General features: G+C 54.5%; 3 protein-coding genes across 3 annotated transcripts; 2 read left to right on the forward strand and 1 right to left on the reverse strand.

The window, feature by feature from the left end:
- The first annotated feature begins 4,478 nt into the window (after nucleotides 1-4,478).
- WHRN (whirlin) lies at nucleotides 4,479-59,468 on the forward strand. The gene is made up of 12 exons (XM_058818375.1): nucleotides 4,479-5,078; nucleotides 21,066-21,281; nucleotides 32,133-32,258; nucleotides 40,515-40,717; nucleotides 41,954-41,990; nucleotides 44,046-44,258; nucleotides 45,163-45,369; nucleotides 51,689-51,760; nucleotides 52,888-53,458; nucleotides 56,434-56,612; nucleotides 57,238-57,360; nucleotides 59,081-59,468. The coding sequence occupies exons 1-12, from the start codon at nucleotides 4,479-4,481 to the stop codon at nucleotides 59,261-59,263; spliced, it is 2,730 nt and encodes a 909-aa protein (XP_058674358.1). The 3' UTR covers nucleotides 59,264-59,468.
- Nucleotides 59,469-60,605: 1,137 nt separating this feature from the next.
- AKNA (AT-hook transcription factor) lies at nucleotides 60,606-75,376 on the forward strand. The gene is given in 25 exon segments (XM_058818510.1): nucleotides 60,606-60,693; nucleotides 66,877-67,138; nucleotides 67,247-67,365; nucleotides 67,367-67,401; nucleotides 67,441-68,182; nucleotides 68,574-68,648; nucleotides 69,110-69,257; nucleotides 69,574-69,731; nucleotides 70,152-70,211; nucleotides 70,303-70,403; nucleotides 70,499-70,673; nucleotides 70,751-70,878; nucleotides 70,965-71,138; nucleotides 71,355-71,517; nucleotides 71,610-71,716; nucleotides 72,097-72,311; nucleotides 72,471-72,657; nucleotides 72,878-73,051; nucleotides 73,268-73,371; nucleotides 73,512-73,661; nucleotides 73,744-73,845; nucleotides 74,353-74,463; nucleotides 74,694-74,844; nucleotides 75,100-75,178; nucleotides 75,230-75,376. Coding segments are annotated over 24 exon segments (3,771 nt in total). The 5' UTR covers nucleotides 60,606-60,693; nucleotides 66,877-66,972.
- Nucleotides 75,377-78,002: 2,626 nt separating this feature from the next.
- STXBP1 (syntaxin binding protein 1) lies at nucleotides 78,003-102,040 on the reverse strand. The gene is made up of 19 exons (XM_058818469.1): nucleotides 101,936-102,040; nucleotides 91,418-91,467; nucleotides 91,176-91,257; nucleotides 90,432-90,508; nucleotides 89,563-89,641; nucleotides 89,367-89,470; nucleotides 88,205-88,353; nucleotides 87,513-87,597; nucleotides 87,226-87,356; nucleotides 86,203-86,310; nucleotides 86,045-86,105; nucleotides 85,284-85,349; nucleotides 85,070-85,150; nucleotides 84,839-84,977; nucleotides 84,580-84,689; nucleotides 84,353-84,454; nucleotides 82,908-82,993; nucleotides 81,662-81,816; nucleotides 78,003-79,709 (listed from the first exon to the last, which is right to left on the reverse strand). Exons 1-19 carry the CDS (start codon nucleotides 101,970-101,972, stop codon nucleotides 79,627-79,629), a joined length of 1,785 nt encoding a protein of 594 aa, XP_058674452.1. The 5' UTR covers nucleotides 101,973-102,040; the 3' UTR covers nucleotides 78,003-79,626.
- Between the last annotated feature and the right edge of the window lie 7,782 nt (nucleotides 102,041-109,822).

Below are 109,822 nucleotides of genomic sequence, written 5' to 3' on the forward strand. Positions count from 1 at the left end.
GCTGTGCAAAGCAGCCTGGCCAGGGACAGAGGATTGGGAGCCAATCTGCTAAACAGGGATTTAGCCAAGAGGCAGCCCCGAGTGCCAGCCCTCTCCTAATACTCTCTTAAGCAGCACAGGCAGCTGCTGCTTCCTCCCTGGCCCTCCTCACAGTTCACCTCAGTCCTCCAACTGCAGCAAGGCATTTCCAAGCAGAATTAGGTTTTGTTGGCTTCTTGCTACAGTGCCTTTTAATTAGGAGCACAGCTGCTCTGGAAACACGGAGCTCACTTTTCAAAGAGTGCCTCTGGAAAGTGATTACAGTGGATTAAAGCGGAAAGGTTAGGCAATTTATTCAGGCGGCACTTAGCAAATGCGTTGGATTATTTGGTGCTGCAAGGATGATTTAAAAACTCCCAAGAATAACATCTTTTAGGGCTCCTGCTGGCCTTGAGGGACTCTGCTGGCAAGGCAGGTGGTGGAGGTGAAAGCTGGGAGTGAGCAGTGCTTGGCTGCTCTGGAGCTCTCCATTGTGCTGAGGTCCCTTTGCTGGTGTCTGTCAGGTCCCTGCACTTATCAAAGGCTCAGTTCAGCCAGCAGCTGTCCCAGGAATTATTGTGGACTCTCAGTGTCCATGAATCTTGTCTCCAGAGGATGTTTGTAGGTGATGCTGTCTGTACCTGGCATTGATCCTCTGCCCTGAGCACTTGCTGCCAGCTCCCCCCTGGCAGAGCTCCTTTTCCAAATCATCACAGAATCACTGAGGTTGGAAAAGACCTCCAAGATCACCAAGTCCAATCTTTGACTGATCCCCACCTTGTCACCAGCCCAGAGCACAGAGAGCCACATCCAGACCTTCCTTGGACACCTCCAGGGATGGGGCTTCACCAACCAATGGTTTGGGTTAGGAGGTCCATAAAGATCACCCTGTCCTACCACAATGCCAGGAGCAGGGACACCTTCCACCATTCCAGATTGCTCCAAGCCCTGTCCAAGCTGATCTTAAAACACTTGCAGGGATGGGACAGCCACATCTTCTCTGGACACCCTGTGCCAGGGCCTCCCCACCTTCAAAGGGAACAATTTCTTCCTAGGCAGTCCTAAGGAGCACTTTGATGTGGTGAGACTCTGCCCCTTGGAGCCCTGCACAGCTATTGCACCCAATGGGGGCATTCATTCAGCAGCAGCACCTGGGCTGAGGAAGGTTGGAGAGGTTTTGCTCAGGTGGGAACACTCCTGAGCCCAAGACCTGCATGAATCCTCTGGCTCTGCATTTGGGAATGATTCTGGTTCTGGAAAGCTGCGCTTGTGCTGCTCCCTCTCAACTGCCTGGCTCTAGTATTTACAGAAATTGAAAGGATAAAGCCCCAGAAATCCATCAGATTCACTTCAAAGCTGAGGCTCCATGAGAACACCTCAATCCTTTTCTCTCCGTAGGGAAAGCAGTGGGTGCCCCTGTCTGGAGTGTATGGAAATGATCCAACTTGCCAATGTGTGAACAATCTAAACATAAAACTTCTTTGAGGAGAAACTAAGCCAGGGGTCTCATCCAAAGGGAAGGCTCAGAGCTGTCCTGTGGCAACAGCAAGTGGATGGGGCACCCCAAGGATGAGCAGTGGCTGCTGCCAGGGCAAGAAAACAGAATTATTCCCAAATAGCTGCTCTGTCACCCTGATTTTTTTAAGATTTTCTAAGCCTTCTGATGTTTACATTCTTGTAACAAACTTTCTCACACACTTTCTGTAAATAATTTATTGTTTTGTATTCTTTTATGGAGGAGGAGAAATTTGATGGACTGTTGGTTTGTCCAGTGCAATTGGAGAGGTGGCACTGTCACCCTCCAACCCACTGTCACTTTTGGAAATCTATAAATGTTGGAGTCAGAAAATAGACTTCCCTTTTTCCACCTTGAGAACAGCAATGTGTGCTGGTGTTGTTTTGAGTGCTATAGTGACAACTGCTCTGTGTGTTTCTGCTGGGTAGCACAGGATTGGAGTTGTGCTGGTATAGCCATGATATTTTCTGAAAAATCCCTTTGCTAAGGATTTTTTCTCCTGAGAAGCTGGGAGGCCTCAGGAACAAAATGTAAACAATGGTTATCTGCTGCTGTGGAATGCAACAGGTGCATCTGGGATTGGTCTCATGTGGATGTTTGTAATTAATGGCCAATCACAATCAGCCGGCTCAGACTGTCTGGTCAGTCACAAGATTTATTACCATTCCATTTCTTTATATTCCTTGTTAGCTTTCTGATGAAATCCTTTCTTCTGTTCTTTTAGTATAGTTTTAATATAATATAAATAATAAAATAATAAATCAGCCTTCTGAAACATGGAGTCAGATCCTCATCTCTTCCCTCATCCTCAGACCCCTGTGAACACGGTCACATGCTGGCACTGAGAAAGTGACTTTGTGACGTTCTGGAGTAGAGGTCCAAAGCTCAGGGAGCGAGTGGCACCACGGGGCAGCCCTGGTGGCTCTGGGCACTGCCAGGCTCTGATGCAGAGGGAGGGGATGGATGTGCTGCTCCAGGCTGGAGCAGGGGCAGCTCTCACTGCATCTGCTCGTGTTCACACGTTGGGAGCCTTCGTGTAGGATTAAAAGAGGCTGGAGGAGCTCAGCCACTGCACTGGTGGGAGCAGCAGTGCTTTAAATAGAGTCTGAGCGGGACTCAGCACTCCCATCGTGTCTGGGTGCAATTCAAAGACTTGCAGTACCTTGGTTGCCCTTCTCTCACTTTGTTTGGCTGATGTAGGCGTATTTTTGTTTTTACTCGCTTCTCTGTCCTATATTGTCCCTTTTCTTTCCAGTAATGTTGACTGCTCCATCTGCTTATTTATCAGCCCCAGTTCGAACACGAATTTCAATTAGCAATCTGCTTTGTTTAGTTTTGTTTTAAACAAGGCATTGAGAGCTCCAACAAAGCTTTAATACATAAAGCTACTTGCAATGCAGCTGTTTAAGCTCTTCCATCATATCCATGAACAAAATGAATTCTACTGCTATCAAGATTCATCTGATGAATTAGGTTTAATCCTCCTCTACTGTAGCAGATGGAAGGCACTTCAACAAAGACAGAAAGATTTCAAATGACTGAGATGGAAAATGGTCTTTGCTCAGGTGTTCCACAGATATAGAAGAGACTCAAACCTCACATAGTAAGAAATAATTCATCCAGCAAGCAGAAAAGCAGTCCCTGGATTTCTGCACTCATTCCTGATCCTGATGCTTCTCTTTTGGGTCTGAGGTCACAAGTTATGGGTGTTGAGGCAGGGCTACCTGTGCAGGAGCATCCTAGATGGGAATGTGATTCTCTGGATCCCACCTATGCAGGTTTGCAGTACCGTGTGCCTGAGGCCCTGCCAGCTTCTTAAGCATCAGATCTGGACCACCAGGATCCCTCACAGGAAAGGCTTCTCTGTCCTGGTTGTGTTTGCTAAATGAGAAATTATTTGCTGGGAGTTTGAGGTGGAATCCAAACCCAACATAACAGAGTGGTTTGGGTTGGAAGGGACCTTAAAGATTATCCCATTCCATCCCACCCTTGCCATGGCAGGGACACCTTCCACTATTGCAGGTGGCTCCAAGCTTTGTCCAGCCTGGCCTTGGGCACTGCCAGGGATCCAGGGGCAGCCACAGCTGCTCTGGGCACCCTGTGCCAGGGCCTGCCCACCCTCTCTCAATTCTTAAGAACAATTTCTTTCTAAGATCTAATCTAAATTTCTCCTTTTTAAAAACGGCTTCCCCTATCATAGATTCCTTCAACACCCTGTCAGTAGCAAATGTGTCTGAATTCCGTTTAGGTGTGATTAAAACAAAGCCTGTGCTGAGCTGAACGGGTGCATCCCCAGCACCATAACTCAGCAGTTACCGTGCCCAGCACTCTGAGGTAACAACAATCCCACACCTGGCACGCCGGGCAATGGAAAAACATCCCCGCGGCTCAGGTAACGCTTCGTGCGCCGGGCCAGCCTGTTCTCGGCTGTAAACCGATCCCTGCCCGGCGTCCTCTGCCGCGTGCCTCCACCCCGAGCGCGCTCGCCATGCTGGGATGGAGAGAAGCTGCGGGAGCTCCGGGATGGACGCGATCCATCCCGGGAGGGCTGAGGACGGGTGCCAGGACTTTCACAGCTCCCAGCTGCGCTGAGCCGCGGGCAGGGCAGAGCAGAGCTCGGCGCGTTGATGAGCGCTGATGAGCGGGCGCGCTAATTGCGGGTCCCGCGGGGGCGGGCGCTGGGGCGGGGCGGGGGGGTCCGGTCCCGCCGCCGGGGCCGCTCTGTATAACCGGTCTCCCGGCAACGGCGGCCGCGTCACTTCCTGGGGAGCCGCGGGCGAGCGCACGGACAGGTGGAGCGGCGGGGCCGGCCGGTGTCGGTGCTGCCCGGGGGGCTGCGCTGCTGCCCCGCCTGGTTCTGCCGCTGCCCGCTTCGGGTGCGCTCCTGCCCGGCGCGCCCCGCTCCGGCCGCTCCATCCCCCGGCGTGCTTTTGGTGCCGCGGCGATGAGCGCGGAGCTGGACGGCGTGTCCGTGCACTCCTCCTCCTCCTCGTCGGGCTCGCTGGGCTCGGCGCCGGGACCGGCTCCGCGGCCGCTCTCGGCGAACGTGCGGCGGCTGCACCAGGCGCTCACGGCGCTGCTGAGCGAGGCGGAGCGGGAGCGCTTCATCCTCTGCCTCAACGCCTACCACGGCCGCCGCAACGTCTGCGACCTGGTGCGCTCCCTGCGCGCCCTCCTCGACGGGCCCCGCCGGCGGCAGCTGCTGCCGCTGCTGCGCCTCGTCCTGCCGCGCTCCGACCAGCTCCTCTTCGACCAGTACACGGCCGAGGGGCCGTACCTGCCGCCGCCCGGCCGCCCCCCGCCGCCCCCCGCCCCGCCGCCGGTGCTCCCGGGCGAGCTGCGCCAGGTGACGCTGCGCCGGAGCAAAGCCCACGAGGGTCTGGGCTTCAGCATCCGCGGCGGCGCCGAGCACGGCGTGGGGATCTATGTGTCGCTGGTGGAACCCGGCTCTCTGGCCGAGCGGGAGGGGCTGCGAGTCGGCGATCAGATCCTAGGGGTCAACGGCAAGTCCCTGGACAGGGTGACCCACGCCGAGGCGGTCAAGGTAAGGCGGTTCACAGCGGCTCCGGTGGTGTTTTCTCTCCATCCCGCCTTGTCCCGAGCTCCGCTGCGCGCCCCGTCCCGCTCTGCCTCTCCGGTGCCTGTCGGTGTCCCTCCGCTCGTCCCTTCCCTCCCTAGGTTTTATCCCCGTCCCTCCGCATCCCTCCCCGGCTCCATCCCCATCAGCCGGTGTGCCCGGAGCCCCCAGTGCCGCTCCCCGGGACGCGGCGCTCGGAGCCCGCAGCCCTCGGCGGAGCGGAGCCGCTCCGGGTTTGCATCGTGCGGGACCCGCCGTGTTCGGAGCGCGGCCGGAAAGTTTGCGGTGGCGACAGCAGTGTCACCCAGGGCAGGGACCGGGCACGGCAGGCTCGTCCTGCGCTTTTGTCGCGCCTCTGAATGCAGCGGTGCCTGCTCGTGGCTCGCCTGCAGCCTGGGATGCTCGTGGAAGCTGGAAATCTGCGTGAGACGGGTTTTGAGGGACGTACTCCAGCCGCTCTAGTGGGTTTCTCCTCGCAAAGATGGGGAAACTGAGGCACGGAGAAGCAGAGCAGACCCCCCCCAAAGGCTGCCCGAGGCAGGAGTAGATCCCCGATTCCCCTTTGAATGTTCCAGGGGGAGAAGGGGAACAGTTACACAACTGAACTGAGGGCTCCCGCTCTCCCAGCACAGCTCCCCATGCCCCGGCGACCTGTTGTAGCCTGAAACAGCATGGGGGCTATCGATAAAAGCTTTAATGTGGGGGGAGAACTCCATAAACTGTGGGATTTTCGCCTGAAACGCGGGATTCTGAGGCAAATCCAGGTCTGAGTGTCCCAAACCGTTCCCAGAGCTGAGCTCGTGGCTGGTGGGCTCCGCTCAGAATGTTCCCGAGGCACAAACCTATCGAGCTGCAGAATCGACTTTTGGAGCTGCAATTTGTAGGCAGCGTATGGAGAGCTGGGATCTGGCGTGACAAGGCTGTTCTCCAGCTGTTTGTGCTTTAATTTTTCCATAATAAGCTAAAGTGGTTCTGTTGGGAGCCTGTTCTATGTGGAGCCTTCCTCTGACAGCACATTAATCTTGCTCAGCTTTGAACACTTCTTCCCTGCCGACCTGTGTGTTCCCTACCCCGGCTTTAAAATCAGTGCCCTGGGCAAGGGCACGACTTCCAGGCTGGAAATGACTCCCTGGTAATCCTGACAGCACAGGAAAGGTTTGTAGGAATTGCTTTCCTCTTGTTCCTAATGATAGGACAACAGCAGGGTGAGCTTTCAGCTGTCAGTCTGCAATTTTGTGGCTTGGAGATTGCAACCCCCACGTATTTTGGTTATAGCATTGGGATGGAGAGGAACCAGGTGTCAGGAATGCTCTACTCCATGACTTCATCTCCAATTCATCCCACTCTGCTGGGTAATTCACATCACTTTCTGTTTGTTCTCTAATATAATGTAATTGATGCCTTTTAGACATTATTAATTTTGAGTGAAACTAAGTGCTTCCTGCACAGAAATAATTCCTGGAGGACGTGGCTTGCCAAGAGCTATATTTTGTTAATATGATCCTGATAGGAAAAAGCAGCTTAGAAATTGTCTCCTTGTGAACTGAACTTCTTTCAACAACAAATTCATCACTTTCCCTGTGCTGACACCTTCCTGAGCTCCTGGGTTCTTTCCACATCTGGGAAGGGTTTTTATGACCCACGTCGTGGTGGTGGAAACATTTTGCTTGGGAAGAGTGGCAGAGTGATTTACAGTACAGCTCTAATAAATCCTTGGGCGACCCTAAAATGAACCGAGTGTTAATTTGCCCTCAGATGCTGCATTTGGGAGGGGGAAATGAGGAGATTGCCTTCAGTGATGCTCAAGGGCAGCATTTGAAGGTTTAAGGTACAAATGGGTAGGTACAAATTTGAAGGTTTGAGGTATTCAGCCGGTTGTTTTGGGTGTCATGCAGAGTGGCAGAGCTGCAGGGACAAGAGGTGGTGATGAGTGGATTTGTTTTGTGCTCTGCTTCCCCTTGAAACCTGGGATCTGGGGTTCAGGTGGGTGCACTGACAGCTCTGCAAAGGCTCTCCTCAGGCAGAGCCAACCTCGCTGTGTCCTGCCCTCCTCACTGGTGGCTCTTGATCTGCCCTGCAGTGGGGCAGTGTTGGACGGCCAAAATCAGCTCCCTTGCTCAGAGCTTGGTGCTCATGACCCCAGGATTGGGGATTTGACCCCTTTCTTGGCTGTCCACTTAAGAGTTGGACTCGATGATCCTTGTGATGCCTTCCAACTCAGAATATTCTGTGACAAACCAGAGCTGGCTTGGTCCTGGCATTCGTGCACACGCTGTAACAGAGACAGAGAAAGCTGAGGAGAGAGACTTGGTAACCACAAGCCCCTGGCTGTGTGGCTGATCTCTCAGACACTGCGCTCCAGAGGAGGGGCTGTGCGAGCTCCCTGGGGCAGACCGTGTCTGATCGGAGCTCAGCTCGGTCCCTGCGATGCTCCAGCTCCTCTTTCCCCCTGTCCTGCAGCCAGCAGCTGTCTGACCGGGGAGCCCTGCTGTCCATCACAGGCACGGCGTGCTGGGCTGACAGGAGTTGTCAGAGCTCGTTCCTGGGGCCGGGGCAGGCTCGGGAAGGCTCCGGGCTGAGCGTGACAAACTCCCCGAGCCGCGGATGCTCGGGGCGCCCGGCTGGGGCTGTGCCAGCTGCTCGGGCAGAGCAGGGAATAAATGCAATGTCTGCAATCGTTTGTGCAGCCTCGGATGAGCCTTCCCACGGCAGCCACTGCGTTCCTTTATCAGTCGTGGTGGCTCTGATGCCTTTCTGTGCGTTTCTGGAGCCCCAGCTGCTTTTATCCCTCCTGTCCAGGAGGAGACAGGCTCTGCTGTGGGGTAGTGTCACTGTCTGTTGGGAAGGATGAAAGTTTGACAAGAAAGTCTCACAGATTCGGATGCTTAGCAGAAAGATTTTTAAATGTAGAGTCTGATGAAGGAATAGAGATGGAAGCAAGTTTTGATATAGAAGAAAATAATTGCTGAGCCAGTCTTACTGGATAACCAAGGAGGCAAAGGGTGTGTTAGTTAGAAGGGGTTTTTATGGCTTAGAGCAAAGGATAAACCCACCCCAAACAAGAAGATGTTTGTACCAAGCTGAAAGAGAGCACAGGCAAACAAGTCAGCAAAGTTGCAAGTAGAAAAAAGATCTCAGAACTTTCCAGTGCAAGAAAACTGAAAAACAACTTCTAGCTTAAACTGTAATGTACTGACTTTTAGTGATTGGAGAACAGTGACATGAATATGGTAATTACAGTAGTTATGATAGGCTATAGGTAATAGTTAAGGTATAGATTGGTTCTACTGGGTTAAGATGCTGAGCAAAGAAAAGTCTATAATGCATTGTAACCAAACCCAAAGGGTCTCCAGGCCTGCCTGCAGCTGGAGCTGACAGCTGTGGGCACAGCTCTGTCACCCACCACCCTGGACTGCTGTAACCTCTTGGATACAATAAACTGCATTTTGGATACAATAAACTGCATTTTGGAGAGCCCCTGGAGTCCCACATCTCTCATTTGGGCTCTTAGAGCTGTCGAGGCGGTCACGACACAAAGCAGAGACCACAAGCAGTCTCAGATGGCAACTTTTTATTATTGAGCATGGCTGACCTTTTATACACTTTCTTGTTTATACTTCTACCTTGACTATAAAAGGCAGAATAATAAATCAACATAACCCCATTGGTGAAAAGTTACAGTGACTTCAGCTAACTTTCTAAAAATACTTTGTCCTGTGGCAGTGTTTGCAGAGGTCCCAGGAAGAGGGAAGAGATGAGGATCTCACTCCCTGTTTCAGAAGGCTGATTTATTATTTTATGATATTTATTACATTAAAACTATACTAAAAGAATAGAAGAAAGGATTTCATCAGAAGGCCAGCTAAGAATAGAAAAAGAATGATAAAGGTTTGTGACGGACCGAGCCAGCTGACTGTGATTGGCCATTAATTAGAAACAACCACACGAGACCAATCACAGATGCACCTGTTGCATTCCACAGCAGCAGATAATCAATGTTTACATTTTGTTCCTGAGGCCTTTCAGATTCTCAGGAGGAAAAATCCTAAGGAAAGGATTTTTCATAAAAGATGTCTGCGACATCGCCCAGCTGCAAAGTTCTCTTCTTATCTTTCTTCAGTTTCTCATTTCTCTTGGACTCCTTGGTCACAGCCTTGGAGTGAGCTCCTTATCAGCTTCTTCTTGCTTCTCATCTCCTTCTCCCTCCTTTAGCTAACAGGCCTGCTGTTAGCCCCTTCCACAGGGTAGCAGCAATTTCTGTTCACTCCTGGAATTTTCAGGCATTGCTCAGTGATGCACCCGAAGTGAATCAAGATGAGAGCTGCCACAACACCTGGCTAAGTGACCCGTGTGATGTCCCAGCCCAGAACTCACTGCTGGCCTGTCACCACTGACTGCTGTTTGCAGATGTTTCCAGCGTCAATGAGATAAAAAGTGGCATTCTGCCTTCAAGCACAAGATTACCTCAGCACTCAAATCAATTCCCTTAATGACCAGCTCCTTAACCTTTACGTGAGCACGGGAGTTTTATGCCTTGTCTGCTCTGAGCTCGGCTGTGCCATCCAAATCCAAATTAAATGACTCCATTACAATTACAGCTCCATCATTGCAGCATTCATGAGTGCACTTTAGCAAAAGATCACCAGCATTTGAATTATGGGGTAAGTGGAGAAGTTATTGTTGTCTGCCATATTTTTAGAGCTGGCTTGGTTTTTATCAGCCTTGCTCTTTAGGATATTATGTCTACACACTATATATATATTTATTTTAGTATTTATGGTGTATATGCTGCTGTATTTGAGCATATACTGCTATATTTTAGCAGTACTGCTGAAAGTTTGTATTGATAAGCTGTCATATTTTTTCCAGAGAACTTGATAAAATCAAGGTGTTTGTGGCTTTAGACCATCAAAATTTCACCAGGGAGGTGTTTCCCCAGTGCTCTGGGGTTGGCATTAAATTCTTACTCCTTTCTCTCCCACCCTTTACCTTTCTTGCTTTGCTGTAGGTTTTTTATGTCCTTTGAATAAAAAGACATTTAGGGAGGGAAGGGACAAGAGGAAGTGGAAAAATTCCTGATTTAGGATTTGGCTTAATGAGCTACACCAGCCCCAAAGAGCTGCACTGGTCCCACCACTGGCCCAGCCATTCCTGGCAGATGTGGATCAGCTTGAGCGAAATCCCCAAAACTTCACTAATTTGGATGTGCTGGGCTGGGGGAGTTTGGTTCTTTGGTGTTGGTGTAAATCTGTGATGGCTTTGCCAAAGTCACTGGGCTGGAATTGAGTTTATTCTGGAGGAACTGGAGTAGTTCAGGTGCCCTGGCTTGGGTTTTTTATCTGTGAGAGAGGCTGGAGGGGCTGGGGAAGGCTTGGTTTGAGGCTGACAAGGCACAGGGCTCTGGGATGTGGCACTGCCAGCCTGTCCTGGTCCCTGTGAGGGAAGGGGATTGCATCAGGGGGTACCACCCCACACCCCAGCCTGGGATGGAGGGGGATCTCATCCCCAGCCTCCACCATCTCTGCTCCAGCAGAGCTCTTCACTCTCTCCATCCCTTCCATCTCCTGCTCTGATGGAAGTGCCAAGTGGGCATTTAAAAACAAAAGGATATTAAAATCCTTTCTATGTCCTTTTACTGTGGGTTTTCCTGCTGGCAAACAAGGTGATCTCTTCAGAAATTTCAGTATTTCATAAGAAAGGACTCCAGGTGTGGGATTGCTGAAAGACCTCTGAGAAATGACAGCAGAGATGTGCAGCCCCGAGCCTCAAACATATTTAGAGCCATTTTTCTTTCCAGCCAGCTTCCAATGAAGCAAATTTCACGTCACTGTTTCTTGTGATGCCCAATTAATTGATCACCATGATCTGACACTGCTGATTTAATCACCCCAGCACTGGGGGCTCAGAGCACTGAGTGCAACTTGGTTTGGTTGGGTTTGACCCTTCCAAGTGCTTGGAGCTGTGGCTGATCAGCCAGAGCAGAGCTGGGATGGCTGAGGGATGCAGGCAATGCACTGAACCCTGATTCTGTGAAGGTTTCAGCCCTGTTCCTCTGATCCCCGATTCTGTGAAGATTTCAGCCTTTGGTCCCTGATTCTGTGAAGATTTCAGCCCTGTTCCTTTGATTCTGTGAGGATTTCAGCCCTGTTCCTTTGATCCCTGATTCTGTGAGGATTTCAGCCTTTGGTCCCTGATTCTGTGAGGATTTCAGCCCTGTTCCTCTGATCCCTGATTCTGTGAAGATTTCAGCCCTGTTCCTTTGATTCTGTGAGGATTTCAGCCCTGTTCCTTTAACTGCTGCATGCTTATCGAGGCTGTGTGTTTTTAGAAGGCACTAAAGAAAGAGGTTTGAAACTTCTCCCTTTCCCCAGGGATCTGGGGGAGCTGTTGTATGGAAAAGGAGGATGTGACTAGCATCCACCTCAATAATTAGAGTGGTAATCCCTTCCTGCATTTGCTTAGAAACAAAACCCCCAAAACTGCACCAAAAAAGCACTCACAGCTTGAAAGGCAGGTGCTGTGTGATGCCAGGAGCTCCTGCTCTGCCCTTCTGTCCTGCAAACACTTTCCAGTCAGCTCCTGTGCTCAGCTGGACTCAAAGGAGAGGGTGGGAAGTGTAAAGACTGGGAAAAAGGAGGAGGGAAAATGGTCACTCTGGAGCTTGGAGGCATCTGCATTTAAAATGACTTTTAAAGCTCCTTGAGGAGGAGGGCTGATGGCAGTGGAAGGGCTGCTCTGGTTCCAGGGCAGATCTGGAGCTGTGGTTTGAATTCCTGGTGTGACTTGGGCTGGGGTGAAGCTGCATACCCAGCCAGGGCTGTGGGAACGTGGGTTTGGCTGCTCTACCTGGCTTTGGAGTTGGTTGTATTTGCTGCTCTGCCACTGGTTTCCCTCAGTGGACAAGTTCCTTAGTCATCTGTTTCCCTTCATTTCACCAGCAAATCACAATCAGCCCTAATGAAATCAAATGGTTTTATAGTGATGCAAAAGATTGGAATGAGGGCCTTAATCTCTCCTCTTCTCATAATGCAGGGATGATAGGACTTGGCACCAGCACTGGCTTGTTCATCAGGGTTAGCATTGTCAGGACATCCTGGAGTTCTTGCAGCATCTCTGTTATTTAGTGGGCTCCTTGTAAATAAACAGTTTTGGCTCAGCAGAGAAATTGATAAGATAACCTGGAGGATAAAAGCTTATTTCCTTCTAGTGGCCGTTGGAAGAAAACAAAAGCGTCAGAACTGGTGAATTAAAATATCCTTTACCCAGCTCCCCTGTCCTCAGGGATGAGGATGGATTTTCTTGACACTTTCCTCAATGCCACGGAGAATTATTCAGCTCTAAATGCCCTCACTTAGAGTGACAAAGCACCTGCTGTGTGATTTACCTTGGGTTCTTTGGACTGGATGCTCTGAGTTCTCCCTGCCAGGAGCACCAGGTGCTGGGTGAGGACAGGTGAAGCAGAGCCCTGGGGGAGCTCTGGTCATGCAGGTGCCCCAGGGATTGCCCCGGAGCCCCTGGGGCTGGGAGAGGCTGGAGGGGGCTCTGCTCTGTGCAGGCTCTGCCTGGATGCCCTCGGTGCTTCATGCACTGTTGGGGAAGATGAAACAGGAAAGCCTTATAAATATGATTGCCTGGCAAAAGATTTTGAGAATATAGAAACTATAAGTGAGATTGAAATGAAAGTAAGCTTTGAGATCCCTCAGTTACTGAACAACTGGAAAACAATGGTGTGGCCAGCTGAAGGTGATCCCCTTTTGATGGAACAACACCCTCTGCTTGCAGACAGGCCCAAGGGTCAGAGCAGACCCTACAGCTTGGCAGAAGGGGCCCAAAGAGGAGTTTTTAGGGTTTAAAATGTAACACAGTGTGGTAATGTAATGATTTTTATAGGCTGTATGTAAATGCTGTAGGATTTGTATCTTGTACTAGATTGGTTAGTGAGAATCAGAATATTCAACACAGAAGAAGATTTATTGTATGGTAATGGGAACCTCACTCTCTTACCCTTTTGCTCTCTCACCCTCTCTCCCCCTCTTTTCTCTCGGCCCTGCTCTGAGCTGTGTTTGGCAGCTCCCAGCAGGGCCCTGCACCCAGGCCCTTTGCAATAAACCCCAAGTTCCAGCCCTGGCTCCAGAGATCTCTCATCTCCGTCCATCCCCACCATCCTACCCCCGATGCTCCTACCATCCAGCATCTTCCTCACTTCCCCACATTGATTCTTCCAAAGTTTTCCACCCAGCCATTAACCCTGTTTAGACAGTGTGGCTTTTTCTGATGGCATTATCATTTTTAGCCAATATGGTGCCTCACATCACTCCTTCCAGGAGTGGAGCAGAGAGAAGACCTGAGGAAGCAGGAGGCAGTGCTTCAATCTGCATTTCCCTTATGCCTTCCCCTGCCCTGAAAGCACCCAAACAGCTTTGGGTTTGCTTTGTTTCCACAATTATGTGGAACTTTCTGCTGTTTTTAGAACCGTCCTGTGCTTCCCTGAGGGCTGCACTGGGCAGGGAGCAGCATGGAGAGGTGGGAGGTTGCAGGGTGGGGATGGGGATCTGTCAGCCCTTGGAGGGCTTGGGGAGAAGGTGCTGGAGCTTAGATTTCACTTGACCTTTGCCGTGAAAGGGACATGGGCTTCCCGATGCCTTGGGGCTAAATGTGTGCAATCACCATAATTATACATCGATTTGCATTGATTTGCATAAGTGCCTCTACTTGAAAGCCCAACTGCTGTCCTTTGCCTTGGGAGAGGTTGGACTGTGCCTCCTGCAGCTCCTGTTTGTCCTCCTGCAGGGATGCTGTGTCACCCCTGTGGCATCCCTGGTGTCACCCCTGTGTCCCCTGGACCCTGACACCATTGCTGTCCCTCCATGTGTGCTTCCCTCAGCCTCCTCCTGTGTCCTGCTCTCCCCTCCTGTCTCTGGGTCGCCTTTTCCTCGTTCCACTTCTCCCTGTTCCTCCCAGCTCAGAGCATCCCAGGCTCTCTGTTCCTCTGCTCACATCCAGCTCCCTGTGCTTTTTCAGGCAACACAGGGCTGGGATAGACTTAAAATCATGAAATCCCAGACTGGTTTGGGTTGGAGGGAACTTAAAGCTCATCCAGATCCATGGGCAGGGACACTTTCCACTGTCCCAGGCTGCTCCCAGCGCTGTCCAGCCTGGCCTTGGGCATTCCAGGGATCCAGGGGCAGCCACAGCTGCTCTGGGCTGCTTGTTCCAAAACCTCTCTCTGCACTCTGGGGCAGGGGACAGTCTCTCCTTGCTTCACCTGGCAAATTTGGCCTTACCCAGGTGTGCAGTGGGAGCTGCAATAGCCTTTTGTCCATCCTGCCTGCAGCTGACCCCTGGAGCAAACATTTTGGGAGCCGAAAATCCTGTGCCTGCTGTCCTGTCTCGGCAAAAGAGCCTTTCAGCTGATGTGGCTCAATCATGTAAAATATCCTGCTCCCCTCCCCAGCAGCCACAGGGAGCTGCTTCATTCCCCCTGACAGCATCACAGCATCATTGTTTTGCCCAGTCCATCTGATCCCACAAGCTTAAAAACCCTCCCTGAGTCCAGCAGGAACGCCCTGGAATGGAGCAGGAAAGAGCGGCCGGACAAACTTCTGCCATCGCTCCTGCACGGAGCCGGAACGCGCTGTAAAAGCTCCCCCTGCCTCCCTCCTGTGGAACTGATGCCTTGGGAGGGCTGAGCCAGAACAGAGGCTGGGCAGAGCTAAAGAATAAAGCAGGGATTTATTCAAAGCATCCCCTCCATGGATGCACCTGGGGCAGCACCAGAGCCCAGCCAGGGCTGCACCCAAGATGAACCAAAATGGCCCCAAAATGCACGGCCGGGCACGGGGTCTGTCCCTGGGATCAGTTCTGCTCCATTTGCACCTTGCAGTTCATTGTCCCATTCCAGCTTTAGCCCAGGCAGTCCCACCCTGCTTGTTTTTCTCTCTCCAGCCCACGGTGTTTGTGCTCTTGGGCTGAGATTTGGATCATTTGTCCTTGGTGCCCAGCTGGAGCAGGAATTGTTTTGTCTCCCTGCTCTGTGCACAGAGCTCACCATCCCCTGATGTGAACCCAGACCCACACACTAAAGCAGCACAGAATGTGAAAAATAGAAAAGCTAAAACCTGAGGCATCAGTATCTCAGCATTTCTTTCCTTTTGCAGCTTTATTTCTAAACCTGTGCCTTACTTTTTGGGGTGTCATGCTGTCAAATTCCTGGTAATAACCTCCACACTGACCTTTGGAGCTCACCAGCAGAGCAATGCCCATTATCCCATAGCCATTATTCCATAGCTGTGGTATTTTAGGGGTCCCCCATGGCAGGAAGGAAATGATTAATCTCATTCCAGGTTAATTTATTATGTTATTATATTATATTAAAGAATGCTATACTAAAACTATACTAAAGAATAGAGAAAGGATACAGACAGAAGGCTTAACAAGATACTAATGAAAAACTCATGACTCTCCAGAGCTCTGACACAGCCTGACTGTGAATGGTCATTAAGTCAAAACAATTCACCTGTTGGATAAACAATCTCCAAACCCCATTCCAAAGCAGCAAAACACAGGAGAAGCAATCAGATAATATTGTTTTCATTTTTCTCTGAGGCTTCTCAGCTTCCCAGGAGAAGAAATCCTGGCAAAGGGATTTTTCCAGAAAATATAATAGTGCCGCATAGCCATTTTTTCATGCCCATTATCCCATGCCAAACCATCTCCAGCAGGCTGTTCCTGCTGGAGGAAAAGCAGCTGGAGGCTGTGCTGAGGAGGAGGATGGCTCATGGTTAATGCTCCCAGTATCCAGCTGGGATCTTCCCACTCTGGGCTGCTCCTTTACTGGGGAAGGTGAAGGGAGGGGACTGTCCCTGCCCCAGGCTGCCAGGAGCATCCTGGTGATTCATTGCTGTTCCTTTCTGGCAGCTGTGCTCCTTCTGGGGGGATTTTTGGAGGTGTTTGTACCTCTCAGGACTGTTGGGAAGTGGGAATAAGAGGGGAAATGGTGGAGATGGGAGTGGAAAGCCCTCAATGATGTGACACCTGCAGGGTCTGGAGCCATCTCTATAAAACCTCTTGATATAAAACCTATAAAACTACCTGAAGGGTGGCAGATGCCCCTCTGGATCCCAGGAAAGAACATGATGTACTGGGAGCTGTTTGGGTTTTATGGGGTTTTTTGAAGGTAATTGTGGCACATGAGATGTGTGTTTCCTATTTTGATCAGTTTAAATGATCTCCTTCCCTGTCAGAGGGCTTGATAATTAAATGGAGCGTTGTTAGGGGATCAGTGGCCTCATGGAATCAATCTGCCCCTCTCTCTGGCACTTGCTGCTTCTGCTGACATTTCTGGGCAGTTGGTGACTGTTTCCTGCTAAAGGTTTTGGCACTAATTCCCAGATACACATCAGTGATTTCTGTAAGCTGGGCTGCTGGCCCTAAACCTCCCACCCCGTGGTCCTCAAACACAGCAGAGATGGAGCAAAGCCAAATCTTATCTGAGGCTGCGAATCCCTGCAGTGGCTTGAGAAAGGAGATGGAGATGCAGCCTGCACTGCCTGATTCTGCACAGAGCATTGAGGAGGTGGAATTTCTTAAATCTTATTGTTATTTCTTATTTCTTATCACCTTCTGGGTGAAGTTCAGTGTGCCCCTCATGTCCTAAAAACCTCACTGGATGAGTTCTGTGGCTTTGGGGGTGTCTCTGCACTCAGTGCACACGGGACAATTTGTGTGTCTGGGAGGAAAAAGTTTTCCCTTGTAGAATTCCCACCCAGAGCCTGTCCATTGTGATGTCCCCCTGGGCTGGGCACTGCTGGGGCCACCTCAAATCCTCTGTCCTGTTCTGGGCCCTTCAGAGGAAGAACTGGAGCAATTCCAGGGAAGAGAATGGAGCTGGGGAAGGGTCTGGAGCCCCAGGAGAGGCTGAGGGAGCTGGGCAGGGGCTCAGCCTGGAGCAAAGGAGGCTCAGGGGGGCCCTTGTGGCTCTGCACAGCTCCTGACAGGAGGGGACAGCTGGGGAACAGGGACAGGAGCAGAGGGAACGGCCTCAGGAGAGGCTCAGGTTGGACATCAGCAGGAATTTCCCCATGGAAAGGGTGATTAAACATCAAATGGGGCTGCCCAGGGAGGTTTGGAGTGCCCATCCCTGGAGGTGTTCAGGGAAGGACTGGACATGGCACAGGGATCCCCTTCCCTCCCTTCCCCAGAGAATCCATCCTGGCAGGGAGGAGAAGGAGCAGAGGAAACCTCGGGGTTTGCACCACACAGGAGAGACTGGGGCACAAGAGCAGGGATGGGGCACAGGAGAGGGGACTGAGCACAGGAGGAGGGCACAGGAAAAGGGACAGGGCATAGGAGAAAGCACAAGGCACAGGAGAAAGGACGGAGCACAGGAGGAGCATCAGGCACAGGAGAAGGGACCAGGCCCAGGCTGGTTCCACCCTGGAGTGTCACAGCTGCCCCAGGGACAGGGCAGGGGTGGCTGCTGAAGCCTGGCAGAGCCATTTAGCCTGAGCCACATGTCACCCCCTGGCAGGGCAGGCACAGCAGCAGAGCTGCTCTCTGGGGGCACAGGGAAATTAGCGGGGATGAGAGGCCAGAGATTTACACGGGGATTGTTATGTCCCCCTGCAGCTGCCTTGACAGGGCCACCAGGAGCAGGGATCTGGGCTCAGGGAGATGTTTTATGCATGAAGGTGACAGCAGAGAGCCCGAGGGGAGGGGAGCAGCTGCACAGAGCCAGGGCTCCATCCAAGGGGGGGCACGGAGTGAACAGAGCTGGGAGAGCCAGCAGGACACTGCTGGTGACAGTGTCTGCCAGAGAGGCAGTGCTGCAGCAGGCTGGGGACACTCTGCAATGTCCTTTGTACACTTACTGAGGTCCTCCCCTCAGTAAGTGCATAAAGGGATCCCTTGCCCTGGTAGCTCTGTGTAGGTGAGAAGGGTCCCTGCCACCCCCAGCTCACTGATTTCTGTGGAGTTCAGCCCCTCCTGAGCCTGGCTTTGGCTCAGGAAGCTGCTCTGTGCCCTGAAGCCTGGCATAGCCATGGTGCCCATGGGAGAGGGGAACCCTGGAATGGGCAGAGGGCTCACTCAGAACCTGCTCCACCATCCCAGAGAGACCTGGGCAGGAGGGAGCATGGGGAGCAGCCCAGCTGGGCTCTGAGTGTCCAGGGAGGGAGCAGATCCCTACCTGAGGGCCTGGGGAGCTGCAGGAGCAGGGGCTGGAGCTGGGGAGCAGTGTCGCAGACTTATTTTCATTAAAAATCCTTTCTTAGGATTTTTCTTCCTGAGAAGCTGAGATGCCTCAGGAACAAAATGTAAACAATGGTTATCTGCTGCTGTGGAATGCAACAGGTGCATCTGGGATTGGTCTCATGTGGCTGTTTCTAATTAATGGCCAATCACAGTCCAGTTAGCTTGGACTCTCTGTCCGAGACACAAACCTTTATTATTCATTCCATTCTATTCTTAGCTTAGCCAGCCTTCTGAGATGAAACTTTTCCTTCTATTCTTTTTAGTATAGTTTTAATGTAATATATATCATAAAATAATAAATCAAGCCTTCTGTAACATGGAGTCAACATTCTCATCTCTTCCCTCACCTGAAAACCCCTGTGACCACCGTCACAGAGCAGCCAGGGGGGCGAACGCTCTGTGGGTGTCCCCACTGGTTTGGCAGTCCTTGTGGCACATGGTGACCTTGGGGCATGTGACAGGTCTGCAGCCAGGTTTGCTGTGTGGGATGGAGATGCTGAGCTGGCCTCTGAGCTGGAGTCTCTGTGCTCTGGCAGGGAGGAGCAGCAGTGCTGCCAGCTCAGGCCTGGGATGCAGCCAGCCCTAATCCTGACCATTTACCCTTTCCTGAGGAGCTGCTGCTTTTAGTCCTTCCCAGGCACAAGCTTTGCTCAGCAGGGACAGCAGAGCTTGCAGGGCAGCTCATCAAAATTATGTTTCTGAGAGCAGATCTGCAGTGCTGGTGTCCCTGAGGCCTCTGGAGGGATCAGCTGTCCCCAGGGAGAACTCCTCTGAGCTAGTTGAAGTTTCTGTGTCAGCTCCTCACAGTGGAAGCTGGAGGGGCAGAGCAGCTAATCACCTCCCGTGGCCCCCAAGGCCATCTCTGTGCATGCTGGTTTAAGTGTGAGGATGTGTTGAGTAATTATTCCTTCATTAATTGACTGCTTGTGCTGGGGCAGGCAGCTGGTAACTCAGTGGCTGAATTTCTGGGAGTGCTGTGCATGTTCCCTGCAGGCACCAGGAGCTTCTCCAGGCTGGAGCTGTGGGGGCAGAGCTGAGCCTTTGCCCACACTGGTTTTGTCTGCTGCCAGCACAGTCACTGAGAAGGCTCCAGGGAGACCTTGGAGCACTTTCCAGTGCCTAAAGGGGCTCCTGCATTAGGGGAAGGTGAAGTGAGGGGGCTGGAGAGGACTTGGGACAAGGGTGAGTGCTGCTCTGCTCCAGCACTGCCCCCTGTCCTGCTCTGACTCCTCTCCAGAGCTGTTGCATGATAGAGACCACGTACCATAAAGGAAAGATGAAATAATAATGAAAAATAAGCTATAAACAGCAAAGATCAGCCCTTGTACCTTTTGCATCATGGTCTAGCAAGAAAAACCAAGCAAAATGAATTTAAGTTTGCCATCCCAAAACCCAAGTGAGCTACTTACGAGCAGCTATTATTGAGTGAACCTGTCTCTGTGGCAAAAAAAGTCCCAGGTTCAGCCCATCCTGGCCGTGGCTCTGCCCACCTCACCTCCCCATTCTGCTCCACTCTGCTCTTTCCTGGCTGATGGAAAAGCTTTTCCCTGTGTTTTCTCAACAGCAGCTTTGCCTTCACTCTGCTGCAGCCAGGAGAGAACAGAAAAATCCCAGCTTTTTATGCAGGAGAAACATCCTGGGGAAAGGATTTCTCAGAAAATGTCATGGTGACACATTAACCCCTTGTCCTTGGCTTGACACAGCTGGACTGGGATTGGTCATTCATTAAAAACAATTCACATGGAGCCAAAGAACTTCTATTTTTTAGAAGATATCATGGTGACACATGTCCCAGACATTAATGACTGGGATTGGTCATTAATTAAAAACAATTCACATGGAATCAATCAAAGATGCACCTGTTGGTAAGCAACCAGACCACAATCCAAGCAATCAAATAATTATTGTTTACATTTCTTTTCTGAGGCTTCTCAGTTTAAAAATCTTGGAGAAGGGATTTGTCAGGAAATAATCATGGTGACACATTAACCTCTTGTCCTTGGCTTGACACAGCTGGACTGGGATTGGTCATTCATTAAAAACAATTCACATGAACCAATCAAACATTCACCTGTTGGTAAGCAAACTCCAGACCACAATCCAAGCAATCAAATAATAATGAAATAATAACCTCCAGACCACAATCCAAGCAATCAAATAATTATTGTTTACATTTCTTTTCTGAGGCTTGTCAGGAGAGAAATCCTGGGGAAGGGATTTGTCAAAAATATCATGGTGACACTTTAGCTCCTTGTCCTTGGCTTGACACATCTGGACTGGGATTGGCCATTAATTAAAAGCAATTCACATGAAACCAAAGATGCACCTGTTGGCAAGCAACCTCCAGACCACAATCCAAGCAATCAAATAATTATTGTTTACATTTCTTTTCTGAGGCTTGTCAGGAGAGAAATCCTGGGGAAGGGATTTGTCAGGAAATATGATGGTGACACACTAACCCCTTGTCCTTGGCTTGACACAGCTGGACTGGGATTGGCCATTAATTAAAAGCAATTCACATGAAACCAAGGATGCACCTGTTGGGAAGCAACCTCCAGAGCACGTTTCAAGCAATCAGATAATTATTGTTTACATTTCTTTTCTGAGGCTTCTCAGCTTCTCAGGAGAACCATCCTGGTGAGGGGATCTTTCAGGAGGCACCATGGTGACACACTGACGCGTTGTCCTTGGCTTGCCTTGCAGGTGCTGAAGGGCTGCAAGAAGCTGAACCTGTCGGTGCACTCGGTGGGGCGCATCCCCGGGGGCTATGTCACCAACCACATCTACACGTGGGTGGACCCGCAGGGCCGCAGCGTGTCCCCCCCCTCGGGGCTGCCCCACCACCAGCACAGCTCCCTGCGCAGGGACAGCGAGAAGAGGAGCCACCTGCAGCTGCTGCAGGAGGGGGATGAGAAGAAGGTGAGCAAAGGGGGGGGTCACACACAGCCCTGGGGGGCTCCTCCCATGCAGCTGCCAGCCCTCTTTGTCCCCCTGTATTGTAAATCAAAGGTGACACTGATTAAGGGGTCTTGGGAGCTTTTCGGTTCTCTGTGACCCTGAGATTGTTAAAAGTCTCTTTTCCCAGACTGGCACTTGAAGAATGAGCTGGAACTCTTCAGTTCTCCATCTCAAGGTTGTTTATTGTTCCTTATCTATAAAAATTTTCTCCTGTCCTGCTGAGGTCCATCCAGCAGGACAGTTCCAGGCACTCTGCCTGCCCCCAGGGCAGTGTTATGTCTTTATACTAAAAATTACATGTACAATGTTTACAATTACTTTCCAACACCTATCACCTATGTTAGACAGTGAGCTTCTACTCTAAACCAATCCCAAAGTGCCACCATCACAGCAGAAGATGGAGGCCAAGAAGAAGAAGGAGAAAGGCTGGACACACCCAGATCCCTCCATCTTGCCTCCGGAACCCCCATACCAGAAACCCCAAAATCTACTTTTCCACCCTGTGATAACTTCACTAATATTCTCCTTAAACTGTTGTGGCTTGCTGATCTTCATCTAAGGTTGGTAATTTGCTCCACGGGTCACAATCAAACCCACAGGTGTTTTGGGCTCTGTGCCAGGGTCTCTGAGCCCCCTGGCAGGGGTGTTGGCTGCTCAGGACAGCCAGAGGGATGTTCTGGGTTCCCACAAAGGGGAGAGAGAATGATGCATCTGACTCCATGGACATCAGAAGGCTAATTAATCACTTTATTATACTGTACTATGTACATTGTATCTAAACTGAATCTGCCCTGCACTCACCCTTGCTCACAACTGCTCACCCTGCACTCATCATCTCTGATTCTCTCCTCACTGTCCTGTGACAGTCCCACACACACCTGGCCCTGACAGGCCAAGGGAACAAAACATCCTCACTGTGGGTAAACAGTCTCCATATTGCATTCTGCTTTGGCACAACACAGGCACAGCAAGCGAGATAAGAATTGTGTTTTCCTTCTTCTCTGCTTGTCTCCCAGCTTCTCTCTGTTCAGAGCCATGTGAATACCACACCGCTGGGGTTGTCACCTGTGTCATCCTGCTCTGGGCTGGCTCTCCTGTGTCACAGAATCACAGAATAATGAGGTTGGAAGAGACCTCCAAGATCATTGAGTCCAACCTATGCCCTAACACCTCAACCAGACTATAGTACCAAGAGCCATGTCCAGTCTTTTTTTAAACACATCTGTGATGATCTTCACAGGGGTTCTTGGATGAGGGAAGAGACGAGCATCTGACTCCATGTTTCAGAAGGCTTGATTTATTATTTTATCATATATATTATATTAAAACAATACTAAAAGAATAGAAGAAAGGATTTCATCAGAAGGCTGTCTAAGTATAGAAAAAGAATACAATGATAACAAAAGCTTGTATCTTGGACACAGAGTCCAAACCAGCTGACTGTGATTGGCCATTAATTACAAACAACCACATGAGACCAATCCCAGATGCACCTGTTGCATTCCACAGCAGCAGATAACCATTGTTTACATTTTGTTCCTGAGGCCTTTCAGCTTCTCAGGAGGAAGAATCCTAAGGAAAGGATTTTTCATAAAAGATGTCTGTGACAGGGAATGGCTTCTGTAGTGACACCAGGGCAGTGTGGCCAGTGCTGGGCTCTGACAGAATGAAACCACCAGCACATGGAATTTCCAGCCCTGCTCCCTGGCTGGGAGCTGCCCTCCTTTAGCAGCCCTTGGTGTAAGGGAAGCCAGCACAGGCTGCAGTATTTGATCTCAGGGATTTGATGTCTCCTCTCCCTCACACTTCCCAGGGCCAGCCAGGCCTGCAGAGCTGTCGCTGCAGTCACAGTGCTCAGGTGCCCATGGAGGGAGGGACAGACGGACAGGGAACCACATCCTATACAAGCAGGACGTGCTGTTTCCGCCACATGGAATATGTTTCTAATAATGTTCCCTCATTGCCCCCATGGAATATCAGGAGTCAGCACTGCCTTCCCAGAAACACAGAATTGCTTGAAGCCTTGGTTATTTCTATCCTTTTATCCTGATATCACTCTGTCTGTGCCCAAAATGTCCTCAGCTCCTGCAAGGGTCTGTGACCTTCCCATCTCAGCCAGAGGGGCAGAAAAATCTAATCCAGGGTGAGGCAGTTTGCTGATGAAATATTCATGTGGGCCGCAAGGGAGAAGGGCCTATTATTTTTATTTTAAGGAGAGGAGGAAAGCAGGTTCTGCTGGCTCTGTCCCCACCCCTGCCACCCAGTGTCACCTTGGCAGAGCAGCAGCAGCTCTGGGGGGTTGTTTTTGTGCACATCCCTCCTTCAGTCCTGGCTGGGTGTGGGTGTGAAAGGCTCAGATGCCTGGAGCTGGGGGTCCCCTGCCTGTGGGGTACCAGTTGTGGTTTTTCTGAAGCAGGATTGAAGGCACTTGAGACAGGAATTCATGTTGGGACTCAGGTGTTTATTCTTTCTTATCAGTAAAACAGTCTCACTGCTGTGAGTTTGCAATAGTGCAGAGCTCTGGGATCTAGAGATCCTTGTTTTCCATGGCTATGCTGTGTGGGACAGGTGCTGGATTTCCCAAATTTAGCATTTTCCTGTTGTGATTGGTGAGTTCATGTCTCATCAGAGCCCTGTGCCCCCAGGGGGAGTCTCCAGTGGTCAGGAAGTGTGAAAGGAAGGGTTTGCAATAGTGAAATGCTGCTGGAGCCAGGCTAGACAGAGCAGCAGGTGACAGCCCCAGCCCACCCCAGGATGTCACAGCCTGCTGAAAAGCTGGGAACTGCTTCCCATGCTCACCCTCTGCTCCAGAGCACTTGGATTTTTATTGTCTGCCCAGGCTTAGAGTCCTCTGGATTTGTCACAGCAGCAGCAAGAGCCATTTGTGCTGTGAATTGTCATTGATGGACTTGTGGGATTGACAGCTTATTTCATTAAAAGCACTTTGGAAAGCCTCAGATAGTGAAAACTCAGAGGTGCTGCTGAGCTGGAGGAAGATGAAGTGTGCAGAGCACTCTGGCAGTGCTGGGAGTTCTCTGAGAAGCACCATTCCATCAGCTGAATTGGTGCCTTAATGTGCTTATTGCCAGGGGAGCTGCTTATTCCTGCAAGCTTTTGGTGCAGCAGAAGAAAGAAAACATAATAAAGGGAGTGAGAACATCTCCTCAGCTTCAGGCACTTCTGGAGCCAAAAGTAGCAGTAATTATTTTTAAAAAAAAATAAAATATCAGTGCTAATAATGTGTGGTTTGAATGTTTGAGACACTGCTGGTGCCTAGTTGAGCATGAAGGATAAGAGATGCAGGAGAGGGAAGGAAGGGTTTCTCTCTATTCGTCTGTAATGACATTTGCAGTGGGAATGAGCCAGCTCCCCATGTCTCTCACTGTTTGCTTGCTCTGAGCTTGCTGGGTTTGGTTTTGTTTACAGCTTGAGGGATATCCAGGCTGGTGGGGGGCTGGTTGAGTTGTGTGAGACTGGAATGTGGGATGGGAGCTGTGATGGTGTTCACAGGGGTCTGAGGATGAGGGAAGAGATGAGGATCTGACTCCATGTTTCAGAAGGCTTATTTGTTATCTTATTATATATATCACATTTAAACTATACTAAAAAAAATAGAAGAAGAGGTTTCATCAGAAGGCTAGATAAGAATAGAATAGCAAAGAAGGAATGATAACAAAGGTTTGTGGCTCAGCCAGAGAGTCCAAGGTACTGACTGTGATTGGCCATTAATTAGAAACAACCACATGAGACCAATCACAGATGCACCTGTTGCATTCCACAGCAGCAGATAATCATTGTTTACATTTTGTTCCCAAGGCCTCCCAGCTTCTCAGGAGGAAAAATCCTAAGGAAAGGATTTTTTCATAAAAGATGTCTGTGACAGGGAGCCACTGGTGCAGAGCATCCTGGGGATTAAAGGCAGGGAATGGTTTGGGTTGGAAAGTTCCTTTCAATCCCATCTAATCCAGCCCCTGCAGTGAGAAGGGGCATCTTCAGCTTCATCAGATTGTCCTGAGCCACATCCAGCCTGCCCTTCCATGTTTCCAGGAGTCTTCCTCTGCCTCAGGCATTCTGTAGCCCTATCCCAGCAGATTTACCCAAAAATTCCATTTGTGTCACAGCCCAGCCCACCCTGAGGGCAGCACTTCCACCTCTTGGTTATTTCAGGCACTTTTGATGCCTTGTGCAGTCTGCCCTAGAACAGAGGCTGGACAGAGCTAAAGAATAAAGCAGGGATTTATTAAAAGGATCTCCTCCATGGATCCACCTTGGGCAGCACCAGAGCCCAGCCAGGGCTGCACCCAAGATGAACCAAAATGGCCCCAAAATGCACGACCGGGCACGGAGTCTGTCCCTGGGATCAGTTCTGCTCCATTTGCACCTTGCAGTTCATTGTCCCATTCCAGCTTTAGCCCAGGCAGTCCCACCCTGCTTGTTTTTCTCTCTCCAGCCCACGGTGTTTGTGCTCCTGGGCTGAGATTTGGGTCATTTGTCCTTGGTGCCCAGCTGGAGCAGGAATTGTTTTGTCTCCCTGCTCTGTGCACAGAGCTCAGCATCCCCTGATGTGAAGCCCAGACCCACACACTAAAGCAGCACAGAATGTGAAAAATAGAAAAGCTAAAACTGAGGCATCACTTTAAGCAGAAGCAGCACCCAGAATTGATGTTGGTGTTTACCAAGCCCTGCCCTGTGGGGAGGCAGCGCTGGGCTCAGCAGGAGATGGAGCTGGGATAGGCACAGGACCTGGTTTGGTCACTGCCCCTGTGCTCTGGGTCACCCCCAGCCCTGGGAGCTGCTCCCTGTCCCCAGTGCTGGACATTGGGTGACAGCCCAAATCCTGGTGTGGCTCATTATAGAGCAAGAATTCTATTATCATTACATTGCAAGGGTTCTATGTTGCTAGAGCTCCATACCTCCTTGATGTTTCTTGTAGGCAGCTCCTCAAGGCACTGACTCTTCCTTATCCTCACAGCAGCCAACTGACTCCAGTTCCCCTCAACCAACCAACCCACTCTTTTATAACTCTTCTTCTTATTGGCTGCAGCTGTGGCCTGTTAACATCAGGCCTGCTCCTAATCCTTAATAATTGGCTCAGCTGCAACTCTTTAGGGGGTAAGATTACTTTCTATACTTCCTTTATTTACTTATGTTCTATCCCCTACACTAGGGATGTGCCCTGGGCACAGGGTGACAGTGGCACAGCTCTGGTGGCCCTGGCACCCCCGGGTGCCCTCAGGACTCAGTTGAAGGCTGTGAGGCAGCCCTGCCTCCCCACCCTCGCTGTGTGCACGATGTCTAGACACAAACTGTGGGGTTTCCTTGGGAAGCAGGAGGAGGATGAGCCCTGCCAGCCTCCCCAGGCGTTGTTTGTGTTGTGTGGCAGCAGCAATGGCCTGGAAATTGCTGCCAGCATGGCTGGAACCTCCTCAGCCACCCAGCTGTGTGCTGAGCCTTACTGGGGCAGGCTAATTCCTGCCTGAAAGGCCTTTTTCTAATGGCAAATTGGAATCTGTCAACAGGTAATTCCATAAAGCCAGACAGCAGCAATCCTGTGCAGAATCAGCTCAGAGCAAGTCCCTCACTGATGATGGCATTTTTATTTCCCCCCCCCCTTCATTTCCTGCTACAGGAGATGGCAGATGTTTCAGCCTTGAAACAGAAATTAAAAATGTGACCTTGGACTTCCTGATGGTTCTGTGTGATGCACACAGGAGGTGCCTGGGGCTGTGGATGGCACAGGGAAGGAGGTGGGCACTGGGTAGTGATGTGCTGTGCAATGCCTGGCAGAGGGTGGGGATGGCCTTGCCTCAGTGTTACTGTGCCTCCAGGACCTAAAGGGGCTCCAGGAGAGCTGGAGAGGGACTGGGGACAAGGGATGGAATGACAGGGCACAGGCAATGGCTTTAAGCTGAAGGATGAGAGAATTAGATGGGATATTGGGGAGAAATCCTTCCCTGTGAGGGTGGGCAGGCCCTGGCACAGGGTGCCCAGAGCAGCTGTGGCTGCCCCTGGATCCCTGGCAGTGCCCAAGGCCAGGCTGGGCAGGGCTGGGAGCACCTGGGACAGTGGGAGGTGTCCCTGCCATGGCAGGGGTGGCACTGGATGGGATTTAAGGTTCTTTCCAACCCAACCCATTATTCTATCTGGGATGTCCTCAGTTTCCCCCACAGAACAGCTGCCTGTGTTTGCTGCCTGGTTTAGGATGGTATCAGCACAGCCTGGATTTAGGACCTCAGGGTGATCTCAGCTCTCCCTGAGGGAGCTTCAGCCAGGGGGGAGAGTGGAAACAAAGTGGAAATGGCACCAAGATGCCCTCTCTGGGTCAAGCCTTGGCACTGGAGTGTTAATCACAGAGGTGCCAGCCTGAGGGGAAGAGCCCAGGCACAGGGGCTTGGCCTAGGCAATGCTGTGCTGAGGCTCCCAGAGGGACCCTGGATCACCACTGGGAACAACTGAGCACATCAGCCTGGTCTCAGGTTAAGCTCCCTCCTTGGGCACAGCTGGGCTCGTGCTTCAGTGTTGTGACTGTGTTCACAGGGGTTTTCAGATGAGGGAAGAGATGAGGATCTGACTCCATGTTTCAGAAGGCTTGATTTATTATTTTATGATATATATTACATTAAAACTATACTAAAAGAGTAGAAGAAAAGGTTTCATCAGAAGGCTAGCTAAGCTAAGAATAGGAAAGAATGATAACAAAGGTTTGTGGCTCGGCTCTCTGTCCAAGCCAGCTGACTGTGATTGGCCATTAATTAGAAACAACCAACATGGGCCAATCACAGATGCACCTGTTGCATTCCACAGCAGCAGATAATCAATGTTTACATTTTGTTCCTGAGGCCTCCCAGCTTCTCAGGAGGAAAAATCCTAAGGAAAGGATTTTTCATAAAAGATGTCTGTGACACAGTGTCACCCCAGAGCTGTGTGTGGGCTGTGGGGCCAGGCTGGCAGGAGGGTGAGAATGGGACAGCCAGCAGGCAGGGCCACCCCTCCTGTCACCACCCCAACTGTGCCATCACTGCAGACCCTTGGAAAGGAGAGTGCAAATTGTCCCCTGTGGTCCCCAAGCCCTTGGCATGGAGTGGCTCAGCCTTTGCTTCATCCTGGCAATCAGCCTATCCTGTGATCCCTTAGGATTCTAGCTATACAAATACATTCCATACATTTGTAAGCCTGCAGTTCTTTAGTGTGTAACTCCAAACTCCACACACAGTGTGAGCTGCAGCTTTCCCATTTGGGGCAGACACAACAATTCCTCTCCAGGCCTGGCAATCAAGGACACCTCACTGCCTCAGGCCCCAGAGATGGAATCAAAAGTGAGTTTGGGGGAGCAAACTTGGGGTAAATGACTTCATTACCTGAAGCTGTAATTGGCAGATTAACCCCCAATAATGGCCCAAACTTATAAAAGTGTGAAACCTGTGACACCATCATCCATTTTGGGTGTAGGCCCTGGGGGAGGTTTGTCTGCCCTAAATGTACCTGAAGGCTTTTCAATAAATAGAAATGCTTTTTATTGCCTTAATTCTGTCTGGCCTCTGGTTTTAGGTAGCCCCAAAGGCCTCACCTTCCCTCCCCAGGCTGAGCCCAGCTCTCTCCCTTCCCCAGCCATTCCCAAAATCTGCAGTGAGTCCCTGAGCTGGCTGCTCCCTGCTCTGCCCTGCTGTTCCTGGCAGCTCCTGCTGCAGCTATTAGCTGATTAAGAGATTCAATTAAGCCCTGAGCAGCCCAGCTTTCTGGGCTGCCAGCAGGTTTGCACACACAGCTTGGGTTTTTTGGTTTTTGTGGCTCCAGGATTTCTGTATCCATGCCTTTCAGGCCTCTGGAAGTGCAGGTTTGCACACAGAGCTTGGGTTTGCACACACAGCTCAGGTTTTCTGGTTTTTGTGGCTCCAAGATTTCTGTATCTGTGCCTTTCCTGCCTTTGGAAGCCCAGGTTTGCACACGCAGCTTGGGTTTGCTGGGTTTTGTGGATCCAGGGTTTCTGTATCTGTGCTTTTCCTGCCTCTGAAAATGCACAGGTTTGCACACACAACTCAGGTTTTCTGGTTTTTGTGGCTCCAGGATTTCTGTTTCTGGCTCAAATATTTCTGTTTCCTTGCTTTTTATGCATCTGGAAGCACAGGTTTGCACACACAGCTCAGGTTTTCTGGTTTTTGTGGCTCCAGGATTTCTGTATCTGTGCCTTTCCTGCCTCTAGAAGTGCAGGTTTTCACACACATCCTGGATTTGCTGGTTTTGTGGCTCCAAGATTTCTGTTTGGGGCTCCAATATTTCTGTTTCCTTGCCTTTCCTGCCTCTTGAAGCACAGGTTTGCACACACAGCTTGGATTTGCTGGTTTTGGTGGCTCCAGGATTTCTGTATCCGTGCTTTTCCTGCCTCTGGAAGCACAGGTTTGCTCACTGCAGGGCAAACCATCCTCTGACACCCCTTGCAGGTGTTTATATGAATTGGTGGCATCCTCTCTCAGTCCTCTCTTCTCCCACAGGCTCCTCATCAGAAAGTCCCTCTCACCTGATGCCTTCACATTTTAGCCTTTATATTTTTCAAGCCCTGTTCTGCATTAGTGTATGATTCTAAACTCCATATAAAGTGTTAATTCATTATCTCACATTTTGGGCAGGCCAGACAGAGCAGCTCACGTGGCAGCACCTGAGGAGCAGAGGCACAGGGGGTATCTCTTACTCCATCTGATGCTCTCCCAAGGTGGGGGAGCAGCTTCTCAGCTTACCAGGATAGTGTTGAAGGGAAATGGAAATGTCAGCCTGCAGAGCTGCCCCTCCTGGAGCTACCCCCAGCACACAGAAATGTCATTCAGGGACTTACAGGTGGAATTTTGCCATTCCCAGTCTATTCTGGTGTGATCTGGGATTCCAGGCATCTTGCTGCATTTCCCTAACTTGTATTTTTTTCCCATGCTGGGGGATTTTTTGAGAGGCACGGTCACGGGGGGTGAAAAACTTACAGCAGGGAAATCCTAAATTTCCCTGTAACAGCACTTCAGTAAAGTTGAATCTTTTCCTAATTTTCAAAAACACTCAGCCAAGTGTTCTGTGGTTCAGAGCAAGGTTTCCCTGTGAGGAGAAAACCAAAAGTGCCCTTGGAAGGGACAGGCAGCTGCTCCTTTGGGTGGGTTCAGTGCCCAGCTCATCTCCCCTGGAGCATGAAGGTCTCTGTAATTCCTTTATAATCTTTCCATGCTAAAATTGTTTCCAGCACTTTCTGCCCTTTAAAGCAGGGAAAAAAAAACCCCAGGGAACATCAGGTTTTTCAGAGAAGGATGCTGGTACAGGTAGTTGATGTTTTACAGTTCTTATTCCAGCTTTGCATCCATTTCTCTAAATCCAGAATTTGGAGCCTTAGGTGGATTTATGTCCTGCTGCTGATTTCTGTGTTTCTGTCACCGAGACAGAAAATGGGTTTTCAATTCCAGCCACTCTAAGGCTGGCCTGAATTCCCTCTGTGATGCTGTGTCCTCTAGAAAGATGGATTAATTACTGGCTTGAAGCTGGGAATTATTTTTCCATCCAGGTAAATGTTCAAGATTTTGGTTTGACTGCAGTAAAAGGGTTTAAATATAAAAGCCCTTCACAAACAGCTTGTTTCTGGCTGTTTCTATCAGTGTGAAACACATTTTGGCTTTTCTCATTTGTTTTTATTCCTGCTGTCTGCTTTTACCCAGAAGTGACTCAAAACTTGGGAGCAGAGCAAAAAAATAACCCTGGAGTTATTAATTTTAAAAGTGTCGTGCAGAGAGGGAACAAAGGCCAATTTAAATGGAGAGTCCTCGAGGGGGCTGAGCACAGGATTGCTCTGCCCTTCAAATCCCCACCTGAACACCCAGATCTTGTCAGGCCCTGTGAGGAGGAGAGGGTGGATGAAGGCAGATGGAAGCTGGGTTTGTAAATCAGCATTTGGTGGGGAGAACATCTGCCCAGGTACTGCTGGCAGGTTGTGGGAGGTATGAAGTGGCTGCTGCAGGATGTGCTGGATCTATGGAAGGGGTGTTAATTGGAGATAATCAGGCACATCCCTATGGGGTTTGTCCTGTGAGGAGAGCCTGGAATGGCCCTGCACAGTCAGCTCTGCCCAGGGAATGGCAAAGGGCTGGAGCTGGGACATTCCAGGCTGGGTGGAGGGGGATTGTGGCATTCACATTCTGAAAAAATCCCTTCACCCAGGGTTCTTCTCCTGGGAAGCAGGGGAGCCTCAGAGAAAAGGAAAACAATTCTTATCTCATTTGCTTCTCCTGTGTTGTGCTCATGTGGAATGTGTTTGGAGATTGTTTACCCACAGGTGATTGTTCCATTGCATTCTGCTGGGAGTTGTTTTCACTCTTTGGCCAATCAGGGCCAAGCTGTGTCAGGACTCTGGAGACAGTCACGAGTTTGGGTTGTTGGGGTCTTCAGGGTCCTTGTGATGATCATGAGGCAAATGAAGGGAACTTTGGGCTGTCTCTTACAACCTCTAAGAGGAGAGAGTGGAAAACTGCTGTGAAGCAGCTGATTTGCTGGCCTTTAATAACTACTTTTTATTGTCTTTATCTGCTATAGCCTCTGTTCTAGGTAGCCATTCCAACACATCACACCTCCCTGGGTTGGGGGGGGGAAGAGTTTCCATTAAAGATCGTGGCTGACAATCCACCCCACGTGCTGCCCCTGATGTAGCTGAACCTCTCAGCCCCCAGAGCTTTTCTTCCTGTTTCCCAGTGCCTCCTCAGTCCCACAGGAGCTGCTGTCCAGCCCAGCTCTGTGGCTGTGTCCCACCCCTGCTTTGGACACCACATCAATGTCTGTCCCTGTTCCCTGCAGGTGAACCTGGTCCTGAACGAAGGGAAATCCCTGGGCCTCATGATCCGAGGAGGGGCAGAATATTCCCTGGGCATCTACATCACAGGTGTGGACAAGGGCTCCGAGGCAGAGAGCACTGGCTTGAAGGTGAGAGTGATCCCAGAGGGGGTGGCAGGTGACCAGGAACGTGTCCAGGTGAGGTTGGGATGTCTCCAGAAAGGGAGACCCCACCTCATCCCTGGGCAGCTGTTCCAGGGCTCTGCCACACTCAGGGAAAGAATTCCTTCCTCATGTTGATGTGGAACTTGTTGTGTTTTAATTTATTGCTCCTCATCCTGTCACTGAAAAGCTGTCACAGACAAATTTTTATGAAAAATCCTTTCCTTAAGAATTTTTCCTCCTGAGAAGCTGAAAGGCCTCAGGAACAAAATGTAAACATTGATTATCTGCTGCTGTGGAATGCAACAGGTGCATCTGGGATTGGTCTCATGTGGTTGTTTCTAATTAATGGCCAATCACAGTCAGCTGGCTCGGACAGAGAGCCGAGCCACAAACCTTTGTTATCATTCTTTCCTATTCTATAGAAAGCTAGCCTTCAGATGAAACCTTTTCTTCTATTCTTTTAGTATAATTTTAATGTAATATATATCATAAAATAATAAATCAGCCTTCTGAAACATGGAGTCAGATCCTCATCTCTTCCCTCAACATAAGACCCCCGTGAACACGGTCACAAAAAGACTCTGGCAGCATCCTCTGACACCCCTTGGAGGTGTTTATATGGATTGGTGGGGTCCCCTCTCACTCCTCTCTTCTCCCACAGGCTCCTCATCAGAAAGTCCCTCTCACCTGATGCCTTCAGATTTTACCCTTTATATTTTTCACACCCTGTCCTGCATTAGTGCATAACTCTAAACTCCATATAAGGTGTTAATTAATTGTCTCCACATTTTGCTCAGACACAATTCCTCCAGGCCTGAAGCTCAAGGACGCCTCACTGCCTCAGGCCCCAAAAATACAAATAAAAGTGTTTTCCTTGGTGGTTTTTCTGTTCCCTGGGTTTGCTGTACAGGGAAAATCTCTGCTTTTATTCCTTTTGCATAAAGGAATGCAAAAGGAATAAAATTATTCCCCTGGCAGTGAGCTCAGCAGAGGAGATGTCACAGGGACAGTCCCAAGAGCAGAATTCCTGTCTGAATCCCTCCATGCCTGCTTGTAACACCACCAAATAACCACACTCAGCACCCAGAGCAGTTCCAGTTCCCTGCCCTGTCCCCCAGGTCCTGCCCCTGCTGTTTGCACACCTGAGCCTCTGCTGGTTGATTCTGGAGATCCCCTCTCACTGCTCTGCTCTCCAGGCAGTGATTTGTGTGTCCAGCAGGCTCATGCTGTGCTGGATGCCAGCCTTGGTGTGATTTCAGATGCTCACAGCTGCTTCCCCCCCTGATTTGTGTATGCTACAGGCTGTAAATTCAGTGCTGCCTGGGGGTTTGGAGGTAAAAAAGGCTTTTTATGTCCTGCTGTTAGACATGGTGGGGTATAGATTGCTGCTTCAGGTGGTGGTGGAAGGGCTGTGATGCCACAAGGAAGCAAGAACTGGTGGATAAATGTGATTTCCAGGTAATTTGTTGCTCTCTGAAATGGAAATATTGTGGGATTGCTCAATGTGGGCTCAACACAGCCTGGCTGGGTGGATGGGAAGGTTCCTGCTGGCTTCCCAGGAGTGGATCCTTCTGTGGGCTTTGCTGTTTTCACTGAGTTGGTTACCAGAATTGAGCTGATTCTGAGGTGATGTTTAGATGAGAGAAAAGGCAGAAATCCTTCCCTGGCAGGGTGGGCAGGCCCTGGATCCCTGGCAGTGCCCAAGGCCAGGCTGTATGGGTGTTGGAACATCCTGGCACAGTGGAAGGTGTCCCTGCCATGGCAGGAATGGCACTGGATGGGCTTTAAGCTCCCTTTTAACCCAAACCAATCTGTAATGTTGTCAAACATTTCATTTTTACCTCCTTGTATCTATTGCACCAAATCAGAATTTCAGACTCTTTAAATAATAACAAAAATAAATAATTAATGTTTTACACTCCCCTTAAATTTTGATGGAAGGACAAACAAAAACTACTGAAAGTCAGACAAAACTAAGGAAGTTTCTCTGAGGCCCAGAAACTTTTCCCAGCTCCAGGAACAAGGACCAAGACCCTGAGATGAGGGTCCCAGAGGAGCTGGTGCTGGTTCAGGTGCTGCTGTCCTGCTCCCTCAGCAGGCAGAACTGCAGCCAAAAACAGGCTGGAGCTCTGCAGTCAGTCAATAACTCAATATTCATGGGCTTGCCCTTGGCCTTCTTGATGTTTATTCATTCATGAAACTTCTGGCAGTGTGTTCTTGGGGCATGGCTGAGAATCTGCTGCCTCCAAGGAAGTTCTGAGAGTGGAGAAGTGGGGGTTAGAGGAGGAGGAGGGTGAGTCAGCCTTGTTTGCTTTCAGCCTCTGTCCTTCCTGCCTCCTTCCTGCTGTCCCCAGAGGTGCTGGCACGAGCTGAGCTCCTGATGCTGTTCCTGGCCCTGCTGGCCCTCATTTCTTCCTTGCTCATTTTTCCTGCTGCTGTGTTTTGTCAGGATTGGGGTTCTTTTTTGCCCTTAAGCCATTTTTGTTTGCTCTCCTTGACCTTTAGATCAGAAATAGCAGATTCCAGGGAGCTTGCTCTGAGCAAACAACTCAGTATTGAGTTCCCAGAACGAGGGCTGGGGGGAAAATCATGATCCATATTTATCCAGATATGAGAGGAGAGGGAAAGGGAGACTCTAAATAGGAAGAGCTGAATGATTTTACCTCAGCACTGGCTGTCATAGAACAAAGAGTAATTTAGGCTGAGGATATTCAAGATCATCGTGTCCAGCCATTGCTCCAGCACTGCAAGGCCAGCATTGCCCCATGTTCCACATCCACATGGCTTTTAAATCTTTTAAGGGATGGGGACTTTGGAGTCCTTTCAACCCTTTTGGTGAAGATTTTTTCTGAAATATCAAAGCTGAGCCCCCCTGGCCCAGCCTGAGTCCATTCCCTCTGCTCCTGTCCCTGTTCCCCAGCTGTCCCCTCCTGTCAGGAGCTGTGCAGAGCCACAAGGGCCCCCCTGAGCCTCCTTTGCTCCAGGCTGAGCCCCTGCCCAGCTCCCTCAGCCCCTCCTGGGGCTCCAGACCCTTCCCCTGCTCCGTTCCCTTCCCTGGACACATTTGGTGTCATCTGCAAATTCCCCTGAGCCCCTCATCCCAAAGCCACCCCTTGAAAGCTGCAGTGATCTTTGAGGTCTGCACACAGACAAATGTCCTAGAAAAAGAGAAGATGGAATAAAAACCTCGTGGCTTGTCAGAGTTTGGGCATGAGCTACAAAATGACAAAATCACTCAGGAGGTTGTGGTTGTGGTACCCAAGATGTGACATTTCTCCTGGTCTTTCCAGTGGTGTCACCTTGATGGGGACAGAAATCTCCTCTCCTGTGAGGCCACCAAAAACCTCCCCCAATCAGTGCCACACTATTGGAAAAGCAAGCAATCCCCCTGGCAGGGAGGAGCGATGCATCTGACTCCATGGATATCAAAAGGCTAATTAATCACTTTATTTTACTATATTATTCTATACTTTATTACACTACATCTAAACTGGAGCTGCACAAGCACCCAGCTCCGCCAAATGTTGTGACTGTCTGCTGACAGTCCTGACACACACACGTGGATGCAATTGGTCACCTCAGGTAAACAATCTCCAGAATGCATTCCACGTGAGCTCAACAAGAGGAGCAGCAATTGAGATAAGAACTGTTTTATCTTTCTCTGAGATTCCTCACTACGATTCCCAGAAAATACCCTTGGAGGTTGTGCCTTGCTTTTCTCTGGGAAGAAAAGCCACACACAAGCACTGTCACCCCAGAGAGCCCCTTCCCTCCCTGGGCTCTCACATCCCCTCTTTGGGCTGCAGTGTTTGGGGAAAGGAGCCATTTTCAGCCAGCCATGGCCTCCCATTCCCTGTCCTGTGTTGGATTTGCTGGGAATGTCCCAACAAAGGCAGGAACGATGCATCTGACTCCATGTTCTCACAAGGCTAATCTATTACTTTATAATACGATATTATATTAAAGAATGCTATACTATACTAAAGAATACAGGAAGGATACTTACTGAAAGCTAAAAAGATAACAATGAAAACTCCTGACTCTCTCCAGAGCCCTGACACAGCTTGGCCCTGATTGGCCAAAGAGTGAAAACAACTCCCAGCAGAATGCAATGGAACAATCACCTGTGGGTAAACAATCTCCAAACACATTCCACATGAGCACAACACAGGAGAAGCAAATGAGATAAGAATTGTTTTCCTTTTCTCTGAGGCTCCCCAGCTTCCCAGGAGAGAAACCCTGGGTGAAGGGATTTTTCCAGAGAATGTGAATGCCACAGTCCTGCTCCCAGGTTTGTCCTGGACCCTTCCCATATGGATCATCTGCCCTGAGCTATTTCCCTCCTGGAGAAGCTGAGCACTCCCTTATTTACTGGGAGCCTTCACTTGGTCGATTCCAAATTGATCTATACATTTTCCTGCCCGTATCTTTAATTTCTTAAGGGCTTTTGGTAATTATTTGTGCTGCAGAGAGGCTCCTTCTACTTTAGTGCTATCTCCAGTGTCATTTAGCCTCTCTGCTGGCACTTCAGTGGCATTAAACAGGACTGGTGCCAGTGCCAACCCATTTGGCATCAACCCCTTGGCCCTGTTATTCCCAGCTCAGTTTGGTGTCTTTTAACCTTAACTCACATTTAAAATCTCTTGCCTATTTTTCTGTCTGTGTGATTGAATTTCTCCCAGAGCAAATTCTGATTATTTTAATCAGAAAGTGACTTTTTCAGAGCAATTTCTGATTATTTTAAAGAGAATTTTTCAGAGCAAATTCTGATTATTTTAAAGAGAATTTTTCAGAGCAAACTCTGATTATTTTAAAGGGAATTTTTCTGAGCAAATTCTGATTATTTCTGCTGCTCAGAACCCTTGTCTGAAGCCCATCATGTTTCTCTTGACTGCACCTCCCCTTCCCCACTGTCTCCAGAAGGAGAAGGAGCCAGGGCTGTCATCAAGGTGTAATTTCCAAACTCTCTTTTTCTCATGGTCTGTCACCTTTTGCGTGTCGTGTTCAGCCCCTGCATTTCAGGCTTCAATTTTCCCTGGGAAATGAGAGTAATCCACATTTTCAGAGGTGTTCAAGCATTCAGCACATCCTGGGTATCCACCCACCATTAGCTGAGCACAACTGAAAAGTAGTTCCTGAAATATCCAGGGCAATAATTTTCCTCTGTTTTATTATAACTTTTTTTGTGTGTGTGTCCTATTATTATTTCTTTTATTCTGTGCCAGTTTGGAGCTGTGAATACAGCAAATCATTTCTCAGGGTCATCTTTTGTTTTAGTCGATGGTTCATTTGCTTCTCTGCACATTTTTTGTTACTTTCCTATTTTCCTTGACTTTGGGGGGAAAATATAATTATCTATGTTAATTAGCAAAAAATCCAGGGCCCCTCTGGTCTCCCTGATGCTACAAGAGCGTGCCAGACTCCTCTTGGTTCACTCTTAAAAGGAGAAATTAAAGATTATTAAACCCGTGTAACTGTCCTGAACCAAAAAAACAATGAAAATTTAATCTCTGCTATGGAAAACCATTAAAGATTCATAATTGCAATAAAACTGCCTAATCAAATTTGGATTTTTATTGTTTTGGTGCTGCAGTGAACTCTGTGCTCCTTGTTTGAGCAGCAAAATCCACTCCAGGGGACTCCTGATGGATCAGAAAGGCCTGGGAGATATTTGTGCATCTGAGTTGGAGGTTTCTCTTGGCATTTCAGCCCCTGGCATAATTCCCAGTTACTGAGAATTTCAGATTTCTGTGCTGACAGGCACTGACCCCCAGGAGAACACTGCATTTAACCTAAGGCCATGGAGGAGCTTCCAAAAATGGAATGATAGAACTGGGATTGTGGGTGAGGAGTTTGAACAGAAGTTTGTGATATCGCAGGGTAGAAAACTCAAGAGTTTAAGGGTTTAGAATATAGTAATATATAGAAAGCAAGATGGAGATTTTAGGGCCAAGGCTGATCCTTCTTCTTCACCTTCTTCTTCACATTCTCCTTCTCCTCCTTCTCTTCCACCTTCTTCTCCATGGGTTTGGGTGGTTTTGTGTAATTGGATTAAAAAGTCCATATTGCAGGCCACGAGTGGGTGGTTGGTTATTGGGTTAAAAGTAAAAATAATTTAGGTGTCATCTCTTAATTGGATAGTTTATCCTTAAAAGGCCTTGTAGAGAGAGAGAGATGGTTCCATTTTTAGTGTGTTAGAGTGAAGTGCTGTAGAACTCATGGTTTGCGAGACTGTAACAGAGATAAGAGCTAATAAACATCAGAGTCTGAACAAGAAATATCATCTTGTGGTTTAATCCTGACCCTGGCAGAAAAGAAGCAAAGAATCCATAGGCAGCCAGCAATTTTCTGACAGTGGATTTAAAGCTGACAGAGCTCAAAGGGAACCCGAGGTATTTGTGGAGCCCCATGGTTGGGGTCATTTGTGTCATTTACCTTCCCCTGGATCCCTCCCTTCACACTCCTGGGATGTTTTAGGTCACTTCCAACACAAACCATTGAACTTTATGGTGAAGAATGAGGCAAATCCACGCAGGGTCCTTGGATGGAGCTGAACATGGAGCTGAGCTCTGCTGCATCTGGACTCAATGATCCTAAAGGCCTTTTTCAACCCAAATGACTCCATGATGCTCCTTCTCCTTTTTCCTCCCAGCACCACTCTGAGCATCCTCCCTGAGCCTCCTGAAGGGCAAACAGGAGCCCTTCCCTGGCTTCTCATTATTGCCAGCCTTATTTTGTACAGCTCCATCCAGCCCCCCACATGATCTCCTCTCTAAATTTAACAGGCCTAATCTCTTCCATCTGTCCTTTCACAGGCACCTTCATCTGCCACTGAGCATTTGTTTCACTTCTCTGCAACTTTTCTCTCCCTGTGTCTCCTTGGTGGCCAGGCAAGGAGAAAATCCCTGCTGTGTTTTGGTAGAGCTGAGCTGAGGCCTGTGGTTAAGCAAAGATAGGAAAGGGCAGTTTCAAAAATGTGGTTTATCAGGAATAGGGTGAATTGTGATACAGAAGTGAGGAGGAGCAGCCCTGGATGCTCTGGGAGCACAGAGGAAGAGGACCTGGGAGGAAGGGTGAAACACCAGATGGGTGCTGTGTCTCAAAAAAGGCCAGGCTGTCAGGGAAGCTCCTGGTTCCAGCAAAGGCCTTGCCCACAAAATGAAATCTCTTAGGGGAGGAAACAGCAGAGGAGAGATGGAATGCAGCTGTGCCAGATGTGCAGTTTGTGATGGAGGCTGTGGTGAGCCCCTCCCTGCTGCATGCAGAGATCTGAGGGCTGGAGCCTCCACAGATGGTTCCTGACATCCCAGAGCAGCAGCAGGGACTGGGCTGGAGGCCTTGATGTTCTTTGGGGTTGGTCTGGATGGTGGAGGAGACTGGGCAGATCAGTCTGAGCTGGGATCCTCAACAGGCCCCTCCAGCCTCACTGGCTGCCAGCTTGAGGGATGATCTGTGGTATTTTCAGGGTCCCCTGGACAAAGGGAGGAAATGATGAATCTGACTCCATGTTCTTAGAAGGCTAATTTGTTATTTTATGTTCTATATTATATTAAAGAATGCTATACTAAAACTATACTAAAGAATGGAGGAAGGATACAGACAGAAGGCTTAACAAGATACTAATGAAAAACTCGTGACTGTCTCCAGAGTCCTGACACAGCTTGGCCCTGATTGGCCAAAGAGTGAAAACAACTCCCAGCAGAATGCAATGGAACAATCACCTGTGGGTAAACAATCTCCAAACACATTGCACATGAGCACAACACAGGAGAAGCAAATGAGATAAGAATTGTTTTCCTTTTCTCTGAGGCTCCCCAGCTTCCCAGGAGGAAAACCCTGGGTGAAGGGATTTTTTCAGAGAATGTGAACTCCTTCCAGAGTCCTGACACAGCCTGACCATGATTGGTCATTAAGTTAAAACCATTCACATGTTGGATAAACAATTTCCAACCGCATTCCAAAGCAGCAATACACAGGAGAAGCAAATGAGATAAGAATTGTTTTCCTTTTTCTCTGAGGCTTCTAAACTTCCCAGGAGAGAAATCCTGGGCAAAGAGGATTTTTCAGAAAATATGACAGTGACAATGATCTCCATCCAGCAGCATTGTCCCTGGTCCCCCCAACTGCTGCATCCCACTTTGCAGCTGGCTTAGACTGGGCAGCACCTCCCTGCCGGGACAGGTTATTCCCAACAGGAGAGCTCCAAGGACACACCAGGCTCAGTCCATCCTAACTCCACAGGTGGGAGACCAGATCCTGGAGGTGAATGGCCGGAGCTTCCTGAGCATCCCCCATGACGAGGCCGTGAAGCTGCTCAAGTCCTCGCGGCACCTGATGATGACGGTGAAAGACATCGGGCGCCTGCCCCACGCCCGCACCACCGTGGATGAGACCCGCTGGATCAGCAGCTCCCAGCTCGGGGAGACCCTGCTCAGCTCTGCAGGGTAAGGGCCTGGGGGGCTGGTTTGGTTTGAACAGCCAGGTGTCTGCTAAGGAGGGCAGGAACATCCCCTGAAATGGAAAATGCAAACCCCCTCCCTCTGAATTATTATAATTTTGAAATTAAGGGGCTCTCAGGCAGAGATATGGGAATAGGAATAACAGTTCTTTACTAGGAAAATTAAAAATACAAATGCAATAGTACAAAACCACTACTGCCAGAGTCAGACTGTGCCCTGTCCCCTGTGTGTCAGGGCGGTGTCCCAGCCCCATCCCAGGGGGGCTCAGCCCTCCTGCAGTGCCAGCTGTGGCTCTGCTGCAGCAGGGATCCTGCACAAGGGGGGAGTTTTCCTCTGCAGCTCCAGGGCTGCTGCAGATGGGCCTGGGCTCCCTCTGGCCATGCAGGGCAGCAGAAAGCTGCTCCTCTGGCAATGCAGGGGGCAGAGGCTGCTGTGCTGTGCCAGGCTCAGATTGGATCCAGGCAGGAATGCTTGGCTCCTGCCCTGGGCGCAGCATCTCCCCATGGGATGCTGGCATTGGATCAGCCCTGCAGGGACACTCAGTGGCCATGGACAGCAGAGATCTCCTGGAGGGAGGGTTGGCTGTGGGAGAGATAAAGAAACAACTGCCCCATGGACAGCAGAGAGCTGCCCCAGCTCTGACAGATGGGGATAGAACACACAGCCCCATTTCCAACCCAAGATGGGCTGTTTGGAGGAGGTCTGTCAGCTCAGAGCCCCTGGGAGGATGGGGACCCCCAGCCTGTCCATGGAACTCCCCATTCTAGGGTCTGGCTCCTGCATCAAGGAAGCATCTCTGGCCTGTAGGGTGGAGCAGGTGTGGACAATGTTGTGCTGTCTGATGTCACCATTGAGTCAGGAACAGGAATGTAGGCGACACAACTCTATGCATTTTCAGAAGGCATAAAAGCTCCTTTATTACAAAACTTCACATTTTTATAGGCAACATCATTCACCCAGAACCTGACTGGTTCTATTAACACCTGTCACCCCATTTGTTAATTAGCAGCAGCACCATCTTTCCATAAACATCACGTAGAACATGTTCCACATGTTCACAAACACCATCTGCAGAGACTTAACATAAGAATTGTTTCAGTTCTTTTTCTCTGAGCTTCTCACAGCTTTTCCCAGAACAATGCCTGGGAAAGTTATCTGTTTCACTCTCTGACCAACTTGTGACAGGCACTCAGGGCTAACTGATCTTCTCCCTCCTCACAGGGCAGTGGGTGACCATGCCATGGACGTGGCAGCCAGGGTAAGACATTCCTGATCCTTGTGAAATTATCACTGATAATTTTCCATGGGAGGGAGGGACCCATGCTCCTGGTTACAGCAGGGATGCTGGTTTGGGATTTTAATGGGCTTTTCTCCTCCCCATGCTGTGTGTTCTGCAGTGTGACAGTGGTGTCCCTTCTCCTGTGCCACTTTAAGCACACCTGGTGCCCTCCAGCCTTCATGGGCAAGGGGCAATGATCACCCATGGACAAGGACCATGGGGACCCCTCCACCCTGCAGAGGTGACCATGACTGGCCTCATGGTGGCTGTCTGTGTGTCCTGGGAGCTGCAAGGGTCTGTCCCAGCCAAGGCAGAGCTGAGCCAGTGTTAGGTTTCTGTGTTGCTGTTTAGGTGGCCTGGAAAGGCCCAGGGATGGCCTTGGAGAGCCGACGCTTCAAAGAACGAGGAGAGACTTCTGATCTTGTCTCGGTCTCGGTGTTTATTAATTGTTTATCTAAAAGATTTTCTTTCAGCCCGACAGAGGTCTGCACAGCAAGTCAGCCATGGGCACACTCCCGAAGCCCCCGGGCGGTCACTTATCTTTATACCCTAAGTTACGTGTACAATATTTATCATTTTACTCCAATACCTTCTACTCTTATTAACCGGTGCACTTTTAGTAATGACCAATCCCAAAGTGCCACCACCACCACAGAAGATGGAGGCCAAGAAGAAGAAGAAGAAGAACAGGACACGCCCCAATTCCTCCATCTTACTTCTTTAGACCCCCCTGTACCAAAATCCTAAATCCTGTGTTTTACACTCTAACTAACTTATCCCTTCACCATTCACCCAGTGAATTCCTCCTATCCTCATACAGGTCTCATCTCCTGTGTAGGATCAAAATCCTGCCACCAGACACTTCTGGCAACATTCCAGGATTCCCGAGCCCCCCAAGGGTGGTCTCGGCCTCTCTGCACCTCCGTCCTGAGGTGCTGAGATCCCACAAGCCAGCCCTCCCCAGCTCACCCCGTGCTGTGCCTGCAGCTCTGTGCCAGCATCTCCTCCTTGCAAAGCACGTCGCTTTTAAATGGAAATTAAGCAGGAAGGTTTCACAGGTGGCTCTCACTGATAACAGCTTTACACTCTTTGCTGGCAAAACATGTTCCCCAGCCTCAACTCCTCTCTGTCTCTGGGATAGTCAGGGTCTGGTCTGGTTCCATATCCCTGTGCCAGCTCTGTCTGGGAGGAAACACTAAGGACCTCCCTTCAGAAATCCCTCTCAAAGGGAAAAACTCTTTTATCTGCAGCCAGGCTTGTCTCTCGCTGGGAGTTCTTTGGTTGCCAGTGGCTCTTTCTTCACTAGGGTCTGCCTCAAGCTGGCAGTGGGGGCAAATGTGCCTTTTCCACAGGATGGGGAGCTGGCCTGTCTCCTGTGGCCCCAGTTCCCCCAGTTCTGGCAGGGAGGAACAGGAGCACAGCCTGGGATTAAATCACTGCCTGCTGGGGGACAGGATCTGCACTTGCTGAAAAGGGATGGGAAACTCAACTGGTGCTGCATGGACTGAGGGAATCAGAGAAGCACAGAATATCCTGAGCTGGGAGGGACCCCCAGGATCCCCCAGCCCAGCCCCTGTCCCTGCACAGCCCCCCCGCAGCCCCACCCTGGGCACCCCTGGCAGCGCTGCCCAAAGGCTCCTGGAGCTCTGGCAGCCTCGGGGCCGTGCCCATTCCCTGGGCAGCCTGGGCAGTGCCAGCACCCTCTGGGGGCAGAGCCTTGCCCTGAGCTCCTGCCCTGGTTCAGCTCCAGCCATTCCCTGTCCCAGAGAGCAAAGCTCAGCTCCTCTGATCTTGGCTCTGGACTTACCCGAACAAGAGGTGACACTGAAAGGCTAATGGGGGGTACCTGGGGGTACCTTCCTGCTGTCATTCCCAAAATTCTCCTTGCAGTCTGACTCCCAGCTCCTGTGCAGGCAGTGCTGGCAGGGAGGGCTGGTGGCAGAGCCCAAAGCAGGCACCCTCCTTGGCCCAGCTGGCTCAGCAGAGCTCTGCCTTCCTTCCCCCTGCCCCAAGGCTGTCCCCTGTGCCCTGCAGCCCGTGTTCTACCGGGGGCTGGCCGGCTCGCAGGTGACCCTGAGCACCATGGTGAACCAGAGCCGCGTGATGCTGGAGGAGCAGGCCCGGCACCTCCTCAACGAACAGGAGAGAGCCACCATGGGCTACTACCTGGATGAGTACAAGGAGGGCAACATCTCCGTGGATGCTCTGGTCATGGCCCTCTTCGAGCTGCTCAACACACACGCCAAGGTGAGCCTGCATCCCCACAGGGCAGGGACAGCTGCTGGGGGCTGCTGGGCTGAGCAGAGTCACTGTCACTGTCACAATGCTGTGGGCATTGTCACCGTGTGGGCCCTTTGCCTCCAGGGTGATCTGCTCAGGGAGAGGGGGAGGGAATGGGAGAGAAATCCACATTATTGTGTGTGATAGTGTTCACAGGGGTCTGAGGATGAGGGAAGAGATGAGGATTTGACTCTATGTTTCAGAAGGCTTGATTTATTATTTTATTATATATATTACATTAAAAGTATACTATAAAGAATAGAAGAAAGGTTTTCATCAGAAGGCTAGCTAGGAACAGAAAAAGAAAAAATGATAACAAAGGTTTGTGGCTCGGCCAGAGAGTCTGAGCCAGCTGACTGTGATTGGCCATTAATTAGAAACAACCAACATAGGCCAATCACAGAGGCACCTGTTGCATTCCACAGCAGCAGATAATCAATGTTTACATTTTGTTCCTGAGGCTTCTCAGCTTCTCAGGTGGAAAAATCCTAAGGAAAGGATTTTTCATAAAATGTGTCTGTGACAATCGTGGAACGAGCACAGAATTCCACCCTGGTCTGGGTTGGAAGGGACTGTAAAAATCACCTTGTTCCACACCTGCCATGAGCAGGAACACCTTCCACTACCTCAGGGTGCTCCAAGCCCTGGCCTTGGGCGCTGCCAGGGATCCAGGGGCAGCCACAGCTGCTCTGAGCACCCTGTGGGGATGCAGGCTGGTGTTCAGTGGCAGAGGAGCTTCTGGTATCATTTATGACCAAACCTCCTCCATCACCTGCCATTGCCACTGCTGACCATGGTGGGAGGGAGGCCCCCAGCTCCCCAGGAATGTGACTGTGCCCCAACCTGGCTGTGGCTTTGTGTGCCTGGCCAGTTCTCGCTGCTCTCCGAGGTGAGGGGGGTGATCTCCCCACAAGACCTGGACCGCTTCGACAACCTGGTGCTCAAGAGGGAGATCGAGTCCATGAAGGCCCGGCAGCCCGCGGGGCCCAGCCCCGACTCCTACTCCATGATGTCCTACAGCGACACCGTCTCGTCCTCCAGCAGCCACTTCACTGCCACCACCGTCAGCTCGGCCAGGGTAGGTCCCTCCTGCTTGATCCCTTCCTTGCAGCCCCTCCCCCTGGCAGTGCTACAGCAAGCTGCTCTCCCCGGGCTGTGTGGTACCTGAAACAAGAATGTGTCTGGTGGCTGTACTGTCCGCTTAGGAGATAATGTTTGGGTTTTTCATGGAAAGGCATAGAGTATGATTTGGATTATCCTACATTTCATGGAGTGTCTGATGGGGCAGAGAGTGCTGCAAGGCCATTTCACCCCTCCGGGGGCCCTGTCCAGCTTCCCTCATGGGTTCCCAAGGCTGTTGCTTTTCTGTGCACTCTGGGTGGTTTGTGGGTGATGCCATGAGGTGCTGAGTGTCTCTGTGCCCCTGACACTGAGGTGCTGCTGTGCCCTGCTCAAGGGCTGCATGTCCCTTTGATGCCTTGTGCAGCTGGCCTAGAACAGAGGCTGGGCAGAGCTAAAGAATAAAGCAGGGATTTATTCAAAGGCCTCCATGGATACACCTTGGGCAGCACCAGAGCCCAGCCAGGGCTGCACCCAAGATGAACCAAAATGGTCCCAAAATGCACAACCAGGCACGGGGTCTGTCCCTGGGATCAGTTCTGCTCCATTTGCACCTTGCAGTTCATTGTCCCATTCCAGCTTTAGCCCAGGCAGTCCCACCCTGCTTGTGTTTCTCTCTCCAGCCCACGGTGTTTGTGCTCTTGGGGCTGAGATTTGGATCATTTGTCCTTGGTGCCCAGCTGGAGCAGGAATTGTTTTGTCTCCCTGCTCTGTGCACAGAGCTCACCATGCCCTGATGTGAACCCAGACCCACACACTAAAGCAGCACAGAATGTGAAAAAATAGAAAAGCTCAAACCTGAGGCATCTCCTTCATCCCAGTGTGGGACAGAGCCTGCCTTGCTCCCAGAAATCCACTGGAGCTGTGTCCCCACAGAAATCCCATCCCAGCTGTTCAGCAGCTCCTAAATCACCCCTAAGGATGCTGGCTGCCTGTTCCCCATCCCAGTGGGAGCCTCAGTGGCCAGGCAGCTGCATCCCATTGCCACCCACTCTCAGCACTCAGCAGCAGCAGCACTCCCACGTTTCTGCCAGGCCCCTGTCGCACGCACTGTCTAATTAAGTTACTGTAATCACCTCAGACTGTGCAGGCACACAGCCCCCAAATTAATTTCCTCGCCATAAAATGCCTTTCATCATAAATGCATTAGTAACCTTGGAAATTAAACCCTTCATGGAAAGAAGGGGGAACAATGGGCTCTGTGCTCAGCGAGGAAAGCAGCCCACGATGCTGAGATGGGGCTGGGGAGGGTCCACCCAGCACAGCCCATGGGGGAGAGGGGAGGGGGCTTTCCTGGGGTCTGCCTGCCTGTGAGAGACCTCAGAGAGTGTCAGAGCATCAGAGCTGTGCTTTTGTCCTGTTAAATCCACAAGTGCCCACAGGAAAGCCACCTGCTCAGGTCAGGAGGGATTTCAGTGAGATCCTTTCTGGATCTGCATAAACAAAGTGAGTTTTGCTCTGCTCTCCAAGGAGCTGCTGGGAAAATTTTTCTGAGGGCTGGCACAGGTCTGCCAGGGTTGTGTGCTGAGTGTAACACCCTGTTCTAATGCTGTGCCCATGCCTGGGGCTGTGCCATGTGCTCCAGGTGTGCCTGGTGCCCCGCAATATGTGCCAGACGTGCCTGCCTGGGCCAGTGTGTGTGACCAGTGACCCAGCCCCACCTGGCACACGAGCCCTGAGCTCAGGGAGGGACACCAGTGGGGCACCACTGCTCTAAGAGCTTCCTTCCAGAGCACATGTCCCCTGTGTCCTCTCTGGCCATGTGGCAGCTGTCCCCAGGGGTGGGAGAGCACACCCTGCTCCAGGAATGGAGATGATCCATCCAGGGGGATGGGAATGCTGCCACTGAGCATGGTCTGTGCCCACTCTTGCTGGAACAGCTGCCAAGCAAAGAGCACCAGCTTGTGGTGGATGGGTGCTTGGACAGCAGGAGAGATGTGGGCAGGGCTCCCAAATGATCCCTCAGCTCCTGCTGCCGTTCCCTCCCCAGCACCCCTGGGAGCAGGAGCTCCCTCCAGCCCTCCCAACCCTCCCTGGCTGCAGCTGGGGCTGGGTTCTGGGTGAGCGTTCTGGGGTTGAATTCTGGGGTTGGATGCTGGGTGTGGGTTCCAGACTGGGTTCTTGGGCTGGGTTCTGGGGCTGGGTTATGGGATGGGTTCTGGGCTGGGTTATGGGTGTGGTTTTGGGGACAGCGCCGTGCCAGGGTTTGCTCAGCTCTCTCCTTTGTTCTACACCCTCCCTGATGGCACATTTTCCCTTTTGTGCTTGTTTCCCTCTGCTCTCCCCTGGCACAGGAGCGGCTCCTGTGGCTCATAGACCTGATGGAGGTAGGGCTGCAGTGCCTGGGGCAGGGGGTGTGGGCAGGGGAGGGGTGGATGGGCTGCCAGGGGTGTGGCAGCTCCTGCAGGGCCATCTGTTTCACCCAGCCCTGCTGCTCCTCCTGCCTGTGCACAGAGCAGCTCCTTCCCCCAGTCCCTGGTCCTGCAGTGCACACAAGGCTCAGCTTGAGCCAGACCCAGCTGGACCTGAGAGCCACAGACACCTCAGGGATGGGGTTTTGGAGGCAGCAGCAGAGCTGGAGCCTGGCAGAGCCCTCCCTGCCCTCCCTGCTGCTGTGCTGGGTGGGCAGCCTGGCTAAACACCAGCAGAAAATCATGGAATGGTTTGGGTTGAAGGGACCTTTGAACCCATCTAATCCAGCTGCCCTGCAGGGAGCAGGGACATCTTCAGCTGGACCAAGGTGCTCAGAGCCAATGTTTGATGGTGCTCAGCCACTGTCTGAGGGTCACCAGCACCTCCTGGGAATCCTGGGCCTCCAGATGAGTCCTGCAGGACAGAGATGAGCTGCAGCCTGCAGGAATCAGGTGCAGCATGTCTGACCAGAACAGTGGGAATTCCTGATTGTTCTGGCATTCCCTTTGTGCCTACCTCCTGCCCAACCCTCAGTGTTGGGATGAAGGAATTGATATCCCTGGGGGTTTTGGTTTTCCTCTCCACCACCTCCTAGCAAAGCTGATGCCAGCCAGAGGTGCCTTCTCCTCCCAGGGCTGGTTCCAGATGTGCTGCCTTGCTCCAGCTGGTTCCAGAGGTGAATCAGCTCCCTGTAATAGCCCACATGGAGCATTCCCACGTGCTGGAAGTTCTCCTCTCAGAGGATGAGGATAGGGACAGAGCGAAACCACTGTGTGGAGGTCATTTTGCATGCTTAGAGCCCCTAAAATCTGCAGGAGGGGCTTGTGGCTCCTCCATCCCTCCATCCCCTCCATCCTCCATCTCTCCAATGTTGCTGCATTCCAGAGTGGGAGATGGAAGGGAAGCTGGATTTATCCCCAGGCATAGTTGTTGGACAGTTGTTCAAAGCTGCCACCCTGCAGGGCTCAGGCTGAGGAGCTCAGCAAAGCTCTCCTTAGCAGTAAGTGGAAATTAGGGGACAGATTTGGAGCTGAGAGGTTAATTAAAGGTTGGGCTGTGTTCCCCGGGGAGGTGGCAATTTCTCCACTCTTTAATCTGCAAATGAAAAGTGTCTGCCTGTGTGAAAGATGCTCTGCAGCTCCATCTCTCCTGCTGGGCACTCTTTTTAGGATAAGGAGAAACATTTCCCAGCTGCTCTGAGGAGGGGCTGGAAGGGTCTCACCTGGCCCCAGTTCCCCTGAGGAACTGGAAAATAGAAGAGGAGGAGAGCGCAGCCTTCTCAACACTCATTTGTCAGGGCAGTGGTTTCTGTGAGTCCTTCAAGGGAAATCCAGGAAGGCAGAGTCTCGAAATAGCCAATTCCTGAAAGCAAATGTGCTTAAAAGCCATCATGGTTTATGGCCCAGAGCAATCACTGTTTAATTGCTTTTTCCCCCTGAAGGAGTGAGGAAAAGCAAATCTCCTGCAGGCAGAGGTGCCCTGAGGAGGAGCAGCAGCATCAGTGTCCCTGGCTGGGGAGACAGGGCTGGCAGTGGCACTGACGGGCACAGGGGCAGGGTCTGGGACAGGCTGGTCCTTGCTGTGAGCCCAGAGCTGGGACAAGGCCTGTGGTGGGCACAGGGCTGGGGGAGATGCCCTGGCAGGTTTAGGGGGCATCAGGCAGATTATTCCCATTTTAGTGGTGACACAGCTGGGACAGTTTGGCTGCTGCCAGGCAAATTCCCCAGAGCAGCTGGGGCTGGCCCTGAATCCCTGGCAGTGCCCAAGGCTGTGACCGTGCTCACAGGGGTCTGAGGATGAGGGAAGAGATGAGGATCTGACTCCATGTTTCAGAAGGTTTGATTTATGATATATATTATATTAAAATATAAAATATATATTATATATTATATATTATATAATACTGTATTATATGTAATATATTATTATAATATGTAATATATAATTATTAGTATATATTGATTATTAATATTTATATGTTATATATAATTAAATATAATACTATATATTATTTTATTATATATATTATAATAAAACTATACTAAAAGAATAGAAGAAAGGATTTCATCAGAAGGCTGGCTAAGAATAGAAAAAGAAAGAATGATAACAAAGGTTTGTGGCTTAGACAGAGATTCCGAGCCAGCTGACTGTGATTGGCCATTAATTAGAAAAAACCACATGAGACCAATCCCAGATGCACCTGTTGCATTCCACAGCAGCAGATAACCATTGTTTACATTTTGTTCCTGAGGCTTCTCAGCTTCTCAGGAGGAAAAACCCTAAGGAAAGGATTTTTCATAAAAGATGTCAGTGACACGAGGCCAGGCTGGACAGGGCTGGGAGCAGCCTGGGACAGTGGGAGGTGTCCCTGCCATGGCAGGGGTGGCACTGGATGATCTTTAAAGTCCTTTCCAACCCAAATCCTTCTGTGATTCTCTTTTAAAGTCCCCTGCCCATATGCTGGAGTAATGGAGGATGGAACCAGCCCGTTTCCCAAGCCAGGCCTTTACCTGTCACTCGCTGAACAAGCTGTTTCTTTGTGTTCTCATTCTCCAGGGCTTCTTTAGAAGCCACAGGGATAAAAGCACTTTATTTACATCAATGTTTTTGCTGCTCCTCTAATGGTCTTAATTGCCTCCCGTGTCTATTTTGGGACTCGAGCATCTCCCAGGCACAGCAGCAGCCTCCAGCAGCTGAGGGAGATGCAGAAGCACCCGAGTTTCAGCTAATCAGCTGTTTACCCTGCAATAAATAGCAGGCACTTAAACACAAACTGTGCCCTGCCCCATCCCAACAGCCCTGCCAGGAGCTGATCTCCGCCTCCCTGAGCTGCACATACTGAGGGAGAGGAGGCTGGGGCTGGGTTTGCCACCAGGGGAGCTGGGGATGATCCCCCCCTGGCAGAGGATTCACAGCTCTGCTGTGTCCCCACTCTGCCACCCCTGACTTCACCAGGTTTGGTGCACCCATGGCCTCTCCCTGGGCCCATCCCTACGGACAGATTCCCACAGGAAATCCCTTTTGGATTCCTGGAGCTGTGATCTCCTCAACACTGTGGAGTGGCATTTCCTGGTGACATTTTTTGGCTCATAAAGCAGTGGCAGCAGCTTCTCTTTGCATCTGAGACCCACTGCTGTGACCGTGTTCACAGGGGTCTCAGGTTGAGGGAAGAGACGAGCATCTGACTCCATGTTGCAGAAGGCTTGATTAATTATTTTATTATATATATTACATTAAAACTATACTAAAAGAATAGAAGAAAGATTTCCTCAGAAGGCTAGCTAAGAATAGAATAGCAAAGAATGATAACAAAGGTTTGTGGCTGGACTTTCTGTCCAAGCCAGCTGACTGTGATTGGCCATTAATTAGAAACAACCACATAAGACCAATCACAGATGCACCTGTTGCATTCCACAGCAGCAGATAATCATTGTTTGCATTTTGTTCCTGAGGCCTCTAGGATTCTCAGGAGGAAAAATCCTAGGGAAAGGATTTTTCATAAAACATGTCTGCAATACACTGCACTGGGTTGCTGGGGAGGAGAGTTTTAAATTTCCATTGTCCTTCCTCTGGGGATAAAAAAAAAACAAACCCTCAGGGCTGGTCCCTTCCAAATTCAGCAGGAGCAGCTGATTTTGGCCTAGAGGAGCTCACCCCAAGGTGTCGGGTCCACAGCATGCTCTGAGCACGTCCCTTAGCTTGGGACAGCCTGTGTCCCAAAAAAGGCATCCTAAAGAGGCAAAACCCCCTGGGTAAGGCTGGTCCTGCATGGGGAGGGGTTTGGAGCATCCCTCTGCCCATCCCCTGGCACTGTGCTGTTCTCCTGCTGCTGTGCCATGGCTCTCTGTTCTTGTGTGCCCTCCCAGAACACGTCAGAGCTGGAGGGAGCTGGGGACTGCCACCAGAGCAGCATCAACACCCTGCCAGATGTGTCCCTGGTAAGGCTGCACGCAGCTGGGGGGAGCAGGAGGCAAACTGGGGGTGCTGGGTGGTGCCCCAGTGCAGCAGCTGTGCCAGGGGAGTCACTGAGCACAGCTCCTCAGGTGGGGCAGGACAAGGATTCTGCCTGGCTGGAGAGGAGCAGCCTTGTGCAACCAAAGAAAAGCTTGGGGGGGGATGTTCTGTGCTGGATTAGGCCCTTTTCTGACCCAGACATGGGGCAACTGAGAATAAAATAAAATAGATTATATATATATATATATTTTATATATATATATATTTTTATATATTTATATTTTATATTTATATATTTTTATATTTATATAAAAATATATTTATATTTATTTTATATGTAAAATAAAATATATTATAAGATATATTTATATACAACTATTTATATATATACATTTTTATATATGTGTATACATATACATATATAAAATATATATTATTTTATGTTTTAGGTATTATTTTTATATTTTATATTTTTATTTATATATTAATATATTTTATATATTATTTTTATATATTTATATATATTTATATACTTTATTATTATAAATAAAATATAAAAGTTTTAAAACTTTCATTCTATTTTCAGTCTCATGAGAAAGGTGAGACAATACAGATGTTATAATTCACATCATCAAAATCAGAAGCCAACTATTTCTTAATTACAATATATTATAAGCATTTCTTAATTACAATATATTATAAGCCTATCAGGTGTTATGCGGCTGTGCTTATTTGTGAATTGAATTCTCATTGTCAGAGGGTCAGGAAGGTGTTTGTGTGACCCTGTCAAAGAGTCAGGAAGGTGTTTGTGTAGCACTGTAGGGTCAGGAAGGTGTTTGTGTGACACTGTCAGCTCAGGAAGGTGTTTGTGTAGCACTTTTAAGGTCAGGAAGGTGTTTGTGTAGCACTGTAGGGTCAGGAAGGTGTTTAACTCTGTCGGGTCACGAAGGTGTTTGTGTGTCACTGTAGGGTCAGGAAGGTGTTTGTGTGTCACCATCAGCTCAGGAAGGTGTTTCTATAACAACCATCTCTTCAGCCATGGTCAGTGTGAGGAGATGAACATGCACTGAGCCTGGGCATGGTATCCAACAACCTGTGCTTGCTTTGGCAGGATGATCTCTCCTCCTTCCCAGAGGAACCACCCGATTTCAAGCCTCCTCCTCCTCCCTCAGCCCCGCAGACCCTGGAGCCCTGCTCAGCCCAGCCCCGTGTCCCGGGCAAGGACAAGCCCAAGCGCCCCTCGTCCGAGTCCTCCCAGTCCGGCCTTTTCTTCGTGGCCCCCCGCAACCCCTCTCCCCCTCCCAACCCTCCTGAGAAGGACACGCTCAGCGTCACCTCCACAGCCACCGAGGATTCCAACCCCAGCGCCATCTACGCCACCATCTCCCCCCTGTCCCCTCGCAGCCAGCCCAAGGACAGCCCGCTGTCCCTGCTCAGCCAGCACCCCATCGGGCCCTTCCCCAGGGTGCAGTCCCCCAGCAGGCTCAAGAGCCCGTCCCCAGAGGGGCCTCAGAGCCCCCCGGCCCCGTCCCCTCCTCCGCCGCCCCCTCACCCCGCGCCCCCTCCCCCGGACAAGGGCAGCCCCTCGGCCGTGGGCAACCAGCATTTCATCATGGTGGAGGTGCACCAGCCCAACAGCGAGCCCGACGTCAACGAAGTGAGGCCCCTGCCCCAGGCCAGAGGTGGGTGGCACCTCCCCAGCTGGGGGAAACCATCCCTGGGGTGCTGGGAGGGAGATAAATGGGGCAGAGTTGGAATAATTACTGTGACAGTGTTCCCACAGCAAGGTGAGGCCCTCCCCAGGGCAGGGACAGCTGCTGGGGGCTGCTGGGCTGAGCAGAGTCACTGTCACTGTCACACCGTGGGCATTGTCACCGTGTGGGCCCTGTGCCTCCAAGGTGATCTGCTCAGGGAGAGGGGGAGGGAATGGGAGAGAAATCCACATTATCATGTATGGTAGTGTTCACAGGGGTCTGAGGATGAGGGAAGAGATGAGGATCTGACTCCCTATTTCAGAAGGCTTGATTTATTATTTTATTATATATATTACATTAAAACTATACTAAAAGAATAGAAGAAAGGATTTCCTCAGAAGGCTAGCTAAAAATAGAAAAGGAAAGAATGATAACAAAGGCTTGTGGCTCAGACTCTCTGTCCAAGCCAGCTGACTGTGATTGGCCATTAATTAGAAACAACCACATGAGAGCAATCACAGATGCACCTGTTGCATTCCACAGCAGCAGATAATCAATGTTTACATTTTGTTCCTGAGGCCTTTCAGCTTCTCAGGAGGAAAAATCCTAAGGAAAAGATTTTTCATAAAACATGTCTGTGACAAATTACCAACACAGCAGGATGGGACATGCCTGAGCTTGTCAGGCCCTTGGTGCTGAACCAAATAGCAGCACTGTGGTGTTTCACCCACAGACCCTTTTGGCTGGCTGGGTGTGTGGTGTTTCACCCACAGACCCTTTTGCCTGGCTGGGTGTGTGGTGTTTCACCCCACAGACACTTTTGGCTGGCTGGCTGTGTGGTGTTTCACCCCACAGACCCTTTTCGCTGGCTGGGTGCTGCAGTTGGGCCCATGGAGACAAGTCCAGGCCTGCAGGAGCTCTGGTGGTGCTGGGATGGAGCTTCCCCCCATAACAGGGGCTGCTCCTCAGGTTTTCCCCTGGCAGAGAAGCTTTAAGGTGATGGTGAAGGAAAGGAGTTGGTTCTGATGGAGGGTTTGGATCCAGAGCTTTATTCTGGCTCACAGGCCTCTGAACCCAGCACCAGCTCCAACAGAACTCCCTGAGCCCGTGGTTGCTGCTCCTTTGAACCCCGGGGAGAGGGGCAGGGAAGGGGCAGGGAGCCACCAACCAGGGACAGGAGGGGAGGTCTCAAGGGACAAAGGACACCTGGATGGCCCAATGCCTCCCAGGGGTAGAGGGCATCCTTTGAATCTGCCAATCACTTGATGCCCCTCTGGAATGCCAGGATTGAAAGGAAGGGGGATCCAGTGATCAGAAGGAGAGGGAAGGGGGATCCAGGAATTCTCAGGGATGGAGAGGGAAGGGGGATCTAGAGAATCTCTCTGAGAAGGAGAGGTAAGTGGGATCCAAAGGTGTCGGACATGGAGAGGGAAGGGGGACCCAGGGCAATCCCGGGGGTCCCGGAGCGTTCCCGCCCCCCCCCCCCCCCGCGCTGCGGCAGCGACACGAGTGGCAATGTCGCCCTCGCGTGGCACAGCGGCGTCACTGCAGCTTGCCCTTGCCCGCTGGGTGGTGTGGGTGCGTTAATGCAGCGCCGCGGGTGCATCAATGCAGCTCTGCCGCTGCTCCTGACCTTTCCAGCCTCCATCTGCACTTGGTCTTCATCCTCGAAGGGCAGAAAGCTCCTACATGGCAGCACCTCTTCACTTGGCTTGGTCTCTGTCTCCTCCCAGCCCCTGTTGTGGGGCATGGGGTGCATAAACTGGCCTCCTGCAGGGTCCCTGAATTCATCACTCTCTCCCTCCATCCCAGTTTGGGATCTGGGTTGGATTCCACACCAGAGTTTGAGGCCACTTGTCTCTGGATGCTGCCTGTGCACAGCTCTGCTCTTCTAACAGGGGAGTACAGTGAAGTTGGGGTTGGTCTCTTTTCCCAAGAAACAGGGACAGGACAAGAGGGAAGGGCCTCAAGGTGTGCCAGGGGAGCCTCACATTGGATATTGGGAAAATCCCTTCACTGAAAGGTGGTCAGGCATTGGTGAGAGGCTGCCCAGGGCAGTGGTGGCGATCCTATCCCTGAAAGAACCTAAAAGCCTTGTAGATGTGGCACTTGAGGACATGGCTTTGAAGTGGCCTTAGCAGTGCTGCTCTTGTGGTTGGACTTGATGATCTGAGAGTTCTTTTCTCTCGGGTTGCTGTTGATAATCGCTGCCCTGAGATGTGCAGGGTGTCTCTGCTTCAGCCCGCACAGCTGAAGAACGAGTCTGGACTCTTCACTTTTCAGTTTTGAGATTGTTTATTAATTCTTATCTATAAAATTTTATTTCTGCCCAGCCGAGATCTGCTCAGCAGGGCAGCCACAGGCACTCCGACCGCCCCCGAGGTGGTGTTGTCCTTTTATACTACAAACTACATATAACATATTTACACTTAATTCCCAATACCTATCACCTGTGTTAGACAGTGCACTTCTACTCTAAACCAATCCCAAAGTGCCTACATCACTGCAAAAATGGAGAACAAGAAGAAGAAGAAAGGCTGGACACACCCAGATTCCTCCATCTTGTCCCTACAACCCCCATACCAAAAATCCTAAAATCTACATTTTCACCCTGTGATCAGTTTATTATTACACCATCCAAACCTGTGTGACTTTCATGTCCTCATACAAAGCTGGTAACTTGCTCCAGGGGTCAAAATCAAATCCCCATGGGCAGCATGCCAGGGTCTCCAAGCCCCCTGACAGGGTCCTTGGCAACTCTGGACACCCAGAGGGATGTACTGAGTTCCAACACTTTTCCCAGCTAAGCAATTCCAAGGTTTTGCAGGGCTGTGCTTGGGAACCTTGCTCTGAATCCCAGGGGAGCTGCCCATCCCTGGGAGTAGAAGCTGCCTTCTCCCCGTGGCCTTGGGTGCCTGGTCCTGGCACTGCCCCTGCCCCGCTAACGCCGCGTCTCTCCCCAGCCTCCACGCTCTCCCAGCTGTCGGACAGCGGGCAGACCCTCAGCGAGGACAGCGGGGTGGACATCGGGGAGGTGGAGACGAGCGGCAAGGACAGGAGCCGGCAGCCAGGCCCCGGCAAGAGCCGCAGCCCCAAGGAGGCCGCCAGGAGCGAGGGGGCGGCAGAAGGGGCCTCCAAGCCGGTGAGGGGGGCCTGGGGCGCTGCTCTGTGTGGGAGGGGGCACCACTGCCTTGGCCAGCCCGTTCCACTCCCTCTGCCCACAGGCAGCAGCCGCTGGTCCGTGCACAGCTGGGGTATTCTCCTCTCTGCTGCAGGCAGTCAGTTCTCTGGGGGGCTGAGCTGTGGGGAAAGGGGTCAGGAGTGGCTGAGAGGGGCACTGTAGGGCTGATTCGCTCCATCCTGGGTAAATCCCATCCCTGCCAGCTCCAGCCAGCAGCTACCTGGGGCATGGGAGAATTCCCGGCTGTAAATGGACATCCACAAGCTGCATGAATGAAGTCACTTGTCACCCAAAGGGAAGGTGGCAGCGGGTGTCAGACATAACTCAGAGGGTTTCTGGTGGTGGTGAGGCTGAGGGACACGAGCAGGCAGGCAGGCAGAGAGCTGCTCTGCTCCTTCCCAAATCCTTCCAGAGCTGCCCAGAGTTGGGATTTTAGATCAGGAGTCAGAAAGCAACTGCAGGGCTGTGTCTGTCGCTCTGTGGTGGCAGCAGCTTGTCCCTGCCTGCTGTGGGGCCCTGGCCGAGGGAGCACGGCTGGCACACGGTGTCCAGGCCCCCTTGGCAGTGCTGCCATCTGTCCCCACAGCCAGGGCTCCTGGAGCCCACGTCGTGTCTGATCCGGGTGTCCAAGAGCGCTCCCACCTTGGGCATCGCCATCGAGGGCGGCGCCAACACGCGGCAGCCGCTGCCCCGCATCGTCACCATCCAGGTAGGGCAGCTGGGAGGGGACAGCTCTGGGCACATCCCAGCACATCCCATCCCAGATCCCATCCCATCCATCCCAGCCTGTCACAGCCCATCCCATGGATCCCGGCCCATCCCAGCCAGTCGTAGATCCCATCCCATCCCAGCCTATCGCAGACCCCATCCCATCCCAGCACATCACATCCCATCCCAGGAAAAAGAAGTGGAGGTGAGGGAGCAGTGTGCAGGGCCCCAAGGGTCCCTCAGAGATGGAGAGGGAGGAGGGGTCCCAGGGGGTCCCAGGATCGCTTGGAGGTGGAGAGAAAAGTAGGATTAAGAGGGGGGTCCATCCCATCCCCTCCCATCCCATCCCATCCCATCCCATCCCATCCCATCCCATCCCATCCCATCCCATCCCATCCCATCCCATCCCATCCCTCTCCTCCCTGGGCAGGCTGGGGAAAGCCCTGGAGCTGTGGCCAGGGGGATTTTGGAGATTTGTCCAGCCCTGCACTCCCCAGGCACCATTCTGCCATGCTGAGGATGGTGTCTGTGTCCCGTGGATGATCCCATTCCAGAACACACCTCCTGTGGGGGAGTCAGCTGTGTGCTCCAGACATCTCCGAGGGGATCAGGGCAGCCCTGAAAGCTTGGCTGCTGTCTCCAGATGTCTGGAAACTGCCAGACAGGGGATTGAGGAGGGGGAATGGTGGATGGGAGCCAGGGGACTGAGCCCTCTGGAGCTGTCTCCCTGTTTACTTGGGGCAAAATTCAAGTTATTTACAGCAAAAAAAAGCAGAGCCAACTCTGCCTTGGTTATTCTTGGCCATTCCAGCTGGCGTCACGCTCCAGGAGCAAGCAGGGGGGAAGCCAAATTCATCCCCTCTCTCCAAAAAGTGAAATATTTCACATCCATCACATCAGATATGAAATACCTCCCAATTTTTTCCCCCTGCTTGATGCAGGGAGTGGTGGGATCTCAGGCTGCTGTTGATAATTTCTGCCCCAAGATGTGCAGGATGTCTCTGCTTCAGCCCGCACAACTGAAGAACGAGTCTGGACTCTTCACTTTTCGGACTTGAGGTTGTTTATTAATTCTTATCTATAAAATTTTCTTTCTGCCCAGCCGAGATCTGCTCAGCAGGGCAGCCACAGGCACTCTGTGTTGTCCTTTTATACTACAAACTACATATAACACATTTACACTGAATTCCCAATACCCACCACCTGTGTTAGACAGTGCACTTCTACTCTAAACCAATCCCAAAGTGCCAACAGCAGTGCAGAAAATGGAGAACAAGAAGAAGAAAGAAGAAGGACTAGACATGCCCAAGTTCCTCCATCTTGTCCCCACAACCCCCATACCAAAAATCCTAAAATCTACATTTTCACCCTGTGAATATTTTATTATTACACTATTCAAACCTGTGTGACTTTCAGGTCCTCATACAAAGCTGGTAACTTGCTCCAGGGGTCACAGTCAAATCCCCAGATGCTCTGGGCTGTGTGCCAGGGTCTCTGAGCCCCCTGGCCGGGTCCTTGGCAACTCTGGACACCCAGAGGGATGTGCTGAGTTCCGACAGTGGGAGTGTGGTCTGACCCCTCTCTGTCCTGCAGCGGGGTGGCTCGGCACACAACTGTGGGAAGCTGAAGGTGGGACACATCATTTTTCCCCCCTGGGAAAGGTGGGATGCAGTTTTTCCCCCCTGCTTGATGCTGATCTGACCCCTCTCTGTGTCCTGCAGCGGGGTGGCTCGGCACACAACTGCGGGAAGCTGAAGGTGGGACACGTCATCCTGGAGGTGAACGGCACGGGGCTGCGGGGCAAGGAGCACCGCGAGGCCGCCCGCATCATCGCCGAGGCCTTCAAGCTGAAGGAGAAGGACTACATCGATTTCTTGGTCACAGAGTTCAACGTGGCCCTTTAGGGGCAGGGTTTTTACAGCGCTGGGATGGGGATGGAGGATGGCAGCAAGGTGGGACAGCGGCGTCCCACGGCCCCGCACGCGCACACACACCTCTGGCTTGTCCCCAAATGTCCCTTCACCCACCGCAGGCTCGCTGCCTGCCTAGGGCACATCCCTTCACGTTTCCATCCCTGTCCTCTCTGGGGTAGGGAATGTTGTCTCCCCCTCGGCCAGGCTGGGAGCGGGGCAGGACGGCTCGGTTCTGGGTGTCCCCGCTGTCATTTGAGTGCCACACACAGAGCAAGGCGGGCCCGTGGCTCAGGCTGCAGGGAGTTTCAGGGGGTTGCTGCTCCTTTGGGTGGTCCCCAAGGTGCCCAGGTGGGTGGTGCCAGCCACGGGTGGGGATGCAGAGAGAGCAACCGGAGGCCTTGTAAATCGCGGGCAGTGTCGTTGTATTTATATATACAGAGCTTGTGCTTTTAATTTTTCAATAAATCTATCAGGGTAGAAAAAAGGCTGCGCTTGGGGGGTGCTTTGGGGCTGGGAAGAGGGGCTTGGAAAGGGAAGGGGTGCCAGGATACTTTCTTTAATATCCTGGGAGCTTCCCAGGGCTGGCAGGGTGGGTGGGAGTGCAGTGGTGGTGGTGATGAGGGGATGCTTTATGTCAGCTCCATCCCATCCTTGACCCATCCAGTCCTTATTCCCATCCCATCCCATGCCCAGTCCTATCCCCATTTCATTCCATCCCACCTCATTATTTCCCAACTCAATTTCTCCTCATTCCCACCCCATCTGTTCTCCATTCTCATCTCAATCCCTGCCAGGGATCTCTGGGATTGGCCATCCCATGGATCCTTCCCTTCCCTTCCCTTCCCTTCCCTTCCCTTCCCTTCCCTTCCCTTCCCTTCCCTTCCCTTCCCTTCCCTTCCCTTCCCTTCCCTTCCCTTCCCTTCCCTTCCCTTCCCTTCCCTTCCCTTCCCTTCCCTTCCCTTCCCTTCCCTTCCCTTCCCTTCCCTTCCCTTCCCTTCCCTTCCCTTCCCTTCCCTTCCCTTCCCTTCCCTTCCCATGGATCCCATCCCAATTCCCAGGAATGGGCAGCGCCCCGCCAGGGGGTGCCCGCGCTGCATAAATTATGCCAATGAAGTTCCCTCAACCACGGCTCTGATTGGCCGCCAGCGGCGGGATATGCAAATAAGGATGGGCGGGGTTTATGCTGACGACCTCTCCCTCCGCGCGCGGATTGGCGGAGTGCGGCGGGTATGCTAATAGAGGAGGCCACGCCCCCTAGCGCCGCGGGCCGCGCTTTTGTCCGGCGGGGCCGGGCCGGGCTGGATCGGGACAGGGATCGGGACCGGGACCAGGACCAGGATCGGGATCAGAACCGGGATCACGATCGGGACCGGAGCCGCCCAGCGCCGGCCGAGGAGGCGCCGGCCGGGCCCTCCCTACAGGTGGGCAGCGCGGGGTGAGGGCGCCGCTCCAGCGGTGCCCGCGGGCCAGATGTGCCCCAGCTGTGCCCGGGGGGACCAGGAATGGCTGGGCTGCTCCCTGCAGCCCCTGCTGCAGCTGGAAGGAAGGACAGAGCCTCCGGAGCCCCGCTGGAGCCACAGCTGGAGGCACAGCTGGAGGCGCAGCCCGCGGGCCCCATCCCGGGGCCGCATCCAGAGCTCCCGGCTCTGCTGAGCCCGGCTTTGCTGAGCCCGGCTCGGCAGGGCTGGCTGAGATCCCTGGGCTGAGCGGGGGCACCCCAAGCCCTGGCAAGGGTCCCAGCGGCCGAGGACATGGGACACGGCGGGAGGATGCGGGACACACCGGGAGGATGCGGGACACGCCGCTCCTGACCGAGGCGTGTCCTCCCCACGCCACCGCAGCCTCCGTGGCCCCGAGGAAACTTGTCAGAACTTTTCTTCTGCCGGTGCCTCCTCCCCGCCGGGGCCGGAGGATTCCGGCAGAGTTTCGTCAGGGGCTGCGGAGGCGGCTCGGAGGCTCGGCCGGGGCTCTCGGAGGCTGCGGGGCCGGGAGCTGCCGCCGGCTCCTCCGGGGAAGTCTCCGGGGTAGGTTCAGCTTCAGTTCCGTGTTTTGTTTAAAGGGCAGCCGTGCTCATGGCAGCCGCCGCTGCCCCAGGGTGTCGCGGGTATCCCGTGCTCGGCCGCAGCCGCTCGGTGCCTTCCGGGCGCGGCTGAAATCGCTTCTTAAAGTTCAAGGGCAGGCGGGGAGCGCGGCAGGGCAGGCGCTGCCCGTAAGGGCTGGGAGAGGCGCGGATGAAAAAGGTCCAGGGAGAGCTCAGAGCTGCTCCCAGTGCTTAAAGGGGCTCCAGGAGAGCTGGAGAGGACAAGGGATGGAGGGACGGGACGCAGGGAATGGCTTCAAACTGACAAAGAGCAGGGCTGGGTGGGATATTGGGGATAAATTCTTTTCTGTGGGAGGTGGAGGCTCAGGGAAGCTGGGGTGGTTCAGCCCAGCACAATCTCCCCGGCCGTGTCCCCGCTGCCTCTCTGCCCTGTGCTAAGAAGGGATCTCCGTGGCACCGGCTGTGGTGGGGACAGCGGCAGCGCTCTCCAGACGGGGATTAAGACTGTCTGTCCTTCAGACCGGGAATTACGGCCATCCGCCCCCGGCCCTGCGGGTGTTCAGCTCGGGGGTGTCCCCAGCCACGACAGGAGGGTCCGTGTGCCAGGGGGGAGGGAGGAAAGAAGAGTTCTCTGTCTTGATATGGGGCTTTGCTTCGGTGCAAGTGCTGGAAAAATGACATTTCCGTGGTGTTTTGGTGCCTCTCCGTGGGGGTGTGCCAGTATGGGGGGCCCCTCCAGCCGCTGGAATTGGGGTGACACGTGGGCCGTGCAGTGATGGTGACAGGCGTGTGCTGTCAGAGGACCAGGGAGGTTTGTCAGGCTCTTCCTCGCTGTGATGGTCCCTCCCTCGTTCTAGTAGGAAATAATGCAAACTGAGAGTGCAGCGTTTCCGCTTCTCTGCCCTCTTTCACGGCTATTAAAACGGGGCTCTGTGGGCTTTAAAAAAGGGTTTATACACCAGGAATTTCTCCCTCCTGGAGCGCAGACATGCCTTGCCAAGTTTCAGCCCGAGGCCTTTCTGGCCTCCTTCAAACCTCTCTAAAAGAGATGCAAAACATCCATCCCTTGTCTGGGACGGGGGTTAAGCTCCCCCTGCATCCCAGATGGGCACAGATGTGCAAGAGGGGCTGTAACCCGTCCTAGGCAAGGGATTTTTGGGACACAGAGCAGGAGGATAATTCCACATCACTCAGAGAATGTGGGGATGGAGCTGCGGGGTTTCGAGCCCCCCCATCCCCCCTGCTCTGCCGGGGGCTGACAAGGCAGTGAAGGCAGAGTGACAGCAGCCCCGTCCCCCCCTCGCTGTCACCGAGCGAGCCCTGGGGCGGAGGATGCTCCTGTCTCCTCTGCTGTCAGCCCTGATAAACCCAGGAGCCACGATGGCTCCGTGCTGGCCTGGATGGCTGCGGCTTCCCTGCACACACGGGATGAGCTGGGCGGGATCAGCCTCGCACCTCGGTCATTGCCCGGGGCAGGGATGGGATGGGATGGGAGGGGATGGGATGGGATGGGATGGGAGGGGATGGGATGGGATGGGAGGGGATGGGATGGGATGGGAGGGGATGGGAGGGGATGGGATGGGATGGGATGGGATGGGATGGGATGGGATGGGATGGGATGGGATGGGATGGGATGGGAGGGGATGGGATGGGATGGGATGGGATGGGATGGGATGGGATGGGATGGGATGGGATGGGATGGGATGGGATGGGATGGGATGGGATGGGATGGGATGGGATGGGATGGGAGGGGATGGGATGGGATGGGATGGGAGGGGATGGGATGGGAGGGGATGGGATTGGGGGAGGGAGTGGGACAAGGATGGGGTCAAGGCAGGGAGTAGAACAGGAATGGGATTGGGGCAGAGAGTGGGACAGGGATGAGATCGGGGCCAGGAGTGGGATGGGATGGGATGGGATGGGATGGGATGGGATGGGATGGGATGGGATTGGGGCAGGGATGGGATCGTGGCAGGGATGGGATCAGGGCAGGGAGTGGGGCAGGGATGGGATAAGAGATGGGATGGGGCAGGGAGTGAGACAAGGATGGGATCGGGGCAGGGATCCGAGCAGGGAGTGGGACAGGGATGGGATTGCTGCCTGCAGAAAGGATCAGGGCTTTGGAAGGACAGACAGAAACCTGGCAGCACCCAGCAATACTGGCAGCATCCCCCCCTCATCTGAGCCCCTCTGCCCTGAGCCACAATTTGGGACAGCCCTGGCTGGGATTTGTAGGGCAGGAGAGGATTTGAGGGGCTGGGGCAGAGCAGAGTTCAGGATTTTTAGCTGAGGCTTTTAAATTTGTTTTTAGGTTTTGTTGCAAAAAATCCTGGCTTTCAAAGAGGAAAATTAAAATGTATGGATATATTTCTGCACACACGTTTGGAATTGTTTCTGTTTGATTTGTGGCTGCTGAGCACGAAGCCACATCATTTTTCAAGCTTTTCTGTGCTCCCATAACAGGGAGAAAATCACTTAGAGGGGGGGAAAGAATCAGAAATTTTTTGCTCTTGCCACCATGACCATCAGCAGAGGGATTTTCTGGGAAAGCAATAACTGTGGCTGCGTTTGGACTGCTGTGGGCTGTGCATGTTGGAATCACTGCTCAGAAATGGGGTGACAGCATGTGGGTTAGGCATGGCCTCCTTCAAGAAATGCAAAATCCCCATCCCTTGCCTGGGATGGGGTTAAAGAAACACCAGAAATGGGTTGGGAATGTTTTAAATCCCTTTATCCCAAGAGAACAGGACCCCCAGGTGATGGGGGTTTTTTTGAGTTAGGTTTTATGTGCTCAAAGAGAATTTATTACACTTGAGATAGCTTAGTTACTTTTAATGGTATAAAATTAGTAGGATGGTTTTTGAGGTAGTGCTGGAAACAGAAAAAGTTTTAATAAAAAGCAAAATAATAAAGCTCTTATAGAGAAAAACTGAGTTAGGAGTAAGAGGGTTTTGTTTTTGGTAAAATACTCCACAAAAGTGATTTTTTTCCTTTGTTCTCTTCTTTTTTTAGTGAATTACTTAGGTGGGACTTTTTGGCCTTTGTCTAATTGGGCAGCTCCAGGTTTGAGGTGAAGTCCTAAAGGTCTTGTGAGGGGTCTTTTTACCCAATTGAGGAGAGAAACTTGTGGGTATTTTGCTTTTTTAAGTAGACAAAGAATAATTTGGTCACTCTGTCAATAGAAAACACATTCCTATACCCAGGCTGCTTTCACCCAGCACTCTCCTGTGGGAACCCTGAGTGTGGTTTTTGGGGTTCCTCATGGCTCTGGGATCCTGCAGGGCTCCAGGTGGGATGGGAGGCACTCAGTGGGGATCTCTGGGATGTGTGTAAGGACTTGGGGCTGGAAACATCCCAGCCCAGGGAGGAGCTAAAGCCAAAATCCCTCTTTGGTTTCAGTAGCTCAGAGTCTGAAGAGTCCCATCTCCCCCGGTGGCAGGAGAAGCTGTGGAGCATCTCCGGGTGTGGGGAATGGAGTTATCTACTCATTATGGGGGGGAAAACCTCATGCAAACCCCCCAGGAGGTTTGCAGGACCCTAAGGGATGCTTTGGGGTTTGCTCCTGCTTGAAATCCCCAAGGATGCAGGCAGGACTAGGAGCAAGGCTGGTGCAAGGATGATGCCCTTGGTGGCAGGCAGTGCTGGAAAATAACCTCAAACCCCACAAACACCCAAGGAATTTGCAGAACTGAGGCTTGGGAGGGGATCAGAGGACTTTTCCCAGAGCATGTGGGTGCTGTGGGTAGGTTTAGTCCTCATCACCCCCATCCCTGAGCCAGCAGCACCCCAAAATCACCACAGCACCCTCTGGCTAAGAGCAGCCACCCCAGGGATCGTGCTGTGGTTTCATTAGCATGTCAAGCTGTCCTCTGCGTGCCACTAATTACACATTAACGAGCTGGCTTAATTGGCTGCCTGTGGATGTGCCAAGACAGGCCACAGTGGCTGGGTGCAGCCACAGCATCCCTGGGAGTGTGAGCAGCATCCCAGGATGGACCTTCCCTTTGGAAATCTGGGGGATTTCCAAGGATGGCTGAATTTTGGGGCTTTAAAGCTCAGTTTTGGGTCTCCTGGAAGATCCTCGTGCTGATGTTTTATGGACCAGCTGCTGATGGTCCCAGGGATCTCCCTCCCCTCTCTTCCTACAGCATTTTGCTCTGAACTGGGTTAAATAATAAAGGTTTTGGTAGAAAATGCTGTGGGAGGAGGGTTCAGCCCCCACTGCGCAGGGCCGGATGGGGTTAAAACTTCTGTGGCCACCTGCAAACTTGCAGGAAACATCATTTCCTCCTTCTGCAAAAGCTGGGCTGCCCCACAGGCACAGGAAGGTTTCGGGGGGCTCGGTTTTCGTGGGGTCACAGTGATGGGGATGTCCTGAGGCTGCTGGTACAGGGTGAGTGTCCCTGCATGGGGCTGGAGGTGCCTGGTTTGGCTCCCCCGGGCAAAATTTGGGTTTATGGGGCTCCAATCCAGCAGAGGGGTTGGAAACCCCGTGGCCTTTCTTGCCACACTCCACATTTGGGGTTTTGGCATCCGGCTGCTGGCGGAAACCCCATGTGGGGGTGAGGGGAGAGCTCATGCTTTGGGATCATCAGGAGAATTTGTGTGTCAGGTCTCTGCTGTGACCCCACATCCAGAGGGATCTTTGGGGTGCTCCTGCTGGTGGTGCCCAGGGTGTGCCTGTCCAGCTGGGGTGACATCCACGGGGTGCCAGCATGGGCTGGGTGTTCCCGGGATGGGGGGGACAAATCTTTTGGGGTGGCCCTGAGGGGCTCCTTCCCCACGAGGACCTCAGTGCTGGCAGAGATGTGGCAGCCCCAGCTTTGGGGTGGGATGCAGTCTGATGTGAGGTGTCCCCACCGTCATCGGGGGTTTCTCTCATCCCCGGGATTTGGGGGACAGGGAAGACTCTCCCAGCGTGGGGGACATTTAGGGGTGGCTCTGAGGGGCTCCTTCCTCACGAGGACCTCAGTGCTGGCAGAGATGTGGCAGCTCCAGCTTTGGGGTGGGATGCACAGTGGGGGGGTCTGATCCGAGGGTGTCCCGTCCCTCCCCGTCATCGAGGGTTGTTCTTGTCCCCGGGATTTGGGGGACAGGGAAGACCCTCTCAGTGTGGGGGACAAACCTTTTTGGGGTGACTCTGAGGGGCTCCTTCCCCACGAGGACCTCACGGCTGGCAGAGATGTGGCAGCTCCAGCTTCAGGGTGGGATGCACAGTGGGGTGGTCTGATCCGAGGGTGTCTCCCCTGTCATCGGGGGTTTCTCTTGTCCCCGGGATTTGGGGGACAGGGAAGACCCTCCCAGTGTGGGGGACATTTAGGGCTGGCTCTGAGGGGCTCCTTCCTCACGAGGACCTCAGTGCTGGCAGAGATGGGACAGCTCCAGCTTCAGGGTGGGATACAGAGTGGGAGGGTCTGATCCGAGGTGTCCCCCCCCCCGTCATTTATAAGGAGCGCCCCCCGAGGGTTGCTCTTGTCCCGGGATTTGGGGGACAGGGAAGACACCTCAAACAGAGCCCAGCACGTCCCGCTGAGCATTCCCCCCTCTCCCCCGGCCCCCCCAGGACGCGGCGGCGATGCTGTGACCTACATTCGCGACAAGGAGGTCCCCAAGCCGCCGCCACCGCCGCCGGGCCATGAAGCGACACAAGTGAGGGGCCATGGCCAGCCCGGCACCATGGCTGCGCTGGACGCAAACAGAGCTGACGCGCTGGCACGGCAAAGAGCAGGAGGAGGAGGAGGAGGAGGAAGAAGACGACTTTGAAAGGCGGATGGACGAGGATGGGGTCATCGGCCTGGGGGAGGGCGCCAGGAGCCCCCCGTGGGGTGAGTCCTGCCCACAGGGGGTGGTCCCGAATGTCGCCGGAGCCGCTGGAGCGGGGGACACGGGCCGGGTGTGGGTGGTGACAGCCCCGCGGTGCCGCTGTTTTGCAGGTGGCAGCGAGGAGCTGCGGGAGGGGTCCCCGGCACAGGAGGGGCGATGGCAGCCGCGGCAGGAGCCGGCCGAGGAGGAGGAGGAGCGGGGCAGCTCCGGGGGGGACGAGGGGCCCTGGGGGGGCGGAGAGCGATGGGGACCCCTACCCCGAACTGTCCTCGGGGGGCTGCTGGGGCTCGGGCTCCAGCGGCAGCCCCGTGGCCATGAGGGACCGCCGGGCTCTGTGCCAGCCCCGGGGCTGCAGCACGGACGGCGGGGACACCTCAGGGCTCTCGGACACCAGCCCTGGCCCCGGCACCCCGTTCCGCCAGCTCCGGGGCTGGGGCACGGCCGGGGACACCCTCGGGGGGCACAGGCAGGAGTGGAGCCCCAGACGGAGCCTCCCCCCTGCAGCTCTCCCCCCGATGGCCCCGAGCGCGTCCCCGAGTCCCAGAGGGCTGGCACAGGGATGGCACCCGCTGGCGTGGCACCCACCGGGCAGCCCCAGGGCACCGGGAATGCCCCGGCACCCCAAGGGCACGGCAGATCCCGAGTGCCCAAGAAAGCAGCGCCCGCCGTGGTGCCCCCCCAAGGCCGCCCGGCAGTCGCGGTCCCTGAGCCCCCGGAGGCGAACGGGTGCCAAGGGGACAAAGGATCCCTCGGGAACGGGCACCGAGGGCACCCAGTACGGCCGAGGGCGCCTCAACCACCCCCTGCCCGACCTGTCCAAGGTGGAGGCGCGGGTGAAGTTCGACCAGAGCTACCGCCCGCCCCGGGGCCGGGTGCTGCCCGCCCGCCCCCGCGGCCCCGTCGGCTTCAAATCCCCGGCCGAGATCGTCCGGGAGGTGCTGCTGAGCAGCGGGGAGGGCGCGTCCCCGCAGCCCCCCAGCACGGCCGGGCTGCCGCAGGAGTTCAGGTCCCCCAGACAAGCCACGGCGCTGGTGCAGCAGCTCCAGGTAACGCCCGGCTCCCCCCGTACAGCCACACTCGGAGGGTCTGGAGGGTGGGGGGACATGGGGGTGTCACTCCCTCTGGGACCCTCATGGGTGTGGTGCTGGTCACACTTTCCCCGTCCTGCATGGAGCTGGCGAGGAGGGAAGGAGCAGGGATGTGGGCAGTGCTCAGCCTGGGGACAGGATGCTCTTGTCCCCCCGGGATGGCGGTCACCCCCACAGAGCTTGTGACCCTCAGGATGTTTGTCCCCCTGGGAGGAGAGGGGGCAGAGAAGCGGGGGTCACATCTGCATAGAGGGGTCGGGTGTTTTGGAGAGGGGGTTCCTGCACCCCACCCATGGGACTCCGCCCCCGTGCCGGGTCCTGTCCCCTCACTGGTGTCCCCTCCCCGCAGGACGACTACCACAAGCTGCTGACCAAGTACGCCGAGGCTGAGAACACCATCGACCAGCTGCGCCTGGGCGCCAGGGTGGGTGGGGGCTCAGGATGCCTGGGGGCGTTCCCCTCTCTGCTCCCCCTGCCCTGAGGTTGAGTTGTGCCTTCCTCCCCCGGCCCTCCTCCTCTTCCTCCTCCCGGGGAGCTGCGGTTGAGCGGTCCCAGCCCAGGGAGGGGGGTTGAGCCCAAAGCAGCCGGGGAGCACCAAGCCCCCCTCGCCTGGCAGGGTCCCCTCTGTGCCAGGCGGTGGCAGAGCCGGATTGTCCCCGGAATGGCGGGGCACGTCTCTGAGATGGCAGGAAGCGCGTCCCCGTGTCACCTCTGCCACGGCGTGGGTGGGGAAACTGAGGCAGGGCTGTGCCAACCGCCCCCCGCACGCGTGTCCCCACCTTCACCGCACCCACTGCTGTGCCATGGGGTGCTTCGGGGTGCCCCGGGGCACGGTGGGTGGGTCAGGGTGCAGGCTGGCTGCCCAAACCCGCTCTCCCTGCCCAGGTGAGCCTGTTCTCCGACCCGCCGCAGCCCAGCCGCAGCCTCGCCGTGGGCACCGTGAGCACCGGGAGCCGAGTGATGACCCTGAGCATCCCCCAGGCACGGACAGCGGCTCTGGGCATGGCCACAGCCCCGGCCTCGCCAGCTGCAGGTGTGTTCATCTGTGTCCCACAGCCCCACACCTCGCAGGTGTGTTGATCCACATCCCACAGCCCCACACCTTGCAGGTGTGTAGATCCACAGCCCCACACCTCGCAGGTGTGTTGATCCATAGCCCACATCCCACAGCCCCACACCTCACAGGTATGATGATCCATATCCCACACCTCGCAGGTGTGTAGATCCATGTCCCCTGCCCCGCTCACCCCCCTCCCACTCCAGTTCTGGGAGGATTGTCCCCCACAGCCCCTTCCCCACTCTGGTGTCACCGGTCCTGCAGTGTCCCTTGTCCTCATGTTTTCTCACAGCTGCAGCCCCGGGACTGTCAGAGCAGGGGGGTTCACCCCAGCCTCAGTCCCCTCCTCCACCGGGGGGGGGCTGCCCCACCTGCCCCGGGCCCTGCTGCTGCCCCGGCCCCCAGCTCACCCGGGCCCTGGCGGGGCAGAGCCGCCGGCTGCAGGCACAGGTGAGGACTGGGGGGCTGCTGGGGGGCTGGGGCATGGAGAGGTGCGGGAACAGGGAGCTGTAGAGGGGGGTACTAGGGGGGCTGCATGGAGAAGGGCTTTTGGGGAGTGCTGGTGGGGGCTGTGGGGCAGCAGGGAGGGGATTTGGGGGGAGTTCTGGGGGGAGACTATGGAGATAGGCTGGGGAGGCGCTGCTGGGGGCAGCTGTGGAGGGGGTCTGAATGGGAGGGGTTGGGGGAAATGCTGTGGGGAAGAGGGAGTGTTGTGGGGTGCTGGGAAGGGAAGGGAAGAAGGAAGGAAGGAGAGGGGGCTGCAGTGGGGGATTGCATTGGAGCAGTGTCTGGGGATGTTTCATATGGGGGGTCTAGGGGGTGCGGGATGGGCACAGCAGGGCCAGGCTCAGCCTGTCCAACCCCGGCCAGGTGGAATCCTTCGAAAGCTGGGTGCGTGCAGGGAGCCCCACGCCCTCAGAACAGCTCCAGGTGCGTCAGCCCCTTCCCAGACCCCTGTCTGGGGGCATGGAGCGTGCCCAGGGCCCATTGGACAGGCTCGGACCGCACTCTTGTGCCGCAGAGGATGAGGATGCTGAAGGAAGCGCAGGATGCGCTGGAGCAGGAATACCTGCGGGGCCGGCAGCAGCTCCCGGCGGCTGCAGGGGGGTTCGATCCGGACCGGTACGGGCTCCATCCCCCTGCCACCCCCTCCCCAGAGCCCCTGGAATGTCCCCGGGGGTGGCTGTCCCCCCGCACTGATGGCTGGTGTCTTGCAGGGCAGTGGAAGGGGAGATTTACCGCCTGGGGCTGCGCCTGGAGGGGCTGAGGGAGCGGCTGGAGCCGGGGGGCAGGCGGCAGCCCCTGCCTCAGTCCCTCCCTCAGCTCCCCCCGCAGCCCCGCTGCCCCCCAGCCCCGTCCCCACCACCGGCTGCCCACTCCCCACACCCCGAGGTGAGCTGGGGGTGCAAAGGTTCCCCACCCCACTGCATTTATGGGGGGTTGCCCCTCTTACTCCCTTGTGCCCACAGAGCCCTGTGCTGGTGGAGGATCCTCGGGGGACAGCAGGGGACAGCGAGGGGGTGGCAGGGGGGCTGCCCTGGCCCCTCTGGCACAAGCAGCACCAAGTGGAGGAGGATTTTGGGGAGCTGCTGGAGCAGTGAGTGCCCTCACAGCAGGACAGGGGGGACACTGACAGAGGGCATGTCCCCAAAGCCACCCCCTCCTGCCTGTGTGTCCCCCCAGGTACAAGCACTTCAAGTCCTTGCCAGAGTCACTGAGCCTGGAGCAGCTGAGCCTGGTGGGGAGCCAGTCCCAGGAGGAGGTGGATGCACCCACGGCAGGGGATGGTGGCCCCAGCAAGGTCCCCTGCAGGACACGGTCACTCGAGGAGGAGCCCAGCCTCGAGCCCTTGGCAGTGTAAGTGCTGTGTGGGGCGGGGGTGAGCAGGAGGTTTGACATCAGGTCTCCAGTTTTATTTACCTTAGGGTGCACAACCTCCATGGCACAGCTGGACAAGGACATTTCCCCACAGGACATTTCCCCGTGCCTGGGGTTGCTCTGCCCCATCATTCCCGCTCCATCCCCTCCCCACAGGCACCTCCCACAGAGAAGAGCTGTAACTCTTCCCCCCAGAGGACCCCCAGACCTGGAGCAGACACTGGGCCACCCCTCCGCTGCCCCTGCTGAGGAGCCACCAGCCTCTGCCAAGCCCCCCCTGGGGGTCTCTGGGCCACCACGGGTGTCCCTGTCCCTCGGTGGGACAGGCAGTGGTGCCACCCAGCCTGGGCCCCGCAAGGTGAGTCCCTGGGGCTGGGGGTCCCTGCCTGAGAGCCCCCCCAGAGCCTCCTGGGCTGCTGGGCACTGATTGCTGTCCCTGTCCCTCTGCAGGAGCAGCGCATCGTGTCCCCAGAGACCGACAGCGGCTTCGTGGGCTCGGAGGCCAGCAGGGTGTCACCCCCTGTGCACACCCCTGAGCACCATCCCCCCGGCCCAGGGTACGGCCCTGCCTGTGGGATTTGGGGGATTTGAGGAGCAGGGATGGTGGGAGAGGCACTGAAGGTGTGGGGAGCAGGCTTGGAGATGTGCAGATGATCTTTCAGTTCCTTCCAAACCAAGCTGCTGTCCTGCAGTTCAATGATTCTGTCAGCTTTGCTGAGAATCATCTTTTGGAATCAGTTTCCTGATACCTGAGCTAGCAACACTTTCTTCAGCTCACACTGCAGGACGTGTAGTGTTTCTCACAGTGTCTTGCCATGATGATGCTCTCGGGGTATAAAGAGAAGATAGTTAAAAAAGAGTAGCTCTTTTTCAAAAGACAAGCTCCCGTGGCCAGGGGGAGCCCTGGGGCTGCCTGCATGACCTGTCCCTTCTGCAGGGCTCCGGGCTCGCTGGGACCCTCCGTCCCCATCCCCAGCAGCCTCCGCACCCCACGGGAGAGAGAGACCACCCCGCTCCCCTCCGAGACAGCACTGATGGGCATCTACCCCCCGGGGGGCACAGGGGGGCCCCCCAGCAGCCCCTCTGAGAGCAGCTCCCCCCCTCGCTGGGCTGAGGGCAGCGAGGTGGGACCCGACCCCGACGGTGATGGCAGTGAGTACACAGGACTTGGTGAGGGTGAGAGATCTGGGGAGCCCTGCCTCTGTGGCTCTGGTTTTTGGGGTTCCCAGGCCTCCTTGTGGTGCTGGAGTCACCCTCCTTGGAGGGAGGTGTATCCCAGTCTCTGCTCACTGTGCTGCCCTTGCTCCCCAGCTCACACAGACTCGGAGGTGGGAGCCAGGAGCTGTGCCGGCGCCGGTGGCCGCCCCCCAGCCATGGCCAGGACCCCCACCAGCCCCCTGCCCTCCCCCCAAACGCCATCCCCCACCTTCCTGTCCCCCGACCTCCCGTCCCTGGACCCGGCTCACTGTGACCTGCTGGGCTCCCGTCTGGAGCGCGAGTGAGTGGCTGTGTCCCCAGACCGCCTGGGTGACACAGGGACCCCCCAAAGGCACCCACTGGGCGCTGGATGCCAGCCCAGGCTTGGTTTGGGGAGGGTCCCAGCTGCTGGGTGCTGGTGGTGGGGATGGGGGCTCTGGGAGGGGGGTGCTGATGCTCACCAGCGCTGTTGGGGTCCCTGCTGGCTGCACCCCCTCACTGGGCCGTGTGTCCTGGGGCAGCCAGGCCATCCGGGCGCTGCAGGACGAGGTTTGGCGGCTGCGGCGGAGGCTGGAGGAGAGCCTGTGCCACTCCCGCAGCTACCCCGAGGGAAAAGCCACTCCCCGTGTCACCCCGGCCAGGAGGCAGCCGGTGGCCAGCGCACCATCGGCCCCGCAGGATGCGGCACCCTCGGGGTAGGTGACAGGAGGGACCCGGGGGCAGCGTGGGGACACCCCCAGCCTCAGCCTGTCCCTATCCCCATCGAGGGGTTTGGCTTGAGGGGACTGCCAGCCTGGCGGGTGGAGGTGGTGACAGCGGAGGTGGTGACAGCGGAGGTGGTGACACTGGAGGCGGTGACAGCGGAGGTGGTGACACTGGAGGCGGTGACAGCATTTCTGTCCCCTGTGCAGGCAGCCAAGCCCCCCGGTGCGGGGCAGGGCAGCCCCCGGGGTCACACCCATGCGGAGGGGGAGGTCGGCATCGCTGCCACGGGACAAGCCCGAGCTGGACCTCGGTAAGTGGGGTGGGGACAGAGGGGACACGCTCCTCCCTGCACACCACTTGCCTTCCCAAGGATGTTGTGGGGCTGCACGACTGTGGGGTCCTGGTGGTCCCACGGATCCCACAGTGCTCAGCCCCGGGCGGGTCCTGCAGGTCTGGAGCTGGGTCCCGGCGGATGCCACCCTCCTTCCCTGTCCTCTGCCACAGCCTCCGAGTCAGAGCCCGGGCCCCGGGCACCCCCCGTCCTGCGGAAGCACCTTGGGAAGCCCCCGGGGCCGGTGACATTCCGGGGACAGCACACAGGTGGGTGCTGGTCGGTGGTGGGGCTGAAGGTGGCTGTCCCCACCCTGGGGACCCTGGCCATGCTCACGCTGGGGTTTGGCAGGGACACGGTACCAGGCGGGGACAGCACGTGCCACCCCGGCACCCCAAGAAGAGCCGGGCACCTCGGGGTGTCCCCGATGTCACAGGGGCAGGACGGCATCAGGTGAGTGGTGCCCAGCCCCTTCCCTTCCCTACCACCCCTAACAGCTGCTAATGACTGTAATTAATTAGCTGGAGAGGCTTAGGGAGGAGACAAACCCATTCCTCATGGCCTGAGGCTCTCCCCCGCTGTCTCTTGGCCAGACCCCACTGTCCCCCAGGGGGACCAACCTGGGCAGCTCTGGGGGTGCTCTGATCTCGTGGGGGTCTTGCAGGGGTCAAGCCCCCCTTGGCATCTGTTTTTCTGTGCTTGTGTGGGCAGAAATACCTGGGATTGCTGGGATTCCCTGGGATTGCTGGGATTCCCTGGGCTTCCAGGTGTCACTGGCAGCACTGTCACCTGTCCCCAGCCCTGTCCCAGGTGCCAGTGCAGAGCCCACCTTTGCAGACCCCCCTTTCCCTGCAGGGAAAGCCCCCTCCCCATCTCATCAGCCGCCCCAAACCACTCAGCTCTTCCTAGCCATCTCTGGCTGGCAGTGCAGGGGACATTCCTGGTGTCCTCTCTCCACAGCTGCATCTGGGGCAGGTGACACCCCCCGGCAGCCCCAGCACAGCACCCCCAGGAGAACGTCCTGCCCCACCTGCCGGGCACCTGCGGGCACCAGGGACACAGCCACACACGGTAGGTGACAAGGGTGACACGTCCTGGCACAGCTCTCACTGCCTGGGGGCTGGCTGGTGGGACAAGGAACAACCTCAGCCCCCTGACAATGCCAGGGGACTGTGCCCACCCAGTGTGGCACAGGGGAGGGTGGCACTGGGGCTGCCACTCAGTGCACAGCCCCGGGGACATCTAACCCCCATGGGGACACCAAACCCCCATGGGGACATCTAACTCCCTTCCTCCCTCAGCAGAGCGTGGCCTTGGTGGCTCCTGTCCCCCAGGTCCCCACGCTGGAGCCGAGAAGCCGGAGCAACCTGGAATTTGGTACTTGGCAGCCCCCCCTGCTGCCACTGTCTGCCTGGCACCCGTCCCCCTCGTGCCTTACGTGCCCTCCATGCTGTAAGGATGCCCTGGGGCTGGGAGGGGGCTCAGGGGCGTCAGCATCCCCAGGGGTGGAGGGAGAACCCAGAAGGAGCTGTCCCCACCCTAGGGATCCACTCTGGGGTGACACTGCCACCAGCTCCTCTGGGGACAAGCTGTGTTTAGGGGGTGGTGCTGTGGGGTGGGCTTGGAGGAGATGGGGAAGAGGGATGGAAACATGGTGGGGTGGTGGCACAGACCCCATCACTGAGCTGTGTCCCTTCTTCTTCCCAGCTACTGCTCCCCAGCAGTTCCTACCTCAGCCCCAGCCATGGCCGGGGTCCCCCTCGCTGTCCCCGCGGGTGCCCGGCGGGCAGAGCGTCCTCCCCGGCCCCAGGGCCACCAGCGCTGCCTGAGCCTGGAGCTGGAGGAGCTGGAGGAGCTGAACTGGTGCCTGGGCCGGGCTGTGGAGGCTGCCCAGAGCGCCAGGCTGAGCTCCAGCCGCCTCAGCCGGGCCCTGGCCGCAGAGCTGGGCCGGCCGCGGGGCCTGCGCGGCTCCTGCCTCTTCTGAGGGCCCGGCTGGCACCTCCGGGGCCCCTGTGACACAGGAGAGGGAGATGGACCCCTCAGCATCCCTCACTGTGTGCCCCCTGTCAAACCTAGGGCCAGAGGTACCTCCAGGCCCTCCGTGCCACAGGAGAGGAGAATGGGGCCCTCATTGTCCCAGCACGGCATGCCCCCTGTGAGACCTGGGGCCTGAGGTGCCTCCAGAGCCTCCGTGCCACCAGGAGAGGATGGACCCCTCACAGCATCCCTCACTGCGTGCCCCCTGCCAAACATGGGGCCAGAGGTACCTCCAGACCTTCTGTGCCACAGGAGAGGAGAATGGGCCTCTCAGTGTCCCAGCATGGCATGCCCCCTGCGAGACCTGGGGCCTGAGGTGCCTCCAGACCCTCCATGCCACCAGGAAGGGAGGATGGGCCCTTTATTGTCCCTGCACTGCGTGCTCCCTGACAAACCTGGGGCCAGCAGTGCTGGAGGCACTTCCAAACCCTCTGTGCCCCATCAGGAGAGGAGGATGGGCTCCTCACAGCATCCCTGCACTGCATTCCCCCTGACAAACCTGGGGCCAGCAGGGCCAGAGGTACCTCCAGACCTTCTGTGCCACCAGGAGAGGAGAATGGGCCCTTCAGTGTCCCTCACTGTGTGCCCCCTGCCAAACATGGGGGCAGAGATGCCTCCAGACTCTCTGTGACACCAGGAGAGGAGGATGGTCCCCTCAGTGTCCCTCACTGTGTGCCCCCTGCCAAACCTGGGCCACAAGGGCTGGAGGTGCCTCCAGACCCTCTGTGCCACCAAGAGAGGAGGATGGGCCCTTTATTGTCCCTCACTGTGTGCTCCCTGCCAAACCTGGGGCCAGAGGTACCTCCAGACCCTCCATACCACCAAGAGAGGGGCATGGACCCCTCATTGTCCCTACTGTGTGCTCCCTGCCAAACCCGGGGCAGCAGGGCCAGAGGTACCTCAGAGGTTCCTGCCCTGGCTCCCACCCCGGTCCTGCCGTCCCTGCAGTCCCTGCATGGCCTGTCCGTCGGTCTGTCCCTCTCCAGGACCTCCCAAGCTGCAGGAGGGGGGAAGGTGTGGGCAGAATCCTCCAGCCTTCCTCAGCCCTATCCCCTGGGAGCAGTGAGGTGTCCCCCTAGGGCCGTGGCCACCCCACCCTGAGCACTTCTGGGGGTGCTCTGACCTCGTGTGGGTCGAGCCCCCTTGGCAGCTGTGTTTACCTCTGTGCCTGTGTGGGCAGAATTCCCTGGCATCCCCTGGCATTCCATATTCCACCCTTTCCAGGCCTCCTCAGGGGGCTGTGCCCTGTGCCCTCTGCCCTTGGACTTGAACCCAGCAGGATCCTCCCTGGGGAAATTTATTTTTTTGTTGGTTTTTATGTGAATTTTTTAGCTAAATCACTCTTTGGAGTATTGATTGATGATCTATAATATGTGTGTGTGATATATGTGTATCTATAAATGGATATATCTAGATATAGGCATATCTATATTTAGTTTTATGTCTATAGAGACAGATATAAATAGATCTGTGTATGTCCAGATCTGTATCTGATTCTATAGATATATCTTTCTACAGATACATATATATTTAAATATTCTGGTTTGCATTTCCAGCACAACTCTTAGGGCATTTTTGGGGTTCTTTTCTGGTCATCCCTGGATGTGGCCACCCACAGCATCATCCAGGCAGAAAATAAAATGATGGATTTGAGGTTTTCCCCCTGGGATCCTCAGGGAAGCTGGGCTGGTGGAGGAAAAGTCACCTGAGACCAAAGCAGGTGTGGGGCTGTGGAGCCCCTGTTCCTCCCAGCTGGGTTTCTAAGGAGTTAATTCCTATTTTTTAGGGAAAAGGATGTGGTTGGGGCAGCTTTTCCAGGGATGGGTCCAGCCAAACCCCCCTGCTCCACCCCTCAGCCTGTGTTCATCTGTAGGACCTACCTGAAGTGCCAGTGTCAAATGTATTTATTTTTCTTTTATTTGTTGAACAAATTCCCACATTTGGAGGGAGGGATCAGTGAAGGACTCAGGTCTGGAACCTTCCAAGCTCCCTCTGAGCCTGATCCTGACATGAGCCCAGAGAGGATGGGAATGGGGCTGTCCCTTCCTCCTTTTTTGGGCCAAGAGGGCTGGGTTTGGGGGATTTTAAAGAGGCTTGGGGAATTTTAAACAGGTTTGGGGGACTTAAAAAGAGGTTTGGGAGATTTTAAAGAGGTTTGGAGAATTTAAAAGAGGTTTTATTGTCTCTGGCTGCCTCTGCTCATGCCTGTGCCCAAGCTGGAAGCTGTGACTCCCCCAGCCCAGGCAGGGCGTGATAGGAAGATGTGGAAAGTGTGGTTAATTATTCCAAATGCAGTAGCCAGGACCAAATGTTGTTTTTTTTCCCTTATCCCCTATTTTTTAACGCCCAGCAGAGCCACTGGGATGGTATTTTGTACGAAGAAATCACCTATTTTTGAAGGAAATAAATGCAGTTGGATGACTCGTGTGCTGATTTTCCTTCCCAAAGCCTCCTCCTAGGGGGAGGTTTGGCATCACCACACCAGGAGCCCTCCCTTGGGGTTAGAAGGAATACTTTCCCATGCCTTTTCCCTGTTTTTCTGGCCCTGAGGGAGCAGCAGAGCACAGCCCCTGTTGCACTAGGGATGGAGATCGCTTTTATTTAGTCACTCGAGTGCTTTAGTACAGAAGAACAGATATACAGAGATGATACATGTTTGTGCTTCAACACTTTCAAACATTTAGATTCCAGTAATTTCAAGGTAAACAAGTTCCAAGACAGACTAGATTAATTTTTTTTAAAGTTTTCCTTTTTGATAAATTATTTTTTATATAAATAACTGTAACAGAAAAAAATAATAATAATAATAATAATGTCCAACATACAAGATCCTGAAGCATTTGCATTGCTAAACCAAAGAGGAACAGAAACGGGCTGGGAGACCAAAGGGGAACCAACAAATATCAGTGCAATGATACAGCCTTTGCCCTAAAAATATATATTTAACTTTATGGGCAAGGAGCAGACGGGAAAGGAAGGGAAAAGGGGGGGCTAACCACCAACGAGGCAAGAAAGAGCAATTTTAGGGTAGGAAAAGGGGGCTCACAGCCTTCAGGGGGAAGAGAACAAAACCATAGACCCCAAAATATTGCAGTGCATCTAAAGGCAAGGGAACAGGGGGGCAATCCAGGGGCGTCAAATAAAAACCCAACTAAAATCAGAGGTTTGGGGAAATCACTATACACCAAGCTCGTAAGAACGTCACAAGACACAGTCATTAATATACACAGAGTCCAGAGGGTTTGGGGGGGGCCTTGGGAGTTTGGGGGGCCCCAGAGGGATTTTGGGGAGGGCCCAGAGGAGTTTTAGGGAGGGCCCAGAGGGGTTTTGGGGGTCTCAGGGTGACGGCACGCTCAGAAACGCTTCACCACGGGACGACACGAGCGGAGCTGGGCACGGGCACCAAGCTCCCATGGCGATGGATGGATAGAGAGAGGTATCCATGGAGAGATAGCACACATATATATATATAAAATAGCTTTTTATTTTATATATATATATATTTTTTTGAAGGAATTCCCAGAGAGGGAGGCAGGGCTGCAGCAGGGCTGTGCAAGCAGACGGGCCCCAGCTCCCAGTTTTGACCGGTTTGGTCCCTTTTCACATGGGAATTACCATGCTGTGAAGCGTCCTGGCTGCACTCCCACACCACCCCCCTCCCAAAGTCCCACCCAGATGTTGCTGTGCACATCTGGCAGGAGCACCCACCGCCCCAAAAGCCATGGGACAGATGGTGGTGCCAGCCTGGTGCCCACCTGAGCAGCAGCTGGAGCGGTGTGGGGTGTCCGTCCATCTGTCCTCCCGTCCACACAAGACCCCAATGAGGAGCATTCCCCCCAAAAAAAAGTGTTTTTCTGTCATTTTCCCCACCACTAGCAATGGGCAGATGGTTACTCAGCAATGAGCTCCTGGGCGCTTCCCACAGCTGCAGCTACAAATATATAGATTTTTTTTTTCCTTTTTCTCTTAAACACAATGCATCCATTTTCTTAATATATATATATATATATTATTTTTTTTTTGGCTGTTATCCCCTCCCTGTGGATAAAATGAGATGGGGGAGGCGCTGGGAGGGGAGAGGAGGGGATCAACACAAGAACAAGAGAGAAGCTGGGGCCCACAGGGTGCAGGGTGGCACCCGGGGCCGGGCGCCCGGCGGGGACGTGGGTCGGCATCGAGTGGTGACAGAGTTTCCTTTTAACTGCTGCTCTCTTCCTCTGTTTTATTGAGTTTCTTCAGCGTGTCCAGCAGCTTCTGTGGGGTGAGGATGTGCGTGGACCCTGTGGGAGCAGAGGAGAAGGGGTGCAAGGGGATCAGTCATGGTTTGGGAGCCCAGCCCATCCCCGTTGTCCTAGGTCCCCCTTACCTGGCGGCGCCGGCCCCGCGCCGCTGGAAATGCTTGCGAGGAAATGCAGTCTGTGGGGAGGGGGAGGACTCTGGGGGCATGGAGAACGGGAAAAGGACCAGGAGGAGGGATGGAGGTGAGGGATGGAGCTGGTGGGATGAGGCAGGGGCCGGGAGGAGCCGGTGCAGGGGGGTTGTGGCACTGGGGTCACTGCAGGAGGCACTGCTGGGTGCAGGGGTGGAGTGCAGGGGACAGCTGGCATAGAGGGACCTTCCCCAGGCCCCCCAAGCTGCACAGAGCATCCTGGGGACACAGAGGTGGCCGGGAGGGTGGGATGGGACAAGGAAAACAAGGAAAACTCCCCTTGTTCGGCGGTCCCCCAGCACGGTGCCAGTGGGGGTCCCACCGTGCTGCCCACTCTGGCACCGCAGGGAGCAGCACACAGGGCATGCTGGGGTGGCACTCACTGGTGAAACCAGCAGGAGCTGAACCCCAGAGCAGGGTTTGGGGGTCTGCAACGCCATGAGGCTCCTGCCTATCCAACAGCAAAGCTGAGCTGAGCAGGACTCCAGCCCCTGGGCAGCCCAGAGCTGGGGGGTCCCAGCAGTGCCCAGCCCAGGGTGAGTGCTGGGGTCTGCACTGCAGCCCCTCTCCCCCAGCCCCGCTCCAGCCACTCCCAGGGCAGAATTTGGGAGCTCTGTCCCCCCCTCCGTGGGGCAGGCAGGACCCTGACCCCTCCAGCCCTGGTGAGGGGGAGCTCATGGCATGAAGGAGCTGGCCAGGGGACATGGCTGAGGGGTGATGGATGCTCTTCCACCTGGTCGGAGGAACCGCAAGCATTTTCTAATCAGAGAACCCAACAGACCCCACAGCAACAATTAAAAAAAAAGAGGAATGAAAGAATCAAAGAAAACCCTTCGGGGAGGAAGAGTTTCTTTTTCATTAGTAAGCTGCCTTTACTTGGTTTCTTTGGCTCACTCCATTGCTGGAGCCTGATCCTCAAATGATACCCTAGTGGAGTCCCTGAAGTCGGGGTGCCTCAGGTCCATGAGAAATTTGGTGGGAGTGAGAATGTGAGTAGAACCTGCAGGAGAACAGAGCGGGGCTGACGGCTGCGCCGAGGCTCCCCCACCACCACCACCAGCTGCCTCTGGGGGGAGGAAGAGGAAGGAGGAGGAGCTCGGAGCTTTGGAGGCGCATGCAGGGGATGGACCCTGGAGAGAGGCGGGATGAGATGGTGACAGGCAGGATGGAGCTGGCATGGGTGTCCGGTGACAGGGACACAGCCGGGGCAGCAGGAGGGGATGGAGGCTGCGATGCTGCTCCTGAGGAGCAGGAGAGATGCTGGGGACAGGCTCCACCAGGCAGCAGATCAGATGGTAAAGGACACCTGCCTGTGTCCTACAGGGTGTGGATCCAAGCTGTGCTTCCCTGAGGAGTTTTAGAGACCTAAGAGCTCCTTGCTGGTAGAGCATCCACTGTGTCCTGTGTGCCTCACCCACAGCTCCCCTGGGAGCAGAGATGGGAGCTGACCCTGTTGCAAGACCCTGAAAAACCTGGCTCCTGTTTGCACCCCTCTTCATTTTGCACTTTTCCTCCTGTAATGCCTCCAAAACCGAGGAGCAATCCGAGCTGCCAAACCTCCCCTCTCACCCAGCCCTGCTCAGACAACACCAGCCAGGAGACATGAAAAAATGGAAGCAAAAATGAGGATGTTTGGAGTGACACAACCCCGATGGGGAAGGAGGGCACACACAGGGGGTGACCAGAGATGTCCGGAGAAAACCCTTCGGCAGAGCTGCAGCTCCCGCAGGCTCTGGAGCCGGGGATTGGGGATGGAGTGGGATGAGCAGCCAGCAGGAGGGGCCAGCCCGGGCCAGCACTCACCTATTAGCACCTCCCACTTGCCGCTGGCTTGTGTCACCTCGTAGGCGCAGCGCATCTCGTTCATGCTCACCCCGCCCAGGATGAAGATGATGAGGCGGGGCCCGCTCCGGTACTCGCCGGGGGCCTTGTTCTTGTGCCAGTGGCCGTAGCGGGCACTGAGGAGAGGAAGAGGAGGGTGAAGGACGGGCACCACATCTCAGTTAAATCATACAGACATTGCTGTCACAGCAGGGCAAGCCCAGTGATCCAGCCACGAGTGCTGCTCGCTGTTACAGGGAGGGAAACTGAGGCATGCTGTGTCCAAGGTAAAATGAGGAATGTGATTCCTAAAGGGGAACTGAGGCATGGGATTCCTAAAGGGAAACTGAGGCACGGGATGTCTGGAGGGAAACTGAGGCATGGGATTCCTAAAGGGAAACTGAAGCATGTTGTGTCTGAAGGGAAAATGAGGAATGGGATTCCTCAAGGGAAACTGAGGCACTGGATGCCTGGAGGGAAACTGAGGCACCAGGTGTCCCAAGGGAAAACAAGGAATGTGATTCCTACAGGGGAACAGAAGCATGGGATGTCTGCAGGGAAACTGAGGTATGTTATGTCTGAAGGGAAAATGAGGAATGGGATTCCTACAGGGAAGCTGAGGCATGGGATTCCTACAAAGGAACAGAAGCACAGGATATCTGGAGGGAAACTGAGGCACAAGATGCCATGGGGGAAATAGAGGCATGGGCTGCATGAAGAGAAGGTGAGGCAAAGGGAAACTGAGGCATGGGATTCCCAAAGGGAAACTGAGGAATGGGATGCCTCAAGGGACACTGAGGAATGGATACTCCAAGGGAAACTGAGGCATGGGGTGCCTGAAGGGAAATGAAGGCACAGGATTCCCAAAGGGAAACAGAGACACAGGATATCTGTAGGGAAACTGGAGCACGGGATGACTAAAGAAAAATGGAGATACAGAGTGCCTGAAGGGAAACTGAGGCACAGGATGCCTGAAGGAAACTGAGACAAGGGATTCCTAAAGGGACACAGAGGCACAGACTGCCTGGAGGGAAACAGACCCGGGGTGCCTCAAAGGAATGCACACATGAAGTGCCTGAGGGGAAACTGAGGCAGGATGCCCTGCAAGCAGCTCCCAGAGCTGCTGCTGGCTGCAGCCCCAGGGGCTGTGTGGGGTGGATGGTGACAGTGACTATGTGGGCACAGACAGTGACCCAGGTGGGCACAGACAGGGCAGAGGGGCACCCACCTGACGGCAGTGGTGCTGAAGGAGGCGGAGGAGCGGGTGGAGATGTACGGGTAGTGCTTGGTGTCCAGCTTGTCATCAATGGCATCCTGGGGACAGACAGACACAGGCCTGGGGTCAGCGAGGAGCCAGGCACAGCCCCAGGCCCCACAGCCCTTCTGCAGGCTGTGCCCAGGGTTCCCTTCTTGAGAAGCTCAGGAGCAGGTGCTGAACTGGAGGCTCCAGCCATAGGATACCCCTCCAGCACGAGGCACCCTCAGTGTCCCCCATGGTCAGTGCCACCCAGGGTCAGTGTCACACAGGGTCAGTGCCACCTGGGACACCTTGCTGAGGTGCTGCTGCCCTGGGCACGCCTATCTGTCCTCAGAGTGAGGCTGAGGGGTGTCCTGGGGGTGCAGCCACCCTGTGGTGGGGGTGGTGTGACAAAGGAAAACATGAGCTCTGTGCTTTTGGGACCCAAGGGAGCTGTGGCTCTGCTGGTCTAAGTGCAGAGGCAGCACTGAACTGCCCAGGGCTATCCCAGTGCACAGCTCCTGAGGACACATCTGTACAGAGCCATGCCTGTCCCCTGGTCTGCCAGGACATGGGCAAGGCTTTGACAAGGCCACCCAACCTTGGTGGCCACGGTGGCACACACACAACCACCCTAAGTTGTTATTGCATTTGTAATCCAAGGATGCTGGCAAGCCCAGTTTGGGCCATGGAGACTGAGGGGAGACCTCAGTGCAGTCTGAAACTTCCTCAGGAGGGAAAGGGAAGGGGCAGGCACTGATCTCTGCTCTCTGGGCCAGGGACAGGAGCCAGGGCACGGCTGGGGCTGGGCCAGGGCAGCTCAGGCTGGAGCTCAGGGCAAGGCTCTGCCCCCAGAGGGTGCTGGCACTGCCCAGGCTGCCCAGGGAATGGGCACGGCCCCGAGGCTGCCAGAGCTCCAGGAGCCTTTGGGCAGCGCTGCCAGGGGTGCCCAGGGTGGGGCTGCTGGGGGGGCTGGGCAGGGACAGGGGCTGGGCTGGGGGATCCTGGGGGTCCCTCCCAGCTCAGGATATTCTGTGGTTCTGATTCCCTCAGTCCATGCAGCACCAGTTGAGTTTCCCATCCCTTTTCAGCAAGTGCAGGTCCTGTCTCCCAGCAGGCAGTGATTTAACCCCAGGCTGTGTTCCTGGTCCTCCCTGGCAGAACTGGGGCACTAGGGTGGGGTTGTTGGGGTGCCCGTGCAGGGCTAGGGGCTGGATTTGATGTTCCTTGGTATCCCTTCCAACTGTGATTCTGTGCACCCTATCTGGGGCCAGGAAATTCTCCCAAAATATCCCAGGCAGGAGCAGCCTGGAGGACGCACATCCCGAGAGGTGTCAGGGTATGGGCTGGGAGCACCCAGCTCTGTGCTGGTCCCTTCCTGGGTGGCTCTGTGACCTCCTGCCCTGCCCCCAGGCCTGTCCTGGCTGCTGGCTCACCTCCATGATGTCCTTGATCACCGGGGTCCACCGGGACAGCTGGTAGGTCTGCTCGCTGATGCGCTCCTTGCGTTCCGGCTTGCTCCGGCGGCGCAGCGTGGACTGGGCACAGAGCACAGGGACACCCTGAGCCCCAGCAGCACCAGGGACAGCCCCAGGGGGACAGCCCCATGCCACCCCCAGGGGGACAGGCCAGAGGAGCAGGGCCAGGGGAGGAGCACACTCACGTCTGTGATGATGGGCACCCCGAGGTGGGCCATGTTGGTGATGATCTCGCTGTCCTCTGCAGGGATCTGAGCGTGCTGGATCAGCTTGTTCAGGTTCTCCTCGGTGATTCCTGGCAATGCAACAGGGGGTGTTCTCCTCAGGGATGTCTCAGAGAGGACACAGCCCCTCTGCTGCCACCTCAGGACACTCAGCCTGGTCAGGAAGGCAGAGCTGGACTGTCCTGGCCAGACCTGGCTGTGCCTGCCCACACGTCCTCACCGTTCTTCAGGAAGATGTAGAGCAGGATGATGCGGATCTTGTCATAGGTGCTGACATTGCCATCCAGCAGGATGGGGACAATGGCCCTCATGGGGTCCTTGATCTTCTCACCTTCAGCATCGGTGCCCATGGCCAGGTCCTGCAGGAACACGTGCTCAGCACCACTCCATGCTGGGAGGGTGGAGCTGTACCCGCCATGGTTCCATGGCAATGAGGGGAGGTGTTTGGTACCTGCTCAACTCGGCACAGCTTGTCCACAGTGCCCTGGTAGTGCTTCATGCAGTCCTCAGCCAGGTGCAGGTGGGTGGAGTACTGGGGACACAAGAGTGGTCACCCCTGCAGGGCTGGCAGCAGCTCAAGGTCCCTGTGCCACCAGCCATGGCCAGGGGACAGCTGCCACTCCTGCTCCCTCAGTCACTGAACACACACTGTCCCTTCCCCTTACCTTGCTGAGCTCCTTCTGGTACTGTGGCATCTTCTTCAGCATCTGGGACAGGTCCCTCATGGTGGTCTGTGAGGGAAGGGGACATGGTCACTCACCCTCAGGGACCTGGGGGCCACCAGCAGGGAGGGGGTGACCCCGCCAAGGACTTCTGTCCCCATGTGAGCCCCCCGTGGGGGTTTGGTGACACCTGATGTGTCACTGCCAGCTCTCCTCCCCTGAAGCTGAGGCAGGAGGGGTGTGCAGCTCTGCAAACTGGGCTGTGGCGGGGAGAAACCCCCTGAGGATCTCCTTGTGGGAGCCTCGCGTGCCTGGCTGGGGCTCAGATGGTCCTGGCCACCTTTACAGCCCTCACTGCCACCAACTCAGGGAACAGGGACAGAGCAGCTGCTGAGGGAGGTGCACAGACCCTGTCTGTGCTGGGGGCAAACTGATCCCTGGTGCAGAGCTCTCCCCAGCACCCTATTTCCCAGCAAACTGATCCCTGGTGCAGAGATCTCCCACAGCACCCCATTTTGCAGCAAACTGATCCCTGATGCAGTTCTCTCCCACAGCACCCCATTTCCAGAAAATTAATCCCTGGTGCAGAGCTCTCCCACAGCACCCCATTTCCCAGCCCCAGGGGTAGGGCTGCCATCCCACAGCCATTTCCCCCCCCAGGAACCTGACCACCCTTCTCCTTTGGCACAGTGTCCCCAGGAGACCCCAGCAGGTGCCAGCCCGTGGCTGAGCCTGTCCCCAGCTGGGTGGCTGCATCAGGTCACCTTGTCACCCGTGTTCATCCTCTTGCTGGAAGAAAACTCCTTCAGGGACCGGGTCACCTCCCTGCAGAGAGCAGGAGGGCAGAGCTGTGAGTGGGGAGGGTCCCTCACAGAGGGCTGGGTGACAATGCCAGGCCAGTGTCCCCCCCAGGGCCACTCACTGGGACACCTCGGCGATGTGTTTGTGGCGCAGGGTGACCCACAGGTCGTCATCCTCATCCAGCAGAACCTCCTTGATCCGGGCCTCACCAATGCCACTGGTCTCATACCTGGGGTGAGGAGAGGGGTGTGACACAGGGGACAGGGCTGAGGGCACACACAGCCCCCTCACTGCTGGGTTTGGGGAGATGGGGGGACACGAGGGCTCTTCCTGGCTGTGCCAGCAAAGTGATTTCAACTGGGATTGACCTCTTCCCCTCTGGGACCCCTTCAACTCCTAAATGTTGGGAAGGGGCTGAGGAATGAAGGGTGGGAAAGCCTTTTAGTCCCTGTCATGCCCACCAGGGCTGCCAGAGTGCAACACTGGTGTCCCCAGTGGAGGACTCGTAGAGGATGGCAATGGATGCAGAACCCACTGGAGGGAAAATCCAATGGATGCAGGACCCAGTTCATGCAGGACCCAATGGATGAGGAACCCAATGGATGGAGAACTCAATGGACGGAGAATCCAATGGATGGAGAACCCAATGGATGGAGAACCCAAGGGATGCAGGACCCAAGGGACGGAAAATCCAATGGATGGGGAACCCAATGGATGAAGAACCCAATGGATGGAGAACCCAAGGGATGGAGAACCCAAGGGATGGAGAACCCAGTGGATGCAGGACCCAATGGATGAGGAACTCAATGGATGAGGAACCCAATGGATGGAGAACTTGATGGAAAATCTAATGGATAGAGGATGGCAATGGATGGAGAACCCAATGGATGCAGGACCCAACGGATGAGGAACCCAATGGATGGAGAACCCAATGAATGGAGAACCCAATGAATGGAGAACCCAAGGGATGGAGGACCCAAGGGATGCAGGACCCAAGGGATGCAGGACCCAAGGGATGCAGGACCCAAGGGATGGAGGACCCAGTGGATGGAGGACCCAGTGGATGCAGGGATGCTGAGCCCCCAGCTGCTGCTCTGGCACTGCCCTCAGGGGTGTCACAGGGGCGGGGGTGCCCTGCACTCACTTGTAGACGTCGTTCTCGATGGGCAGCAGGTCGTAGCTCATGGCCTGGAAGGTGAGCTCGTGCAGCACCGGCGACGCGGGGTCAAAGCCACGGTCCAGGATGAGCAGCTGGGAGCGAGCCTTGTCCGGACCCTGCGGGCACAGCAGAGCCATCAGCACCGCCCTGGGGGCTCCCTCAGCCCCACAGCTGCTCTGGGCTGCTCTGGGGGCCCCCACAGGGCAGGGATTGATGGCACTGCAGGAGGGGAGCATCACCCCAGCACCCTCCCCACTGCCAGCAGTGCTCACCTCACCCATGGTGGGGTCATCAGCCTTGTAGGCATCCAGCTTGTCCTGGATGAGCTGTGCCAGCATGGCATTGTCCTTGTAATCCCTGGGGAGGCAGGGGACAGGTCAGCCCCACAGGGCACAGCTTGGGGAGGAGATGTTGGGTGCCCCGTGCAACATCCTTGGCTCACGGGAGAGCAGGAACCTGAGCAGGTTTTGTTGTGCACTCCCACTTCAAGTGGCCTTGATGCCACTTAAGATTTCAGAGTCCCAACCCCCCCAGCTCCCCAGATCTAGTCTGAGCCTGTTTACACTGAGCATGGCTGTCTGTCTGTCCGTGCCACCCCATGCTCTGACCAGCACTGGGCACAGCAGCCCCATCCCTGCCCTGGATGCCCACACTGATCCCATCCATGTCCCTGGATGCCCACACTGATCCATCCCTGCCCTGGGTGCCCACACCTGCCCCATTCATGGCCCTGGATGCCCACCCTGGGCCCATCCCTGTCCCTAGATGCCCACACTGATCCATGACCCTGGATGCCCACATTGGCCCCATCCATGCCCCTGGATGCCCATGCTGATCCCATTCATGGCCCTGGATGCCCACACTGATCCCATCCATGCCCCTGGATGCCCACCCTGGCCCCATCCCTGCCCCTGGATGCCCACACCTGCTCCATCCCTGCCCCTGGGTGCCCAGCTGGCCTCACCCGCGGTACCGCACGGCTGGGTACTCCTTCAGGGTGGCACAGAGCGTGGCAATCTGCTCTGCCAGGCGCTCCAGGATCGGGTTCTTCATCTGGGCCTTGTGTGGGCTGTAAAAGCTCTGGAAGGAGTCAGCTGAATCCAGAGAATAAACCTGGGGGTGCAGAGGCAGGGAGGTCAGAGGGGAGGGATGTCTGCTGTAGAGCTGGGTTTGGAAACCAGATTCATGCCCAGATAGACACAACTGAGCCTGGGACCAGGCAGCTGGAGCTCAGAGATGCTCAGGGCATCCCTCAGAATTCCCAGCTCCAGCTCCATGGTAGGATCCCTGTGCATGTGTCCCTCCCAGCTGAGCAGAAGAGGCAGGAGACCCCTCCCAGACAGGGAAACAGAGATCTGGAGCCAAGCAGAAACACACTGCACCCCAGCCCCAGTAAAAACCATGTGAAGATGCCCAGGGGTCACTCCCTAGGAATGCTGAGCACTGAAGGGTTAATGGCACCCAGCAGGTCCGGCCCCTGGTTCCTTTGTCCCCAGCAGGACCAGATGGCCCAGTGTCACTGACATCTTTTCATGAAAATCCTTTCCTTAGGATTTTTCCTCCTGAGAAGCTGGGAGGCCTCAGGAACAAAATGTAAACATTGATTATCTGCTGCTGTGGAATGCAACAGGTGCACCTGGGATTGGTCTCATGTGGTTGTTTCTAATTAATGGCCAATCACAGTCAGCTGGCTCAGATAGAGAGCCCAAGCCACAAACCTTTGTTATCATTCTTTCTTTTTCTATTCTTAGCTAGCCTTCTGATGAAATCCTTTCTTCTATTCTTTTAGTATAGTTTTAATGTAATATATATCATAAAATAATAAATCAAGCCTTCTGAAACATGGAGTCAGATCCTCATCTCTTCCCTCATCCTCAGACCCCTGTGAACACGGTCACAGCCCAGGGCCAGCTCCCTGGTGCCCTTGGCTGGTGGCAGAGCTGGCCAGCACAGCTGTGGGCACGGGGCCAAGGCACAGCACCCGCTAAATCCCCCTGGGATCAGCCTGGGAAGGCATCTGAGGAGACAGGGAGGGAGCAAGGAGCCAGCTGGGGGTTACACAAACCCTGTGGGCTGCACAGGGACCTGGAGCCCCCCGGCCATCCCCCAGCCCAGCCCAGGCTCACCTGGGACTCGGAGGGGAGGAAGGCAATGTTGATCTCAGTCAGGGTCTTGATGACCTTGGCGGCGCGGGATTTCACCAGCTCGTTGAACAGGGCGTCAGGACAGGCTGTGAGGGAGGAGGAGGAGGAGGAGGAGGGAGGTGCTCAGCATCTCTCCATCCCTCACCTCTCACCCCTCCCCACCCCTCTGGATACTCACAGTCAGTGAAGAAGACGTGGGCAGCTCTGTACTTGGAGGTGGGGGGATCCTTGAAGTCGTTGATGAGGGAGTGGATGGACTGCAAGAGAGAGGGAGCAGCTGGGCTGGGCAGGGTGGCACTGTGAGCCTCCCTCCTGCTCAGGGCAGGCTCTGCACCTCCATCCCATCACCCTGCTGGCACCACTGTGTCAGAGCTCAGTGCATCCCTCTGGGTGGTCCACAGCTGCCAAGCACCCAGCCAGGGGGCTCAGAGACCCTGGCACACAGCCCAGAGCATCTGGGGATTTGATTTTGACCCCTGGAGCAAGTTACCAGCTTTGTATGAGGACCTGAAAGTCACAGAGGTTTGAATGGTGTAATAATAAAATGATCACAGGGTGAAAATGTAGATTTTAGGATTTTTGGTATGGGGGTTATGGGGACAAGATGGAGGAATCTGGGCGTGTCCAGCCTTTCTTTCTTTCTTCTTCTTCTTCTTGTTCTCCATTTTCTGCACTGCTGTTGGCACTTTGGGATGGGTTTAGAGTAGAAGTGCACTGTCTAACACAGGTGATGGGTATTGGGAATTAAGTGTAAATATGTTATATGTAGTTTGCAGTATAAAAGGACAACACAGAGTGCCTGTGGCTGCCCTGCTGAGCAGAAAGAAAACTTTATAGATAAGAATTAACAAACAACCTCAAGACCGAAAAGTGAAGAGTCCAGACTCGTTCTTCAGTTGTGTGGGCTGAAGCAGAGACATCCTGCACATCTGGGGCAGCAATTATTAACAGCAACCCAAGACCACTGGAGCCAGGATGCTCCCCATGGGCACAGCTGCCCATGCCAGGCCTCACCCTCACCCTGTCCCTGTGCCCTCATGCACTCACCTTCTCGGAGGGGGTGATGAGGTACACGGCCTCCAGGCTGGGCAGCGGCTCCCGGCGCTTGTTGATGTCTTCCACAACTTGGGGGGAGAACAGGGGTCAGGGATCAGGGCAGGGGGGCTGTGGGCAGGGCACTCAGCCATGCAGGGCTGCTGGACACCCCGTGGTGGCTGGATACCCCACAGCCATTGGATTTCCCATGGCAGCCCCTCCACAGCCAGAACACCCCCAGCCCACCCCATCCCATGCCAGCCCTGCTGGAGCTGTGGCTGTGGGCACCTGGCCACATCCCAGGGGACCTGTCTGTGCTCCTGCTCCCTTGGTTTACCCTCACACCCCCCTTCACCTGAGCTCTGCTGTCCCACACAAAACCTCACCATCCCCAGCACCTCCCAGGATCCAGCCTGGCATTTCCTTCTCCTTCCCAGGTGTTGCAGGGAGCCATTTCATTATCGGGCTGATAAAAACCAACACCTGGTCCCCTCCTAAAACTGAAGGGCTGCCAGGAGACAAAGTGTTCTGGCTGCTCCAGCCCCAGCAGGCAAGGAGGCACCTGTGGAACTCCAGCCTGGCACCAGGAGCCATCCATGGGAGGCAGAGTGGCTCCATCCCAAGTGATATAGGGCTGGATGGGGGCTGTGCCATCCTCCCTGTGCCAGCCTGGAGATGCCTTTGTGGGTGTTCTGGGGTGCAGAGGGAGATTTGGCCCTTCCCACAGGGAATGTGGAGGCAGGAGGGGGAACTCACTGGTGATGCCCTCTGTCATGATGTCAGTCATCTTGCAGCAGGACGAGAGCATGCGCATGCTCAGCTGGTCCACCACCAGCACCTGGGGACAGGAGAGCACCCTGAGCACCCTCTGAGCACCCTGTGAGCACCCCATGAACACCCTGTGGGCACCCCATGAGCTGGGGGCACAGCAGGACCCTCTCCACCCTGCCCCTTCCCTGCTTCCTCCCCTCCTGGCCCTCCCTGGGTTCAGTGCTCACCTTCCATTCCCCCTTCTTCTTCACCTTCCGGATCACATCGTGCATAATCTCTGCAAGAAAGGGGATGTGGGCAATGGTGAGACCCCAGAGTCCCCCCTACAGCACCCCAGGGGCTGCACTGGGGCACCAAACCCCTACCCCTGTGCAGGGTCACACTGTGTCACTCACACTGTGCCCTAACTGGGGGTGAAGGAGGGGATGGGGGTGGTTTTGGGGTGCCCAGGGAGGGGTGGTCACCCCTAGCCCTGTTTTCTCTCGTGCTTGGCACTCACAGACAGACCCCAGTGTCCCTCCTACAGCACCCCAGGGCCTGCTGGCAGCACAGGGGCTGCCCTGGGGGCACCAAACCCCCACCCCTGTGCAGGGTCACACTGTGCCAGGCACACTCTGCCTTTTCTCTCGTGCTTGGCACTCACAGACAGACCCCAGGCTGGCTGGGGGGGTCCCTCTGGGGAGCCTGGGGGCAGCCCCACGAGGTTCAGCCCTAATCCAAAGTGCTGGGAAAACAACAGCAGCTTAAGAGCTCCTTTTAGAAACAAGAATCAAGCGGCCTGAGCCTGTTCCTTGTAATCCCTCACAATCCCATTTCACCTCCCGTGGCTGCTGGGCTTATGCAACCAGGCAGGACAGCAGCACCCCAGGAGCACCCACCCCAAATTCCCCTGCTCCTGCTCAGCCCCCTGGGACAGTTCAGGGACATGAGCAGGTGGCAGTGGGACAACCTTTGGGGTTGGGTGGCAGGAAGGGGGGTTCAAGCCTTGCCCTGCTGCCCAAACATCAGTTTTGGGGGACAGAGGTGCCCCCCAAACCCTGCAGGTCCCCTCTGACCCTGGTGTGTGAATCTCTGTCCCTCACAGAGCTAAACCTGAGGAAAGGAATCAGTGTCAACTCCTCACACAGTATTTCCCCTGGATTCCATCCCTGCAGGGTTTGCTCTGAGCCCCTGGTGCCAGGGACAGGGATGGAAGTGCCCAATAAAAACCCAGTTAAGGAACATCTCTGAGCTAGAAACCAGAGGTGTGAGGGTGTCACCCTGCCAGCCTCAGCCCTGGGAGCCTCCCCTGTGGGAGGCTCAGCCCAAGGGTGCTGCTTCCCTGGGTAAAGCCCAGCAGGGTCCAGAGCTGGCACTGGTGCCAACAGGGGTAACACAGGAGCCTCTGAGTGCTGCTGGCCGTCTGTCTGTCTGTCCTGCTGCAAAACCTGGAGAAAACAGCCATTCCTACCACTGCAAGGTAGGAATGCACATCCATCACCTTTCCTACCCAAAGGTGCCCTTAATACATAAATAACTAAATCTGCCTGCAGGGAGCTCCAGGGGACACTGGCCTTGCCCTTGGTCACATCCTTTGGCCTCCCCATGGGGAGAGGGGACACAGGACAGCTCTGGGATGGGAGAGGGGATGGAGGGTACCTGAACTGGGCAGGCAAAGCTGCTGCCTGTGCCCACGTGTGCTGCCCACCTGCACTCACCAGCTGCAGCAGGAATGGTCCTGTGTGGGCAGGAGCTGGCACTGAGGGCTGCCCGTGCACCCCAGTGCTGCTCCCTGCACACTGACAGCAGGGCACAGCTGGCAAGGAGCTGTGCCAGCTCATCCCTGCTCCTCCTGCCATTGCTCACTTGGCTCCTGCCCCAGAGCAAGCACCCAGCAACAACAGCACTGTCTGCAGGGCAGCACTGAGGCTCCATCTTCATCCCATCCCAGCAGCTCCATCCTCATCCAATCCCCACAGGCTCCATCCTCATCCCATCAGCTCCAACTTTGTCCCATCCTATCCCACAGGCTCCATCATCCCATCAGCTCCATTATCCCATCCCATCCTACAGGCTCCATCCTCATCCCATCCCATCCGCTCCATCCCATCCCACAGGCTCCATCCTCATCCCATCCCAATGGCTTCATCCCATCCCACAGGCTTCATCATCTCCATCCTCATCCCATCTGCTCCATCATCCCATCCCATCCCGTCCCATCCCATCTCACAGGCTCCATCTTCATCCTGTCCCATCAGCTCCATCCCATCCCACTGGCTTCATCCCATCCCACAGGCTCCATCATGCCATCAGCTCCATCATCCCATCCCATCCCATCATCTCCATCCCATCCCACCCCACAGTTCCATCCCAGTACAGCCCAGGGGCCCTGCTGGAGCACCATGCAAGGGCTCAGCAGAAAGCAGCACCCAGGGAGAATTCCTGTCCCTCCCTGCAATGCAAATCCAGCTGGGGAAGGAAGGAAGGAAGGACAAGGAAGGAAGGACAGAAGGAGGCTGGGAGGAGCATCCTGTGGCCCAGGGGATGGTGTTCCCATGAGGGAAGAGAGCCCAAGGGCAGGAGATCCCAAAAAAGGCTCCCAAAGTGCTGCCTCAGCTTCCCCAGCGTGTCCTGGCTGCAGGGACATTGTGGCTCTGTGGGAACACCCTGTCCCTCCTGTGGGAACACCCTGTCCCTCCTGCACAGGATGGGCTGGATGGATGGGGGATGTCTGAGGGGGGAGCATCTGCCTGGCTGCACAAAGTGCTGTCACATCCCCAGCCCCACCCTGGAACCAGGATGGGCCTCAGAGCAGGAGCTGGGCACCTCAAAGAGCAATTTCTCTGAGCTTGGTAGGTTTAGGGGGTCAGTCCCTAAATCCCTGGTCCCTGGGCACACTCATTCCCTACACTGATGTCCTCTCCTACCCTGGGTCAGATCTGACTCCAAATTTTGGCTCTTCCACAAAATCTGGAGCCCAGAGCCCAGGTAGGGTCAGGAAAGAGGCAGATCCACAGAGCATCCTCCAAGGAGCTCCAGGGTCCTGCCAAAGGGCACAAAGTCCAGCAAAAGCTGGAGGTTGGTGTCACACTTAGGGAGCTGTGACCATGAACTTCCCCTCCTGGTGTCCCTGCAGCAGCCACTGAACCCCAGCTCAGGGAAGAGTGCTCTGCACTCCCAGGGGAAATGGGAGAAGTGCTGATCTCTCACTCCACATCAGCAGGCCAGATGTTGCTGTCCATATCCTCAAACATCTGGCCAGAAAGGGTTTTTAGGCTCTAACATCAGCTGATGATGCTGACCACCAAGTGTTTCATCTTGGAGATAAAACCAGGTTTCAGGGAGGGCAAAAAATCCCTATGAGCATCTCATCCAGTGCCTCCAACACTTGGCTGGTCTGGACCTTCCACATCACATCTGCTTCCTTCAGGCTGAAGGAATTTAAATGACAATTTCTCCCATGAACAGGGAATACAGACAGCTCTGGATCCTCCTCCAGCACCAGAGGATCAGCTCCATCATCCCATCCCATCAGCTCCATCCCACTCCACAACCTCCATCCCAGTAAAGCACAGGGGTCAGGACACACTGCTGTGAATGGAGAACCCCTCCAGTAGCAGTATGGCCCTAAAGTGCCACCAGGCAGGGGTCATGGACACCCAGAGTCATTCTCAGGGTGACACACAGCATGGCTGTGTCCCCTGCAGCATTCCCAAGCAGGTGACACGCAGGCCTAGCAGGACTTGAGCCCATCCATCCCTCCGAGAGGCTCATCCCACGTTATTATACCCTGGCCTTGCCCCAGCCCTGCCCTGGGAATGGAAACTGAGCCAGCCCCACGTGTCCCACTGGAGCTGGGGAGGGAGGGAGCATCCCTGCCACGCCAACAAAGCTGTGTCCCCAAGAGATGGACCCATCTGGGGTTCCCCAAGGGATGGATCCATGTTGGGGTTCCTCAAGAGATGGACCCATCTGGGGTTCTCCAAAAGATGGATCCATTTTGGGGTTCTCCAGGAGATTAACCCTTTTTATGAGGCCCCAAGAGATGGATCCATTTTGGAGTTCCCTTTTTATGATGCCCCAAGAGATGGACTTATTTTGGGATGCCCATGGAAACAATTACCAATTTTGTGTGAGGAGTTACAAGACACAAGGGTTTGAGTAGAATGATAGTGAATTTGTCATAGGGTGAGAAAGTAGAATTTTAGAATTTTAGAATGGAAGTTCAAGAAGCAAGATGGAGGAATTTAGGCATAGCCTGTCCTTCTCCTTCTTCTTGTCCTCCATCTTCTGCTGTGATGGTGACACTGTTTGATGGTTTAAAGACATAAGTCCTTAAAGCCTTCCACAAGTCTAAGTCTAACATAAGTGATAAGTATTAGAAAATTATTGTAAATAAAGTACACACAGTTCTTAGTATAAAAAGTTAACACCACCCCAAGGGCAGGGACTGTGCCACAACCCAACCTGCTGGACAGATCTCAGCAGGTCAGAGAAGGAATGGAATAGATAAGAAAAAATAAACAACCTTAAAAAGCAAAACCAACAAATCTCAACTTCTTCTTCAGTCTCAAAACAAAAAAAACCCAACTTTCTAACCCCTCAAAAATCATCTCAACCACAGAAACCTGAGAAGGATCCCAAATCCCAGGGCAGCTCTGGAGAGCTGGAAACCCCTGACTCCATGGGATCAGGACGAGGTTTGCTGGAGTGCCACTTCTCCCAAAAAGCTGTCAGGCTGCATCTCCAGACGGACACGTTTGGCTTTGGGTTGGCCTGGCAACTGCATTTGTGCAGCTTCATTAACTCATTGCTCAAGCCAGTGTGAACGCTGCACTGATCCAAGCACGGAGCGGAGCACGTCCCCAGCTCCAACAGCCCCAGCTGGGGCTCTGCAGGTGCCTCCCCAAATAAAACAGGCACAGGGAGCTCAGGGCGGCAGGAACGGCCCCACACGGCCACCAGCACATGGGATCACTGAGAGGAGACAAAGCCCAGCTGATGCCCCCCAGCATGGCTAAGAACCACCCAGGGATGACCTGAACCTGGCCACCGCTGCGCCCAAAACCCAAACAAGCCTCAAACACCTCCCCTTCAGCAGCCCAAGTCCTGAACACCCACTTCTCCCACTGGATTATGCCTGGAAGCCCTCAGCCTTCCTAGAGGACACATTTCTCACCCAGGAACGCAGGGATTGGTCCCAGGCATGTGTTTAACTCCTCCTTTTCCTGTCTGCACTGCTCTCATCAAGTGTGCCCACATTTATCCCTGCTGGGCAAAGCCCTGGGAGAGCTGCACAGCCCAGGGAGGAGGAGGAGGATGGAGACCTGGAGCTCTTGAACTCTGCAGAAGTTGAGTAACACAGCCAGAAGTGAAAAAGGGAAATGAACTGCATGATCACACCCATGAGCCCTCTGAGTGCCCTGCAGAAACAGAGGAAAATCCACAAGGTTTCCACTGCAGGATCAGGCACAGGGTGATGGTTGGGCTGTCCTGCAGGGCCAGAGCTGGATTCTGCTGATCCTTGTGGGTCCTTTCCAGCTCAGGATATTCTGTGGCAACTCCAGACAACTTCCTTGGATCAGGACAAGGACCTGGGAGCTGAGCAGAGTTTCCCTGTTGGGTACAATCAATGACCCACAGTCCTTGCTGAAGGCATCACCCTTCACCACCACATGTCCTCTTGCTCCAGATGTTTCCACACCCAGCAGATGTTGTCACTGGCTGTGGTGTTTCAGTGCCCAGAGGTGTCACAGTGTCCCTGAGGGGAGGTGACCCCACATTCCTCTGTGTGGCCATGACTTTCTGAGCTCGTTCTTCTCTCTGCCTTGAGCCAAAACGGAAGAAAACACCAACAAATTGTGGTGGGAATCCAGGCTGGGCTGGTCTCCTGTCCCTCAGGGACAGCAGGACAGGCTGGAGGGCAGCTGGCACGTGGCTGAGTGGTCCTTGCTGCTCCCTGACCCATCTGATGGGCTGCACAAAAGCCCCTCCAGCACAGGTGTGAGCACATCCCCAACGTTCTCTCCCATCCTGGGCAATGTGGGAGCCCACAGATTGCAGCACCTTCAGCCCTGCTCTATTTTTGCACTCTCCAGAGCCAAGCTCCCTCCCCGCACTGTGAGTTGGAGGGAGCAGCATCTGCTCCTCAGCGTGAGACCAAGAGCCTTGTGATGGTGATGATTCTCCTCTGCAAAGTGTTGATTCTGTGGGAAGGAGGCAGGAATCTCTCCTGGGCCGCTTTCTTCAAGAGGTGCAGAGCAATCAGACACAGACCTCACTTCTTTTTCCCTTTCTAAAAGGAAAGAGTCCAAATCCTCTCCACTGGTGGCTTTTTTAACCTTCCTGCACATGGTGGGTGGGTGCAGTCCTGCCAAACTCAGGTTTGTCACTCTTGGTCACCTTCCACGGGCACATATGGGCAGGAGTTTCTCAGCTCCTGGTGCACACTGTGCTCTGGAGACTGAAATTGTTCTGCAATGCTTGACACGGTGAATGCTGAATTTTACAAGGATTTTTTTCAAGCTTTTACAACTTTGAGCCAACACCAGAGGTGAGACCGAGCCTGGTGACAGAGCTGCAGCCCCAGCTGTGCCCATTGCTGTACCCACACACCAAGCTGGCACTCTGGAATGCAGGAACTGGGAGGATGGGCTGCTCAGGGAGCCACTGGACTCAGGGTCTGCTCCCACCCATGATGGGGACAGGGTGCAGAGACCCCCTGCTCCTCACCCACCCACCCTCTGAGGCCACAGCTGTGCCCTGTGCAGGCAAGAGGATGCCAGGGGCACCCTGCAATGATCCCTGTGCCCTTTGCTGCCTCCTCTTCCTCTCTACCTGGCACAGCAGGCACGTCCTGTGGGCACTGAGACAGGCTCAGAACATCCTCCACGAGCAGCATCTCACCCTCCATGGCTCCCTGTGCCCAGCAGGGGCTGCAAGGTGCCCCAAACAGCCAGGCTGGGTCAGGGACCAGGCTGTGGCCCAGGCTGGCAGCAGCCCCAGCCCTGCCCTTGCAGGTGCAGCACAACCCAAGCCTGATCCCTGAGTCATCCCCAGGCAGGGCTGGACCCTGGAGAGGCCCAGCTGGGGACACGCAGTGACACTGGGCAGTGTCCAGGCTGGATTTGCCCGTGGGCACGGCCCTGGCAGGAGGCACAGGGCACAGGTGAGCTCTGGGGGAGGCTGGGCAGGTGAGGCTGCCCCGTGGGAGGATCACCTGGTGCCCTGGGGGAAAGGTGTTTTCCTGCTGCCTCTGCAAAGCGCTTCCTTATCCCAGGGCTCCTCCTGCCCACGACAGCCAAAGGAGCCTTTGGGGAGGCTGAAGGGCTGCAGGGGTTTGGATCCACCATGGAATCACATCCAGCTGCGTGTCCTGGTGTCCTGTGCCGGCCCAGAGCGGTGGCAGGCGCTGCACAGGTGTCACCCCTGCAGCAGGGCCTGTCTCTCCTGGCTGCTGACACTTCAATGAAGTAAAACCAGCCTCCTCCTCCTCCTCCTCACTGCAGGCTGCTGCAGGAGAGCCACCACTGGGCTGGGCAGGGGAATTGGCCCTGAGAAGATCCAAGGGGCACAAGAGGTTTGGAGAGATGTGCATCAGTGAAGATTTGGGGATGATGTCCCTGCAGTTAGGGGTAAGATGAAGATTTGGGGATGATGTCCCTGCAATGGGAGGGTCAGGTGAACATCTGGGGATGATGTCTGAGTAGCTGGGGGTCACCGAAGATTTGGGGATGATGTCCATGCAGTCTGGGGTCAGGTGAAGATATGGGGATGATGTCCCTGCAATGGAAAGGTCAGGTGAAGATTTGGGGATGTCTGAGCAGTTGGGGGATCAGCGAACATCTGGGGATGATGTCCCTGCAGTTGGGGGTCAGTGAAGATTTGGGCATAATGTCCCTGCAATGGGAAGGTCAGTGAAGAGTTGGGGACGATGTCTGTGCAGCTGGGAGTCAGTGAAGATTTGGGGATGATGTCCCTGCAGTTGAGGGGCAGGTGAATATTTGGGGGTGTCTGAGCAGTTCGGGGTCAGATGAAGATTTGGGATGATGTCCCTGCAATGGGAGGGTCAGTGAAAATTTGGAGATGATGTTTGTGCAGTTGGGGGTCAGTGAAGATCTGGGGATGATGTCCCTACAGTTGGGGGTCAGGTGAAGATTTGGGGATGATGTCCCTGCAATGAGAGGGTCAGATGCAGATTTGGGGCTGGGTGTCCTCAGAGCTGCCACTCTCAGGTGAAATTTTTCCCAACCAGCTCCAGGGCAGAGGGGCCAGCTCTCCCTGGGAGGGGACAGCAACACAGCAGGAGGAGCTGCTCCTCAGGCACCACCTCTGTGGACAAGCACACTCAGCTCCAGGGCTGTGCAGACAACAGCCAGTGCAGGAGGATGCAATCACCACGGCTGGACACCTCAGGAAGGTGCAGGGACACCCCCAGCACACACCCCACAGCTCTGGGGGTCACAATCTGCTTCTGCCCTTTCCTCCTGCAGCCCTGGGCCACCCCTCCCCCTGGCCACCGCCTCCAACCTCATCAGAGGCCTCCAAGCCCCGTCCTGTTATGGCACCAGCTGGTCAGAGGAATAATCCGGGCCTGGAGGGAAGCCAGGGCAGAATGCAGCTCGGGAGGGGGGGCTGGCGGAGCGAGCCATGGCAACGTGGCAGCATCCTCCCCATCCATCCATCCATCCATCCATCCATCCATCCATCCATCCATCCATCCATCCATCCATCCATCCCTTCCTGCTGCAAAAGGAGCCCACAGGACACGTCCTGCCTCGGGGTCAGCCCCAGGCTTGGCTCTCCCGCTCCTCAGGAGCAAACATCTCCTGCAGGAAATCCTCCAGGGAGTGCCAGGCTGGCGCAGCCCAGGAACCCTCGTGCAGTGCCCAGGGACAGAGCTCTGGGGACCCTGCTCAACTCTGGGGGAGCATCCAGCCCCCAAGGCAGGCTGATGCAGTGAGCCCAGCGCTCCCCGAGGGGGGCTGAGGAGCACCCAGATCGCCGTGGGGACCCCGGGGTGCCCCCCCGGTGCCACCCTCGCTGCTCTGCAGCATTTCTGATGCACAAGCGCGGCTCCCCCCTCGCAGCCACCCACGCGTCCCCAGCCCGGCTGCCCGGCTCCCCATCACCATTGCCAGCCGGGAATGATGTTTGCAGGGAGAGAACGGAGCGGTTTGTCACTAAACCCTGAAGGGGAGGATTAAGTCAGATTTCCCTGATGCTGCCTGGAACCTCTCTCTGTGTGTGTCTGTGTGGCTGTGCTGTCTCGCAGCGCAGAGACAATGAATGGGAATAGGGGACACGCAGTGGCGCTGCTCTCTGTCCCCTCTCGGGCCCTGCCAGGGGTCTGACCCCCCCTTTGCCATCCCCCCGGGCTTGGGGACAGCCCTGTCCCCTCCTGATACAGCCCAGCAAAGCCCCCTCCCCACGGCTGCTCCTGCAGCGCAGCCTCACCGGGACACTGCCCAGCCTCTCCCGTCCATTTTGGGCTCGCAGCCCCATCCCCGCGGGCAGGTGACACCGGCAGGTGACACCAGGGGGGTGGCAGGGCCAGACACCCCCGGGGATCCCCCCCGTGTCCCCCCCGGCCATCGCCACCCACCCGATCACACCACACCGGCCCGGCCGCGCCATCCGCAGCGCCCGCGGGAGGGCGGGGGAACGGCCACGGGCACGGCTGGCAAAAACGCCAAAAACACCCCCAAAACCAGCGAAAAACCCCAAAAAAACACCCAGATCCGGCCGCGGCCGGCCACGGTGCCACGGAAATAAACCCTGCGAGAGGCGGGGAGGAGGAGGAGGAGGAAGGCTCATGGCTGCGGGGGGAAGTTCCCACCGGTTCCTGCCCTTTCATTTTCTCCTTTTTTTTTTTTTTTTTTCCCCTCTATAATGCGGAGTTTTTTCGCTTTAATTTCGCCCCGGGGAAAGGAGCGCCCCTCCTTGCTGCTCCAGCCTCGGGTGTTTTTGGAGAACAAGCTGCCCCCCTTCGTTTCCCCCCGGGGAAATATCGCCTTGCACAGCCGGGAAGGAGGAAGCGGAGCCGGGGCCGATGGGGCCGGGCCCCCCCCGCGGCTCCCGGCGAGATTCCGGCCGGGAACGGAGCGGGACCCCCGGGCAAGGGATGCCCGAGGAGGGGACACACACACAGGGGCACTCCCAGGGTGCGAGAGCAACGGCACAGCCGCGAAAATAATAATAATAATGATAGGAATAATAAAAATAATAATAATAATAATGCAACACAGCCCAGCGTTTGAGCGGGATTTGCTGCAGACAAAGCGGGAGGGCCTGGCCTGGCGCTGCGCTGGGGGAGGGTTTGGGGGGGTCTGCACCCCTCTGTGCCCCCCCCAGGCCCTTTGGGGGATTGGTGACCACGGGGGGATAAATCCGAAGGGCGATAAAACCGAGGGGGGCTCGAACGTCTCCGGCTTCCTTGTCCCCCCCCCCGCTTTTCCACCGCCGCCCCGTCACCAATCCCCCCCCTCCCCCAGCACTGCAGAAAAACCCCAAACACCCGCAAAAATTCCACAAACACAGCCCGGAAGGTGACAGCACCCCCGGCCCCCCCAGCCCACGACGCCCGCGTGTCCCCACGGGGGTGTCCCGCGTGTCCCCCCCCCCCATCCCCGAGGGTCCGTATTGCGCATCCGCAGCATCCCCCCCACCCCACCGCACCCCACCCCGGCCGGGGCAGCCCCCCCGCCCCCGCCGCTTCCCCGCGCTGCCCCCCAGCCCCAACCCCGCGGGGGGGGCGCGGATCTTACTCTCTCCCACCACAGCCTTGAGTCCGATGGGGGCCATGGCTCGGCGCCGGGGGGGTTCGGGGGGGCACCCAGGGGCGCGCACGGCCGGGCGAGGCTGCGGGTGGCGGCGCGGGGATGCGGAGGGAGGAGGAGGAGGAGGAGGAGGAGGAGGAGGAGGAGGAGGAGGAGGATGGTGGTGATGGGGGGGGTCGGGGGGCCGCGGGGGGGGCGGTGCGGCGCGCTCAGCTGACCGGGGCGGGGCTTGGGAGTTGCGTCATCGGCCACGCCCCGGCCACGCCCTGCCAGGGCCACGCCCCGCGCCGCAGCGCAGCGCCCGCCGGCAGCGCCCCCTGGCAGGCGGGAACGGGTACTGCAGAGGTGGCACCGCGAGAGGACAGGGGGACACGGACGGACAGGGGGACGCACATGAACAGGGGGATACAAATGGACACGGGGACACGGACGGACAGGAGGACACACACGCACAGGGGGACACGGACGGATACGGAGGGACACACACGGACCGGGGGACATACATGGGCAGGAGGACACACATGGACACGGGGACATGAATGGACAGGGGGACACACACGGACAGGGAGACACACGGACACGGGGACACACACGGAAAGCGGGACACGAACGGTCAGAGGGACACACATGGAGACGGGGATACACACGGACAGGGGGGCACAGACGGACAGTGGAATACACAAGGACAGAGGACCCACACAGACATGGGGACACACACACGGACAAAGGGACGGACACGGGGACACACACGGACACGGGGATGAGAATGGACAGGGGGACATGAACGGACAGTGGGACACAAAAGGACAGGGGAACATACACGGACACAGGGACATGAACGGACACAGGACACACACAGACAGGAGGACACAAACGGACCCTCCACACCCGGAGTCACCCACGGACACGCAGACAGAACCCCCCGTAACCAGAATTAACACAGACACACCCCCTGCATCCCCCACTCACCCCTGCATCCCCCACACACCCCCAGCATCCCCACACACCCCCAGCATCCCCCCCCGACACGTACCCGGTGTCCCCCCGCCCCCAGAACTCCCCCGCACCCCGCTCCCCCCCTTTGTGCACCCCAGGGCTCAGCGGTGCCACCAAAGCTGTGCCCAAGCCAAGCACTGCCCCCTCCCCACACTGGGGCTGGAAGGAATGTGCCCCTCACACCCCGGGGCTGCACTGGGGAGGGGTCCCTGAGGTCAGTCAGGTTTATTCCCAGTAAAATCAAATCAGTTTTATCCCCCAATAAAATCTCATCGCACACACAGGGGATCAGTCACCCCTCCAGGCTGGGCACGGCAGGGCTGTAAATCTGGGGGCAAAGGCTGTGTGTTCACCCTGCACCCAGCACGGCAGGGTGAGTTTTCCCTCTGGGCTGGCTGCCAGGGCTGCCAGGCTCTGTGTCTGACACCCAGGCTGTGCCCAGGGGATTTGGGGGCTTCTGTGCTTCCCCTCCTGAGTGTGAAGGGGAGAAAGGAGGAGGGGAATGGCTCAGTGCTAGCACAGAGCTGGAGCCACGGCAGTGATGCAGAGCAGGCTGTGCCTGCAGGTGTGTGCATCATTTACATGTCTGAGTGTGGCCACAGAGAGGTTCACCCTGCCACCCACTGCCTGGGGACATGGGACAGCAAAGGAGCACCCAGAGGGACAGCAGAGTTGTTGGGGAAGGTGAAACAGGAAAGCCTTATAAATATGATTGCCTGGAAAAAGATTTTGAGAATATGGAAACTATAGGTGAGATTGAAATGAAAGCAAGCTTTGAGATCCCTCAGTTACTGAACAACTGGAAAACAATGGTGTGGCCAGCTGAAGGTGATCCCCTTTTGATGGAACAACACCCTCTGCTTGCAGACAGGCCCAAGGGTCAGAGCAGACCCTACAGCTTGGCAGAAGGGGCCCAAAGAGGAGTTTGTAGGGTTAAAATGTAACACAGTATGGTAATGTAATGATTCTTATAGGCTGTATGGAAATGCTATAGGATTTGTATCTTGTACTGGATTGGTTAGTGAGAATCAGAATATTCAACACAGAAGATTTATTGTATTGTAACGGGAACCTCGCTCTCTTACCCCTTTTACTCTCTTATCCTCTCTCTCTCTCTCTCACCCTCTGTACAACTCTCTTTACTTCTCTCGGCCCTGCTCTGAGCTGTGCCTGGCAGGGCCCTGCACCCAGGCCCTTGGCAATAAACCCCAAGCTCCAGCCCTGGCTGCAGAGATCTCTCGTCTCCATCCATCCCCACTGTCCTACCCCTGACACCCCTACACACAGTGACAACAGCCTGGCTCCATCCAGCCCCAGGTCAGGCAGCCCCCAGCCCCATTCCTTCACTCCAACACCTGCTCTCCTCCACACTTCCTTAAAAATAATCCCAAAGTGAGTTTGTCAGAGCCTGCACTCGGTGCCAAGGCAGGCTATAAATACCAGAGGCTATTTAGGAGTGAGGTATTTATACTGCTGCTCCATCTCCCTGCCAGGCTGCCCAGGGAGGCAGCGGCACTGCAGGAAAAGGCCCAGGGAGAGCTGGACCCAGCCAGAGGGGTCCCCAAGGTCCCCAGGGTGTGTCCCCTTGCCCTTGGCTGTTGTGAGGGTCCCCAGAATGAGATGAGAGATGAGAATCTGACTCCACGTTCTCAGAAGGCTGATTTATCATATTAAGATATTATATTATAATATAGTAATATATAATATTATGTATTATATAATGTTATCTATTTATTATAATAATTATTATAATAATTATCAAATATTATATAATATTATTATATGTATTATACTATATCATATATTATATGTAAAATAACATATATATTATATACTGTAATATATTATATATTATAATATATAATATTTATAGATATTAATATACAAAATATATATTATATAAATAAATAATGTATTATAATATTGTATAATTATATACTATTATAATATCACGTATTATACTAATATATTCTATAAATATAATATAATATAATATAATATAATATAATATAATATAATATAATATAATATAATATAATATAATATAATATAGTATAATTATATTATATTATATTATATTATATTATATTATATTATATTATATTATATTATATTATATTATATTATATATTATGTACTAAAGTTTTACTAAAAGTATAGAGAAAGCATACAGACAGAAGGCTGGAAAAGAATTAGTAATAAAAACCTGTGACTGACCAGAGTCCTGACACAGCTGGATTGGGATTGGTCATTAATTAAAAACAATTCACATGGAACCAATCAAAGATGCACCTGTTGGGAAGCAACCTCCAGACCACAACCCAAGCAATCAGATAATTATTGTTTACATTTCTTTTCTGAGGCTTCTCAGCTTCTCGGGAGGAGAAATCCTGGTGAAGGGATTTTTCAAAAAATATCATGATGACACTTGGGGACAGTCAGTTTCCTGGCAGCCTGGTGGTTCTCTTGCATCCATCACACCTGGTAGAGAATATAAATAAGGAAAGAATGTGTGGGAATCTAAGGCTTTTGAATAACTGCCTCATGTGATTAAGCAGAAGCTGTTTGTTGTTTATATTACACTTTTATAGATTTTACAAACTACTAATTATACACTTCTTGATCGGTGTTTTTGTCCTGCTCCCTCATTTTCTGTTTCTATTTCTTAGTATCTGTGATTGGTTATATTTTAGGTGTTTCACAGTCTTCTGTTATTTAGTTCTTGTGATCTTGGTATTTGGTTTCTCAGCTTCTTCATTCTTATTTTAGTACAGTTTATGTTTTAGTAACTTTGGTGAAACGAGGGAAGGGAAGGGAAGGGAAGGGAAGGGAAGGGAAGGGAAGGGAAGGGAAGGGAAGGGAAGGGAAGGGAAGGGAAGGGAAGGGAAGGGAAGGGAAGGGAAGGGAAGGGAAGGGAAGGGAAGGGAAGGGAAGGGAAGGGAAGGGAAGGGAAGGGGCTTTTCCTCAGCCCCCTTTCCACACAGAGCTGGTAAGGAGCATCAGAGAGGATGACAGAGGTGGTGGCTGCTCCTCTCACTCCATCCTGTGCTGTTTTGGTCCAAATAATGGAAATTGGGATGGCCAGGTCTGGCAACTGGGCCCTGCGCCAGTGGCTGTTGGTGTGGGATGGATCTCTGGGAAGTAACAGGGATCTGGGAGGCCAGAGGAGGGACAGGCCTTGGGGTCAGAGCTGGCCCAGGGTGGTTTTCCTGACAGACAAGGGTAAGGATGTCTGTGGTACCAAGGGGAAGTTGATGTCAGAGATGCCTCCCCAGCAGCCTTGGGGCCACATCCTGATCCCTCCTTCCTGGTTCTCTCCAAAGGAGTCCAGACCAGGAGGCCTCACTCTGGGCTTTCTCATCCCCAAAAATTCAGTTAAAACCTCTTGAGATGCTGGGCATGTGTTTAACTGGCAGAAATGGGGATGTCCCACAATCTTCTGAGTCCTGGGGCTGAAAGGGGAAAGAAACACTGGCAACTCCGGCTGGTCTGCTGACCATCCTCCCTGGAGGCTCCCCCAGAATATTTGGGATTTTAGAAGACACTGGGAGGGTGTGAGAACATCCAGCATCCACTGGGGAGTGCATCCATGGTCTGGGATGTGGGATGGGGAGCACATCCACCCCCCTGAGTGCAGGCAGAGGCAATGCTGAGTGTTTAATGCCTGGTCCTGGGGCTGGGAATGTGTCCCAGGGGACAGTGAGGGCACAGTGTTGTGGCATTCGCATTTTGCAAAAAAATCCCTTCACCCAGGGTTTTTCTCCTGGGAAGCTGAGACGCCTCAGAGAAAAGGAAAACAATTCTGATCTCATTTGCTTCTCCTGTGTTGTGCTCATGTGCAATGTGTTTGGAGATTGTTTACCCACAGGTGATTGTTCCATTGCATTCTGCTGGGAGTTGTTTTCACTCTTTGGCCAATCAGGGCCAAGCTGTGTCAGGGTTCTGGAGAGAGTCAGGAGTTTTCATTATTATCTTTTTAGCATTCTGTAAGTATCCTTTCTGTATTCTTTAGTATAGTTTAGTATAGTATTCTTTAATATAACATAGTAATATAAAGTAATAAGTTAATAATGTAATGTAATATAATGTAATATAATATGATATAATATGATATAATATGCTATAATATAATTCTATTATATTTCTAATATATTTATAAATTATAAATATAAATTATAAATATGTTTATAATATAATAAATAAATTTTAGATATAATATATAAATATATTTATAAATATATTTGCAAATATATTAACTTTATAAAGTAATAGATTAGCCTTCTGAGAACATGGAGTCAGATGCATCATTTCTACCTTTGTCAAGGCATTCCCAGCAAATCCAATACAGTGTCCCCCTTTGTCTGTGTCCCCATGAGCTGCCTGGGGTGCAACTGCTGGGGGTTAATCATGCCAGGACCTGGTGTTTGTGCTGGGGCAGTGAGGGCTGGGCACACCCTGCTGAGGTGCAGGCAGGGCCCAGCCTGGTGTTCTGGGTTTTTCCTCTTTCCAGCTGTTCAGCATTGCTCAAACATGGGATTTTTCCTTTCCCTGGTGCAAATGGCAGAGCTGTGACCCAGCACCTGCCCGGGGTTTGGGAGCAGGGCAGCAAACCACTCCTCCCAATATCCCACAGCAAGGAGCAGAGCCAGGGCCACACCATGCCATGGCAGTGCCCATGGCCGTTCCCTGTGCTCATCCCAGTGCCCAGGCTGTCCTGCCTGTGCCTGTCCCATGTGCCATGTCATGCCAGTGTATGTCCCATACCACATGTCCATGTCAATGCCTGTCCTATGTCAGTGCCTGTCCTGCATCTCATGTCCCATGCCATGCCAGTGCCTGTCCGCCTGTCCCGTGTCCCTTATCCCATGTCCCATATCCCATACCAGTGCCTTTCCTGTGTCCCATATCCCATATCCCACATCCCATGCCAGTGCCTGTCCCATATCCCATATCCCATATCCCATATCCCATATCCCATATCCCATATCCCATATCCCACATCCCATGCCAGTGCCTGTCCCATATCCCATATCCAATATCCCATATCCCATATCCCATATCCCATATCCCATATCCCATATCCCATATCCAATATCCCATATCCCATATCCCATATCCCATGCCAGTGCCTGTCCCGGGTCCCATGTTCCATATCCCATGTCCCATGCTATGATAGTGCCTGTCCCATGTCGTATATGCCATGTCCCATGCCATGACAGTTCCTGTCCTATGTCCCATATCCCATGCCCTCTGTCAGTGCCTATCCCATGTCCCATGCCCCATATCCTGTGTCCCCTGTCCCATGTCAATGCCTGTCCCGTGTCCCATGTCCCATGCCATGCCAGTTCCTGTCCCATTCCCGTGTCCCCTGTCCCATGCAATGCCAGTTCCTGTCCTATGTCCCATGTTCTCTGTCAGTGCCTGTCCCATGCCCCATGTACCGTGTCCCATTTCCCGTGTCCCCTGTCCCAGGTCCAATGTCCCATGTCCCATGCCATGTCAGTGCCTGTACCATGTCCCACGTCCCATGCCATGTCAGTGAATGTCCCATGTCCCATGTCCCCTGTCCCATGTCCCGTGCCATACCGGTGCCTGTCCCCGTGCCCACACCCTGTGCTCAGCCCGGTGCCCACGCCGGTGCCCGCACCCCGTGCCACGCCGGTGCCAATGTCGCCAGTCTGTCGCACCCTCCGCAGGCTGCGCCGAGCCTTTCCCGGCTCCCTGCCAACGCCTGCCTGGCGGCCACCAGTTATCCCAGTGCCGACCAGCAGAGGGGAATGCTGGTCCGCAGGAGCCTCCCTCCTCCTCCTCCTCTTCCTCTGCCCTCCTGCCCTCCGTGCCCTCCGCTCCCCGGGCTGCGCTCCCCCGGCCCCGCCGGCCGCTCCTGCCCTGGGGCGCTGCTGGGCGCTGGGTGCTCCCCCACAGGGAGTGAGGGTGGGTGACACCCCCGCTGCCTGTCACAGCCCCCTGGCACCCATTTGGAGGGTTGGGGGATCCCCAAGTGCCCCTCAGTCAGTGTCACCCCTCTGCTCAGAGCTCCGTGCCCGGCCTGGAGCTGACGGACCCCGCTCCGAGCTCCGTGTTCAGGCTGGAGGTCGAGTTTGGAGCTGATGGATCCTGCTCAGAGCTCCGTGCCCAGGCTGGAGCTGATGGATCCTGCTCAGAGCTCCGTGCCCAGGCTGGAACTGGGGCTGGAGCTGATGATCCTGCTCAGAGCTCCGTGCCCAGCCTGGAGCTGACGGACCCCGCTCCGAGCTCCGTGTTCAGGCTGGAGGTCGAGTTTGGAGCTGGTGATCCTGCTCAGAGCTCCGTGCCCAGGCTGGAGCTGATGGATCCTGCTCAGAGCTCCGTGCCCAGGCTGGAGCTGATGGATCCTGCTCAGAGCTCCGTGCCCAGGCTGGAACTGGGGCTGGAGCTGATGATCCTGCTCAGAGCTCCGTGCCCAGCCTGGAGCTGACAGATCCCGCTCAGAGCTCCGTGCCCAGCCTGGAGCTGACAGATCCCGCTCAGAGCTCCGTGCCCAGCCTGGAGCTGACAGATCCCGCTCAGAGCTCCGTGTTCAGGCTGGAGCTGATGGATCCCGCTCCGAGGTCCGTGCCCAGATTGGAGCCGGGCTTTGGAGCTGATGGATCCCTCTCAGAGCTCCGTGCCCAGCCTGGAACTGATGGATCCCGCTCAGAGCTCCGTGTTCAGGCTGGAACTGACAGATCCCGCTCAGAGCTCCGTGTTCAGGCTGGAGCTGATGGATCTCACTCAGAGCTCCGTCCCGGGCTGGATCCGGGCTTTGGAGCTGATGGATCCCGCTCAGAGCTCCGTGTTCAGGCTGGAGCTGACGGATCCCGCTCAGAGCTGACGGATGCAGCCCTGATTCAGCAGAAG

The sequence above is a fragment of the Ammospiza caudacuta genome, chromosome 21 (genome assembly GCF_027887145.1).
Source record: "Ammospiza caudacuta isolate bAmmCau1 chromosome 21, bAmmCau1.pri, whole genome shotgun sequence".
NCBI classification, from domain to species: Eukaryota; Metazoa; Chordata; class Aves; order Passeriformes; family Passerellidae; genus Ammospiza; species Ammospiza caudacuta.

Coding starts and splice junctions, on each gene's coding strand:
- WHRN (XM_058818375.1), top strand. CDS start 4,479: ATGAGCGCGGAGCTGGACGGCGTGTCCGTGCACTCCTCCTCCTCCTCG. Junction 21,282..32,132: donor AGGAGGGGGATGAGAAGAAG/GTGAGCAAAGGG, acceptor TGTTCCCTGCAG/GTGAACCTGGTCCTGAACGA. Junction 40,718..41,953: donor ACCCTGCTCAGCTCTGCAGG/GTAAGGGCCTGG, acceptor CCCTCCTCACAG/GGCAGTGGGTGACCATGCCA.
- STXBP1 (XM_058818469.1), bottom strand. CDS start 101,972: ATGGCCCCCATCGGACTCAAGGCTGTGGTGGGAGAGA. Junction 91,258..91,417: donor AGAAGAAGGGGGAATGGAAG/GTGAGCACTGAA, acceptor TCCTGTCCCCAG/GTGCTGGTGGTGGACCAGCT. Junction 85,151..85,283: donor ACCAGAAGGAGCTCAGCAAG/GTAAGGGGAAGG, acceptor TTGTGTCCCCAG/TACTCCACCCACCTGCACCT.